Genomic DNA, 129,194 nt, shown 5'->3' with positions numbered 1-129,194 from the left:
CGTTCCGTTGGTGCTGCCTGGAGCGTCCTCTTGTTGTTGTTTATGCTCCGTATAATCAAGTACTTTCGAGCATTTCCACCATGACGTGTCTGGGATTTTCCCACATTTTTACCCTTGCCCGATTTCTACCCACCACTGAGGTTCCGCGGAAAGCGCTATCCACACCCTTCCGCATGGATGAGCTCATCGACTCGTGTGATTGGCTAACGAAAAAGATTATGCTCCTCCCACCCAGGAAGCACGGACAGTTTTTTTTTTGTTTCTTTAACACGGTTTTCTGTGGCATTAACGGGGATTCGTCCACCGTGCCAATGATGTAATCACCACTTTAATTGTGTTTCAACATTTTTCTAAGTTTGCTGAAAAATGATTTTTTTATATATCATTTTTATTAGGCCGCTTAGTGGTTAGCACTGTTGCCTAGCACCTCCAGGGTCCGGGTTCGATTTCCGCGACCCTGAATACAGGATAAAGCGGTATAGACGATGAGTGAGTGAGTGAGTGATAATTTTTATTATTACATTTAAGAACATCCTAGACAACCATTCCAGAGTTTCAGGACAAGCAGCAAATGCCTGTTCTCATAAAACACACCATTTAAACCAAACTCGAACCATTTCAGGAATTCTACCGATCCATGCACAGCGACAACCTGCCAAGGTTATAGAGCTGATGTTGAGAGACACGGCCTTGATCCTGTTCGAGAGAAATCCAGCGCAGAAGGATGGCTACTGTTTGTGAGGAATGTAGAGAACATGTCCACCCAAGAGACAGGCGAGTTCTAAGATCCCAGCTGGGGTTGAGCTTGTCCTGACTTGTCCGAGGGAAGCGAATGCTTTTGCAGGATGAGGCAGAGAGAGAGAGAGGGAAGGAGGTGGAGGGAAGAAGAAATGATCTGCCCTTTAGCCAAACATCTGAGGAAGATCTCAAACTTGCCAATTGTACACAGCGAGATCTGATTAGCGGAGTGAATGTCGGCTTGTCTGGACACCGGGTTACGCCATTCTTTTTCTTTTTTTCCGCTCAGACTGTGGTATACGGGCTGTGAGACGCGACCTCTAAAGCATCCCGCTGAGAGTCGTTTACCCGCCCGTGTAGGGTGTCGTTTAGCTGATCACCAGCCCCTGGCTCTGCGGCTGAACCTGGGGCAGTTAACAGGGACAGAACAAGCCCTGGAGGTGTAGAGGTGTAGAGGTGTGGTATCTGCAGTCTCAGGAAAAAAAAACAAAAGCGGTGATTATGGTGTAAATCACGAAGGCACAACCCCAAACACGTGCCGTCGTGTTGAGCTTTTAACAAGATTTTTAGCAAGATTTGTTCAAACATGACTTACCTTCAGGGAAATTCAAGAAAACTCTACAGAGGAATTTACAAAGACCGAGTCGTTCTGATGTCTCTGCTGAATTGCAAGTTTAATGAATTCGAATAGTTTAAGAAAGCAATGAAAAACAGGAAACTATCCATCTGTGCGCAGTTTCTTAAAAAACTTTGCTTTTGTCATGTTTTTATCCTGTCTTTGCTGGTTCATGAGAGATGACATACACACTTTTTGTCAATCCTGAGCATAAACTTTACATCTGTTTTTCTATTTATTTGTAGTGTTTTGACTAAAAGTAAAGTTACACCAGTAGGGTCGTATCTTACTAACTGATAAAATCTCGAATCTGGAACAAACCACATTTAAGATCACGCCTATTCTGGATGTTTCCTCTTCTACTGGAAGATCGTTTTGCTCTTCAATTATTAAAATATCCTGGCAACAGTCTGAATTTTCTATAAACAGACTTATTATTATAGTCGTATATTTGGTTCGTAATAATCTTATTAAGAGATTGTAGGTAAATATCTGCAAATTCTCAGCAAAGAGAAATTGAATTCATTCTGGAGGCGAGCTCTTAAGATGGAAATTCGTATAGCGGTAAGATTTGTCCCATTAAAAATAATGTAAATGCAGATAATCTGTTCCAGCCAACAAAAAAATGATCAATATTACACACACACACACACACACACACACACACGCTCACAGCTTTTTTTTAAGGCATGCCGAAAGCAACATTGCCATCATGGGCTGAGGCTTTTGAAAAGCTTCACTTAATTAAAAAAATTAAAAAAAAGTGGAAAATTCGTAAATTTGCTTCACTTGGCTTTCCACTGATGCGAACAAGTTTTGGACAGGTCTTGGACGAACACGCAAGGCGTTCGGTTCGGTGATTCTGTCTTTGCCTTTATCAGACATTATAGTTTTTATATAGGTGACTGATTTATTCTATTTCTATTATAATTATTTTATAAATTTATTATAAATTTTAACATTAAATATGAGGGGTGGGAATCACCATTAATCATCTGATACAATATTATCACGATATATACGTGCTGATTAGATTTGTCTTGTTTTTATATATTTGTTTTTAATCCTCCAGATTTTGTTACAATTAATAAAAAACAAAAACCCAGCAAATAATTTGTGGTAATCCTACCGCACAGGATCCTGTGTTACCTGCCAGTGTGTGAACAATTTAAAGCACACCACCTGTAGGATCATAGAGGAACTGCAAATTTTTGAAAAACTCTATTACAAGCAATGGCTTTAAAAAACAATTTATTTTGGAATGAATTTCACTACATAACTGAATCGATTTTTAAAAATGTTTCTTCATTACGCCTAATCGTGTTTCTTATCTCATTCTGTCTGTGCAGCACTTCACCGAGCTCCTGGATGACCTGTCTCAGGAGGCGCTGCTGGGACAGCTCCTGAGCGACCCCTTCCTGTCGGGGAGGGGCCACATGATGGACCTGGAGAAGGAGGAGGAGGAGGAGGAGCTGAGCCCGGCGTCTCCGCCGCCTCCTCACATCCAGGCTGAGCACAGTTACTCGCTGAGCGGAGACTCCAGACCCCAGTCGCCCTTGTCCCATCTGATCCTGGAGAAAACCAGCAGCGAGTCAGGTGAGTGCGGGGAAATGTCTCGCCCGAGGGACATCACAGAATCTGATCACAGATATCTCCAAAGACATCCACAAAGACTAGGAATCCAGAATCTCTGTGTTTTTCTGCTGAGTCAAAAATCTGAAGTTACGACATCACTGTTACTTCCTGTAGGATGAGTTAAACCGGTCTGTTTCCTTGTCACAGTGTCACAGTGTGCAACACGACCCCGGGGGAGACATAGCCAGAATTCTGTAAGACACTGATCTGATGACCATTCTTCTGTGTCAGATTATACGACGAAGAGCCTAGACTTGATGATTAGATAAACAGAACGTGTACACTCGTGCACCATGCTGAGCGCGCTGCGATGTCCGCGAGTTTAACAAGCTTAATGCGAAATAGCTACACTCGCTTTATGGCGATATATTTGGGCATCATCACTAATCATATAAAAAACTACTTATGTAATTATTTATGTAAATGCAGACAAGTTATGTTTTTACTCGCTCAAACACATTTGTACGTTCACTTACTTTTACTTTTTGAGTTGCCAGATTACACTGTGAAAATCCCCCACGGACTCGTATTGAATATTTGATTTCATGACTTTATTCAGAGGAAGCTCAGTGGTTAAGACATTATAGGACTATGGTTCAGAAGGTCGCAGGTTTACACACCACGGCAACCAAGTTGTCCCTGTTGGACCCTTGAGCAAGGCCCTTAAACCATCAGCTGCTCAGATGTATAATGAGATGAAAATAAAAGTCGCTCTGGATAAGGGTGACGTGGACAAGGGACACCTTGGCACAGGTTTTAGGCCAAATGCCCATGCAGACACAACACTCCCATTTTATCCGTGCTTACAGTGGCTGGGGTTTGGGCATCAGATGGGATTTGAACCCGGGCCTTTCGCATGGCGGGCGAGAAACTCACCACTGAGTAATAAATGAAAATGAAAATCATATTTATTTCACTTTTTTAACTATGACAGGTATCCAAGCATGTTTCAATGTAATTCTTTATGCTCGATGATGATGGTGATGATGATGATGATGATGATGATGATGATGGTGAACGTTGTAGTGTGTGCAGGAGAGTCAGACAGTGACGACTGGCCCATGGAGCAGCAGCAGCAGCAGCAGGAAGAGGATGAGGAGATGGAGGAGGAGGATGATGAGGAGGACAAGTTAAACCTGAAGATGGAGCCTCTGCTCTGTGACTCTCCAACGCTGCTGCCTACAGTGACTCTCACGCTCACGGTTAAACCGGCGACGGCCGCGTCCCTCTCACAGACCACGCAGCTCGTCACACAGGTCTGTGTGGTGTTTAAGTGCACTCATGACGCTTATTCGACTCGGCTTTACAGTGGGTTCTATCAGTGTAATTGATTCTAAAGGGAGATGTGATTGATGTTTCTGTATGATGACTGCAGGCGAAGGAGGACGAGAGCTTCAGCCCGCAGATTAAACTGGAGCCGCATGAAGTGGATCAGTTCCTGAACCTCTCTCCTAAAGGTAAAACCTGCATCAGAGTGTGTGAGAGAGTGTGTGTGTGAGAGAGTGTGTGTGTGAGAGAGTGTGTGTGTGAGAGAGTGTGTGTGTGAGAGAGTGTGTGTGTGAGAGAGTGTGTGTGTGAGAGAGTGTGTGTGTGAGAGAGTGTGTGTGTGAGAGAGTGTGTGTGAGAGAGAGTGTGTGTGAGAGAGAGTGTGTGTGAGAGAGAGTGTGTGTGAGAGAGAGTGTGTGTGTGAGAGTGTGAGAGTATGTGTGTGTGAGTGTGTGAGACCTCCATGATCCCGTTCTAACTCCAGTATAAACTCCACCCAGGCCACGCCTCCTTAGAGGAGGAGAAGAGTGTAATAAATAGAGAACTGTGTTAGTGTAGACTGCTGTATAGTTATAGCTGTTCTTGTGTGTGTGTGTGTGTGTGTGTGTGTGTGTGTGTGTGTGTGTAGAGCATGAGACTTTGCAGATGCCCCCGACTCCCCCCAGCTCTCACGGCAGTGACACAGAGGGCAGTCAGAGTCCTGTGCGCTCCTGCGTCCCCGCCAGTCCCACGTCCAACCCAGCGGTCCTCAAGGTGGCGCAGCGCACGCCCGCCTCGCTGCCCAACTCGCTGTCCAACTCGCCCCTGCTCACCGCCCCTCACGTGAGTGTGATGGAATGCACACACACACACACACACACACACACACATGGTGAAGCTCAAGCCTGTATAATTGTAACCTCAGCTCAGGGTCAATACCAGTAAACTGTCATTTTATATAATGTGTATACAGAGATTTATTTTTTTTGGTTTGGGTTGTTTTCTATAAAATGTTAATGATAAAATAAAATAATTAAATATTAATCATTAAAGATGATTAATGTAAAGAATTAATGTTAATTGATAATTGTTTTTTAACCTTTTTTTCTTTCCCGTCGTGTCCCAGCGAGCTTCGGTCTCTACGCAGCGGACTCGGATTGTACAATCACACATTAAGAAGTGTCTCCGTCTCTCTCTCTCTCCCTCTCTCTCTCTCTCTCTCTTTATTCTGACAGAAGTTGCAGGGCTCCGGCCCCCTGCTGCTGACTGAAGAGGAGAGACGCACCCTGATCGCAGAGGGATACCCCGTCCCCACTAAACTGCCCCTGTCCAAATCAGAGGAGAAGGCCCTGAAAAAGATCCGCAGGAAAATCAAGAACAAGGTGTGCGCAGTGTGTGTGTCGTCTGTGTGTGTGTGTGTGTGTGTGTGTGTGTGTGTGTGTGTGTGTGTGTGTGTGTGTGATGAGATATGAGGCCGATTCTAATGACGTGTCATGATATCTGTTTTTTTTTTTCAGATTTCTGCTCAGGAAAGTCGCAGAAAGAAAAAAGAATATGTGGACGCCCTGGAGAAAAAGTACGTGTTTAGAGGATGAGCGGACTGATGGTCCACTACATAGAGAATTTACTAACCCACTGTGTAGACAGAACACACTGTATAGACAGGACTTGCGGTGTATAGACAGAACCCGCTGTGTATAGACAGTTCACTACATGACATGATGACATCATGACATGACCCCGCCCCTCTCCTTACACATGCAACACTTGTGTGCCTATAAGTTAAGGTAAATCTGAACCACCTTAGTGTCCATGAGCCGTTGTCTCATTAAGAGACGCGTTATGTCTAACGGTAGTATTCGTGTCATGCAGTGATCTCTCCATCTAGTCCTGCAGCCTCCAATCAGATCCACTTTTGTTATTTTTTTTTTTTACATTCTAGAATACCATATCGCGTTACACACAATACCTTTTGTTTTGTTTTGTTATTTGTAACATCGCAGTGCTGTTTCTGTCCACAGGGTGGAGACATGTTCCAATGAGAACAGTGAGCTGCGCAGGAAAGTGGAGAACCTTGAAAGCACCAACAAGTACGTTTGAACACAGGATTATAAAAATGAGTGCGGAGGGAGCTTTTAATCCCGAATGTGTTAAATATTCTTCTTCTTCTCGTCTCAGGTCTTTGCTGCAGCAGCTGCACTCGCTGCAGGCCATGGTGACAGGAAAGGTCCCTCGCTCGTGCAAGATGGCCAGCACTCAGACCTCCACGTGCCTCATGGTGAGGACCAGGTGTTCTCTCTCTCACTCTCACTCTCGATCGGTTGTGCATGTGTGTGTTTGTTTTAGAAAAAAGAGAAAGAGAAAGTGGAAGACACCTATGCAAACAAAAGCGTGGAATAACGAATATGAGAAGTTTTTTACTATCACGCTTCCACTGTTTTAACACTTTACTAAGTGAGTAACATATTCAGTGAGAATATATCACCCTGACGCTTGGAGAATGTTCATGAGCGCGTGTCTGTGCTGTGGTCCTGCAGGCTGTGGTCCTGTGTTTCGCCGTGTTCCTGGGTAGCTTCTACCAAGGCCTGAGCCCCTGCTCATCCATCACAAAGTCTGAACTGTCCAGAGAGCTCACCATGCAGGAGTCTTACACCACCACAGGTATTGCGTAACAGATTGCAGCAATATGTCTGCACAAGCCAAACCAGACCAAAATATTCCACTTGATTTTTTTTTTTAGAATTCTAGTACGTGCATGTCTATGTTGATCACCTTTACAAAGCAACGCACTCTCCAGGCCTCTATAAAAGGTCACGTGCACGTACGGGAGGGAGCACAAAGGGTAAAGCCTGAAAGGGCGAGGTGGATGTTGTTTACTTTATCAGCTGTCAGGCTTCTGTTCTCGGCTCCGCAGCCCATCCTCCGTTTTTATCACCGCTATTTATTTGGTTAGAATCGATGGGTTTGTGTTGGCTCTCTCTTTTATTTCTCATTAATTAAAAGCCCACTTATGTTTCCTCCTTTTTAATCGACTTTACACAAGGTCCTCAAAATATCAGTTATAAGTGTCCCAGATCCAGGCTACTCTGTGTTTCTGTTTTTTTTGTTTGTTTCACTCCTTTTCCGAACACGCCGTTTCAGTGTCTGTAGCTTCACGGATGTTTTTACTAGCCAATCGGAACGCAACGACTGTAAACGTTCTTCCTTGTTTTTAGCCTTTTCCCAGATGCATTTCTGATGAACACGATAAGGGTGAAAAATATACGTAAGATTGTTAAGTTCACGATGACATCATTAATATTTAGAGATGGAAAAGTTAAAACACAACTGAAATCAGCTGAGGAAGGCTGGAAGTGGTTAGCAAGAAGAGGTTAGCTGGTACTTGCTAGCATAGCGGGATTTCCTTTGACTCTTAATAAATGCACCCTGGGTAGAAGTGGGGGGTGGGGGGGTTAGGGAGGGCTGATTTGCTTATTTAAGCCTCAAACGATACGAACAATAAGGAAAACGTTATTTTTTAAAAAATATTTTCTTGTGCATTCATGCAGAAAGCAGATCAATGTGGATGTCCGAAAATGACTTTTTTTCTTTTTTGCATAATAGTTCCCCTTTAATTAATGCAAATGCAGTAAAACAACTTGTTTTCACAAACTGAAGTGACTCTTGGTTCTTGACCTACTGAACACTGAACAGAGGATGTGTTTTCTTTCTTTCTTTCTTTCTTTTAAATATGTGTAAAAGTTCAGATGTTTGAGTAGGATCCAATCATATATTTTAGAATTTACAGGATTTTCACTCAGTCATGGGTAAACATTCATATGGGAATAAAACCCTTTAGTCTCCCAAGTCTAAAACTGAGCGTTCTGTCCACCAGTGAAGTCCAGAAACCTGCTGTCTTTTGAGGAGCACGGCGTAGGTGACGAGCCCCGCCCCTCCGGTCTGGGCGGAGAATATCCAGAGTGGGACACACAGTCTACCGCCTTGATGATGTGGCGTCTGGAGCAGCAGCGCAGACTCCAACAGGCCACGCCTCAAACTCCAGAGCCCAGCCCACCCTACGTTCAGAACAACGGCACCAACACGCAGAAAGCCCTCCTCATCGACCTGCACATGCACCGGTAATCTCACTCCTCCGCGCATGCACAATGGGTTCTTCTGTGAGCCAGTTGTTACTGGATACATTGGCATTCAGAGTCGCTGTGTGTCCTCATCCAACGTCTTCCTAACTCGTTCTCCTTCTGCAGGTCAGCAGAGTCGCAATCCAACGAAATGCCGAGCGTCATCGAGCTGGAGCGAACGGTGAACGAGCCGTCGTGAGGATGGCCGGCCCACCTCCAGCTCTCCGGACGAGACGCACCCCCGTTCTGTATTTATAGACCCCCCCTTTTAATATTGTTCCTCTCGGTTCTTTTGTTTTTTGTATGGAAAAAAAAAATAAAAAACAAAAAAGAATTATTATTATATCATTCCGCCATTATATATTAGATTTTGATACTATATTTTAAAGCTTTTCGTTTCCCGTTTTTCCTCTTTTATCTAATGTACATATGTTTCCGATTCATGAATCTGAAAAACAGAGCGGTGTCCTTCTAGTCTTCGGACTGGCGTCACACACCCCAGGGCCTGCAATTATGTAAACAAATGTAAATGTAATCATGGTTTGACTCTCCCTCTGAGTCAGACTCATCGAAAAAATGTGAGAACGCCGAAACAGGTCAAGAATCCAAACATTTGATGATACATGGATTATTAACCCCTAAGGGTACAACATGAGTCATGCTGATCCAAAGCCTTCATATCACATCTTACTGTACTTACTTCGGATATCACTGTGGAAACACTTTTGCATAATCCTGTTTAGAGAGTGTGTTATAACGTGCTTTAGGACATTATTTTATATGTGTGTGTTTTTTTTTTTTTTTAACTGTTCTATGCAAGCACCCATAACGGTGATGCCCAGATCATATGAGAGAAGTGTGTTCCTCTTAACCTTGTAAACATAATCCAGACTGGTTAAAAGGTTACATTGGACCAGGTTTGAAAATGTCACCGGAGCAGGTATTAAAGTTAAACAGGTGAAGATCTAGTATTACGCAGATTGTACAGTAATTCCCCTTTGATCGATGCTAGACAGAGCCCTCGCAGTGTCAGAACTGATTTCCTTTCAGCTTCATGGCTCCTTATTACAATTACACAGGCAGTATTTATCATTTCTGATTTTTCCATTTATAACAGAATATTTTTCATTGCTGACGGGGTGGAAAAATACTGTATGTATGATAAAAGGGCATTGTATAAAAAAAAATTAACCCCCTTTAAATCATGAGAATGTTTAAACTGTACGTTGTAACTCAAACAGTTGATTGATGTCATGACAGTAAGTTTGAATCAGAATACCATGTGGATGAGCGGCTTGGTATACAGTACAGTATGTGGGTGGTTATACAGTGGGAAAGAAAAGTATTCAAATCGCCTCGGTTTAACCGTAAGAGACCTGTTTTTTTAACCAATCTTTCCTAATGGACATTTAAAATGGATCCAAAGGTTTTTGTTAAACGTAAAATACCAGAAGGCGGCACAGTGGCGTAGTCTCCTTGCTCCTCCAGGGTCCAGGTTCGATTCCCGTCTGCATGGAGTTTGCATGTTCTCCCCGTGCTTGCTGGGTTTCCTCCAGCTTCTCCGGTTTCCTCACACAGTTCAAAGACATGCAGATTAAGCGAATTGACATTCCGAAATTGCCTGTAGTGTTTGAAATTGCGTGTGAATATTGACCGGAGGTCCTACCACGGTCGTACGATGGAAATAAATACAATGATCACCGTGGGCTTCCACAATCCCTAATTGGACTACAAGATGGATGGATGGAAAATATTGTAGACCTTTAAAATAATAATAATAATAATAAATATCGAAACGAATTGACATCGGTATTCTCCTTAAATCATGGCAATGTCAATAAAATATCTGTGTGAACTACAGATTTTTTGGGGGTCCAGATTATATTGTATGTGTTTGAAGGCGATGTGGATTAACGTCCAACCAATCAGAACGCTGCTCCTGATCCAGGGGGAAAACAAACCCAAAATGCATGTATTTGGATTTCGCTTTCATCCACGTCTTTACACATGTTCCGTGTTAAATTACTTTGATTCTTTGACATTTTAATTTTTTGGGGGCGGGAGAAAGCTTTAATGTCATTTTATTTAAAGAGGTTGACAAATGGACCAGTGAAAACTGACCACAAATAAATGTTAGAAAGCTATATATGTATTTTACAACTTACTGCATTTTGGCTGTGTGTGTTTTATTTTTATTTTTATTTTTTTTATATCCTTCACCGTCACAGCCTGCACTGCTTTAAGCTGTTGTTTTTGGGGGTTAAACGATGTTGTGTTCTGGGAGAGACAGCTGTCCACACAGCGCCAATCATGATGTGATGCCCAGAATCTCGTCTGCACTGTATCTCCAAAGAATAAGTGTATTTATTACTTTTTATTTTTCTTATTTTAACGTTCTGCCACCTTTTTATTTTTTGATTTTTATGCGACTATTTTTATATCGACTAAAATAAAAGGTTTTGGAGTTTGGATGCCATGTTTGAGCTGACACTGCGTTATACTGTACTCGTGTAGCTTCGGAGTGTTCTGTAAAACTGTTTTCTTTTACGGTTCTGATTGACTTATTTTTGTTCTGCTCTTTTCTTTGTATGAAGTAAATATTTTCCTTAGAAAAGCATCAATCCTGAGTATGTTTTATTTATTTTTATTATTACTGATACGTACTTAAGTTCTGCATGATTGTTATTTATGTGCCAAAATTTAAAACAATATAGATATTCAGAGTTAATAGGGTTATGGGTTATTTCTATTTGAACATGCCCTGGATCCAAACTAATCAGCATCATCTACAAGAGTTATACAAGCATTAAACTTGGAATCACTACTTAAATCACTAAAACACACGCCCAAGAAAATATCATCTTACCCAGTAAAAGTATCTTGAATAAAGTCTTATTTATGATATTTTTGTTATAACAATCAACCAAATGCGAGATCATTAAATCCACTCCTAGACAGATTTTACTAGAGTTATTGTCGCAACCTCCGTACAGCCCTGACCTCGCTCCAAGCCATTTCCACGTGTTCGGGTCATTAAAGGAGTTCCTGGGAGGCCAGGACGTGCAGCAGGCAGTTCGATCATGGCCCTGGTGTACTGAGAAAACTTTCCATCTTGATGGTATCCAAGCACCAGTGAAACACTGGAATAAGTGCATTAGTGTAGCAGGGGGTTATATAGAGGAATAAAAAACTAAAATGCCAAAATGTCCTCACCCCTTCCAACATAACAATTATCAACAAATAATAGAAGTAAAGACATGACACTTTTTAAATGCTGTTTAATCCTCTCGTCCATAAACATTATTTCTAAAAGTTATCCATATCGAAATATTATATACTTAAACAGCCTTGCTCTTGACTATAATGGGGTTTTTACTGTGGACATACACTGATTTATCTTTCCCCTTTTCCTAATGCACACTCAACATTTTAGACCAACCTCCCAAAATGTATATCAGAGCAGACAGTCCGGCCTTGTTTAAACTTTAAATTGAGGGGATTGATTAAAGTGTTTGGGAGCTTTGAAGCAGTGTTTGAAATGTAACAAAAAACCTCAGGTTTCTATGATGAAACCTGATCATCATAGAAACCTGAAAGTCTTCCTACACAAAAAAAAGTTTGCATTGTACAAATTGACAACCTCCTATCTTAAAATATCTCGCTCATAGGCTTCACAAGGAGAAACACAGGAATGCTATTGGCTTTAAAGTGACAGCTGGTTACAGTCTCAGTGTCTGTAAGTTATATATAAAATAATGTCCCAAGCCATGTTCACTCGACTCACAGACTCACACTCACCCAGTGTACAGACTCACATCCTCGTAAACATATTATTGTATTTGCTGTTGTACATCCAGTTACCTGAACACATACCACTCGTTTTTTTAGGGAAAATAACATTCTATAGATATAATTAATATAATATAATATAATGTATGATAGAATAGAATAGAATAGAATATATGATATAATATAATATTGTAGCGTTTTCACGCCGGCAAGAATGCTGGAGAGACAAGTGAGCTTATTTGTTGCCCAATACAATGGCTGGGAGTACTTTATTAGGCACACAGCAGGTATGGCATGAGCAGCACCTTCACTCAGGAGCCTACATCCAATTCAGCTTCAGCCTGAACCAGAGCACATTTCACACGTCACACACCCCCACACACACAAACAGGGCCGAAGCCACTAACCAAAACACCTTTCCCCAACATGGTGAACACACTGACATCCCCGCAAGGCATGCTGGTCGTCAGCCGCCGCCCCGCCCACGCCACAATATAATATAATAGAATAGAATAGGATATATGATATTATATTATATTATAATAGGTATTATGATATAATACCCTATCCGATATATTATGATATAATATAATAGAATAGAATAGAATTTAATAGAATAGAATAGAATATATTATATATTATGATATAGTATAATATAATATAATATAATTTAATAGAATAGAATATATGATATAATATGATATAGTATAATATGATATGATATGATATGATATGATAGAATAGAATATATAATATAATATAATATAATATAATATAATATAATATAATATAATATAATATTTTTGGTTATAACAAATACTAAGATGAAACTAGATACAAAAGTTTGTTTAGACAAACTTTAAGTTGGCTTGAGAAAGCCGGAGATAAAAGTTTAAAAGTGTGAAAAGTTTAAAATAGTTTAAGAAGTTAAAAAAGTTTAAACAGTTTAAGTTTAAAAGGTTTAAAAGACAGATAGATAGATAGTGTCAGACAGATAGACAGTTACAGATATATAGATTGATAGATAGATAGATAGATTCATGATTAAGTCTATAGATAGATAGAAATAGTCAGATTACAGATAGATAGAAAGATAGATAGATAGATAGATAGATAGATAGATAGATAGAAATAGTCAGATGATAGATAGATAGATAGATAGATAGATAGATAGATAGATAGATAGATGAGTTAGAAATAGTCAGATGATAGATACATAGATAGATAGATAGATAGATAGATAGATAGATAGATAGATTAGTTATAAATAGTCAGATGATAGATAGATAGATAGATAGATAGATAGATAGATAGATAGTCAGATGATAGATAGATTAGAAAAGTTAGATAAGTTTGAATGAGTTAAAATGTGTTAGAAAGAGTACATGGAAGGGAAGCCTATAGATAGATAGAAATAATCAGATTACAGATAGATAGATAGATAGATAGATAGATAGATAGATGAGTTAGAAATAGTCAGATGATAGATAGATACATAGATAGATAGATAGATTAGTTAGAAATAGTCAGATGATAGATAGATACATAGATAGATAGATAGATTAGTTATAAATAGTCAGATGATAGATAGATAGATAGATAGATAGATAGATAGATGATAGATAGATAGATAGATAGATAAGTTAAAATAGTCAGATAAGAGATAGATTAGAAAAGTTAGATAAGTTTGAATGAGTTAAAATGTGTTAGAAAGAGTACATGGAAGGGAAGTCTATAGATAGATAGAAATAATCAGATTATAGATAGATAGATAGATAGATAGATAGATAGATAGATAGATAGATAGATAGAAATAGTCAGATGATAGATAGATAGATAGATAGATAGATAGATTAGTAATAAATAGTCAGATGATAGATAGATAGATAGATAGATAGATAGATAGATTAATTAAAATAGTCAGATGATAGATAGATTAGAAAAGTTAGATAAGTTTGAATGAGTTAAAATGTGTTAGAAATAGTACATAGAAGGGAAGTCTATAGATAGATAGAAATAATCAGATTACAGATAGATAGATAGATAGATAGATAGATAGATAGATGAGTTTGAATGAGTTTGAATGGGTTAGAAATAGTACATAGAAGAGAAGTTTGATTGAGTCTAATTGGCATTAACAAGTCGGTGGTGTGGGGGATGGGTCGTGCATGCGCACACACACTCTTCTGTGACAGACACAGAGAACCGCAAACTGTAATAATTAAGCTCTCAAACAAACGCTTCCCAACCGAGAACCGTAGGTCCGATCGCAAAAATTCTTTCACCGTAAGTGGCAGGAACTTCCTGACTACGACATATTGAATCCTCATGCCCGTAGAGTGTATTATATTGACGTGGTGACAGTGTAAAGACACCCTCCGATTCACACTCTGTGAATATGGCAGTTGACAGTGGCACGCATGGTGAAAAATCAAAATTTTCATCAAACTTAAACTGCTCTCGTGAAGCAACCGTGAAAGTTATCAAAACATGGACCCAATCCGTAAAAGTCCAAAGTCTTGTGACCCGTTTAAACTTTGAATGATGTTTCTAAGACAAATTATGGCCGAACGGTAAGCTTTCAAAGTGACCCATGTTTTCACCCTTTTTCGGGCCATTTCCCATTGAAATGAATAGGGGAAAATGGGGTGGTTATTTGGGAATTTCGGGAAAACCGTGCGACGGATCCCTACCAAAAGTCATAGCACACCATTCCCGAAAAAGGCGCACGGTTTGACACCTCACTCATGGCACTCGGGCAAAGTTAGTCTCAATGTTAAGTCTGTGGGGGGTTAATTGCCCCCTGCGAGGGCAATTGATCACCCACCCCTTAGAAAAGTCACAGCACCCCATTCCCGAATAAGGCGCATGGTTTGACACCTCACTCATGGGTTTCGGTCAAAGTTGGTTTTAATGTTAATTCTGTGGGTGGTTAATTGCCCCCTGCGGGGGCAATTAACCACCCACCCCTTAGAAGAGTCACAGCATCCGATCCCCGAATAAGGCGCACGATTTAACACCTCACTCATGGGACTCGGGCAATGTTGGTCTCAATGTTAAGTCTGTGGGTGGTTAATTGCCCCCTGCGGGGGCAATTAACCACCCATCCCTTAGAAGAGTCGATCCCCGAATAAGAGTCGATCCCCGAATAAGGCGCACGGTTTGACACCTCACTCATGGGACTCGGGCAATGTTGGTCTCAATGTTAAGTCTGTGGGTGGTTAATTGCCCCCTGCGGGGGCAATTAACCACCCACCCCTTAGAAGAGTCACAGCACTCGATCCCCGAATAAGGCGCACGGTTTGACACCTCACTCATGGGATTCGGTCAAAGTTGGTTTTAATGTTAAGTCTGTGGGTGGTTAATTGCCCCCTGCGGGGGCAATTAACCACCCACCCCTTAGAAAGGTCACGGCACCCCATTCCCGAATAAGGCGCACGGTTTGACACCTCATTTGTTGGTTTACGATGAACGGTGCGGGACCAGTTATAATTCGCTAAAATCCCCATTATAAGTCAATGGGACGGTTAATTGCCCCCTGCGGGGGCAATTAACCGCCCACCCCTTAGGAACGTCATAGAAAAATTCTTCCCGAATATTCTGCACGCTTTGACACCTCACTCATGGGTCTACGATAAATGGTGCGGGACTAGTTCATCGCCAAAATCCCCATTATATGTCAATGGGGCAAATTGGGGACCTCTCTTGCCCCGGGGGTAAAACTTATACCCTTGTGCATGGTATCTTTTGACAAAGGCTGCAAACATCTTCAAATAGGGTTAATTTAACGTTTGTACCACATTCCCTCTCTGCGCAACAAACCGTCAAAATTCTCTCAATGTTAAGTAAATGGGATTTTTAGGGCGGTTAATTGCCCCTGCGGGGCAATTAGTAAGTCCGATCAGTTAGAAAAGATATAGCACACCCCGCGAGATCAGTCTGAAGGTCTGGGCCGAGTTTGGAGTTAGTGGAGTTAAAGCTCTAGGAGGAGATAGAGTTTACAAATTTAGTCTCAGAATAATAATAATAATAATAATAATAATAATAACTAGAGAGGTACATTTCCTGAAGAAAATGTGAGTGGTGCTTGCCGTGGCGAAACTCTGGCCCTCCATATCTCCACGACAATGGGATCTTGATAGCAACATGCTAATATAGCTAGCATCAAGCTAGCACCATGCTAATCAGCTAAACATCGTGCTAATTACACTAGCATGATGCTAGGAACATTCTATACATGTTATTAGCGAAAAGTTAGCATAATGCTAGCGACATGCTAATAGCGTTAGCATCATGCTAGCGATGTGCTGATGAAATTAGCATAACGCTAGCAAGATGCTAATTTTGTTAGCATCATGCTAGCAAAATGCTAATCGCGTTAGCATCATGCTAACAGCATGCTAATGAGGGTGCTAGTGGGCGTGGCTTATGAGCATGATGATACATGCAAAAGAGTGTCTCTACGACAGTCGTTTCCACAGTTAAATCAATGTTAAGTCTGTGGGTGGTTAATTGCCCCCTGCGGGGGCAATTAACCACCCACCCCTTAGAAAAGTCACAGCACCCTGTTCCCGAAGATGGGCCGCACGGTTTGACACCTCACTCATGGGACTCAGTCAAAGTTGGTCTCAATGTTAAGTCTGTGGGTGGTTAATTGCCCCCTGCGGGGGCAAATAACCACCCACCCCTTCAAACAGTCACAGCACCCTACTCCCGAATAAGCCGCACGGTTTGACACCTCATTCATGGGTCCACGACGAACGGTGCAAGACTCAGTCAAAGTTGTTCTCAGTGTTAAGTCTGTGGGCGGTTAATTGCCCCCTGCGGGGGCAATTAACCACCCACCCCTCAGAAAAGTCACAGCACCCTGTTCCCGAAAATGGGCCGCACAGTTCGACACCTCACTCATGGTACTCGGTCAAAGTTGGTCTCAATGTTAAGTCTGTGGGTGGTTAATTGCCCCCTGCGGGGGCAATTAACCACCCACCCCTTCAAACAGTCAGAGCACTCTACTCCCGAATAAGCCGCACGGTTTGACACCTCATTCGTGGGTCTACGACGAACGGTGCGGGACTCAGTCAAAGTTGTTGTCAGTGTTAAGTCTGTGTGTGGTTAATTGCCCCCTGCGGGGGCAATTAACCACCCACCCCTTCAAACAGTCAAAGCACCCTACTCCCGAATAAGCCGCACGTGTTGACACCTCATTCATGGGTCCACGACGAACGGTGCGGGACTAGTAATTTTCTTAAATTCCCATTATAAGTCAATGGGCAAAGTCGCCAAAATCCCCATTCAAATTCTATGGGGCAACTTTGGGGACCTCTCTTGCCCCGGGGGTCGAACGTATCCCCTTGTGCGGGGTATGTTCTCACACAGGCTGCAAACCTCTTCAAATGTGGTAAATCTGACGTCTCTACAAAATTTACTCTCTGCGCTACAATCTGTCAAAGTTGGTCTCCATGTTAAGTCAATGGGATTTTTGGGGCGGTTAATTGCCCCCTGCGGGGGCAATTAACCGCCCACCCCTTATAAAAGTCATAGCACCCCATTCCCGTATAAGCCGCACGATTTGACACCTCACTCAGGGGTCTACGACAAACGGTGCGGGACTAGTTACGCGCCAAACTTTTGTACGGAAGAAGAAGAATAAAAACTAGAGAGGTACATTTCCTGAAGAAAATGTGAGTGGTGCTTGCCGTGGCGAAACTCTGGCCCTCCATATCTCCACGACAATGGGATCTTGATAGCAACATGCTAATATAGCTAGCATCAAGCTAGCACCATGCTAATCAGCTAAACATCGTGCTAATTACACTAGCATGATGCTAGGAACATTCTATACATGTTATTAGCGAAAAGTTAGCATAATGCTAGCGACATGCTAATAGCATTAGCATCATGCTAGCGATGTGCTGATGAAATTAGCATAACGCTAGCAAGATGCTAATTTTGTTAGCATCATGCTAGCAAAATGCTAATCGCGTTAGCATCATGCTAACAGCATGCTAATGAGGGTGCTAGGGGGCGTGGCTTATGAGCATGATGATATATGCAAAAGTGTGTCTCTACGACAGTCGGTTCCACAGTTAAATCAATGTTAAGTGTGTGTGTGGTTAATTGCCCCCTGCGGGGGCAATTAACCAACCACCCCTTAGAAAAGTCACAGCACCCCGTTCCCGAAGATGGGCCGCACGGTTTGACACCTCACTCATGGGACTCAGTCAAAGTTGGTCTCAATGTTAAGTCTGTGGGTGGTTAATTGCCCCCTGCGGGGGCAATTAACCACCCACCCCTTCGAAGAGTCAAAGCAGCCTACTCCCGAATAAGCCGCACGGTTTGACACCTCATTCATGGGTCTACGACAAACGGTGCAAGACTCAGTCAAAGTTGTTCTCAGTGTTAAGTCTGTGGGCGGTTAATTGCCCCCTGCGGGGGCAATTAACCACCCACCCCTCAGAAAAGTCACAGCACCCTGTTCCCGAAAATGGGCCGCACAGTTTGACACCTCACTCATGGTACTCGGTCAAAGTTGGTCTCAATGTTAAGTCTGTGGGTGGTTAATTGCCCCCTGCGGGGGCAATTAACCACCCACCCCTTCAAACAGTCAGAGCACCCCTTCTCCCGAATAAGCCGCACGGTTTGACACCTCATTCATGGGTCTACGACGAACGGTGCGGGACTCAGTCAAATTTGTTGTCAGGGTTAAGTCTGTGGGTGGTTAATTGCCCCCTGCGGGGGCAATTAACCACCCACCCCTTCAAACAATCAAAGCACCCTACTCCCGAATAAGCCGCACGGGTTGACACCTCATTCATGGGTCTACGACGAACGGTGCGGCACTAGTAATTTTTTAAAATTCCCATTATAAGTCAATGGGCAAAGTTGGCAAAATCCCCATTCAAATTCTATGGGGCAACTTTGGGGACCCCTCTTGCCCCGGGGGTCGAACTTATCCCCCTGTGCCGGGTATCTTCTGACACAGGCTGCAAACCTCTTCAAATGTGGTAAATTTGACGTCTCTACAAAATTCACTCTCTGCGCTACAATCCGTCAAAGTTGGCCTCAATGTTAAGTCTATGGGACTTTTCGGGGCGGTTAATTGCCCCCTGCGGGGGCAATTAACCACCCACCCCTTAGAAAAGTCATAGCACCCCATTCCCGTATAGGCCGCACGATTTGACACCTCATTCATGGGTCTACGACAAACGGTGCGGGACTAGTTACGCGCCGAACTTTCATACGGAAGAAGAAGAATAAGATAAAGAATAATAAGTTTGCAAGAGAATAGTAGTGATGCTTTGCAAGCACCACTAACTAGAGAGCGAAAATTCCTGAAGAAATTTTAAAGTGTGTCTATGCGCATGCCGGGTCACTTCTAATCAGTGTCGCTATTATTCAGTGCCTGTATAACTCCTGTCAGTGGGGGAGGTGGGGGTTGTGGGGGGTGAAGGGATGTGGTGGGTGGTGGTGGTGTGGGGGATGGGTCGTGCATGTGCTCCTCTGTGAGAGACACAGAGAACTGCAAACTGTAATTAAGCTCTCAAACAAACGCTTCCCAACAGAGAACCGTAGGTCCGATCGCAAAAATTGTTTCACCGTGCGTAGCAGGAACTTCCTGACTACGACATATTGAATCCTCATGCCCGTAGAGTGTATTATATTGACGTGGTGACAGTGTAAAGACACCCTCCGATTCACACCCTGTGAATATGGCAGTTAACAGTGGCACGCATGGTGAAAAATCAAAATTTTCATCAAACTTAAACTGCTCTCGTGAAGCAACCGTGAAAGTTATCGAAACATGGACCCAATCCGTAAAAGTCCAAAGTCTTGTGACCCGTTTAAACTTTGAATGATGTTTCTACGACGAATTTTGGCCGAACGGTAAGCTTTCAAAGTGACCCATGTTTTCACCCTTTTTCGGGCCATTTCCCATTGAAATGAATGGGGGAAAAATGGGGTGGTTTTTGGGGAATTTCGGGAAAACCGTGCGACGGATCCGTACCAAAAGTCATAGCACACCATTCCCGACCGAGCCGCTCGCAACGATATAACATATGTGAGGCTTTTCTCAAAACTGCGGGGCGTGAAACGGTTTAAAGTTTTAGGCGGAAGAAAAAAGTGGATGGTATATGTAATACTAGAGAGCGAAAATTCCTGAAGAAATTTTAAAGTGTGTCTATGCGCATGCATGGTCACTTCTAATCAGTGCTAGCGACATGCTAATCGGCTAAAGGTCATGCTAGCAACATGCTAATCACACTAGCATCATGCTAGGAACATTCTACACATGTTTTTAGCGAAATGTTACTACAGTTAGCATAATGCTAGCGACATGCTAATAGCGTTAGCATCATGCTATCGACGTGCCGATATAATTATCAGGAGGCTAGCAACATGCTAATTTTGCTAGCATAATGCTAGCAACATGCTAATCGTGTTAGCATCATGCTAACAGCATGCTAGGGGGCGTGGCTTAAGAGCATCATGATCAATCCGAAAGACTGATTGGTTGCCTGCCTTAAATGAGCCCTCCCTCCTTTCTATAGTCCAGTGGGATCCATAGTTGGTCTCAATGTTAAGTCCGTGGGTGGTTAATTGCCCCCTGCGGGGGCAATTAACCACTCACCCCTTAAGAAAAGTCACAGCACCCCATCCCAGCATAAGGTGCACGGTTTGACACCTCACTCATGGGTCTCGGGCAAAGTTGGTGTTAGTGTTAAGTCTGTGAGTGGTTAATTGCCCCCTGCGGGGGCAATTAACCACCCACCCCTTAGTAGACTCATAGCACCCCATCCCCGCATAAGGCGACTGGTTTGACACCTCACTCGTGGGACTCGGTCATAGTTGGTCTCAATGGTAAGTCTGTGGGTGGTTAATTGCCCCCTGCGGGGGCAATTAACCACCCACCCCTTGGAACAGTCATTGTACCCCATTCCTGTATAAGTCGCACGGTTTGACACCTCATTCATGGGTTTACGATGAACGGTGCACGACTAGTTATCATTCGCCAAAATCCCCATTATAAGTCAATGGCACGGTCAATTGCCCCCTGCGGGGGCAATTAACCGCCCACCCCTTAGTAAAGTCATAGAAAACTATTGCTGAATATTCTGCACACTTTGACACCTCACTCATGGGTCTACGATTAACGGTGCGGGACTAGTTCATCGGCAAAATCCCCATTATAAGTCAATGGGGCAAATTTGGGGACCTCTCTTGCCCCGGGGGTAAAACTTATACCCTTGTGCATTGTATCTTCTGAGACAGGCTGCAAACATCTTCACATATGGTAAATTTCACGTTTCTACAAAATTCCCTCTCTGCGCTACAAGCCGTCAAATTTGGCCCAATGTTAAGTCAATGGGACTTTTTGGGCGGTTAATTGCCCCCTGCGGGGGCAATTAACCGCCCACCCCTTAGAAAAGTCATAGCACACCATTCCCGATCGGGACGCACGAAATGATGTAACATACGTGTGGGTTTTCTCAAAACTGCGGGACGAGAAACGAACCGAAATTTTAGGCGGAAGAAGAAGAATAATAATAATAAGAATAATAAATAGAGGCGAAATTTTCAAACCCAAATAACGGGAAAACGGTGCGTCGGATCGCTTCGGGAGCCGAGGTCCCAAATGTTCTCCCGGCCGAGCCGCACGCAACGGTGCATCATACGTGGCGGTCGGGTCAAAGCTCTCCGGCGTGGAGACGTCCAAACTTTTCGGTAGAATAGTAATAAGTATGTCTATTACCATAGACACACTTAATAATAAGTTTGCAAGAGAATAGTAGTGATGCTTTGCAAGCACCACTAATAAAAATAATAATAATAAGTTTGCAAGATAACAATAGTGATGCTTTGCAAGCACCACTAATAAAAATAATAATAATAAGTTTGCAAGATAACAATAGTGATGCTTTGCAAGCACCACTAATAATAATAAGTTTAAGTCGGATATCAGTAAGTTGGCTTTCTCAAGCCAACTTAATTATCACAGAATATTTCACTGAAATGTTTACTAAAGTCACTTTTTTGAAACAAGTAAAAAAAAATTAAAGTGTGGCACGAAATAACAAATTTTGTTTTCCGGGTCCAAGCGGACCGGTAGGAGTTATTTATTGAAAACCAAAGCTCAAATATACAAAGGGAAAACTAAACTATATTACAAAAATAGTGCTTAAAATATACACTGTTTAAACACATTTACAGTTTTTTTAATGTAGCTCTGAGAAGACTAGTGTCAGCATGTTGGGTAATATACTGTACTGAGGTCGTTGCTCGTTCTTTGCAAATACATACACCACATCTGTGGCACAAAAAGCTTGTTGTTTATCTCTTGGTGCTCACAGTTGGCAGCTCTTTCTTTTGCATCTTCCTTCTTCAGTGGTCGTAGTTGTTACTGCTGTAGCTTGCGTGTCTTCCACCAACGTGGTAAAGGATGCCGTTCATGTAAGGTGTCAGCGCCCTTGAATGAGAAGCTCCATCATGCTTTTGCCAAGATCTTCAATTAACTGTCTCCTCATGTAGTTTTTTCCCTCTTTTCAGCATGGATTGATCTCCCTCTAAAGCACAAAGCCATTAGAGGCCGACACATTAAGGATATTTAAAAGTCTGTGAGGAAAAGTTAAAAACAGGCCTTGATGTCATTCATTTAGGATATGGGATAACGCGTTGGACCCTGGGGGCCTGTTAGTCGCTCTAGATAAGATTTATATTTCAAAGCTGCGTGAAAGTTGGATGATTGAAACAATGTTGCAGTTTTGTTTTTCAACAGGTTCCCCTGGGGTTCAAATGATATTGTTGATAGGTTCCTGTGTGGGGTTGACATGGAAGCCAAAAGGGGCAAATAGTTTATGTGTGTGTGTGTGGGTGCATGTGTGTGTGTGTGTCTATTATAGTCTTACCTATTTATTTCCAATGACAGTGTATTTTTGACCAGGAACACAGTGAATGTATAAAAGTTCCATAAAACCCAAATTTTTACAAATATGTGAAATGTATTTTATGTGTTCGAATGCGTGAATGTGTGAAGTCATGGAACCTCATGACAAGAGGATTTAATTAGCTGCACTTTTTTAGAGAGGAAACATATAAAGCCGTCAGATTTGAGCAGAACACAGTATGAGGGTTAAATTACGTCACTTATTTTTACTTATTTTTTTACTTTGTTTTCATTATTTTGGCTTAACAAGCCAATTCTTTCTACTTAGTGGCTCATTTTAAATTTATAAATTGGTATGAAATGGTGTATTTATATTTTGTCTCGGTATTCTGAATTAAATTATTTTGTCTTAGTAACTATTTAATTATTTTTGTCTTATTTCGAATTTTAGAATTATTCATGTAACTCATCTCATTTCTAAAAATGTATCTCATTTTGAAAATTTGGCAAAATACTCAGAAAAAAAATACTAAGTAAAAACTAAATTGTTATATATTGACTTACTAATTAACTTAGAAACTAAAATGAATGTCCTAGAAAGTACGATATTAATATAAACATAGGAAAATACAAATCTTCGCACGTTGTGGTTCATCACGATGACTTCTGTATGGACGCGGCGGACACAGTGCACACCTAGAAGCCGTTATGATCAGTCACCTGAGTTTGGAGTAAATATTCCAGCTTCTCAAAGAGCCGCTTTCAGACGTCTTGGTTTGGTCTCTGTTCTTTATCCTGGCTGGTCGAGTCCACAGTTTCAGATGTTCGCCGTAGCTGTGTGGGATCACTCCTCGTACTGCTTATCGAGCTCTGTCTCGACGACTGAAATGACAGTCGGATCATTTTCTTCTTACTTCCTAGAGAAAAGCAGCTAAGCCTCCTGGGTTCTGTGTTTGTGACTCCTCCTGCTGTGTTCGGCTCCTCTCCAAGATTCCTATCACAATGCTCCTGGACTGGTGCTGACTCTAATGAAGATCGCTGTCCCGTCTGCTCCCGTACAACGCCGTCACCGTCGTCTCCCAGTTGGAGTTCGCTGTCCACTACTGAAGGCGTATTGTTGGGAGAAATAGTGTGTATTGAGGTTACAGGAGAAGAGGAGATGCTGTTCACCTCGTTGACGGTGGCAAGAGGGTAGAAGGTTGCGTTGAAATGGAGCTTAGAGTCAGTCTGCATGTTTTCTTCCACCCTGGAGAGGAAATGCCGTTCTCGACGATGTGGTAAGAAGCTGGAGATGTCACTGCTGTGACGTTTTAAAGACGGCCGCATTTTGAGATCCATGGGCTCCTGGACGCTCAGCAAGCGACGCATGCGGCACAGAACGGTGGCCTCCCTTTGTGGGTTGCTGATTTCGACGTTGTCATTCTGTAATATTTCAGAAAGACTGCAAAAGAAAAAAGACACGCATCCCATTTACTATGATATAATAAGACTTCATTCTGTGTCAGACACTTGATAGGTCATGCAGGTACACACTGAATGGCCAAACATTTGTGGACTTCTAACTACCACAACCATACTGTATGTAACCATATGTACAGCATCAGCTCCCTTTTCTATTATAATAAACTCCACTTCTTTAGGAAGGCTTTAGATCTTGGAGCTTGGCTATGGGGATTTGTAATCTACAAAACATTATGAAGTCTGGAGTTCTTCCACTTCAACCCTAACACACCATGTCTGCATGGAGCTTCGGACAACAGTTCCACAATGTCCACATACTTTTGGCCATATCCCCTTGTCACCCAGATGTCCTCATATAAGGAAATGGCATTTTTCTCCCAACTTCAATGTATATATTTACTGTACCATGATGGGACCTCTGGTCAACACTCACACACATTCACACACTACGGGCAATTTGGGAACACCAATTATCCTGATCTGCATGTTTTTGGACTGGGGGGGGGGGGGGGGGGGTAAACTTTAGTACCTGGAGGAAACCCACCCAGCACGGGGAAACCATTTAAACTCCATGCACACGGACCCCGAGGCGGGCATCGAACCCAGACCTGGAGGTGCAAGGCCACGGTGCCGCAACATAGAGTAGAAACAGTAGAGTCCGGCTCTCGGGGGGATATACAGTCTTCATAACCCTTAAATTTTCCCACATTTTGTTGTGTTTATTATTTTCCTTCCACTTCAAAAGTATGTGCCCCTTTGTGCTAGTGTATCACATAAAATCCCAATAAAATACATGTATGTTTGTGGTTTTAACGTGACAAAATGTGAAAAGGTTCGAATACTTTTGCAGGTTAAAAGTGTGGGTGCGGGTTTGTTGGAGATTCTCGCTCACCCCATGTCAGTAGTGGAGCCCAAGAATGACGGGATGCAGTAGTCTGCGGAAGCACGGGTGTACGGTGGCCGTACATCAGGGTCGTTCCAGTAAATATCCTTCGTCATTTCGGGGATGTTCATATGCATCTCATCCACTGCCATCAGAGACACCTACCGGCGATACGGCTATTGTAAGTTACTGTACCATTATAAAACAAGAACATTATTTTTTCATTTGTATGGTAAAAAGGAAGGCACTGTAATAACGTCCTTGACGATACACCAATGAACTATCGTGCGTCCATGTGACAAACCTGCAGGTTTCTATCAATGCACCAGTTGATTTCAAAGTCATCATCATCCTCTCCAAATGGGTTTATGAGCTGCTCTGCCACCTGAGATGCGAAAAGGTAAAACGTATACTGTAGATACACATTTTAATCATTGCACCGTAATGTGTTTATGAATATAATTGGTTAGACACTGATGTTCGTACTTTTGTTCTTCACGACCAAACAAAATATACACACTCCTATTACCCCAGGTAATGATTGTTAAAGTGCAAAAGGCCAAATCTGGAGAACTGGAGCACTTGGATTGGTCTATAGGTTTTAGGTTCATATAAAAGTTGTGGAGTTTCCTGGAGAAACAGATGAAACATCATAAACTCCAGCAAAATTGGAAGCACAATCAAGGGGCACGTGAACAAACTCAACAAGACAAGACATTGCTGGGATTCCTACATTACAGTATTGGTGGTTTTATTAAGGCAAAGGAAGGTTTTATTAAGTATTAAGAAATATTTTAAGAAAGCCACTTCTAGGCATGCATACATTTCTGGAGCGCATTATTATATTATTTCATTTACTAGTCTGTTTAGTGTGTCTGGTTGGGATGATGCTCGGGGTCTGTTTCTTGTTTCCTTGTTTGCGGTAATTGAAGTAACACGAGGAGGATATGAGGAGGATGTTTACACACGTAATGCTCCTTCGTGGAATACAAAATCCAATTCTGGTTACAGTGTAATATGAACGTGAACGTTTTGAATCATTCAGGTAATGCTGAATGTCTTGACCTGGAGCGCGACTAAATTTGTCACATACACTGCCAAGAAATCGAGCAAGTTCAAAGCAACTTTATTGAACGTTTTTAATTTCGAAAAAATCTATAACACAGCATAAGCAGTATAGATCATGGACGGATTAATAGATAGAATTGGCAGCGTTTGCACTGTGCTGTGATCTTTGCCCAAATTAATTCCTCAAGAGAGATTCCGATCTGATTAGCCAGAAAGTTCTAGGTGTGCCTGCCAGACCTTAAGCCACCCGGAATAGAAGAAGAACTGCAGCAATGTGAAGACGGGCACGTAAAGGTCAAGATCGTGTCCCTGGTAACCCTGTGCTGGGTCAAGAAATTGTCGGCCGATGATGCAGGCTGAGAAGAACGTGTAGACGGCCAGCGTTACGACCTAACCAGAGGGAAAGATACAGAAGAAATGAAGCAAGGTTTCATCCATAAAAAAAATCTGTTTATTTCTTTGATTTTATTATTATTCTGTCTGTACAAATTCAGCAAATTAAGTAAACGAATTGATTTTTACTAAGTAATTAGGAGTGCTTCTTGCTCCCTCCATTCATCCATCTAGGAACCTCTGTAGTCCAACTAGGGACCATGAAGGCCAATGGTGATTATCGATGCATTTATTCCCATTGTACAACCTTGGTAGGACCTCAAGCCAACATTCACACACTCATTCACACAATGCGGGCAATTTGGGAGCGCCAAATAGGTAAATCTGCATGTCCTTGGACTGTGGGAGGAGACTGGAGTACCCGGAGGAATCCCACCAAGCACGGGAAGAACATGCAAACTCCATGCACACAGGTGGGAATCGCCCTCGGACCCTGGCAACAAGTGCTAACCACTAAGAACTGTGACAACTTTCTTTCTTTCTTTCTGTAAGTTTGCTGCTTTAACATGCTCATGTGTGCTCTCTCTGCCTGGCTGGCTGAGATATACAGAGGATTTACAACAGATGGAAATGTCAGGGCTTGTTTATATGGAAAAACGCTTACCTGTGTGTAAACCAATGGGATCCCGACCCAGTCGTATCCAAACAAAGTAGAGCACCAGGCCCTGAATTTGTTCATCTCCTGACAGAACACACAAACAGAGAAGTCCTCATGGCTGCTCGCATCGCGGGTTAACTTTCAAGTCTGACGCTGATTTTAACTCCGCAGGCAGTTAGTCATCTTCTATCTTTATGGAAGGCAAAGCTCAGGGGAATGTATCTAACATTGTGACCTACGTACACAACCTGTTATGTGGACAAGTCTACTAGTTGTATTCGGCCAAAACACAGTATTGGTGCTGATTGTATTTATTTATTATGTTATACATATAATGCAGAAAATGAGTGTGCCAAAGAAGCTACTTCTGATGTTTATGTAACATGGAAGTGACCATTGCTTTATGCATGGAGAGATGATTTTATACAGTATGTGGCCCAAAAATGGCCCTTTTTTAGCGTTATTCTGTCTTGCTTCAAACAATAATCATTTAAATAGCAAATGATCCATATTTCTTCATTGGGATTTTTCCTAAAATTAGTTTAAGTTTCTAGAAGATAATTTGTAAAAATAGTTTCCTAAATTGGTTTTGGTAAAAGCTTAAAAAGCAAAACATCTGTAGTGTCTGTAACCATGTCAAATTCATGATGCAATTTTGTATTTTAGACTAATACACTTTTTCAGGTTTATGTCTTTACATGTGAAATCTAAATGAAACAAGTTTCATCCAAATGAAAAAATTAAATTTAACAGTTACGGACACTACATAAAAGGGCATACAATTGTCTTTAACAAATCTGTTTTTTTTTTAATCTGACAAACATATAAATCTGCATGCATGTTTACAAAAAAACAAAATTATGAAATTATGAAAAAAATGGTGTTATGATCCTATCTGAAAATGTACTTTTTCACTTATACTGTAGGTGAGACACTTTTTTAGCACCGATACCATGTTTTGGACGACTGTTGCAGTATTATTGCTAGAATGTGGAGTCACAAATTACATAAACATAAAACAATTTTTGCTTTAAACTATTGTTTAGCGATATTCTGATTAGTCCAGTTCATCACTAGGACCAGAATAGAATTAGCGTTTAAGGTACTAAAAAAGGTTGCAGAGGTTTACATTAAGAATGGCCTGAAGATCCACGCTGTCTTGTATTCGGCCCTCTCTCCTCGCCCTGGAGGCCAGGTTAGTGAACCATACCACAGGGATCCAGTATTTAAGGTGCGGTGATTTCAAATTCTCAAAGATCTTTCTCTCCTCTAATGTCATGAAGCCTGAGAAAAACATCAGAAGAAATCACTTTACATTTTCGTCCAGTAAAAATGATGTATTTACAATAAGATGAAGTTGAAGGAACAAGCTGAGGGTCACATGGGCAAAGCAGGAAAAGTAGGTTATTAGAATTAGGAGAGGAGTCTGAGCTCTGGTTGCTTTCAGAAATAATAGGAGGACTACACAATTAGACATACACTACAGTTTATGGGCAAACGTTTGTGGACACTTTATGTATGGTTCTCCCCTAAAATGCACACAATTGGAAAAAATTTTAAAGAATGTAAAGAAAAAATGCCTTTTTATGCTATAATTCAACAATTCCCCTTTACTGGAACTAGAAACCCAAAGCTGTTCCAGCAGGACAATACCCCTGTGCACAAGATGAACTTATAGTGGAAGACTTAAATAAAACCACTGACATTTGAGGTGGATGCCTTGCACCTCCAGGGTCCGGGTTCGATTCCCGGCCAGGCTCGATTCCCGTCTCTATGTGCATGAAGTTTGCATGTTCTCCCTGTGCTTGGTGGGTTTCCTCCGGGTACTCTGGTTTCCTCCCATAGTCCAAAGATATGGAGATTAGGCCAATTAGTGTTCTCAAATTGCCTGTAGTGTGTGTAAGTGAGTGTATGTGTGTGTGTGCCCTGCGATGGATTGGCACCCTGTCCAGGGTGTACCCTGCCTCGTGCCCTAAGCCTCCTGAGATAGGCTTCAGGTCCCTGAGATCCAGCAAAAAGCGGTATAGATGATAAGTGATTATGTAGCGCTTTTAACAATTGTCATTGTCACAAAGCAGATTTACAGGATCTAAAAAAAATTTGTAAAATGAGTATCAAATGTGTGAGAAGATGTTTATGAATCAAAATGGTCAGATAGTCCCTGATGAGCAAGGATGAAACTTTAAGAGGAACTCAGGGAGGCGATTCTCAGGTGGGGATCTATTCTGCAAAGTCTAATACAAAGTAATACAATAAAAACACACCACAAAAGTGTGCATTATTCTCACCTGCATCCACCACGTGGTCAATGGTAGGGAAACGCTTGTACACCGCAGTGCTCACTGAGCGGAAGATGAGCAGTGAGGTCAGGTTGACGTAGCGCATCAGTGTCCGCCGCAACATCCGTCCCTTTTCATCCTTGCCCTGAACGCAGCTCGAGATGAGGATCATGAGCCGGTCAGGCCATGGCAGGTTCTGAAACTGGTTCCACCAGCGATTCACCACCAGCGTAACGTAGAAACCTGCGGAAAAGCAGTGCTTATTACAACAACTCATAGCTTGTAGTGCAGAATAATCCTCTTTATTGGGATCAAGCCTACAACTTAAAGTTAAACTTAAAGGACATTAAATTAAGCTTTCAAATTCTTAAATCTGATTGGTCACAAAGTGTTTATATACATGTAGCATTTTTGAAAGTGTCAGTGGCTACTTTGTATTTTTTTATTTTAAAAGTAACTTTTTTTGCAAATGTTCCACAACAATAAACATAATGACAGTTTGAACAGTATAAGAGAAATAAAACACTTCTGCTGCTGTGTTTTTGGAAAATGATAAACTTTGCATTACACCACGCCTGGGTGATTCTATTATGTCTTATATAAGGTGTGTTCAAGTCAAACCATCACTTGTACTGAAATTTCTTGTGAAGACATAAAGCCGATTTAAAAAAAAAAACTCAAGCGAAGTACACTGATGTACAGAGCCATTAAAGGTACAAGAGTGGAGAAAAAAAAATGTTGAAGAAAAAAAATTCAGGCATGGAAAAAAAAGAATCGGAATATAAGAGGGAAAAGAAGTTTAGACTACTTGATTCATACTTCCAGGTCATTCTTTAAGCACCAAAATACAGAAAGGGCCAGTCTGTCAGTGCATTTTAGCCAAGCACCGTGGAAGTTCTGTAAGGAGCGTCTTATACAGTAGACTAACATTTGTGCTTATAACTTAAATTATAATTTAGTTTAGTTTAAGTAATATTGCTTATTAACGTAATAAAATTTATCATAGCGTACCCTGTTTTATGAGCAGTACGGTGTCCTGTGGTAATCCACTCGACCTCAGGAATGTCTCTAGGTCTCACTTCTTTAAGTAGACGGCATTAACATTACTTCAACAGAACAATGGCTAAAATACACAGACGTACTTTACCCTTTCCGTATTTTGCCGCTGAAAGACCCCACATCCCATGACTCATTTTATATTCTTCAACAGATTTTTTTTCCTTCAATAGAATTTTTCCCGGCGGCCCGGTGGTGTAGTGGTTAGCACTGTCGCCTTGCACCTCCAGGGTCCGGGTTCGATTCCCGTCTCTGTGTGCATGGAGTTTGCATGTTCTCCCTGTACTTGGTGGGTTTCCTCCGGGTACTCCGGTTTTTTCCCACAGTCCAAAGACATGTAGGTAAGGTTAATTGACGTTCCCAAATTACCCGTAGTGTGTATGTGTGTGTGCCCTGCGATGGATTGGCACCCTGTCCAGGGTGTACCCTGCCTCGTGCCCTAAGCCTCCTGGGATAGGCTCCAGGTCCCCACGACCCTGAATACAGGATAAGGTGGTATGGATGATTGAGTGAGTGAGATTTTTTCCCTACCCATGTCCCTTTGGGGGCTCCATACTGATAAGACTTGCAAAAAAACATTTGATTGTTGCAAATATTTTAAAGAAGTCTGTACTTCCTGAAATGACAATCCTGGCTGAGGTGGCTGAGAGCCCGCTGCAGTCATTCCCATTAACATTCTGGGAGTGGAACGCCTGATCCTTGAAAATCAGCAGATACCTTATTGGCAACGTGCAGAACAGACGCATCTGTCTGTGGGAACTGAACACAATCATCCACCAACACCACTTGCACGTTAGAGGAAATTAACTGGGAGTTATTGCCACATCCGCTGTTCACTCCTGACCTCAATCTAAACCATTTCCACATCTGTTGCCAGCGTTTCAGACATGAAGCAGGCAGTGTGATTACTGTTCCAGTGTACTGAGAAAACTTTGATGGTGTCCAAGCACTAGTGAAAACTCTAGGATAAGTGGATTAGTGTAGGAGGGGATTATATAGAGAAAATAAAGGGAGATTTTACGATTGTGTGTGTGTTCTCTTATTCCGTGCTATCAAAAGTCCTGGTTTGACTTGAACACCCTTGTATGCTATATTGCTTAATAAATCTTAAATCCTGCCTGAATGTGCTGAGAATAATTTTCCCAAACAGAAACGTTTTTTTAAATAAAATTTTTGGCTTCTCTTTTATTATTATTTAATTATTTTAACAAATTACTATAAAAATATATTCAGCATGCACCAAAAAGCAGTCCATTATAATATGTGAAATATAATATAAAAATAGACTTCAAGTGTAACTTCATATTTCAAGTGTAAATAGAAAAATTCACAATCTTTTAATATTCCAATCAAATCAAGTCAAAACTGTAATTATATAGCACTTTAAAATAACTTACAGTTGCCCAAAGTGCTTTAAACGGTAATAAATAATAAAGTAAAATAACAACAATGTTTAATAAACTACTTACAGCCATCTGGTTTACCACAGCCTCAGCATCACTTTTAATAAGAATAATCAGATTATTTTTGTCTAATTGTCTTCAAACCTATATGAAATACATTCAGCGTGTCTTTATTATAAGTTGACATTCAGACGTTTAAAAACTTACCAAGCACAAAGGTGACGGGGATCTGTTCAGCATATCGGTCACAATAGATAGAAAGATTTTCAAAGAAACGCTTCTGAGGGTCTGTGAGCACGCATCTACAGGCCATGGAGAGAAGAGTTAAAGCTGTTACACCTAATGACTTAATAGAGATTATTTAAGGATTTATACACGTCTTTATTCATTTATTGGCTGGGAGATCTAGGGAAGTGCAAAACTAATTCATTGTTAGACATTTAGCTACTGTAAAGTGTTAACAAAATAAAAAGAATTTAAATATAGCTAATTACAAATACAACAATTAAAACATATTCCGGTATTTAAGCTTTTAAAAACAATGTACAAAAAAAAAAAAGAGTCCAATGTTTACAAACAGTGACAATAAAAAGGAAGGAAAAGTAATAAACATAATTAAAGATAATTTGTCATACAGTAGTATCGCTGTAATGGGTGGATTACCTGTAGATGATGCTAAGGATGGAATAAAGAAGAACAAAAACAAGAAATTCCCGGTAGAGCAGTTTGTAAATGCTACCTCTCCACCTCAGTAACAGTCGGTGAAAACCGAAGAAGGTGGCGTTGGCCACTTGACTCGAGTACGTGACCGTCATCCTAAAATAAACCCTTAGCCGTCCTGCGGTCACTTCGTTTAACTACCTGTGAAAACTATATTCAACCACTGACTAATACTGTATCTTCCTGGGTGTTTTTTTTTAATCCCCAATGTATGATTCTTGGTTGTGGAAGACCGTCCATCTGTCCCTGTGTATCTGTGAGGAACAGACAGGCAGATAATCAGACAGAACCAACAGGCAGGCAGAGAGAGGGAGAGACGGAGAGAGTGTTGGAAAGAGAGAGAGAGGGGGGTTGACAGACAGATAGATGGACATGTAGTGTGAGAAAGCTAAATTTATCCTCTTTGGTATTCATGTGTATTGAGTAATCCAAGTTCCTGATTTGCTCCAGGAACAACACAGGGGAGACTTGGGTCAGTTGTAACTGTTCATTTTAAACATATAAAAGTGTATTACATTGAACATAAAAAAAAACTATTTGGAAACTCTCATTTCCAACTTACTATTTCTAAATTACACCTTCCATATTTGGCTTGCGATGGAATGGCACCCCTTCCAGTGTGTGCCCTGCCTCGTCCCCTGGGATAGGCCGTGTACAGAATAAGCGCTATAGAGAATGAGTGAGAGAAAGAATGTCTGATAATTATAATGCAGATCATATAATTACGTCTTACTATCTTATAATTATGAGATGCTGATTTAACTACTAGATGACACAAAGCTGGTTGGGCCAAGCACCAAGCTTTACTAAGGCTCTCCTTTTCCATGAGAGATGAGCTCATGCCCACAAAGTCTGTACCTTGCCAATTTGTCTCTATCCATAAATCTGGCGGGCTGGATGTGTCCTGCATGGGAGGTCGCCAACCCCTGCTCCCTCCTAGATGGCACACTTCTATCAGCCGTACTAAACTCAGGGAGTATTATGACACATACCCAACCCTCTGACCTGCCTGGAGGCATGAAGACATGTGGGGTCATTCATGATCTTCCTGTTCCCCTTACCAAAACTGTTCATTTTAAATGTCTGAATGTTAACTTATAATAAAGACATGCTGAATGAAAAGGTTTGAAGACAATAATAATCTGATTATTCTTATTAAAAGTGATGCTGAGGCTGTGGTAAACCAGATGGCTGTAAGTAGGTTATTAAACATTGTTATTATTTTTCTTCCTATTTATTTATTTATTTTAATCTGCCAGTTTTATTATAGACATTATTCCAAATTTTACTTTATTATTTCTTACCTTAAAAAGCACTTTGGGCAACTGTCAGTTATTTTAAAGTGATTACCCTTTGTTGATAACTGGAATGTTTTCTGGGAGCGTCCTAGGCTCTACCGCACAGATGGCCTGCACCCTAGCAGAGCTGGAGCAGCGGTCCTCTCTGACAACATCTCCAGGACATTACGAATCATCTGACTTGCGGTAAGTCATACCTCAGATTCTTTAGATATCAGCCACAATACAACTCACCATACTAATAGACGCACACACATAGCTTGTACTATAGAAACTGTGTCTATTCCCCGATTAGTGAGAAAAAAGAATAAATTCGTTAAATCCAGCCGAAACAATCTGGTAACCATTAAACCAGAAAAAGGCCAAATAAGTAATCGAAGTCTACCTCTAAAGTTTGGACTTCTCAACATTAGATCCCTTACGCCTAAAGCACTTATTGTTAATGAAATTATATCAGATCATTGCCTTGATGCACTCTGCCTCACTGAAACCTGGCTTAAACCGAATGAATATATTGGTCTGAATGAGTCTACTCCGTCAGGATATTTTTATAAGCACGAGCCCCGTCTAATTGTCGCGGTGGTGGTGTCGCCACTATCTACAAAGATGTACTCACTGTTACTCAGAAAATAAGGCCCAGGTTTAACTCATTTGAAGTGCTCGTCATTAATGTTGCACTTAATGAAATACATAATAAACCCGCGCTATATTTTACTCTGGCCACCGTGTACAGACCCCCAGGGCCATATGCCGATTTTCTAAAAGAATTTGGACATCTGCTATCAGACCTAATTGTTAACTCTGACAAAGTGTTGATAGTAGGTGACTTTAACATTCATGTAGATGATGCTAATGACACTTTAGCCCTCGCATTAATGGACTTACTAAATTCCTTTGGGGTTAAACAAAATATAAATAGATCAACTCACCGCTGTAATCATACACTAGATTTAATTATATCTCATGGTATAGATGTCACTAATATAGAGATTTTAACTCAAAGTGATGATATCACAGATCATCACCTCCTGATATATACTCTACACGTAGAACAGATTAGCTGTGTCTCTCCACGTTATCGATTTGTTAGAAATATGAATCCGACTACTAAAGACAGATTCACAAGTAATCTACCGGATCTGTCCCAAATTCTTATTAGACCCCTAAATGCAGACGATCTAGACGATGTGACCAGCAGCATGGGTACTATTTTTACCAGTACATTAGACACTGTTGCTCCCATCAGATTAAAAAAAGTCAGAGATAAAACACTTCCTCCTTGGTACAATAGTCATACTCGCGCCCTAAAGAGAGCAACCCGTAACCTTGAGCGAAAATGGAGAAAAACTAAATTAGAAGTTTTTCGAATTGCGTTTAAAGACAGTATGTGCAGCTATAGACGGGCTCTAAAAACTGCTAGGACTGAGCATCTTAGCCAACTGATAGCAAGAAACCAAAACAATCCCAAGTTCTTATTTAGTACAGTAGCCTGCCTAACAAAACCTAAGATGCCTGCAGAGAGTACTCCACAACATTTTAGTAGTGAAGATTTTATGGACTTCTTTAATCGATAGCATAAGGAAGAAAATAACAGAGGTTCAACCTCTAATAGCATCTCATGATCTAGTTCAGCCAAGAGCTTCACATTTAGATTTTCAGTGCTTTACAGGTATAGGACAGGAAGAGCTGTATAAACTTATCACCTCTGCTAAATCAACAACGTGCCTGTTAGACCCAATACCAACCAGATTTTTAAAAGAAGTGATGCTTACAGTTGGAGAGCCAATTCTAAACATTATTAATTCTTCATTATATCTAGGTCACGTCCCTAAACCTTTGAAGCTGGCAGTTATTAAGCCGCTTCTTAAAAAATCTAATTTGGACGCGAATGAAATAACAAATTATAGACCGATTTCAAACCTTCCGTTCATATCAAAAATATTAGAAAAAGTAGTATCAGCTCAAATATGCACATTCTTGCAGGAAAACAACATCCTAGAAGAATTTCAGTCAGGTTTCAGGCCACATCATAGTACAGAAACTGCACTAGTTAAGATTGCAAACGACTTGTTTTTAGCTTCAGACCAAGGCTGCATCTCAATATTAGTCTTACTTGATCTAAGTGCTGCATTCGACACCATAGATCATAATATTCTCATAGACCGCCTACAAAATCATATAGGTATTCAGGGGCAGGCATTAAAATGGTTTAGATCATACCTGTCTGATCGATACCATTTTGTAGATCTAAATGGAGTACCGTCTGATGTAATGCCAGTGAAATATGGTGTCCCACAAGGGTCAGTTTTAGGACCTCTACTGTTCTCAATTTACATGCTTCCCCTGGGAAACATCATTAGAAGGCATGGGATTAGTTTCCATTGTTATGCTGATGATACCCAATTATACATCTCAACAAAACCAGATGAAATACCCAAGTTGTCTAGATTAACAGAGTGTGTCCAGGACATAAAAGATTGGATGACCAATAACTTTCTTTTACTAAATTCAGATAAGACAGAGATACTGCTCATCGGCCCAAAAACCAGCACACAACAGCTTTCACAATTCAGCCTGCGTTTAGAAGGATGTACTGTTACTACTAGCTCAACAGTAAAAGACCTGGGCGTGATATTAGACAGCAACTTGTCTTTTGAAAATCATATTTCCAATATCACAAAAACAGCCTTTTTCCATCTTAGAAATATTGCCAAACTTAGGAGTATCCTATCCGTATCTGATGCAGAAAAGCTAGTTCATGCATTCATGACCTCCAGACTGGACTATTGTAATGCACTACTAGGTGGTTGTCCTGCATCCTCAATAAACAAGCTACAGTTAGTCCAAAATGCAGCCGCCAGGGTTCTCACTAGATCCAGAAAATATGATCATATAACACCTATATTATCATCCCTGCACTGGCTACCTGTTCAATTTAGAATTAATTACAAAATAGTACTACTTACATACAAGGCTTTAAATGGTTTAGCTCCCTCATACCTAACCAGTCTTTTGATACGCTATAATCCACCACGTCCCTTAAGATCACAAAACTCCGGACTTCTGGTAATTCCCAGAATTTTAAAATCTACAAAAGGGGGCAGGGCATTTTCATATTTGGCTCCAAAGCTTTGGAATAGCCTTCCAGACACTGTTCGGGGAGCAGACACGGTTTCCCAATTCAAAAGTAGGCTCAAGACGTATCTCTTTAATCTGGCATACGCGTAACTCAACCCATAACCTCATACTCCATTACACTTATCCTGAATGGCAACTACGCTAATTCTCTCCATCTTTTCTGTATTTTTCTACCCATCCTGAGACATCTGGAGATTGTGCCAGCTTCAGTAGACAAAGGCCAACCCTGCGAGGTTTCTAAAGCATCTTGAGAAGGACCTGCTCCAGCTAGATTCTGCTTTATGATGGCTGGAGCTACACATCCTGCTCCTGTGCTTCCAGTGATCTGACCCCATCTGCCCTCTGCACCTACTGCTGAACTGAATCTACACAACTTCTGATATATTGAACTTTCACCTGCACAACACACTTGATGTTATTTCTATCTGTTATCACCCAGATGAGGATGGGTTCCCTGTTGAGTCTGGTTCCTCTCAAGGTTTCTTCCTATTGCCATCTCAGGGAGTTTTTCCTTGCCACTGTCGCCGTCACCCTTGGCTTGCTCATCAGAGACATTTCATTCGTCATTCATTCATTTAATTATTATCTAGACACATTTTTCTCACACATACACACTTCCAAATATTTTCTTTTCTTTTCTTTCTTAAAAAAAAAAAAAAAAAAAAAAATCTTTCATTTTTTTTCTTGTGAAGCTGCTTTGGGACAATGACCATTGTTAAAAGCGCTATATAAATAAAATTAAATTGAATTGAATTGAATTAAAGTGCTACTTAATTACAGTTTTGACTTGATTTGACTGGAATATTGAAAGATTGTGATCTTTTATTTATACATGAAATATTTGCTCTACATGAAGTAGACAAGTCTATTTTTATATTATATTTCACATAGGTCGCCAACCCCAGCTCCCTTCATTGGCCATGGTTTCCCGGCATCAGCACAGCACAGACGGTGACCCTAAGGCCAGGCAGCGAAGGTGAGAAGGGGTGTCCCGCAAAGCACCATCACTGCTATGAATGCCTGGACCAAAAAAAGGGAAAGAGTGCCAATGACAGTGCAGAAGCTGAATCAAATCATCCACCAGGTCAGTAGCAACGCTGGGGCCAAGTGAGAATGGTTGACAGGAAGGCTTAACCCCCCAGACAGTAACTACTGTACTGGTCTTCCCTGGTTGAGGAGGACTGCTGCATTATTACACCCAGCAGGACACACACGAGTGTGACCTCTACAGTACATACTGTAGTGCCTCCTCAAACTGTGATCCAACATCAGAAGATCTTTTTACAAATGCAACTGAATGACCAGGGTATCGCATCAAGATAGCTTTTCTTCCTTGATGGAAGAAACAAGAGACATATTCCAGGGCTAAAATCGTGAAATCAAATCTAAAATGTACCTAGGCATTAAACTCAGAACTCTCTGTGATAGGGTCTAGTATTAAAATCATTCCTACATGAGTCAGGAACAAAAATGACTTGTAAGATAGGCTTTCGAAATACTTTTCTTTATCTTCTTTTCTTTATATACTGCAAAATTTCCAGTCAAAGAAAATTACAAGTTCAGTGCAATAAAACAAGCATTTGAACACCAGGTTTAAAAGAGTTCCCAAATGATGTGTCTAAATATCTCTGTCTATTATCAGCAAAGAGAGCATATTTAAGCTTTTCAAAAGAACCAGGCGCATGTAAGTCATAGAGAAACCTGGAGACAGACAGACGAAAACTAAACGCACGAGCATTTTCATGTTAGATGAAAGGGTTTTAGCGCACACAAGCTATTTGTAGGTTTATTCATATGGAGATTTACCCTATAATTAATCAAAAAACCCAATGAGGGTGTTGTTTTATGGGCACAGAGGCATGGGAAAGTTTACATCATAGTATAAAACCTTACACTTCTCTAACTAATTGTGTACAATTGTGTCGTTCAGTTCAATAACCCACCAACCTAGAGCCATGTTGCTGATTGTTTAAAGCATGCCTAAAAAGCACTGTATGTTTTCACTGCAATGATATTAGATCTTATAATGCCCACCTGATGGTGCTGTTGTCCACACAATAACTGGAGTCTCATCTTTGAACTCAACACTGGACAAACTATTTTATTGAATTTTTTTTTTTTATCTGAAAGATGCATGAAACTCTTATTATTTGATTGGTGGACTTCTGTCTAGTTAGCATGTGTACTACATGTGGTGTGTGTTCGTTATACACCGTATTCTTGTCCATTGTTTTTGCACGCTTTGTAATTGGACATCATTATATGTTTCAGCAGTGCTCCAAAGATGGCACGGTGGCTTTTTGGTTAGCACTGTCGCCTTACACCACCGGGGTCGAGGGTTTGAGTCCCACCTCAGGTGTGTGTGTGTGCATGGAGTTTCCACGTTCTCCCTGTGCTTGATGGGTTTCCTCAAGGTACAGTACTACTCTGGGTTTTCTGCCACAATCCAAAAACAACTGGTGTTCCCAAACTGTCCATGGTGTGAATGTTGACCGGAGGTCCTACCATGGTTGTAAGATGGGAATTATATGATGATAACCACCATGGTCCCTAGTTGGACTACAGAGGTACCTAGAAGGTACAATGGAGGTTGCAATTCACAGACAAGTCTTTAGTATTGTTTTGCTTTGATACACTATTGGTGTAGCGAGAAATTTTATGTCTTAATGGGGACCAAATATCTTAACAAGGGAGTAAAAAATAAATAAATAAATAAATAAATAAAACAAATAACAACAAGCAAGTTACTGAGGTTCAGAGTCCTCACAAGTAAAGACGTGTGTGTGTGTGTGTGAGTGAGATAGATTGTAGGTCTTAGTGGGGACCGAATGTCCTTTTAACAAGGGAGTTAAAACAACAACAACAATAAAACAAACAAACAAAGAAAAAATAAATAAAACTGAGAATTAAGGTCCTTACAACGATAATAAGATGTGTGTGTGTGTATGTGTGTATGCGTGTGTGAGAGAGAGAGAGACATAAAGAGATTTATTTTTAATCTTAGTGGGGACCAAATATTCTGACAAAAAAACAACAACAATAAAAACAAACAAAGAAAAAAAAAACAGGTTACTCAAAGCCCTCACAGCGATATTAAGACGTATGTGTGAGGATTATTATTATTATTAGTTTTTTTTTATCCTAGTGGGGACCAAATAGTCAACAAAATAAAACAAGCAGGTTACTGGGGTCCAAGGTCCTCGCAAGGATAGTAAGACGCACGTGTGTGTGTGCGCGCGCGCGAGAGAGAGAGCGCGTGCGTGCGTGCGCGCGTGTATGTGTGTGCGTGACGCAAGTAGCCGGTTGGATGGATTGTGTATCACTCCTCGCTGCTTGCTGCCATAGTTACTGTTAGCAGCCACACACCGTGTGTGTAAAAGATCTGCACAATTCAATCAGATAAATTATTATTTTTTCATTATTATCGTTATTTTCATTTGTAATCATAGATATATTTTATATCAGGTTTGGGGATTTTGTAAGGAGCAGTAAGGCTGCAGCGTGCCAACGCCTTGGAGGTAATGTGTTTTAATGTATTAAGTTGCATTATATATTTAAAAAAAAGCTAAAGAGACCGTTGCTAGCTAACTAACTCACTAACTAGCTGCTTGCTTTATCTTCAACTAGCAGCACTATTCGGTGTTCGATTCGGGCGCGTGCACGTATGTGTGTGTGTGCGCGTGTGTGTATTTATGCGGCTAGCGAGACAGCTAGGTTCATACGCACGATATTTATGGCTTTTTTTAAGCTTTTATATGAATTACTACATATGAATTTTCTAAGAAATATAATAATTTGATGTTTAAATGTAATAGAAATCATTTATTGAGAGAGAAATGCTTGTTCCAGGCGTTATCCAGTCATCTTGTTATGTAAATACGCCTCTAGCTTGGAGGCTAAATAACAATTGAACCAGCAAGTATGCTAAGGTGAGGGGTAGTGAGCATGCAAGGGGTTTAAAACACATCCTGATGGCCAAATGTTGTCTTGCTTATGAGTAGGGAATGAGTCTTAGCCCAGATGCACCTGTCAGACCTCTGTCTGATGTCACACACACACACAGGTGCATGCTTATGGCTTTCCCTCTGTATACTAGTGTGCTGTGTTTCTGCTTTTAACCCCTTAATAAATAAATGATCAGAGGGAACTTAATCCCAGACTGCACCGGTGTACTGAGTATCCTGACAGGTCTACAGCAAAGAGCAAAACACTCTCTGATTATTTTCTGCAATGCATATGTAATGTTATTTAGTAATCATTTTATATTTTATAACAGTGAACAGGAGACTGGTGATTTTATGTATTTTTTTGTCATTCCCTTCCCCCATCTTCAACAGGATTGACCTCGATGTAATTGATGGGCAGCGCAAGGGTTTCTCCATCAGCAGTATTTCTCAGGGAAACTAAAGCATTCTCATAATTACGAGGACCGAAAATGCAGACAAGACCTGATTTGATGAACTGAAATGTGCACAAAAAAAAGAAACGCTTTTTACTTTTTTCTTCCAGTTCCACAACTCTCAATAGTGCACAGGTGCTGAGAACCCTTATGGGTTCGTTTGTATCTCGGTTTGGTCTTGTCTGAGTTCTAAGCTGGTCATTCATTCATTAGTCATAAAAGAGAGACATTTATTGCATCAGCCATGTCATAAATAAGAAATACAGATGTTCGTTTATATATGAAACCATTTCCAAAGTGCTCCGTATGCAATACAATAATAAAAATAACCACAGACAATTCTATGGCTTTAACAGATTAAGGGAAGCATGGAATAAGGAGTGCTGTGTCACCTTCCGAGAGTACTTCCAGTCATCTTTAGTTAGATTTTGTTTTCAGGTTGAACTGCCTTCACACTTTTTTTCTTTTCTCACCCGACGCTAAGAGTTAATCAGAGACCAGACTGATAACAGAGAGAAAAAAAAAAAAACAGACTTTGGCCACTGAAGGTGATCTTGATCTTGGAGTTATTAATGCCAACATTCCTGTTACGGTGTTCGAGCAGAGTGTACTACACAGATGTGCAGTGAGTTCCCGCAGCCTGGGAGTGGTTCCTATAAACAAATCATTCATTTTTTATTGTGGTGCTTTAACAGACCTTCCTTTGTTTGGGGTTAGTAACTTTCCACTACACATTAAGGTTGAAAACCTGATTAGGTTGACCAGAAGTTGTCTCATGGCCCACTGCAGTCTGGACCCTGGAAAGTATTTCTGCAAACTGAAAGATTGCTGTATTGGTGCTTATGAAGGGAACATCTGTCCAGTGGTTGGTTTTGCACCGTTGCAACTTCTCAATTAGATCCTCTGTTATGACAAGTCCATGGCTAGAGACATTTACTCAAAATAGGAGAAGGTTTTATTTATTTTCTTCATAAAGTGATACTTTAAAGCTCCACTAGGAAAACTAATCTGGAAAACCATTTTCAATCTATTGCAATGAAAAAGCGACTCGACACAGAACAGACAAAGGAAGAGGAAACAAACCTAATGTATATTTGGGTTTGCAAGTGACTTTTTTTGCACATGCAAGCTCCGCTAAACCAATCCACAGCATGCAAACTGAGCCAAAGAACAGTGCTGTAGAGCTGCAGAAACACTATGTTTTTCGATAATAAACACTGAATGCAGGTACACATACTGTATTGTTTTATGCTGGTTATTTGTATAGTTGTCTAATGAAACTAAAATTTACAAAAAGGTTTAACGAAGGCTCCATGCCATCTGTGTTTGGGTAATTTTAGTGATTTCCATATACAGTATAATCGACAAAGATTTGGTTACCTTTTCTGCTACTTTTGTCCAGTGTTTTTTCAGACTCCTCTGCAAGAGTTTAGCTTTTTGGTTTGTTTAATTCTCTGAAGTGTGAATCTAAACCAAACTGCAAAGCAACGATGGACTCCAGTACACTTGTGCGATGAAACAATTTTAATAAAAAATTCCCAGTATAACACGCTCTTTGAACACATGGTACATGCTTTTGACTTATTTGACTTTTAAATGGAACGTTATCAGTTCTTCCTGCCATGAGTGCATATGTCAACAAGGTAGCACAAATTGCATGAACACCTGATTTATGGGCAAAGGAAAGTGGGGGCGGGGCCGTGTGCAACAGATAGGGAGAGTGGAGGTGAGGGATAGGGGGGGCGATGACATGTAAAGAGGGAGATTGGGTTGGGGTGTGTGAGGAACCGTGGTGGGTCTGTGTGAATGAGAGTGGGGGGCAGGGCTGTGTGATGGAGAATGGGCGGAGCTATGTTGAGGTATAGTGGGGCAGGGCCCTATGAGGAGGGAGAGTCGGGGTGGGGCTGTGTGATGGAGAATGGGCGGGGCTATGTAAGGTATAGTGGAGTGGGGTCGTGTAAGGGATAGTAGGGAGGGGCCATGTGAGGAGGGAGAGTGGGGGCGGAGCAGTGTGAGGAGGGATAGTGGGTGTTGGGCTGTGTGAATGGGCTGTGTGAACGAGAGAGGGGAGGCGCTGTGTTAGGAATAGTGGGAGCGGGCTGTGCAGAGTGTGGGACTGGAAAGATGATTTGAACACTTTTGATCATGGCAGAAAAATCAACAGTCAAACTGTCGCCCTGCGGAGAATAGAGAGCTAATTTAGGAAAATGTGAGAAAAACGGTTTATATGTGAAGTTCAAAAGTAAGCCAATAAAAAAAATTACTGCATGTAGTGCGAATGTGAATGAGTCCTTTGATGTTGTCGTGACCGACTTTTGGGTGTGGCAGCGAGAATATGTCAGCTTGATTAGTATAATATTGGAGAGGGGGTACGGGGCGTAGTTTGGACCCGATCTCGGTCTGGTCTGATATGCTGCATGCTGGCAGGAGTTTAGTATTCCACAGACTGCCTACTTTTGTTTTATGCTGTGCTGCTTTGGCAGAGCGCTGACATTTTCTCCTGGCCTCCTTACATCCTGCAGAATCCTGACAAGTCTGATCTGTACCTCTTCTATAAATATAACCTGTATGGAGAAGTAGAGAGAATTGCAGCACTGTTGTTGATATAGAAACAGGACAGGAGCGAACCTGACCTCGCTGTAGCCTCCTAGAGTCCTGTCTTTGTCTGAGAAATGTGGAACCTGATGTGACGATCTGTCGTTGTAGCCCATTGACCTCAGCATTCAACATGTCGGGCATTTCAAGATGCTTTTCTGCTTATCGTGGTTGCAAAGAGTAGTTATCTGAGTTACATAATCCTGTCAGCTCTAAACCAGTCTGGCCATTCTAATCGCCGATCTGTTTCCACCCACAGGACTGACGCTCACTGGATGGTTATCTGGATGAAGGCTAGAGATTGTAGTTCATGTTTCTAATACTTACACCAGCTCATGCCTCAAGAAAGTTTGGTATTAGGTGCAATATACACATGGACTTGACTGGAGACTAAACATGCATTTGTGAATGTTTTTAAGGTTTCTGAGATTATAAATTCGTGTGTGTGTGTGTGTGTGTGTGTGTGTGTGTGTGTGCAAGTAGTAGAGAACAACTGTGAGCACTGTGCAATTTATTCAAGCTTTTTTTTTTTGGCTCAGTTTTCAATTCTGAATTGATTCACACTTTTTAAAATTGTTCAGGTTGTTTTAAAACAGATTCATTCTTTACGAGTATTCAACAGATTTTGCCGAAAATACAAACCACTTCTATCTTAACTACTTCTTCTTCTGAGTTTATCACTGATTGATGCATTACCGCCACCTACTGGACTGGAGTATGAAGTATAAGATTGTCAAGAAAAGATTAGCGCTTCATACGAGATGTGACATTTAAACAATCAACACAATTTGCACCGCATTTCAATAGTTGTTAGATACTTTAAGTATTTTTTTAACTGTAAAACCAGTAAGAAATTTAGCTGCTTGAGACAAATCTGATAATAAACATTAGTGCTACTGAATAAAATTGAAGCAAAAATCGTAATTTCAAAAACATATCGAATCAGCAGTCTACCCATGATATGTAACTTTATTGCTTACTTACCAGAGTTTCATTTACAGTGTAAATTAAACCCAGTTCCTGTGGAATTGACCAATCTAGCAACGCTTCTCCCTGAACTTTGTATTTTATGACAAGTTAAACTTTTGACTGACTATATATTTTCCTTTTAATAATATAAAGTTTTTATTTAATTTATTTTGTGATCTAACACATTTCTAAGCTTAAAAAAACATTCCTCTTTGTCTGTCTGTCCTCATTCATAGTCAAGTCCACTAAATACCATAATGAACTGGCCATGAATAAATACCAATGTCCGTATTGCAAGTCTTCTGAACTGCTATTGCGCCCTCTTGTGGTGGACAAGTTATTATATCAAGGTGAGGTACAGAGAATTGTTATGCAAAACAAACATTATGGGTGAGTACATTTTAAATTGGTTAAATACTTAACAACAGTTAATCAATTAATGATTTGTTGTTAGCAACCCTAATTTTGGAGCAGGTCCAGAATACAGAAGCTTTTCTTTACAGTGAGCGGAGACAGAATTCAGACAGGATATCTTTTGTGCTATTTAATATTATTTCAATGCACATATCTGGTTTAAATGTACACACATAATTGCAGTAACACTGTTTTGCCAGGCTGTTGTTGGCAATTATAGCTTTGACTTGTCAAATTATCGTCAATCAAATCTTTAATCCCATAAATGCAGGTGTTTCAAAATCGTCCATAAATTGTCAGTAGAGAGTCAGAAGTCAGAAAATGCTACGTAAGGACTCTTATTACTTATTTTGTCTGTAGGTTTGCAGTCATTGCTTTTCAGATTCAGTATCTTGGCCAGGAAGATGAAATTCTCCTTAAACATGCAACAGTATTTTTTTTTCAGCCTTTTTCCTTTTCATACATGATGCTCCCATCACCATGCTTCACTGTTGGCTTGGGTTTCTTGTGCCTATTCATACAATCATTCTTTTCCCAAAGATTTTCCAAAACATTTATTTATTTGTTTGTTTATCTGATAAGAGATCTGATTAGAAGAGAAGTTTTGAATGGGTTATTGAAATTAGAGCTCTGTGATTTAACTGATTATTCAATTTAATTAATCTTTTGTTGATTTAAACTTGACTTACCATTTTTGAACTATTTAGGTTCAAATGTTAAAATCTTAAAAATGGACAGATTCCTTAAAACGCAAATCGTTTCCATCTTCGGTGTTTGAGTATTGCTTCTAATTCTCCTTTTTTAAGTTTATGTGCAGTTAGTGCAATACCACCACCTACTGGACTGGAGTGTGGAGCAGACGATTGGCAGGAAAAAAAAATTGCTTTGTATGACATTTAAACATTAGTAACAAAACTTACACAGCATTTAAATAACAGAGGCTATTAATCCTTGATACTTTGCAACCATTTGAGAAATATATTTAAGAAATATAGCTGCTTGAAACAAATCAGACAATAAACATTAGTGCTAACGGATCTAGTTGAACCGAAAATTTATTGAAATTGAAATGTTCAAAAAGCAAATTGAATTGTCTAACTATAATTCACATCTTTAGTGGAGATATAAAGAATTTTATTCATTGTGTTTTGTTCTCAATACAAAAGTTACTATTTGATGCATAAAATCTTTCCGAACTGTTCCTGATATCTTTGCAGAATTTATATCTATATAACTTTAAACTATACCTTTGTTCATGCTTGCATGGCCAATAAAAAAAAAATTTTGTAAATCAAAATTGTGTCTCAAGTTGAATTGTGTGCGTGTGCTTGAAGTGTGTGTGTACTGTATGTGTATATGTATATGTGTGTGTATATATATATATATATATATATATATATATATATACACACACACACACACAATAAAATCAAGAAATAAATGATTTGATTCTTACTCCTATGGTAATATAAACAGATGGCAATATTTGCTATGTTGTTACAGTGACTTGTCTGTTAACACACATAGCTGTGGTATGAGGGGTGGGACCAGTACTTGGCCAATGGCAAGCTTGTCGCCACAGCAACAGTTTTTGACAGACAGTAAGCCATGCTAATCTCTAAAGCAGGCATACGAGTTGGGTTTATTTGTATTAAATACAACAATAAAAACCTCCTAGTCACCGAGGAGTGAGGTTGACCTTTGGAATTTGCGTTTGGGTGTGACATCATGTTAGGAATGTGTACATGTCTATATCACTCCCACATGCAAGATATTGAATTTTGACTTTGTGTGTGTGTGTGTGTGTTATTGTCAAGGCTTAATAACTGATAATACTTTAAGTCTGATTCGCTGTCTGTTCGTTTGTCTTTAGGTAGAGAGAAAGCCCAGGGAGAGGAAGTCTCTACGACAGGATCTACATCAGACATGTTTAAAGGATCACACACAAGTTCTTCAGAATGGTAAGCCAGAAGGAGTTACATCATGTATTGGAAATTACAGTACGAGTCAATAGTTAAAACAATGCTGAAGAGATCCGAAATATGCAGTAATCTTCTTTGATCAGCTTTTTAATAATAATATGTATCTGCTAATTTTGCTCTGTAAAGTCTTTATAACGGAGGTAAGTTTTGGTCTTGCTTTCCTGGGAAGGTCTTCATGAGAGACAGTTTCATCATGGTGCTTGATGGGTTTTGCAAATGCACTTGACTGTTCTTGCAAGAACCATTTTAAAACAGCTGATCATCTTGGCTTTAAAATAACACATGACTGATGTTGTTCTTGCTGCTGTTACTTAATTACTGTACATATTTTCATATGTTTCATTTAATAGTCTTGAAATTTACAGTTTTGTTCCAGAATGTAGAAATTACGTTATGTGCCAAAATGTATAGTACAGAAACTCGTGCATGTGCGTTTGTCGGCGGCGCATAGCTCCGGCCACACGTGTTCTCCGTAGTGAAAAGGAAGTTGTGTTGTGCAGTTGATGATGGAAACGAGTCTCCTGACGAAGGAAAAAGTCTCCATAGTGGAGTATTATTTACGCTCATACGAAAAGTGGTCGTGAATGGGGACTGAGTTTGAAAAGGTATAAAAACAATCCCTTCCTATACCCGTCCCATTTCCCCCGATCTCACACCACCTGATGCCTACTTGTAGGGAACATTAAAGGAGAGTGTTTTCAACTGTGACAATCCACCAAGAACTGTGTCTGCATTACACTAGCAAATCGTCTCCTTTTGCAGGAGTCTGCAGCGTGAATGATATGATCCCTGTCTACAGCGAGGCGGTGCACACACACTTCCAACACTTACATTACATTACACATACCAGGATAAATCAACACGTGAGTAGTGTGTATGTTGGTGTCTTTCAGGAGAAATAAACTCACAGACGGAAATTCACCACAGCGTACATCGTGTTAAAACCAGAGGTGGAAATTAAGGAGTTACATTTACTCGCGTTACTGTAATTGAGTAGTTTTTTGTGTTCCAGTCTTTAAAATCTGTAATTTTACTTTTACTTAAGTATGTTTTGTTTGAAGTATTGTACTTTGCTACATTTGAAATCAAATTCGCTACTGAGTAAAAAATAAATGAATAAAAAAAATATATAAAAACTTTGATTTCAAGCACAAGAAAGGTAACAGCTTTATTATGTCCCTTTAATTAAAATCAACCAGTTTGAGATTTATGTCCGCTTGTCTTATTTGAACTACACTAGAATCCCCCATCCCACCCCCGCTGTAAAAAAAAAAAAAAAACTCTAACTTTAACTCTGAGTACATTTTTTGTAATTTTTTTCTTAGACTGGTAACTTTACTTGTACTTTAATAAAAAAAATTACTAAAGTAACAGTACTTTTACTTGAGTACAAATTTTTATTACTCTTTCCACCTCTGTGTAAAACCCTTCTGTCCATCAAACACATTTTATTTGACTGTAATTACTTTTGCTCCTACTACTGTGAGGAACTTGTTTTATTTTGTTTACACTTTTTAAAAAGTAAATTTAAATTTAGTTTTAAAGTTCTTAGAACAAATAATCTTTAACATCTTATCTAGTTTTCATTTTGAATAATAGAAACTGACTCTCACCGTGAATATAGCAGTGGAAGCTGGCATAATGTTAAAAAAGGAACAAAGAAAGAAAGCAAAAGAAACGTACAGACGACGACAAGGTGATATCGTTTGTCGTTTAATTTCAGTACTGTATGTTTTGGCACAGGCTGTAAATTACTTAACAAAATAAAACACTAAATTAATAGACGGTGTGTACAAACTTTCGACTGGTACTGTACACGTTGTCTCGGCTATACATACAACTATACAGTACACCAGTCGTTGCTTTATACGATGTTCCAGCATGCCTGTACTTTGTCCATCAGGAAAATACACCTGCTACTCTCAATACACCCCAATATAACGCACCTTAGAATCCATCAACCTAACAATATCTGCTCAGTGGTGGTCCTCAGTCGCTCCTTTTTCTCTGCTGGAGTTTACAGATAGGATCTGCTAAGCTACACGATAACAGATGGGATGCAGTCAGTAACTGTACACCTATACTGCAATTCAATCTGATAAACTGGATTAAAGAGTGTAGCGACACGGCGAGGGGAAATAAACCGCGTTCATCTTCATTAAGGCTGCAATTTACAGATTAAGGATTATTATCCTTTCTTTAATCGAATTTCTCCCTTGTGCCTAGATGAGTGTACTATGACTCTGAGACGATGGCCAGCGAACCCCTCGAAGGTTTCCACGAGGTGAACCTGGCATCACCCACCACCCCGGACTTGCACGGCAGCCACGAGTCGCATGCGCCGAAGCCCGCCGCGCCGCCCAGCACCCTGTACCGCACGCACTCCGTGAGCGCCAACACCTGCCCTCCCAACACTCTCTATGTCGATCAGTTACCCACCCAGCCGGTGTACCCCGCTCCCAGAAACCTGGACAACGATGAAGCGCATAACGGCAGGTAATAACCACGAGCTGAGGAGCAGAACGTTACTTTTTTATTCATTGAAGAATGACACACACTTTCTATTCTTTTATAGTTCTGATTAATTTTGCATAATATTTATCACCCATATTATAAAAAGCCAGTTTCACTCCCCAGCCTCTTGTTTTCTTTTTTTTAAAGCTTTGTAGATTATATAGATCGTGTACTGTGAGCTATAGAAATACCGTCTTGGAATGAGCGCATCCATAATTAACACCTAAAATGATCCTGTGCTCTGAAGTACACAATGTCATGATTGGTGACTTTAACAGCGCAGTGCTGTAATGCATCTTGTGTGCACGCATGCTGATTAACTCTCGATTTCTCCCACGCAATATGCAAACGAGTGGGAAGTCAGCCAGCTGTGACCGTGGCAGGAGCAGGAGCACGCGAGCTCGTTTCATCGTACAGCATGTATTTACGCGTCCTCTGCCAACCGAGGGGTCGTTTCCGCCCGCTGACGAGATCCTCGACGACATGCCTTGTTCGCAGCAGGATTAAAAAATAATAATTATAACGTGATGCTATTTCCTGTTGGTGGATCATTTCTTCGTAATTGCAGGCTGCTCTGTGTCTGTGCAGGGAGGCCGGCCTGACGCAAACCCGCTCCTGTGCTGTGTTGTGTCTTCATTTATGCTTCTGTTTTTTTTTCAATGCCATCTTGACTTTTCAGATTTGAAAGTGAGTTTGAGAGTTTTAGAATCTATACGTGGTTAAAATGTATAGAGGCTTCTGCAACTGGTTGATTAATCAATATCCTTTATAAACATTAAAGTCTTTTTTTTTTTTTTTTTTGTATTCCCCAAGGGCTTAAACTAGCCAATTAAAAGTTTCCCCCTATGGTGACTTTATTCATCAAGTATCATGATCAGCTCTCCACAACTATATTCTGTAGATTGATTTATATTAAGGCTGTCAATATTAACAAATTAACCTTGTGATTAATCTAGAAATTTTAACACATTACCTTTTTTTTTAATGCAAATTAATCAGATGATCAAGTTTGACCGTAATGGCTTTTTATAATTGCAGCACCCGGCTGTGTGTGATAATGGCACTTTTAACATGGATAATAAGATGACTGAGGAAACATCACCAGGTGTGCTGAGTGGCAAGTTTGATTATAAAAAGCTTCTAGATTGAAGTTCGGATAAAAACAAAGCCGTGTACTCGAGCTACCCTCAAGGGGAACTATTTTTACAAGAATACATTAAATGTAAGACATGGGAGTGGTGGCTAAAGCTCTAGGTTGTTGATGTTCGAGTCACAAATGCTGGGGGGCGGGGGGCCTGGAAATGGGTAGGAAATGCTCTTTAAATGCTTTTCTGTGCCCCATGGTTGTAAAGAGTGCTTTCTTTACACTTTAGTTTAAACTCTGTTGTTTTGTTGTGTGTGAAAATCCATGTAGATCATCTGGTCCTGAAATGGACTAATCAGCTCGTATGTTTCCAACATCCATGCTGTGGTTAAAGTCACTGAAAATTACAGGTAGTCCTCTACTTACGAACAAGTTCTGTTCCACGAGCATGTTCGTACGTCAGATTTGTTCTTAAGCCCGACAGAGCCATATATGCCGTTCGTATCTGCGAAAATTTGTAACTCGAATGTTCGTAGGTCGGGTACTACCTGTACATTTTGCTGTGTGTGATGTGAGCATGAACTGAGGCTGTATCCGAATGATTTTATTCATTGTGTTGCTGTCACATGACTGGCCGATGAGATAACACCGTGAACATGTAGCTATTCATGTTTTTCTAATAGAGTTATCCGTAAGCATTTGTCTGTTTTTATGCAGTTGCCGAAATCCACTAACATTTCTTCATGGACAAATAACGTTTAAGCAATTTAATACCTACATTCTGTGTCTGGTGTGTCAGGTATAAATATATTTTAATCTTTAAACATCAGTCATGCTGATTATTTACTTGTGTGTCTGTAGCTTGCCTGGACCAGAGGGCTCGGCCTCACAGGAGGCGGGGACAGGCGATGGGAGTGGCTCGTTGGCTGATGACGGAGAGGACCCCATGGGCCTGAGCACAGACAGCCTGTCTCGACTCCGAAGCCCTTCTGTGATGGAAGTCAGAGAGAAAGGATACGAGAGGCTGAAGGAAGAGCTCGCCAAAGCTCAGCGGGTGAGGGATTAGTTAAATCCCTAAATCATTATCCCTATTACAGTAATCATACTGACTCTAGTTTATATCCATAACCTTACACTACACTCTGAAATGCCTGGACGGTACGGTTATCTGGCACTGCCTTCATCTCAGTAATTATTTAAAACAATAGGCTTGTAAAATAATATTGACATGGTTGTGACATGTAATGATAGTCAGTAGCTGTCAGGAAGTTCACTCTAATTCAGTTTTACTTCCAAAATAAAAAAAACTTCTAATGAGTAAGCCAAGGGTGACGGTGGCAAGGAACAACCTCCCTGAGGTGAAAAAAGGAAGAAACCGTGAGAGGAACCAGACTGAACAGGGAACCCGTCCTCATTTGGGTGATTTCAGATAATATGACCATAAATCAGACCCTGCTGTGTCTATTCAATATAACAGGAAAACACATTTAAGTAAACAGACAAAAGTAGACAAAACTGTTCAAAGTGTTGCAGCCGGCCGCAGTGTCCATGTGGGTTTCCTCAGGGTTCTCTGGTTTCCTCTCAGCTTCTAAAAAAAACTTGGCAGGAGCTGTTATATCTTGTTATGTATTGAATTGAATTTTTTTTTACAATATGCGAATGGTTTGGCACCATGTCTTGTCCTGCATCACTCCTGGTGTTCCTGGTAGAGTACTTTTTAAACTAAGTATGTACAGCATACACCAGGTTTTTACAGTATACAGTGGTACATCAGCATACATATTTACTCAGTTCTGAAGTTGAGTTCATAAGGTGAAACTCTGTATTTTGAAACGTGTTTTTCAACAGGAAATAATGTGAATGCAGATAATTCGTTCCAGCCACCCAAAAATATTACCAATATGACTAATTTCCAACACTATAATCATATTTTGCATATAAAAACAATCAAAACATTTATAAAATATATGAAAATTAAGTAAAATATAATAAAAATAGAAATTAAACCTTACTTAACCTTAATTTGTGATTCCTCTTGGCACCGGCTGCTTTAAAAATTAAACTGAGGCGGCTCCCATTTCTTCTTGTTATCATCCTTGTAAACATTCCTGGGACATACATTTATTTATTTATTTATTATTTGTAAGTGGGACCCCCCTGTTAAGTCAGCCTTTACTTGTGAAATCACACTTTTATCTACGCACTATTCTGTTAAAGCTACAGTACACTATTTAGCTCTTATCCGATTCACATCAGGAGCCCTGCCTTAGATCCCACAGGACAGATATTGTGATACGCTTTAGTATACTGTTGTAAGCTGAAACATTTACTATAGTAATTACTGCACTCTGTAGTAAACTGTGGAGTTTATTATTCTAATTGCTACACGCTGTAGTATCATAATTTTTACCGCATGGAATTGCTGGGAAAATGATCACGCACACATGCATACGCGATGAAGCCGAAATAACTTCCCCCTCCTTTGTTCTAGGTGATTTATCATTTATACACATTATAAATTATATCATCAATATGACTCGGCTCAGCTGTGGCCGTTCTCACACTATATGAGAAAAGACACATAAATACAGCATGGTATTTACTGCGAATTTAACAATGACATCACAAAACATTTAGCTGTAATTCTGTGCATTAATGTTCAAAATGTTTGTGTGAGTGTTTGCGTATAGTGACGGGCAATGAGAATCGTGTGTGTGGTAAAGACTCAGGCTCGACCAGCTGTTCAGTAAAGACAGACAGTTGGCACACAGTCGCTGTATTTTCCAGCCCAGCTCCGGTAATCCAGGAAAGACATCTTGGTGAAGAATATAGACAGATTGATTGACAATTTAAAGAAAAACAGCAGATTATTAAACTTAATTTACTTATTTAATGACTCATTTAATGACTTAATTACTCATTCAATACTCATTTAATTGATATTAATATTGTTTTTGTAGCGTATGATTTTTGGTCTTCAGTTTGTTTAAGCATAAATTTATAGTTAGAAGCCACATCAGTAGTTTAAAAAAAAAAGAAACCTTAAAATGTCTAGAAATATGTTTAATAATGTTGAAAATGATTCATGTTTAATTAAAGGTCTTGTAATTACAATGAAACAGATATCAGAATATAAAAAATTCATCTGCAGAAATCGATAGAATACAAAAATATTAGTGATCGTGCCAAAAAAAAAAAAAAAGGGAAAGTCTAAGGCTAGGACCAAGAGGACAGGTTTTATTTAGACTCACAGTTCAGGTTTACTCTATAAACATGAAATACATGGTTGTCCAGTTTTTTTTTTAAACATCCTTATTTTCATATAATCAGTGTTATTTTGGTCCACCATATTTCTGTCCTCTAAACTCCCCATGTTGCGTCAGCATGTCGAGACAAGTTCTTTGTTTTTTTGGGGTTTTTTTTCAACTGCTGACTATAACACGTAGCAGCACAGCATTGTTTACTCACAGTAAGCCCTTAATCCCCAAAGATTATGGGAGGAGGCACTGTGGAGGTAGTGCAGGTGTTAAATAGAACAAGGAAATAGGAAAAGGAGATTTAAACCATATCTGCCTTCAGCTCGATGGAGAGCGTGATATCTCTGGTGAAGCTGGAAGCCGTATCGAGGAGAGACAGACGGTGTAGAGAAAGTAGGCTTATGCCGTTCCCGGTGCAAAACCCTACCGCTGATACACAGAATATCTTTGTGTTATTGTGGGAGGAGGGAAACTATTAACTGTGCTAGGAGGAGATCTGTGTCACGCTAAAGCTTCTTAGTATAGAAACTACCATAGAAAGGATATAATACAAGAAAGTGTTGTATAAGCTTTCAGCCAAAACATGGTATTGGTGCTAGAATATAACACCATTCTTTATAATACATAATGCTTCATATCTCCCCATCCATGCTTCGTTTTTGTAAATATGCAAACACACTCTTTTAATTCAAATCTTTCAATGATCTTTATTGTCATTCAGATGAAACTTGGCCAATTTAGATTTTGCATAAAAACACATAAACCTGAAAAAGTATATTACTCTAAAATGCAAAATTGTTAAGCTATTGCAACATGAATTAGACATGGTTACGGACACTACAGATTTTTTGCTTTCACCAAAAAACAACTTAAGCAACAGGTCATATGCTTCTAGAAGCTTATAACTATTTAGTATTAATTCAGGTTGCTAGCTTGAAGTCTGATTGTCATTCACATACTACGGAAAAAATTGGGATCACCAATTAGCCTAATCTGCAAGTCTTTGGAATGTGAGAGGAAACCCATCAAGCATGGGGAGAACATGTAAACTCCATGCACACAAACCCAGAGGTGGGAATCAAACCCGGACCCTGAAGGTGCGAGGTGACATTGTGACCCACTGATCCATTGTGCTGCCAAGGAATCACAAGGAATTATCATATTATGATGTCAGATATGAAGCAGAGGGTGGCGGTGGCAAGAAAAAACTGCTTCGGAAGAAATCTTGAGAGGAACCAGACTCAACAGGGAACCCATCCTCATTTGGGAGATATCAGATAGCAGGGATTGATTTACAGTCATGCTGTGTGTTAGGAGGCTGAAAGTTCAGTATATTGTAATGGGAAAGGGTTTAATAGGAAATTTTTATGTCAAATTTTTACTTCCATTTAATTTACTTCAAAAGAATTCACACTGGTTTACAAAAGTTCATGTGTACAAAGTTGGCTATCTGTTTAAACGCTCTGTGAGATGCTAGATTTGATGTAATAACTATTAGAAGCTTCTGATTGGACAATCCTCATGAGTTTATTAAGAGTGCTTTGGTTGTGTTTATCCAGAGCTAGTATCATTTAGCAGTTAATGCTGTTGGGGAAATATAAGCAGATCCAAACCAAGACCTCAGAAAAAAATAGACCCCTAGAAGTTCGGTTAATTTTTTTTTTCTTATTTACAAACAACTAAAGGTGCCAAGAGCATCTGGAAAAGCAGCTGCATACAAATCTAAAAAAGAAAAACCTAGCTCCACACAAGCTTGCATCACAGGCAAGAAGCATAGGGATGAAGCTTTAGATGAAAAGGTTCAAATGGGCTCCCATCCAACAAAGGTGTTAAAGACGCCAGGTATCAAAGCATGCACATCCACCAGTAAGAGTCCTATATGGCCTGAAAGCACAAAATAAAGCACAGGACACGAGCGCTCTACACCAGCGTGAGCTGTCAGAACGGATTACAGCCTTGTCGCGCTAACACCACCATACAATACGCCAGTGTGGTTTAGTTCACCGGCACCCTGTGATTATCAGGACAATGAGAAAGTTGTTACAGGAAGCGGTGGAGAAAACTCTCGGTGATGCTCTGGATTAAGAGCATGTGCTTGGGAAGGAATGAAAGGAGAGAAAAGACTCATGTTGAAAAGAGTGGTAGAGGGTGGAGTGCAGATTAGTTTTCATATCCCTCAACCGGTTAATACACAACATCTCGCTACCACTCTCGATCTCCTTGTATAGTTGTCATCAGAATTGCTGGTTCTTACAGTAATCTTCACTAGCACTAGCAATTACAGGCTGCTATGAATAGCAACGTTATTGCACAGGAAGCTGAAAGTGTGCATCAGACGTGGACCCATGGGACACAACAAAAAAATTAGTCTCTCTCGTGTTTTTCCCTCTCATGTGGGTAGTAGCGGGCAAGATGTTCAAGACGCCTTCACAAGCATACAGCATTGGAATTAAATAAACAGTCTCGCTGTCTCACTTATATACACAGTATCTAATGCACACAGTTTGGTCAAAACCATGTGTGCAAAGGAAAGACATTCAGCTCAGGTGTTTCAGCCACACCCACTGCTAACAAGTGCTTAGAATTTAAACATAATCACGCAACCTGTGTAAACACACACACTGGAAGTACAGTAGAACGGGTCACACTGACTTTAAACATGGTGCCGCCATAGAAGTCAGTCTTTAAATTATTTATTCTACATAATACATTTTAAGTACAATAGTATTTCAGTACTCTAGGCGACTCGGTGGCTTAGTGTTAAGCACTGTCGCCTCGCACCTCCAGGGTCTGGGTTCGAATCCCGTCTCGGAGTCTGTGTGTATGGAGTTTGCATGTTCTCCTCGCGCTTGGTGGGTTTCCACCGGGTCAATCCGAGGTTTCCTCCGTTTTTCCTCCCACAGTCCAAAGACATGCAGATATAAGATTAGATTAATTGGTGTTCCCAAACTTGGGTGTGCCCTGCAATGGATTGCCACCCCGGCCAGGGTGTACCCCACTTCAAGCCCCAAGTCTCCAAGAATAGGATCCAGGGTCCCACCCTGCGGTATAGATGATGAGTGAGAGTGTGAGTACCAAAGAAGTATGAGACATCATGGACTCGTACCCCAGCAAGATTCCCATGGGCTTTCTATTTTAAAATATTCTCTACAGCTTCAGAGATTATCTCTAGATATCTTAATATTATTATCCAGCTTCCTAATAATTTATAGACACAGGAAAGGTTTCTAAATGCAGATTTGAAGACCTGAAAATTTCCCTGTCTCCTGCAACTCTCCAAGTGTGAGTCATTGTGCACTACAGTTCTGACTGCCACATCATTATCTCTTAAGTATTGTCCTGACATAGAAATAAAGGTTTTTTGATGTCCGTGTCATATGAGACCAACACTTTGTATTGGGTGTAATTTTACTTACTCACTAGTCTCCTTATATTGATGTGAAACAATCTGTGAACTTGAAGTACAATATTTAGTAATATAAATTGCAAAACGCTTGAGTGAGCTTTTGAACTATTTAACCGCAAAAACATTTTTCATAACATTCTTTTTCCCTCTGAGTTGGTGAGGCGTTATGTCTTTGGGTTCGCGCAGTTGGAGCCATCACTGTAACCAACAGAAAGATCAGATTACTACTGCGATTTGATAGCAAGGTCAAATATTTGAATTAATATCTTTAATATCTCCCTCATTGTTATCTTTCCTTCCACAGATGTTGCTTTAATCTCTAATAGAAATGTTTTCAATTATATCGAAAAAATATCGTCCATATAAACGTAGCTATTGATTTAAACGGGGACAATGTCACAACTACTGTAGGTCGTTATCTGAAACATTTTTCCTTCAATACATCCTTTCAGTTTAAAGTACAAGGTGCGTTCAAGTCAAACCGAGTCTCTTGATTGTGAAAACTCTCTTTATTTATCTATATACAGTAATATCCTGCTACACTAATACACTTATCCCAGTGTTTCACTAGTGCTTGTATACCATCAAGGTAGAAAGTTTTCTCGAAACTATGATCAGACTGCCTGCTTCATGTCTGAAACGCTTCAATGCCCCAAACATGTGGAAATGGCTTGGAGCGAGGTCAGGACTGTAGGGGAATGTGGCAATAACTCCTAGTCGAGTTCCTGTAATGTTCAGGCGGTCCTGGTGAATGATTGTGTGTACAATTCTCACAGATAGATGTCTCTTTCACAAGTTGGCGGCGAGTGAGCCTTCGATTTTTAAGGATCAGGTGTTCCATTTGTTGAATATTCACGTGAACTCTCAGCCACCTCGGCCAGGATTGTTATTCATAGATGTGTTGGCTTCTTTAAAACATGTTTTACTGTGGCTAAGCGTCTCATCGCCATCTGTGAAGTCAATTAATTTGAAGTATTTATTCATGAGTTCTGGTTTGACTTGAACGCCCTTAGTAGCCAAATTAGTAAGTAAAACCTCTAGACTTTCAACTTATTTGACATCAAAGTTGAAAAAAACCTTACTGACAGATTAACATTCACATCTCTCTAATAAATCTGATCTTACTTCATTTCCATTAATTTGCTCCGCCTTGAGAAAGTGAAACTGGAGAACATCAAGCTTTTTATCGAGCAGGCAATGCTACTGTGACTGAGAAACTAAACACACTGCCATCCATGAGGGTCTTCAGGGGACACTCCTTTGTGATTCAGCCATGATGGCCATTTTTCCGCCTTGGCCATTAAAAAACGAAAAGTAAAATCCACCCTTCCCCACCCACTTTATGTTCATTTATTCATTCATTCATTCATTTTCATTCATTTTTTTACCCATTTTCTTTCTGTCTTCATTTCATTGTTTGTTGCTTGAAGGAGCTTAAGTTAAAAGACGAGGAGTGTGAGAGACTTTCTAAAGTCAGGGACCAGCTGGGGCAGGAGCTGGAGGAACTCACTGCTAGCCTGTTCGAGGTTTGTTTTCTTATTTATTTGTTTGGTTTATCATCTTCTTCTTCTCCTTCCTTCCACGCAGAGGTCTTAGTGGGCATCTAGTTGGCCCAGATACAGAGCTTCACAGCAGCTGCATAGCACATCGACAGCTTATAATACAGGGTTTGCATGATGAGCGAAATCCTAATATGGAAGAAATAATGAACCAGAGATGGGGAAAGAAATTACAACTTCAAAGAAATCTTTCATTGCTGATGAAAATAGACAAAAACACTCTTAGTATCATGATGTGCTGACGAGCTGCTCGAGTAGCTGTTTGTCTTTCTCTATTCATCTCTTCCTTGGTGATGGTTTTCAGCTTCATGTCCTCTTCCACCACCTTTTCTTTCTCTCTTTCACATCCCGTACTTCTTACCTACTGTCCTTTTTGTATCTCATTCGTAGGGATGTTGGCTTCCTCTGTAAGTGTGTGCATACGTGTGTGCGTAAAGGCTGACGTTAGCTCTCGGTGTGTGGGGGAATCTTGGAAAGTAATGTCGGTGTGAAAGTAGGGATGCTAATTCGACTCTGATGCAAACGTTGTCTCGACAGGAGGCTCACAAGATGGTGCGAGAAGCGAACATGAAGCAGGCGACGGCGGAGAAGCAGCTGAAGGAAGCGCTCGGGAAGGTGAGGAACAGTGGTTGCACTGTGTGTATGTCGGGGGGGATGGGGTTGGAATGTTAACTTGTGCACACTGCAGCTTTCTTTATTCATCCCCGAAGAGAACTTGTGTCTTGAGAGACATCTCTATGAATATATTTCTCAAGCTCTTTTCTCAAAAAAATAATAAAATTCCAAATTCTGTTCATCAGTTTATTTTTCTAATCGGTTCATTTCAACCAGATTGTTCAATCGATACCTTTATGGTCCTCATATTATTCTAAATCTAATTGAACGGGTTATCTGATTAAAGTGTTGAATCACATCACTTATTTTATGGCAAAGCCGTTCAAACATCTTGCTTCTTCTCTCCACAGATCGATGTCCTTCAGGCTGAGGTGGCTGCCCTGAAGACCCTCGTTCTGTCCACGTCCCCTACGTCACCGTGTAAGGAGCTGCCGTCGGGCTCCAAAGTGCCGTTCAAGAAAGGACACGTACGCAACAAGAGCACCAGTAGCGCTATGCTGGGCAGCCAGCAGGAGCTCAGCGTTCCACAGCCCATTGTGCGTGACTGCAAGGAGGCAAGGAACCCGTATCCTCTCTGTTTATATCATTAACTGTATGGCCAAAACATCTGGGGACAACCTGATCATCACTATCACATCACGTCCCTGTTGAACTTCCTGTTCCAGATTTAGTCCTCTTGTGTTTGCTCTTATTATGAGTGCCACTCTTCTGGGAAGGATTTCCACTAGATTTTGGATTGTGGCTTTCGGGATAAGAACATGAGACTGATAATAATGAGATTCCAGTTCCACTTAATCCCATGTCTTCATGGAACATTGAAGGGAAATTGTAACATTACAGCATACCCATGTGCACTTAAACTTTGTGTCTGTTTGATGCAGAAGCACATATGGGCATGATGACCAGGTGTCCACATACTTTTGGCCATATAGTGTCTGTGTGTTTTTTGTTAGTTATTTTATTTTTATTTTAATACAGGTATACTTGAAGGCAAACATTTTTTTTTGTGTGTGTTATAGGTGTTGTGTCTATCCATCATTAATAATTAAATGTTTGCTATCAGTCTTATTAATAATATATTGAAGAATTGCCATAAACCGTTAAATATATCCCAAATTACCAGTATTTTTGTTATCTGTCACTGTTTGCACGAATTACATGATGTTTTTAGTATAAGAAATTTGATGGATGTGTAAGTCAAACTGGGACTTGATGAAATTTCTTGTGAATGAAGGCGTAAGAACGATTGCCATTTACTAAAGACTTCAAGGACAGTGCGGTGATGAAACTCTTACCCACAGTAAAACATTTGAACCGTTGATGAAGGTCGTACATCCGTGAATGAAAGTCCCGGTTTAATGTCAACGCCCCTGGTAGAATAAAAACCTTTTTTAAGACAATTGGGAATACAGGAAGTCCCCTACATACAAATGAGTTCCATTCCAAGAGCTTGTTCATAAGTCTGATATGTTCGTAAGTCAAACAAACATGATCTATTTCTTAATTGGTTATCCCATGACATTAGTATTATATTGTTTAGCATGGGAAGGTAAACTTGAATCTCGGATGTTTTTCCTCGCCCAGAAGCCTAATCAATGATCAATAATATTAAATTTATTTATTTATTTAAAATGCTTAAACTTGCATCGGTTGAAGAGTTCTGAGGAAGAATTCTTTCTAAGAATATTTCTTGGTATTGATGCACTAATAAAAGGTTCCTTAAATACATGTCAATATATTAAATTAAAACTTAAAATTTTATTTAATACTAGTAGTAGATACATAATGATACTATTTTCATATAATATTTATTGTGTGTGTGTGTATGTGTGCACACGTAGGTGGATTCCATCCTGTTCAATGAGTTCAAGGCATGGAAGGAGGAACCCACTTTGGAGAGAAGTTGCTCATTCTTGGACCGAATCTACAAGGAGGACATTTATCCGTGTCTTACATTCTGCAAGAGCGAGGTGTGTGTATATGTGTATGTGTGTGTGTGTGTATGTACGGAGTCAGACAAAAAAATGTATACACAGATATTAAACATATATATATATATATATATATATATATATATATATATATAAACATTTTAATACTAAATTTATTGCTATACATTATACATTGATTTATATGATAATATTATAATGATGATGATGATGATGATGATTATATTAATATAATATACCTCATACCATTTTTCTTTTCCTTAAGTGTGTATACATTTTTTGGCTGTCTATCTAACGAGCTTCCTCTCTCCTTCTCTCACTCTTTCAAGTAAGATATAGAGATATAATTAGTATATATTAAAGACATGGTATTTATTCTTATGAACTGTGATACAACATTTAGGTTATTTTACTGGTATATAATTACACACCATGATGTATGTGAATATGTGAAATGTATATAGTATATATTTTTGCCTAGAATCACCTGGTACAGTGTTACCTGTGCAGCTTTGGCACAATAAGGAAAACATTATTTAGGCACCTGAACTTCCGTGAGTACATGAGAGAGAGAACCTGGCGAGTGTAGTGACCATAGTACAATCACCCGTGCCATAGCATTTGCATAAATCATACCCCAGGATGGAAGAGAGAAGTTGATTTACATAAGAGATTAGCTTATCCTGATAAAATATACGACTACAAATACTGTCTCAAAGATTTTATTGAATTGCCTTATATATATATATCAGGATCTTCAGCTAATGTTAATATCAAACATCAAAATTAAGAAAGACGTTTAATTTCAATTACTAGTTTTAATATTTCGTAAGGGATATTCATACGTAATGTTTACTAGTTTCTAGAGCTGTGAAAAAGAGCAGTGCAAGCTGACAGGAAGGCGATAGTAACTCAATTAAGCACTCTTTACAAATGTGGTGACCAGAAAAGCATCTAAGAACTTGTCAGACATTGAGGTGGATGAAGATCATATCAGGTTCCTCTCCTGTCAGCCATGAACAGGAATCTGTCTGTCCAGTTTAGGAATTTTGGAGATTTTTGTACAGGAAGATAATGAAGCCCTCATGTAGACAAACAATTTACAGTATAGAAAATCCTATGTACCAAGAAATTGATGAGTAAGAATTGTGACCTTTCACATGTTTGTTTTTGTAGCTCGGATCAGCCATTCTGGAGGCTGTGGAGAGAAACACACTGAGTGTGGAGCCAGTGGGGTTCCAGCCACTACCGGTAGTCAAAGCCTCAGCCGTGGAGTGTGGAGGGCCCAAGTGAGTACTGCCAATCACCTGCTTCCTAACCAACAACTGCAGACATGTTGTGGTGAGGACTGATAGTGGGCCTTTTTCATAAAGAAATAATTGTAAAATATGTATGAATTAATAAATACATACATTAATTATGTACATAAAGTCAGTAAGCCATGTAACTAAGTTAGAAAGTTGAGTAAGTTACACTGTATATGTGAAGGAAGTTGGAAAGTTAATTAAGTTACCAAGAAAGTAATTGAAGTAAGTTAGAAAGTTGAATAAGTAAAGAATTTAAAAGTTAGAAATTTCACCAAGTGAGTAAATAAAGTAAGGATGTTGGGTAAGGTAGAAAGCAAAGAACATAAATAATGTAAAGGAAGTTGATGAAGTTAATTTAAGTAAAACAAGTTAAGAAGTAATGTTAAGTAAATACCATATCTAAAGTAAGTTAAAATGTGTAGTAAGTAAAGTATGTTAAAAATAACAGGTAAATAACAAAGTTAAGTAAGTAAATAAGAATGTAAAGTAAGTTAGAAAGGAAAAGAAGTGAGTAAGTGAAGTAAAAAAAGAGACGTAATTGTGTAAATGAGATGAAAGTTGAAAAGTCATTAAAAAAGTTAGTAACGTTAATTAAAAGGTTATATAAGACAGAAAATTAAGTAAGTAAAGTATGTATTGTAAAAGAAGCTTGAAAGTTAACTAGATTAGAAAATTGAAAGTAAATGAAGTATGTTGGAAAGCCAAGTATGTAAGTTAGACATTTACATAAATAAGTGAAGCAAGAAAGTTAGGGTGGAAAGTTAATAGGTTGAATAAGTAAACAAAGTAAAGTTAGCAAGTTAAGTAAGTAAAGCAAATAAGTATGAAAATTGAATTAGAAAAGTAATTATGTAAGAAATGGTGTTAAGTAAGATAAAAAGTCAAGTGAGTAAGCAAGGTAAGTTCATTGTAAAATTAAGTAAGTAAAGCAGTTGTTTAAAGTGTGTAAACTAAGTTAGAAAGGTAAATATATACAGTAACTAAAGTATATGATGATGTGAGTGAAGTAAGGAAGCTAAATAAAGTTGAAGGGTGTAAGCATTTAAGTTAGAATGATGTTTAAGAAAATTAGTTCAGCTCAAGTTAAAGTTAAGCAATAAATAAAAAAAATAAGGCAAAAAGTTTAAGTAGGATAAGTAATTAGTAAGTTAATAAGTAATGGACAAGTGCTGTCCCTTTCTGAGTCCACATTCACAAAGAAAGACATTGTTTAAAAAAACAGCACATTTATGAGATTTTTTTTTAAATATTTTTTTTATACTATGGGGTGTGGCGTTACTGGCACAGATTTCTCACTCAGTCAGAAATGTATGCAGGTAACAAGTGAGCTGACATTGTTTTAGGTTTACTGTGTTACTGGTCTAGCTAGTAATATCTTATTTTACAGTGTATAGACTACATGACATGATGCTTAGCATGTACCTGTAGTTTTAAACGCAACAGAATTCTTGGTATTGAGAATCTGAGCTGTGTTAGTAATCTTTGAGGTGAACCTGATATGTCAAGATAAAAGACGACCAGAAGTGCTGTCCTTGCCTCAGTAAAGGCATTTTAGGACCTCCGGACAGCATTTCTGGTCTTAATTTCTCTGTGCAAGCTTGTATTCCTGAATTGGTGCCATCGAGATAAAGTTTAAAGATACTTAACATTAAATCACTCTCAGAAAAAGGTCAGCCTTTGGTGTGTAAGTGTTGGGATGGCGGGCTTTAATTAACACTCCGATGAATTATAGAATGAAATAAAATCCTCCCATACAGAAGACAACAAAAAGACATTTACAACCCCCAGAGTGATTTATGAATCTACCTTAAAGCACCAGGACGGTGTGATTTATAAAAGATGCATAAAGACTGGATATGGTGTTTAATATACAGCTCACACACTCCACCACATTCGAGCCACCTTCCCACAAGTTTTAGTTTGATCAAATGTCAGCTTTGCTGCTTCGGTTTGTCAGCGTTTTCCATCTGTTCTGTTTCTTTATTCCTTTCTTTCTTTTTTTGCCGCCCCCTAGTGGCAGGAAGTCTGAAATAGTCACGTAAGTGTACATTCTCTCTCTCTCTGTGTCTCCCTCTCTCCCCTCACTCATTCACTCTCTCCATTCTCCATGCAGCCTCTCTTGCTTGTTAGCTTTGTAAACGCACATTTTTTTCTCTTTATAGAGGCAGCTTTGTTTAGCTGGTGTTACTAGTGTAGGACAATGAATAAATAGTACACACAAGCTTGCCTAATTATTTATTTATTGCCGGTTGGCTGTTAACAGATGCTTGGACGGGCAAATATTTATTTAAAGGAACATGTTTTCCCATCTGCAGAAAGTGCGCTCTCAGTGGCCAGACGAAAACTTGCAAGCACAGAATCAAATTCGGGGACTCCAGCAACTACTATTACGTGTCCCCGTTCTGTCGGTATCGGGTGAGTGTTTCCCTGCTGCTTTTCATAACGTGCTGCCTTCAGCGCTCTGCCTGCCGTATCCATTACCTGAAATGGAAAGTTTACTTTCTTCTTTAAATTTTTGTTTTGGATCGGACTGAAAGCTGAACATGAATATTTTACATTGTGAGTAAAAGAATTGATCTTATAACAGAAGCAGAATTAAAAACAGGAAAAAAAAAAGATTAGCACTGGACCTTGGGTGGCATGGTGGTTTAGTGGGTTTTACCATGTACAGTTTCCTCCCACAGTCCAAAGACATGCAGATCAGGCTGATTGGCATTCCCAGATTGCCCGTAGTGTGTCAAGTCAAGTCAAGTAGCCTTTTATTGTCATTTCAACCATACACAGTGAAATGAGGAGGAGTAAAAATTGGTTAAAAACTAAATAAATCAGCATTTTTTTAAAATGTTTTTTTGTTGTTGCTTTAACTGATCAAACTTCGCATAGACAGTTCCTACACTAATTATAACTCAGGTGTTTCATAAAAGATCATCAGTTTCTGTGTACCATAAAGTAAAATGATATAAAACACCACGTCTTATAACTTCTTCATGACGGGAGCATATTTATTGAGGGACACACAGACAAAAAAAAAAAAGTGCAAATATAAATATTTCTGTTCTAAATGTTCCTTTAATGTTGTTTTTTCAGTCAAACATTTTTGGAAAAGTTAACTCTTGATGTGATGCTAGTGTTAAAGATTTCTTTTAGTCCTTTCTATCCAGACAAAAGCAGTAGCCAAAGGAGGCTGTTAATTTATAAACAAGGACGTGAGTCTCTGTGGAGACAGAACATGCTGGATTTTTACACATAAAATCAGAGACAGAATGCCAGCCTCAGCAACATTTTAGGAAATTGTGCGTCCCTGAACTGTATAGTATGAAGAAAGAGTTTAGATTAAAACACTAAGCAGTGCATGTTCGAAAATCATTAAATGCTTTCTTATAGAATGAGATCAGGCATGAATTGCAGTGTATTTAATCATTATTTGCCTTTTGTATCGTATCATACGTACACTACTATATTATTTATTTATACATTTGTTCATCTTTGATAACGCTTTTATACTGGACAGGGTGCCAATCTATCGCAGGACACACACATACACTCACATTGGAGGTAATTTGGGAACACCAATTAGCCTTATCCTCATGTCTTTGGACTGTGGGAGGAAACCGGAGTACTCGGAGGAAACTCGAGACGGGAATCGAACCCAGACCCTGGAGGTGCAAGGCAACAGTGCTGACCACTATACCACTGTGCTGCCTATAATATTGAAATTTTTAATTAATAAAGGAAAAAAGAAGAATGTGGTTATGACTATATACATGATAAGAGAGGAAAGTCTTTATATATACTGTATATAAAGACATGGGAAAAATCTATTTAGTCATGTTTCACAATTTTTCTGTGAGATGATACATGTATCATCACCTCCATAATAATTGTTTAAAATTAATTTCTAATTTAAATGCGGCGCGGTGGCATAGTGGTTAGCTCTGTGGTCCTGCACCTTAAGCGGTTCGATGAATGAATCATTTCTAATTCATATCTGTTTGCATTTGAGATGGTAAAATACGTTGCCATTCTTCAGGAATCCTCTCTAAACTTTTTACACAGCAGAGCATCCTGTGTAGTTGGACGTAAATTATTTGCTAAGTTTGTTTAGAGTTGTAACAAAATTTGGAAAAATGTACAATGAATTTGGATATTTATTAATTTATATTTACAGAATCACAATACAAATCGAATCGGCACCAAGATATCGTGATAATATCGTATCGAGTGATCCCTGGTGATTCCTATCCCTAATTTTGTATATGATTTATAAAAAGGTAAACAAATGTATTCAGATTGTTGATGTTTAAAATACATTCCTGTCAATAACTTGACACCAAATTACTGTATGCTGGGTATTGGCATGTAACATGAACATCCTAAGCACCACCTCATGTACATTACTGCATGATCCCCCCTTCCTGATGTAGTGTCCTCAGCTTAATCCTGTTCTATTAATACTATTGTGACCAGTACGCCTGTTTACTACAGCTTATCTCATTTGGCCTGTCAGTTTCAGAATGTCCCCAAGGCATGTCTGGAGAGCACACACACACACACATACACACACACAGAAATGCTGCAGACTGATAAAGAGACAGAGCCTATCGGAAATTAAATGTTCATCCAGCTTTCGGTTGCTGAAATCCAATTGAGCTCTGCTTTCTTATCCTAGATCACCTCCGTCTGTAACTTCTTTACCTACATTCGCTACATCCACCAAGGACTGGTCAAGCAGCAGGACGGTGAGCAGAACCGACATCACACCCACATACACTCACAATTCTGCAGTCTAAGCTGTAGAGCAGCACTTGGTCTGGCAAACAGTTTTTTTCTTTTCTTTTTTTCCCCCAGAATGTAAGAGAGAGAGAATATTCGACAACATTTAAACCAAACTTTAAAACCATTTAATGGTTGAAATTCCCTGGTTAACTAGTGGTAGTGGCCAGGGTTCAGTACCTAGTCAGGGAAACGACCACAGCCATCAAGTGCTAGTGAAAAACCCAGTTGATTTAAGTCTTTATGTTAAGTCTCTATTTCCTTCATATACAGTAGGACATCGGCATATGAACAAATGTCTCACAAATGTTTGCTTCAAGGACTAAAATTTTGCAAGACATTTACCTCAGCATACGAAGCATCTTTGGCATAAGAGCGATCGAACCGAGTCAAACGAATTCTGGCTAAGATGCGCGTACAGATTATCTGCATTCACATTATTCCCTATGGGAAAATACAAAATTTCGCCTTAAGAACAGATTAAATGAATGTGCCGTGCTAAAGTTGTATGTTACTGCGCAGTGAAAGTCTTCTCTTTAAATATCTCAGCTTGGCGTAGGGTCAGCCATGATACGTTGCCCCTGTTGCTCAAGGCCCAAATGGCAGCAACTTGTTGGAGCTGGGGCTTGAACCGGCAACCTTCTGATCAGGAACTGAAAACATTAATACGCTGAGCCACCTCTGCCTCAAATTATGGAGGGTTGCGACAGTAAGGACATCTGGCACGAAACCTGTGCCACGTCAGACACTTAAAAAAAAATTTCTTATTACTCTGAGTTTCATCACAGTTGAAACAACTGTCCGAGAGATAATATTATACATATAACTATACACACACTCCGATAATGTACTATACCGTAGTTCCTACATCTGACAAATGTAATATTTGTTTTTAAATATTATATTAGATCTCTTGTCCAGAGTTCCACACACATCATTATTCATATCTAAGGTGTTTTTTTTTGTTTGTTTGTTTGTTTTTTTAGCTGAGCAAATGTTCTGGGAGGTGATGCAGCTACGGAAGGAGATGTCGTACGCCAAGCTGGGTTACTACAAAGACGAACTGTGAGCGCTCAGCACCGGAAGAGAAACACTCGCCTCAGAGAAACATGCCGTACACGAGAGGAGGGTTCTGCAGTTACCGAAGAGACATCACCCGGGACCAGTGTCTTTCCTCACACCTCAACACTCCAGCACTGTGTGTGTGTGTGTATGCGTGTGTGTGTGTGTGCGTGTGTGATTAGCCATCCTATGTTTTCAGATCCTTTCCTATTTAAAGTACATATGCTGCTGAAGTACCGATGACCTGATTCCAGTTGGTGTGTTGATCGCTACATGAAGGAGAATAACAGGAATCAATGCCGGTTTGGATTCTAGAAAAGAAAAGAAAGGCTTTTACCCCAACCGATCAACTCGATTTCAGTTCATTCAAAAAACAAACAAATTAGCTTGCGGCGTGTTGCTGTGCTGTTCTGTGTGTGGAATGTGCTGTACATCTGTTTATCTTGGAACCGTCTTATCAGTTCGTGTATTTTCTTCCAAATCTCATTCATCACTCTTTCCCCATTTTGTTTTTTAGTGCCTTTCTGGAACACCGAATAAAATTGTATACCTCCATGATTTGTCTACGTGTCTGTCAAAGGAAAGCCAAATATACTGTAATTCAGCTTTATGTTCTTCCTGTACACTTTATTGCCAAAATTTTAAACCATTTTTGCAGAACCATTTCTCCATTTGTGAGGTCAAACACTGATGTTGGATGAAAAGTACCTCTTAATGCTTTTCCGTGCTCTCAACTTTGTGGGAACAATTTGGGGACGGCCTCTTCCTGTCATAACATAACAGCGCACCAGTTAAGATTTGGATATTACTCAAGTTTATATGCTTTTGGCAGTATATTAATATTGCTTATGTTGGAGGCAGCTTGGTGATGCTTGAAAGGATTTGATGTCATTAAGATTCGAACCATTGCCCCTACCACTACCACTTTCATACATTTTTAATTTGGGGGCCGTTTCCTTCAGTTACTAGTCACCAAGACCAAGGTGGACTTAGCTGGATAGATGCTATAGGCTGGGACACAGATCCCGGTAAATATGACCCTAAAGTTAAGTTATATATGAGTCTACTACATACAACAAACAACAAATGCATATACATTTTAAACCAATAGTTTGATTTATTTAATATTCCTATTAATTTTACATTTCAGAGGTCCAGCCTACAAATTCTCTCCTCCATCTACACATATGTGAAGAGTAAGGTGAATTAAAAACATCAAAAACTAAACCCCTTTTTGGTGTATAAAGATTGCACTTGTCAGACCACATAGCTCTTAAAAAACAGCATGTTAGGCATTTTTTACTTGACTGCGCTTTAATAAATATATCTAGGGGTCAGGTTTAAGCAGTATAGAGTGACCTTCTGTATCCTTTTTTAGCACAACCTAGACAATATAATGCACATGACTGGGCAAAAAGTATTAAAAAAGTAGCACAAATACATTAAATCACGTTTTTTTTTTTTTTTTGTGACGACATTCCCACATTCTGGTAGCAGTACAATTTATGTTTTAAATTTAATGATAACTTTGGTTCTGCATGATGTATCAGAAAACCCAAGTGAAGCTTCCCTGCTACACCAGCAGAACTTCCTCTGTACAAGCAGTTCTTTTTTTTTTTCTTTTTAAAGCGGTCATTGGCCAATGCTGCGTTTCCATACATATTGAATTGTAAGGGTTTTAATCTCCCTGAGTTTTATAAAGAAGAGCCCACTCACTGTGGGAAATTGTGTTTCTCTGAACAGCACGTGTTACTGTCAGTACGACCCTTCTTATGCTCTTTACAGCAGACGCAGGAGCTGTAGTGTGAGAATGAATCATCTGCTACTAATTAATAGTTTCAGGTAGCATCGTTTTCCTGGGCAAATATACTTGAACAGCCTTCCTGACAAAGTAGGAAAGGCAGTTGAGAGGGTTTGCTTTTGACATTTTTGCCAAAATATAAGTAACATTAAGCATAGCTCAAAGGTTGACGTCCTTGTTCTCTTTTTCCCTTTCTATCTAGTGGTACCTTGCAAACCGAATAGGTGCATAAAGCCACCTGCTGTATTGGTGAACATAAATATGAAAGTGTACTCAAGTACAGAACAATATTGATAATGTGAACGATGGAAAGTGAATACAAGTCAATTGTGCCTAGTGTGAAAGCAGCCTTACCACTGTTACACATGTAACAATCTGCTCTACTTCCTTACAATCTGTATCACCAGGACTGTTTCTGGTGTGTGAGTACTGTATGTGTGTGTTCTTTTCTTCCCTGCGATGGATGGACTGGAACCCGGTCCAGCGTGTACCCTTTTTCATGCACCTAGTCCCCTGGGATAGGCTTTAGTTTCCCGCTACCCTATACAGAATAATCCAATGAATAAAGAGAATGAATGAGTGAGTAACCCATGACTAAATCTGGAGCATTGTATGCATAGACTGGTGAACTCAAACGCTTTCACCAGCATTTAACTGCATTAATAAAACTGACTAAAATTTAAGATTCCCTAACCATCTTGAAAAATTTTAGTTGTTCATTCCCTAGTAGTTGTGAGATTCCAGGTTATGCAGGTTTCTCAGACTGGAATCATTGTCATGCCTTAAATCTTTATTAGTTTTCTGGGTTTGTTTGTTGGCAAAACTCTCTTGCAATTCTTATGACATAAGCAGCCAAGCATTCGGCCCATTCTGCCTTGCTGCACAACGAAGGGCCTAACCTTTTCTTCCTAAAGGGTTTTGCAGCTGCGTTCTTTATTATAATATGAAATCTAGCAAAGAACCAAGCATTTCCATACCAGTCCTACAGGCTCACATATTACTACTCACATTATATTGCAATTAGGAGGGACCATTCATACGCTGTGGGCCATGGAGGGCTGTAGGTACTCACCATGGTAATGAGAATACGTGTTAAGTTTTTTCTTATGGAAACTAAAAGAAACTAGCCCTGGCAGAACATAAAAAAGTAGACCTGAATTTTCCAGCACATAACTTGATGGACATAACTTTGATCTGATGTTAACCAGAAGAAAAGTGTTCGGTGACTGTAAATGTGGAGCAAAAAGTTGCATTTAACTATTGCATTTATTTAACTCACAAATATGCACAAATTCATATGGGTTCAATTATAGATTAGATAAACAGTACTGATTGAGAACAGTATGTGTAGGTAGGTGATATGTGTCAAAGTTACATCCACATGAAAGGGAGGATCCAAGGATCCCCCAAGGAAAACGACTAACATGCACTGCCATCCCCATTATGTAAAAGAAAACGTTATTCAGGAAAACAGGCCACCTATTGTACTTCCATTGCTGTGTGATCCAGTTACGATGCTGCCCAGCCCCCATATGCAACAAACAGCGATGTTCTGTGTGTTCTGACTCCTTTCTACTGGAACCAGCATTAACTTCTTCAGCACGTTGAGTTACAGTAGCTCTTCAATTGGATCAGACCACATGGACCAGCCTTCACTCCCCATGTGCATCAGTAAGCCTTGGCCACCCTGTCAATGGTTCACCAGTTTTCCGATCTTGGATCACTTTTGGTATGTCCTGACCACTGCAGCCTGGGAACATCCCACAACAGCTGCAGTTTTGGAGTGGCTCTGACCTAGTCCCTTAGTCCTCTACCTACTGTAATTCAGCCCAGCCACTTCCACTGTACTGTAACAAGATAATAAATGGTATTCACTTTGCCTCTTAGTAATCATAATGGCTTTGGATGGTGTGCGGTGCTAGGTGGGGTCTCCATGGATCGGATTTGGTGCTCCATCCGACTGGGATCTGTGGAGTTCGGGAGCCGGGTTGGTGGCCTTGGGCTCTTTGCCTGGCAGGCCCCATGAGTGGTCTGCTGTAGTGCTCTGGTGGATCTTTTGTGGCCATGATTGACATTTTTTCTAAGAGTTGTGCTGCATTGGCTTTTCTGTAGAATCGGACCAGACAGGCTAGCCATCGTTCCCTGCAGACATAAATGAGCCATGGGTGCTCATGATCTTGTCACCAGTTTACTTGTATTGAATTGATAATCAGTGTTAATGTATTAATGTTACTTGGTGTTAATGTTATGACTGATTGGTATATCATTTGTAAATATATTGAGATAAAATCTAAGAGGTCTGGGTCAATAAGACAACTATTGCTATTGAACATTATTCATAAAAGACTTGAATAGACGGACGTTTCTGCCACCATAACTATTGTCTACAGGAGCCGTGCTGCTTCATTAGACAGATCCGAGACAGGCTGTATCTCTGAGATGTCATGGCTCTGTTTGCTTTATAAGACCAGACTTAGATAAGCAACTCTTACCACCAGGATTTCCACTGCATGGCTCTTTCCAATCTAATCCAGGCCATAAAAACTCCACATTTATTACCCCGAGCAAGGCCATCAGCCCCTCCTGCGCATACACATAGGTGTACACCTGCGCAGGACGAACGGATGGAGTTTGCCTCAGAGATCACTGGACAAAGTACATGATAGAGACTACAACAGACGCCATTTCTGTTGAGCTATTCTAATTCACAATAGGAAAGAAATGAACGATTGAACATTACATGGGGCACCATATGGGTACGGCATAAGTGGAGTATGTACCAGAGTCTGCAATGATGTTGGACTACACTTGAATGAGAAGCTGACTGGTGAAACTTCAACAGAATCTGGAAACGTTGTTGTGAAGAGACGGTGAGACCTGTTTTTGACACGATCGAATCTACGCCATTCGGGCCAAACGGGATCAATTGATACATTTATTTATCTTAATGCAATGGTTTTTAGTTAAGTTTTTATATTGCGTAGACTAACCAATTAGTATCAGTTTAGTCATATGTTTGATGCTTTCCTATACTTGGTTGCCTTTGCTTGACGCACGTAAGTGTAGGTTATACTGGGTCTAATAGCTGAGTAATTGTTGGTGATTACCAATAAAGTGGTTTGCTTTTTAAAGGGGGTGGTGTCATCTTATGATTTTTAAATCTTTTGGAAACAGCTTGTAAATTCTGGTTAGATTATTTACTCCAACTTTACTGCTAAAGAAAGGGTTTGATGAATTGATGAAGGTATAAATAGTTACCAAACATAAAGAGAACAGGCTTCCACTCGCCATCCTTCAGAGACACATGCCAAGGACAGGAAATGCCACAGTGACAGATTGATGTGTGAATCATAAAAATAAAAGGGCTTGGTGAATGGAAAACCACTGCAAAGGGCTGAACAGGAAGTGTCCTTATAATTGATCCATAGCTGGCTTGACAAGCTACTGGCTAGATCCTGACCGAGACCTCCATCAGAGATGGAATTAAACAATCTAGAATATCCAGTCTAATGTAGTAATTTAAAACATAAAGACTCCATTTCCATATATGACACTTTTCATTGTTGTTCAGTCCTGTATTTTACTAATACTACCAAGTGAGCAGAAATGTGGAAACAGGAAGTAGTTGTCTCCTTGTAAGCTTATCCTTTAGAGATGGTTTAAATCCAAATAAGCGAAAGTATTTAAATGAGTTGCATCAACAATCAAGGAAACTCAACCAGAATAGACTGGAGAATGTTAAGTTTTCTGTGGAAGTGATACGAATTTTTACCTCTCGGGTCTGGGTTCGATTCCTGCCTCGAGTTCTGTGTGGATGAAGTTTGCATGTTCTCCATGTGCTTGGTGGGTTTCCTCCAGGTACTTCGGTTTCATCCCAAGACATGCAGATTAGGCTAATGAGAGTGTGGTAAAGTGTATGTACAGTACAGTACAGTGGGGCAAAAAAGTATTTAGTTAACCACTGATTGTGCAAGTTCTCCCACTTAAAAAGATGAGAGAGGCCTGTAATTTTCATCATAAATAAGAAAATAAATCCAGAGAATCACATTGTAAAATTTTTAAATAAATTACTTTGTAAATTCTTTGGTAAAATAAGTATTTGGTCACCTACAAACAAGCAAGATTTCTGGCTCTCACAGACCTGTAATTTCTTCTTTAAGAGGTTCCTCCGTCCTCCGCTCGTTACCTGTATTAATGGCATCCGTTTGAACTCGTTATCAGTATAAAAGACACCTGTCCACAACCTCAAACAGTCACACTCCAAACTCCACTATGGCCAAGACCAAAGAGCTGTCAAAGGACACCAGAAACAAAATTGTGGACCTGCACCAGGCTGGGAAGACTGAATCTGCAATAAGTAAACAGCTTGGTATAAAGAAATCCAACTGTGGGAGCAATTATTAAAAAATGAAAGACAATCCAGACCACTGATAATCTCCCTCAATCTGGGGCTTCATGCAGGATTTCACACCGTGGGGTCAAAATGATTCACAAGAACTGTGAGCAAAAATCCCAGAACCACACGAGGTGACCTAGTGAATGACCTGCAGAGAGCTGGGAGCAAAGTAACAAAGACTACCATCAGTAACACACTGCCCCGCCAGGGACTCAAATCCTGCAGTGTTAGACGTGTCCCCCTGCTTAAGCCAGTACATGTCCAGGCCTATCTGAAGTTTGCTAGAGAGCATTTGGATGATCCAGTAGAGGATTGGGAGAATGTCATATGGTCAGATGAAACCATTTACATTTTGGTAAAAACTCAACTTGTCGTGTTTGGAGGAGAAAGAATGCTGAGTTGCATCCAAAGAAAACCATACCTACTGTGAAGCATGGGGGTGGACACATCATGCTTTGGGGCTGTTTTTCTGCAAAGGGACCAGGACGACTGATCCGTGTAAAGGAAAGAATGAATGAGATGAAATGGGCCAAAATACCAGCAACAGTGTGTGAAAAACTTGTGAAGACTTACAGAAAACGTTTGACCTCTGTCATTGCCAATAGAGGGTATGTAACAAAGTATTGAGATGAAATTTTGCAAGTTACCAAATACTTATTTTCCACCATAATTTGCAAATAAATTCGTTAAAAATCCTACAATGTGATTTTCTGGATTTTTTTTTATCTTTTGTCTCTCATAGTTGGGTATACCTATGATGAAAATTACAGGCTTAGCTCATCTTTTTAAGTGGGAGAACTTGCAGAATTAGTGGCTGACTATGTGATGGATTGGCTCTGGTTCCAGGGTGTACCCTGCCTCGTGGGTCCTGGGATAGGCCCCCTGCAACCCTGTATACAGGACAATGGGATATAGATGGTGACTGAGTGAGTGAGTGGTGACTTGGCACAGTGGCTAGAATTAGGATTGAAGCTCCAGGGTCTCAGGATCGATCGTGAATTCAAGCTATAATGCTATCTGTATTCACTTTCTGTTCTCCTGATGTCCATGTGAGTTTCCTCAGGATTTTATGGATTTCTCCCACCTTCACAATACCTTCACAGTATTTCGCGTAGGGTCACATTCACCGCCGCCTTACTCACAATATTTATGGGATAGGCTCCAAATTCACCTTGACCATGAAAATAATTACTGTACTGTAAGTAAATCATCACATTACTCCTGCTCTTTGATTTCAAGCTCTGTGTATATCAAGGAAACAGTAAAGATACCGATAATCACTGTCTCACCAACATCTACTGTAGAATAATGATCTGTAAAGGACATAGCTGTTATTTCAAAAAGCAGTATCGCAACTGGAATCCACAAGATTTCTTGCATCATGAAATACACTGTAGTCCATGGGAGCTTAATTGAATCTCACCATGTTCCAACCAGGCAGGAGAGACAAATAACATATAATCAATTAATAATTTCGCTATATATGAGAAGTGTTCAGGTCAAACCAGGACTGTTGATAATGTAGAATGACGGAATACAGTTATGAGAAGAAATCCCTGCTTTACTGTATTTCTCTATATAATCCCCTTATACACTAATGCCCTTATCCCAGTGTTTCACTAGTGCTCACATACCATCATGGGTCAATTATGTGAAGGTGGTTCGGAGCGAGGTCAGGACTGTACGGGGGATGTGGCAGTAACTCCCAGCCGAGTTCCTGTAATATACAAATGGTGTTGGTGAATGATTGTGTGTACAGTTTACTCAGACAGATGCGTTTCTCCTGCAAGTTATCCATTGATGTTCAAGGAGCAGGCGTTCCACTTGCGGTATGTTTAAGAGAACAACTGAAGTGGGCTTCGAGCCACCTCGATAGGGGTCGTCATTCACAAACACACAGCCTTCTTGAAAACGTTTTCATCATTTAAATGTTCTACTTTGGTCTCATCGTTGTGCATTGATTGAAGTCTTCTGTAAATGTCAATCGAATTCGTGCCTTTATTCACATAGAATTTTATTCAAGTCCCAATCTGACTGGAAGACCCCTCTTATGATGACGTTACTAAATAACTAGTCATGCTTCAGTGAAATATTAATTCAAATGTCAGTTAAATCAAAGTTACCTGCAAGAACCCAAAATACAGTAAAAAATCGTAAAATATTTTTGTCTGATAAAAGTCAGTAATTTGACCCTTCTGAAATGGTGGCATTTTTTGTTTCGCACTGTACAGTACAGTATATGCCGTATACAGTATATATATATACTTACAAACTGTCTGTGCTGTACAGGGGGAGCAGAGCGGAGGGAGAACAGCAGGTCTGGGACAGATCCGATGGATGTGCTCGGTGAAAATGAGGCCTTGCAGCAGTTCTTTGATGGTGAGACCTACTTAATGCCACAGTGTGATTTTGAGTGCTGAGAGTTTGAGTTCAATTACACAAAATATATTAGAGTAATATCTTAGCTTTAAGGAATGTTGCTATAATGTGTACAGAACAGCCTGCATTGCTTTTCTTGTCTAATGCACAACACTTCTGCTTTTGCTTCAGGGACTCTTTACTCATTCTCTTACACATACAGTGTGTTGTAGGAAATTCAACAAACAAAAGTTGTAGGTAATCCCGTACAAATCAAGCTGCCCAACCCTAACCTCACCCTCGGAAGCTGATGTGAAATCGGTTAAAGTGAAAAACTCCCACGCAGGTTGTTATACAGCGTGGATTTTATAGGAGTAGCTGATCAGGGTACGTCAGGTTAAAGAATCTAGATCAGGTCCAGGGAGTGTCTTTTGCTTCCTGTACGTTGTTCATGTTCCCTTCTGTTTACTGTACGGTCGGCATGCTGAAATAATCACATTAACTGCATATTAACTAAGAAAACACGGTGTGAATAAGTGTTGTGTGTACATGGTACATAGACTGCCGTCCCATCCAGGATATCTTCCCACTTGGCGCTCGGTGTTCTCAGGATCAAGTCTGAATCCGCTGTCACCCTGACCCGGATAAAGCATCAAATCGAGATACCGGAAAAAGTGAACGAACGAACGAACGATGAACTGTAGCTGCAGCGTCCGATGCTGTGTTCTCAGTTTAATTGCAACATAAGTTCATACGTTCAAGGCCACTGGTCCATAAGTCAGAGAGCTATTAAGTCAAGGCCACAGTAATGCAGTAATAATGTACAATGCCTGTGGGAAAGCAGTATTTTATTACGAGTGCAGAGCCATAGAAATCATTGTCCCACTGGGAAGAGAAAGGACTACAGGACATCATCAGGACCCATGAAACTTTAGACAATCTTGACAACCCAGGCATATTTTAAACCTCATAAAAGCTAATGTGTCTTCATGGAGTAATTAGTAAAGTGAGGATTATTTTGGTGAGGATCACCCAAAGATCTCTTAAGGAGACTTTTGGTTTACGTTGCTCGTTGGTTTACGAGAGGCGATCAAGTCAACCAGGACATCTTGTGAATGAAGGCATGAAACTGATTGACATTTACAGAAGACTTCAAGCACATGTTTAAAGAAACATTTTAAAGAAGGCCGCATGTTCACAAATGATGATGAGTTTTTGAGGATTTTCTGGTCGAGCCCAGAATTCATGGGTCCATCAATTATGGAAAGTTGTCGAGGTCCTGAAGTTCCAAAGCAGCCCCAGACCATCACACCACCACCACCACCATGTTTGGCTGTTGGTATGATGTTCTCTATATGGAATGCTGTGTTAGTTTTAAACACGATGTACCGGGATGCACACCTTCCAAAAAGTTCACCAGTTGTCTCATTAGTCCATAGAATATTTTCCCCAAACTCTTGGGGATGATCAAGATGTTTCTAGGCAAATGTGAGATGAGCCTTTGTGTTCTTCAGTGGCTTTCGCCTCAGAACTTCCCCATGGATACCATTTTTGCCCCCAGTATCTTTCTTATTATTATTAAATCACAAACACTGACCTTAACTGAGGCGAGTGAGGCCTGCAGTCCTTTAGATATTGTTCTGAGCTCTGTTATGAGCTCCTGGATGAGTTGGCCTCTCCTGGGGAGGTTCAAAACTGTCCCATGTTTTCTCCATTTGTGGATAATGGCTCTCACAGTGGTTATCTGGAGGCCTAAATCTCCAGGGGTTACATGTTAAGTACTTTGAGGAATGAGCAGGAAGACTTATGGTATTGAATGTAAAGCTCTGTATGCATGTGTTTTCTGATTCGCAGGCCATGATGTCAGCGGTGTACTGGACAGTGCTGTAGTGGACACCAGCATCCTAGAGCAATACCTGAGCAATGATATTGACCCCCCTTTGTGAGTACTGAACATATTTGCGTTCATTTAGTCTGTCTTATACTGTAAATTACTAGTGTAAGTACCTGTCTTTGAGAGGAAAAGAGTTAGTAGAAACAGTTTAAAGGTTAAAGCTAAACATAACCTGATCAACTTTAATGTAATCAGTGATATTATTATTATTTCAGGTTGAAGCCCACATACATGTCTGTCTGTCTGTCTTTCTGTATGGTCGAACTTTCTGCCTAACTTATTAATACAAAGAAAAAAAATGTTGTACATTTGAGTATTCTACGCCTTGTTTACACTAAGTTGTGCTTCTTTCATCATTAGCCAAATGAACACACCCTGTTTGGTAATCAGAGAGTGAATTACAGGACAGATGAGAAATCGAAAAAGTAGATCAGATAAAGATGAAGTTTTGTTTTAAAACGACTGCGGCGTGTTGAAATACACTTATACTGTACCACTTCAGTGCTGTTATTGAAGTGGTGAAAATATGAACAAATCCCAGCTATAAAAATTCAGTTTAGCGTTTCTAACTAATATCTATTGGTGCAGGCGTTTGTTTACATTAAGCAGGTAGATTATTAGTAGCTTATTTTAAAGTCGATTATTAAATCTGACACATAACTGTTCACAACTTTTACTCAACATTCTGATTTCACTGGGTGCAGGTTAAACTTCAGGCAGATCTCTAAGTGCTGCAAAAGTCTCATTAAATTCTGTCCAGCGGCCGATTTAAGACGCGCCCACAGTTTGACACATGCAAAGTCAAAACTTGCATTATGACTTAACTGATCATAAATTCACTTCTACCCATTATGCTGCAGGTTTAACTTTAGGCAGATATCTAAGCATGTTGTACTGCCAATATTTCATTAAAACGTGGTTGGACAGACATACAGACATACAGACAGAAATTGTTCTGTTACTCGTTTCTGGTCCTTTAATGCATGAAACAAAGATATCATTGAAAGAGCTATGTATAGACAAAACCTTTCTTTTATTTATATAGATAAGTGGCTTAATGTACAGTTTAAGGACTATCGCTTGTCTGCTCTGTAATGTCAAGGTCACATTCCTGTTATGTCACCACCATTACGGATGAATGTCTGTAATTATCGAGAGTGTAATGTGTATTATTGTTATAACACAGTGCTGTTAAAACTGGCTCTTCTCGATCTTATAAAAGAGAGGTTGGTGAACGGACAACTGTTTATAGCTGTTATAAAACGGGAATTAACTTGTTTTGCAGACGTTCCACAACATCACATATAAAAAGTACAACATGTCCTTCTTCAATAAAAAAAAAAATGCTTGGTCAGATTGCTGTGATATTTTTGAAAGAAAGGAAAAAAAAAAGCTACTGGACTGATTGTGGTGTAGTTCAGGGGTCTTTTATCTTATCCACAAAGAGATGATGTGGTCTGGCCTTTATGGATGAGATTGAAGTTCCCTGGTTTCGAAGTGATAGGAAAATATGGAGTAGGGTTCAAATCGGAGGCGAAATGAGAAAACTAGAACATCGGTTGGTCTTTAGATTAGTGGCTCGATTTATTGATATTTTTTATTATATGCTTGAAATGTTTGTTTTTACAGTATGTTACCCGAATCTCCTCCAGATTCAGGTTCAGAACCTTGTTCTCCTCCACAGATTCCAGGTAACAACCAAAAGCAACATGTATGTTTGTGCATGAATCTAATCCATCTTTGAGACATGGCTTTGTCATACTGTCACTTTTTCTTCTCCAGATGTCCACTTTGGTCCTGACTTCTCCACCAATCAGCTGGGTCCAGGTCTGCACAATCTAACAGGACAGACTCCCGCTCCTTTCTGTCATCTTAAAGCTCCACTTTCCTCTCAGTTTGACTTGGGAAACTCCATGAAGCACATAAGGACCAAAGCACCTGCTACAGCACAGACTGTTTGTGATTCATCTTTAAACTATACGTACAGCAGCCCGGCTGAGAGCTGCATACAGACCTCCGCTCCACCAGTACAGCATGCGCCTATAGATCCACTCAGAGGCTATACAGAAGCTGCCACATCCAGCACATCTCCATGCCTCTTACCCCATGGAGTTTGTGTGGATCCGTACATGGCCTCCAAACCTGGCCTGAATGCAGGGTGAGCAGTGTCTTCAAGTAGCTTGTGAATGATTTACATTACAATACAGAAATGTCCAACTTCTGATTAGTATGTTGTTCATTTATGCATTCAATACTTAGTCAGGGCTCCTTCAGCTTAAAGTTGTTCAGTTATTTTCCATCCTTCTCTTTACAATAATCCATAGATTCTATATGGGGTTCAGGTCAGGTGAGGTGGCTTGTCAGTCAAGCACAGTAATATCCTGGTCATTAACACAGTTACTGTAGTGGTAGTTTTGGGGCCTTGGGCAGGTGCTAGGTCCTGCTGGAACAGGAAATCAGCATCTCCATAAAGCTTGTCAGAAGACAGACGCATGAAGTGCTGTAAAATCTCCTGGTAGTCAGCAGTCTTGACTTTGGGCTTGCTGAAACACAGTGGACCAGAACTAGTTGTACAGTAGCTTATTCACTAAAGACATCCTTTTCGTGGTGGATCTTAATGCACTGACTCCAGCCTCACTTTATTCCTTATATTCCTGAAGCTCTCCCAAGGTCTTGAATTGGCTTTGATTAATAATCTTCTTAAGACTTCAGTTATCCCTGTTGCTTGTGAGCTTTTACCTACCACACTTTTGCCTTCCAGTTGAATTTCCATATATACAGTACCTGTTAAAAGTTTGGACACTTTTGGACATTATTAAGAAGTGCATTTAAAAAACCTGTCAAGCATCATGAGGAAACTGGCTCTCATAAAGACCATCCCAGGAAAGCGAAAGCAAAACCAAAAAGTTAATTTAGAGTTACCAGCCCCAGAAATCACAAGTAGCAGACACATCTCAATATCAACTGTTCAACTCAGATCATTGCATATTTTGGATGTCCTTTGCATTGTTTCACAATGTAAAAAGAAATACAAATCAGGACAATGAAATAAGAAGGGGTGTCCAAACTTTTCACTTGTAGTGTATGCTTCAGCACAGCACCCTCCGTAGCTTGTGCTCCTTGTGAAGGGTTTCAGTTATCATCCTCTGGATTCATTCATTACTACCCATTTTTCTGCCTCCAACACATCAACTTGAGGGCCAAAAGTTTTGCTTGCTGCCTCATATATCCCTCCCACTTACATGCACCACTATAACGAGATATTGTATCTGTAGCTACCGTGACAAGGAACAAATTTTGATGGCTAGACAACTGTGTCGGAGCACCTCCAAAACTGCAGGATGTGAGATTTTACTGGAGCAAACGCCGCCCCCTTAATCTGGCCAATATCTTCCTTAGTGTTATCATATCATCTTTATGTTTATGCTCATGTTATGTTATTATGTGATTATATCCATAACATGGATATGGTTTTATCCATAGACCAGGAAGGGATGGAGCCACATGTTAATATTTATAAAGTCACAATTTACAACTCTTTATGTTTTACCTCCTGTTGGATTATTCTTTTTTGAAAAACCAAAACTAGCAATGTATGCAATTTGGACAGATAGAGTGTAAACAGGTTTTTCATTTATTTTTATCCTTCTTTCGAGATGTTGCACAATTGTGGGTTGGTGTGTTCATAAAGTTATTCACATACCTAAAGGTTAAAAAGTCCACCAATAGACACCCATTGGGGTAGGAACCTCGCTGCCCCATGTTTGGTGAAGGAGAACAAATGAGATGTTTGAACAGGGTTGCAAGGATTGTGCCAAATTCCAAAAGCCACCACAATCTTGTTTTATAGCAAATAATTGAAATTTATTACGAAAGGGCAAAGTGTTAGCGCAGGCAAAGTTTACGAGGATTGAGAAAGAGGACTTAGGTGGTGGATCAAATCTGTATATCAGCACCAGGGTGACATTCTTTCATAGAGAAAGGCTGATATAAAAAAATAATCATTTGTGTTGTGAATTTAAGATGATTTTTATTTAAAAAAATGGCGGTTAATAATCACACAAATGAATTTCATAAAAGATTCATTTACATGACATTTTTTATTACCACCATTTCTTTTTCCAGTCAAATGTTACCTGTAAAGAATAAGAGAAAACGCTCAAACTCCTTTGACGTAAACACAGACGACAGCCAATTGGAGACGGTCCAAGCGGTTTGGAACAAGCCTTCATTTTGTAGGTGTTCAACTATTAAATGTCAAACACCACAATTTCTATCAGCTGATTCATTATGGGAATATTTTCAGCTTGAGTTGAGGTCGAAGTATTTCTCTGTTCTGGACACGGTGTGTCCACAGGTCCTGAAAGGAGTACATGTGAAGTGCCCGGCTATGATGGTGATGTCCAGGCTGCAAGTCCGGCCACGACGTACCAGCTACTGAAATGGGAGCACTATCAACCGAGCCAGTGGAGCAGTCTATACAACAGCAGCTACCAAACTCTGTAAGCCTTCTCACTTGTATCACTCAGGCCTGAGTTTAACTAACATAAGGCATGAACGAGTAAGAAACAGGTGCAGATGATGACAGATGATCAGGCCGTAAATCTTTAGTGGAATTTTGAAACAATGAATAAACAAATAATTAGTCATTGACGTGCCAAAGATGTTGCTTAAAAAGGTGTTTAAAAAAAGTTATTCAACATCTTATCTTAATATCCTTGGTATAATTAAGCTTTTGGCCTAAATGTAGTATCTAAACACATCAGTTGACTGAATACCAGGGGACTGATGGCCAGGGGTAGCTCAGTGATTAAGGCATTGGACTACGGTTCAAAAGATCCCAGGTTCAAACCCCACAACCACCAAGTTGCCACTGTTGGGCCCTTGAGCAAGGCCCTTAACCCTCAACTGCTTGGATGTGTAATGAGATAAAAAATGTAAGTCGCTCTGGATAAGAGCGTCTGCCAAATGCCTAAATGTAAATGAATATGACATATTTTATATCGGTCATGCTCCCGACAGGCCTCCTCCAGGTTACCATGTGGACACAGACAAGGGTTTCAGCTACTCCACGGCTGACGAGGCATTTGTGTGCCAGAAAAAAAATCATTTTCAAGTTACAGTACACATCGGGATGGCTGGAGACCCCAAATATGTGACGACACCAGAAGGTCCCATGCCGGTAGACGGCTTCCAAGTGAAAGTCTTCGGAATTAAGGTTAACATCTAGTACTTGTTTCTCTATAAAAATGCATTTCTTTGATTACTCCAAAGATTAAAATATATATATATATATATATATATATATATAAATATATGCCTGTTTAATTCAATCAAATGCATTTATTTTCTTTGCAGCTTGAGGCTCAGAACCACCACATCACCATCGAGCAGTCACAGTCAGACCGCAGCAAAAAGCCTTTCCTTCCAGTCCAGTAAATGTTCATTTGCATGATTTAGGATGTCTAAGGTCTAAGATCACAGGCGGGCAAGTTTTCTATCATGAGTTTATATCTTTTTCAGAGTAAACCTGCCTGGAAACAAAATCACCAAGATTACGCTTGGAAGGTTACACTTCAGTGAGACCACTGCTAACAACATGAGGAAGAAGGGCAAACCCAATCCTGACCAGAGGTGACCATGCACACTCGGGAATGACAAAAATGGACAAGTACTTTAGCTCTAGGAAAGAAACTGATGTGTTCTATATTGGGTTTTGTGTTTGGGAGATAAGAGTATATGAAATTTGTGCTGATTGTGTGATTTTTTTGTTTGTTTGATCAGGTACTTCCTAATGGTTGTTGGACTTTTTGCTACCGTCAAAGAAAAGAGTTACCTGCTGGTTGCTAATGTTTCTGAGAGAATCATTGTCAGGGTAAATACATCTTAAAATATAAAAAAAAGGTCATCTTTTGTCTTTACACGCCATCAACTATTACTGTAGCTGATACCTGCTAATGGCTATCTTAACAGCTAAAGGAGGCTAGGCTAGGCAGATAGCCTGGAGTTATTTATCTCTATAACTCACTTATTTGTCTCAACAAGGCGTCAAACCCAGGGCAGTTTGAGAACGACAGCGAGGTGCTCTGGCTGAAAGGACAGACACCAGACTCGATGGTATGCCAGGGACTGGTGGGGATCAACACCGATACCCCAGATGAGGCCCTGGTGGTTTGCGGAAATGCCAAGATAATGGGCACAGTCATGCACCCTTCAGACAGCAGAGCAAAGGAGAACGTCAGAGAGGTGACCGCGCTCTTACTGTTGTTTAATATGCTCAGAGATCCTAGGGTGTACCAGTCGTCCAAAATTAAATGTACGTCGCATCATGTGGATGCTTCTGATGATTTCCCAGGTGGATTCAACAGACCAGCTGAAGAGAATAGCCCAGATGAGGATCGTCGAGTATGACTACAAACCTGAGTTTGCGTCGAAGATGGGCATCGATCAGGTCCATGAAACAGGTGTGTGTAGCCTTCCGTATAAAAGCACAGAGAGCACTGGCCATGGTGGTATGTTTCCAGGCATGTTGTACATGAAATTACACTTGTTTGTGATCGTGATGAGTCTATCACACACCTTATAATGTAATCAGACTGTATTATTCAAATGAAATGTCCTCATTTCACAAATCCAGGAGAATTTTATTGGAATGCACAAAAGGTAATAAGTAGTAATTATTTTACACTTAAATCTCCAGCTCAGGTGGTTTAGTGCTTTTACAGGCAGGGAGTAGACATGATCTAAGAGTATTACTCACAACAATCCATTTGCAGAGGGTTTCATGGCAAGTCCGCCAATAATGATTTCAATAAATAGTCTGCGGTCGCAGTGCACAACTCAAAATCTTCCAATCATCAAGGTTACACAAGACAGAAGGTTTTGGCAAGGACACATTTTGGCTATGAACAGTTTATATAGAAAAACATTACAGTGAATCATCTATTAAGGAGGGAGAGAACCGACCCGATTCCTTCTTACACACATGTATTTTTGTTAATTGACTTCCAAAGACTCAGTGATACAGTTATATAACTTTGATTCACTGCTTGTTTAAAATAGACTTTCTACACAATAAGAACATAGCATTAAAATAAATTTGAGAATTTAACCGATTTCACGTTACAGCTTCATAATAGCTTTCTGAATAGATTCGTCTCCATAAATAAAAAATGTTTTAGAACTTTATGCATAATTTATTTCATAAATGTATTCATTTTATGTTTAAATTCAAGTGGGCTGTGAGTCCTAACAAAGATATAAAATCAACTTAACCTTGAATAAAGTTGAAGAAAAATTTATCTGATTTATTCGCAAAGGGTTAACTTGACTTTGTGAACATAAAGATCATGAATAATGCCTCTGTTACCTTCCTTGTGTGTTACAGGTATTATAGCGCAGGAGGTGAGGGAGCTGCTTCCTACAGCGGTGAGAGAAGTCGGCGATGTCACATGCTCTGACGGACAGAAAATCCCCAACTTCCTTATGGTGGATAAAGTGAGTACACATGCCCTACATTTTTACCATAAGCAGACATCTGAATTTATATTGAAAAAACCTGAGCAAGAGGAAGAAAACTACGGGACAGAAATACAACCCAAGACTTTTAGCTCATTAGACTATTAGGTTATTTCTGGTATACAAAGTCCATGTAAATCTCAGGTCATTAATAATAATAATAATACATATTATATATTTTCACACTTATTACTAATTTTAAACGTTTTAGAGTGAGAGGAATTGAGTCGAGCAGTTAAAATCTAGGCTTAATATGTGTTTTGGAATTTAAAGTCAACCATTTTGACCCAAACCAATAAGCTGCACTCCTTTGTGGACGGACCTAACAGGAACAGATCTTTATGGAGAACGTGGGGGCTGTGAAGGAGCTCTGCAAGCTTACTGATAACCTGGAGACGCGTATCGAGGAGCTCGAGGTGTGGAACACTCGCCTGGCCAAGCTGAAGAACCTCGGGAGCATGCGCTCCAAAAGCACCGCCACAAATAAACGGTGAAAAAAAAAAAAATCACAAACACATTTAAAGATTTCCTTATCACTTTCTACCCTTTCTCTTTTCTGTACATATATTTATTCCTTGTCTACATTTTTCTTACAGAGGAGTCACGAAAAGCAACAAAACCCAAGCGCCAGTTCCTCCACAAAAGCCCTCGCCACCAAAACTTAGTAAAGTAAGTCAGGGTAAAAAACAAGAAAAAAACAAAAACTAACATCTTTGCTCTACCTAATTATTTTTGTTTATGAGGTTTACTCAGAAAGTGTGATGTTTTTGTGTCAGGAGTATGTACGTGAGAAATACCAGCACTGTCTCCAGCACAGGATATTCCAGGCGACCATCATCCTGCTGGTGGTAACCATGGCTTTTTGGTGAGTTCTTTTTCATTCGTATAAACAGTGTATGAGAAGTTTGACAACAAAATGAGATAAAAATCATTTTTTTCAGTTTTTTTAGTCATTTTGGCAAATTATTGTCCACATTCACACACAGTTGCATGAAACTGCCTATACACTCCTATTATAGAAGCTTTAAACGAGCACGGCTTTGCTGAATTTGAGAGTCATGATGCACTTCAATATTAACAAAAGTAATATTTAAGCTTCATATACAAGATTCATGTTATTTTGCAATTTTTTTTTACTTGAGTTTATCTGCTTGTCCCATTCTCCAATCAGAATTTCTGAACTTTATTATAACATTATGGGACAAAAGATACATATGGACCGTATACAGTGGATCCCTGTACTTTGATACACTGTCTCCAAAATCAAACTGGAAGTATAATTTTTCATCAAAGTAAAATGTTTTTTTTTTTTTATCATTTTTTAAAATGATTTTCAACACATTAAAATGGTTTTGTGTGCAACACTTTTTAAATCATTATAAGTCACTGCCCTCACTGACTCACTTGAATATTGAATAAACACAATCAAAGCATGATTAAAAATATTATATATATATATATATATATATATATATATATATATATATATGACAGGTTTTTGCTTAATATTTTCTAACAGCTTGTGACATTTCTTGCTTCTTTTGCAAGAAAAAAGCCAAAATCAAGATATCTCATTTTGACGTCAAACTGTTCATATGATTAAGGAAAAAATATTAGCAGCTGTACATTATAACACACTATTATATACTGTACATAATACAGAGTAGAAGTTTAAAGAGAAAATTAAAATAAAAATCCCAAGCTTTTTACTACCTTTCACAATTATGTCAATTTTAGTTGTGGTTTGACATTGCGATTTGTTCCTTCGATTTTTGGTTCCAGTGCCATCTGTATCACCACACTCTACATGCTTACAGTAAAAGAAGACAATGATTTTGGGTTCAGGTAGAGTAGAGTCACTGTAATCACCCTCTAGCTCTTCATACATATCAGACTGTTTACTGATACATTGCAAACCTGAATGTGTATTTATTTACCTGTTCTGGTTCCTTAATCCTTGTAGTAACGCCAGTGTGCATCCGATCTCTACTACTACACATATAATGACTACAGGTAAGTAAAAGTTGGACCTGATCACCATGATTAGAGTCAGGCGGTAGGGGAGATACTGGAAAAGAACCAGTTACAGATTTGGAAATGGACTGCAGGTCCAAGTTCCGCCCAATGTCCATCTCTAGTGTACAGCAGCACTACACAAGGCTATATATACACACAATATACAGTAGTGTCGGCTAACATATACAGCAGGCTTAATAAACGGATATGTCATTGAAATCAGTGTTCACTGTACAAACACATGAAGAGTATATAAAAGCAATTGTCAAACTGACCATCTCTAAATAATGCGTTGTTCATAATAGTCAATAATCGCCAGGTTAAAAGTGATTGATTTTATTTTTATTATAAAAAAGAAGAATATCCCAGACAATAAAACTCTACACATTTTATTATCAAAGATTCCTTTAACATTCTGTCTATTAAGAAAATGTTCTCTGTTCAGAAGAACCCAAATTTGGCCATAATGATCACCTCTATATATGAAGGAAAAAGAGTGAGGCTTTAGAGCTGAAGAACATCATGCCAGCTGTGAAGCACGGGGGTGTTGGCATTATGTCATGGAGCTGTTCCCGTAAAAAAAAAAAATGACTGGTGCACATAATAAAAACAGATTGCATCATGAGGAAGCATTATCTTCCTCGTTAAGTGTCCTTGGATAGACTCCTGGCTTTTCAGGATACAACTGTATAGAAAAATAATGTCTTTAGCCTAGGTGTCTGAAAACATTTAACCTTAATTGTATTTGGTTTCAAAATTGTGACAAAATTTCGAATAAATTTGAAAATGAAACTTTCCATGTTTCCTTTAAACAGGAATATTTAGTCAAATGTATGACTTGATTTTCTTTTTAAATAATTTTTCTTTTTTTACTTAAAAAAAATGTTTAATACTGTATGTGTGATTACCAAGAACAAGAGTGACATTGTATTGTACTGAGAAAAGAACTGAAAACATGTTTACTCCAAATGTCACTTGTAATGCAAGCCAAAGGTCAGCAATAAAAGTCATACGATTACACAGACATGAAGCGAAATGTCTAACTGAACGTGTTGAGATTGTTTAGTTATCTTGCTTTTCGATATAATAGTAGTGCAGTAAAATCGAATTGCGTTGCTTACATCATTGCTTAAACGAGATTTACAGTACACACTCAAATGCAAATAAAGTCCACTGCTCAGTTTGGGGAGATAATTAAGGAACAACTGACAGTCTGTGGCGTTAGTGTACAAAAATAATGCATGGAGTGAAGGGGTGTAATATTACCCCCCTCCCCTGCCTAATGATTACAATAAAAAAATATATAAATTAATTTATTAGTTATACATGTGATACAATTTAAGGGTCTATAGTTACTGTAGATTTCCTGTTATGGAACGACATCATTCTCATTGTCATGATGAACTACAAGGTCCAGCTCAGAAAACACGGCCCAAACGACATGAACTGGCCATTTAAACCTTCTATTGAGTTTAGGAGGCAATTACTTTTTCACATTGGACAACTTTATTTTTTTCATTTAATAAATAAAATCATTTTAAAAAGTGCATTTGCGCTATCGTATTACTATTTCACAGTTTTATGCTTTATGGTTTCCCTTTACAGCGTCCCCTACTTCCTCCCCCGGCCCCTGGCCACCAGACCTTGATTTCTCTAGCGTTTTTTACTCGGACGAAGTTTATTGTTGTCTAGATCCAGAAACTACATCCAGAAACCATCCGTCTGTCCCGACGAGCTCTACTGTTGACCCCAGGCTTCACAAAACACTATCTAGACCAACAGGTCAGACCTCCTACATCAACAACCACAACACTGAAAGTTAATAAGTGTTACGCTACAGTATATTGATGTCTTTTCTGTCTCTTCAGTTAATATCCCATTGGAATGGTTACGATACTACACTGACTGTGAGTTTACCCAACAATAGCAAAATTCTGCCACAATATGAACTTTAACTGTAACTACAGTGTGATTGTAACTGCACCACGATTTCAGGTTTTATTCTGGATTAAGTTGTTTTTACTTTCTTTTACAGGGACGAACACGACCATCGAGTCGATCCTAATCATGCAAAACCAGCAGGTTATAGATCACGATTACATAGACCAGGAGAACTCTGGGTACGCGGTGTTGATTTATTATCATTTTAAAAGTCGTCTTTTTAAAAAAATAAATAAAAAAAAGAATGATAACCTGTCTGTGTTTCACAGGAAAGGGATCTACGTCTATCGGATCCCCATTAGTAAACACATCCCCACCAACATGCCGGTCACCCTACAGATAAAGTGTGTGGCCTTTTCATACCAAATGTTACTGTTTAATTTAATTATAGCTTTTCTATAGCAGAATTGCAGTGTGTGGTTCACAGTACTATGGGTGACTCTGTGTGTGTGTGTGTATGTTCGAACAGCACCCCTGAGCTGTTAGTGGCTCACCTGTGTGCCTATGACCTGAGGGAGGAGTGTGCGTCCGTAATCGACTATAAGGACACTGAATTACACAGAATCCACAACACACAGGTAGTGTTTACTCAACATCCACCATCCAAGGTCACATCGACTTTATGCTGTGTGTGTGTGTGTGTGGATGTGGATGTTTTACGACTTGGAGGGAGGAAGAAAAAAAAACTTTTTTTTAACGTACAGTACATACAGTAAGGTAGAAAAGAATCCCCGCTGTGTAGAGTTTGTATTTCATTCAAATATATACTAGAAACTAATTGCAAGTTTCTCAAATAAGATATCATTTATAAGCAACAAATAAATGCATTTTTGGATGACATTAAAAAAAAGGCATATTACAAATGAATATTAAAAGATAATTGAACTTTTTATTAAAATTTGGTTAATTCATTATTGATTGTTATAAGTGTGTTAAGGCTCTGAGTTACTGTTTAGAACAATATGCCCTTAACCCTGTCTGCTTCCTGTCTGTGCCATATAATGGAAAAACCTGGGATATTGAATTTCAATGTGCAGAAATATATATTTGACCAATTTCCATATAAAGTTCCAATCCTGGCTCGTAAAAGTTTGCAGAAAACTGTAAGAATCCATTTTCCAGCCTATGGTTGACTTTTGAATTTTTTCTTGGTTTCTTGAAGCACGGGAACAATATTCTGTTGTTCCATATTCTGCTGAAACAAATTTTAATATTACACAAAGATAACCCAAGTAAATACAAAATGCTGTTTTTAATGATGATTTCATTTATTAAGGAAAAAAACCTGTCCTTACCTACCTGGCCCTATGTGAAAATGTGAACCCCCGCTAACTAACCACTCCACCCCTGCCTTGCTAAATCAGGAACTGTGATTTTTTTTTTTTTTTTTTTTAACTAAGACGAATTCAACTTTTTAGATTCACGCATTTGGCAGACTCTCTTATCCAGAGCGATTTACATTTTTTAAAATCTCATTACACATCTGAGCAGTTGAGGGTTAAGGGCCTCGCTCAAGGGCCCAAAAGTGGCAACTTGGTGGTTGTGGGGTTTGAACCTGGGATCTTCCGAACTGTAGTACAATGCCTTAACCACTGAGCTACCCCTGGCCACACCCAGTCCTAATTACTTCCAGACTTGTTGAATCAAGAAATCACTTAAATACAACCTGTCCAGCAAAGTGAAGCACGCTAAAAGTGCTAAAAAAGCAAGATAATCTAAAAGAAACTAGAATCATGATCTAGGTTTTTCCTTAATAAAACAGAATTTTGTATTTACTCTGGTTATCCTTGTGCAATGTTAATATTTGTTTAATGATCTCAATCATTTAAGTGTCATAAATATGCAAAAAATAAATAAATAAATAAACAAAGAAGGGCAAATACCTGTTCATGACACTGTATATATTTCCTTACACGTTTTAAATTGATTTACATCATTTTTTGGTTTTTGTAAAGATGCTTTGTGACAATGACCACTGTTAAAGGTGCTATATAAATAAAATTTAATTGAATTGAATTGAACAAGATGTTTTAGTGTTTGGTGTTAGGAGAACAAATCAATTCAATTCAAACCTTCAATTAAACAAACTAAAAAATAAATAAATAAAAAAAGAGTTCTCCTAAGAGACATTAATGTGCAGTTCGCTGTGTTTTGCAGGGGTATGTACACGAGTGGCCCCTGTCTGTCGCTGGACACTTCCGATCATCTTTCCACTTCCGTCTCTCAGTAGCGGTATGTGTTTTTACTTTTCCTTCTTTCTATTGCCTCATCACCCCCCCTTCCCCCCCGCAATGCCAACAACTTAACCCTTTAGAAGTAACGTCTGTATATACAGTACACTGTCACCTAACTGTCACAAATCTGATTTCTCCTCAGGGTCAGGCTGACTGTGATACAGACCCCAACTATGCGGAAATCCTGTTCACTGACTACCACTTCCATTTCTACCGCCGCTGCCCGTGACGCTGGATGAACACTGATCGCACCCTTAACTAACTCTAATCACAGGTTCTCCTAAGACTGTTAAAGCATGATTTGAAAGAAGAAGAAAGGATACTGACCCGAGGCAAAAATATGCGTCTTGCTTGTACCATGGCCTGTTTGTGTGTGTGTGTGTTTTCAAAGGTAGATGTGTATTGATTCTTTGTAACATATGCAGTGGGTAGAGCCGTGGCTGATTATATCAGCAGTGACTGGGGAGACAGTAGCCTTGAATGGGAAGAGCAAAAAACAATTAAAATAGTAGCTGTGCGGATAATTTTCGACTCACCCTTGTAGATTAACTACAGTACGTAGATCTAATATACAGTGTGTGTGGGAGGTTCTTTTATTTCTGTATTAGTGTCAAAGGTTACTGACACCAGTCCCTTCCACTGTCTCTAAGGATTGAATGTCATCAATGATATACAGGAAGCTTTAGCCCATATGTTCTGTACATTTCTTATGAGTTTGTGTTCCATGTCCCAGGTCACATCTACTTCTATTATATTAATATGTATATTTGTTTAAAAAAAAAAAGGAAAAAGTGAAACAAATGATCATAGGGTTGTGAGTTTGAATACTGATGATGTTCCAGCCATTTGAGAACCAAAGAGGCTAAACTGGCCGTGTTCTCACGACGTCAATATAAACACTTGGGTGCCGAATATGCAAAAGAGAGTTAATAGGTACAGAATTGAGCAGAAGTTAAAACCAACTGATGCAAACGGATACACACAACCCTACCATGTACCTTTTGATATTGTCTGTGTATGTGTTTATATATGTATTAATATTAGTTTGCATTAAATTGCATCTAACCTAAACCCAGCTTGGAATTGAAGAACGGAACATTAGACCTCAAATGTTTTGATCTGCGAACGCTTTGTCCTCCAGTGATCCCCAACTCACTGCACGAGCTTCATTAATAACATCTCATTCACACTATGCGTTAATGGATACACCCGTTTTTGTTTTTTTTTCTCCATATTTGATATGGTGACTCTTCTTTGCACTGCTTGACGTATTCATAGTTTTTTTTTTCTCTCAAACAAGATTAGAGGAGAAGAGAATCGGCTATAATATATAAGATATTTGCCAGAGAATTTCACATGTAAACCATTTGAATCAGGACTTTTGTGATATTGTACTATATTAAATTATTCACTTTGTTTCACTACTTACTGTCATAGTTTTTCTTCACTGAAAGAAAGGGAGACTTTTCTTTATCTGCAAGTGCAAAGAATAGATTTGTATTTGGAGACCAGCACAGCCCCAGCTGAAAAGAAACAGTGACGCTGCCACCACCATGCTTCATCATGAGTATGGTGTTCTCTGTGTTGATAAGCTGCCTTGTTTCAGCACCAAGCATTTATGTAAAAATAAATTGTAACACGTTTCCACATAGTTAGGAGTCTATTAAATGTTTGAATAGTTTGTCTTGTGAGATATTGCAGACAGGGACATGTTTTCAATCAAGACAGTGTTTTGTTTTTTTTTCTAGAAAAAAGGGCTTCTGTAAGTATATATAATATAAGCCCTGTACTTTTGATACTTTTACACAAGTATGCATGTAAATGGAGTACTTTTACCTGAGTACTATTTGCCCTATGGAATTTCTACTTTAACTCGAGTACAGGGTTTTGTGTACTTCGCCCACCTCAGACATTTCTGCTGCTCCTTTCATGATGCTGTAGCCTGGCTGATACATTTTCTTCTTGTCCCTTTGATAACTTTGGAGGGCTATCTTTTTGTACACTGTGGTGTCAACTATGAAATCAAAAAGAAAATCCATAATACAATCACAGTTGATCTTAATTTGGGGTTAATCAGAGTCACTGATGGCACATGTGTGATAAGTACATTATTATTATGATACATGTATGAATGTGATTGGGTTATTTTGAGGACAGTCACTTGACTTCTTTATAAAAGAACTACCATGTGCACTCTTGTGCAACCAGGTTATTCCTAAAATGCTTACCGGGGAAACACTTCAGCTGTTACAGATACACATGATAATTTATTTATAACTAAATACACAACAGCACTGTTTTGGGACTTTCACAAGGAATTCACAATTTATTTACAGTTTCAAATTGGGTGGAATTCCCCCAAAAGCCAGTTTACATATGGGAAATATCTTAAATTTAGTTAAATGTATATCCAAGGGATGTTCGAGTCAAACAAGGACTTCGTATATAATTTCCTGAAACACTAATGCACTCATCCTGGTGTTTCACTAGTACTTGGATACCATCAAACTTTCAAGGTAGAACGTTTTCTCAGAAAGTTACGCCGGAGCCATGATCGGACTGCCTGCTTCATGTCTGAAACGGTGGCCTCCCAGGAACTCCTGGGCTTTAATGGCCCAGACATGTGGAAATGACTTGAAACAAGGTCAGGACTGTATGGGGGATGTGACGACAATAACTCCCAGCCAGGTGGTGTTACTGAATGATTATGTGTACGATTCACCAACATCTCTTTTAAAAGCTGGCAACAAGTTATCAGTTGATTTTCAAGGATTAGGTGTTCCACTGACCTGTAGTATAAGATCAAAAAAGATTTCCAGATTTCTATTTCTAATATCCTTTAATTATATAAAAGAATTGATTACACTAAATACTAGATACTAAATGCTATGATGTAAATTTTTATTATTGTTGCTGGTGAAAATCTCAGCAAAGCAATATTATAAAAAAATATAGATAAATATTCATACAATGAATACAATAAATGCAAATTTTAAATTCGAACAGCAACATTTCAAGACATTTCAAGGCTTAATTAAGAGGTGTTTGTAACCCATCTTTCCTACTCTTGAACTTTCCACAATCAGAAAAGGTAGAGTCTTTCATAACTAAATCAAATGGGAGTGCATAGGTAATAAAAAGAGGCTTAAAGGCACCCGGAGTCACAGGTGAGCTCGAACAGGAAGACCAATCAGCTGTCTGAAAGCTCCTGGAAAATAACGCTTGCAGGAACGTGAGCTGCTAATCAGTGAGCTCTTATGACTTATTCAAGCTCGAAGACTGCAGAACTCACTGATGCTAATTAGATGTAAGGAGTGACGGCGAGGAATGCATGGTCACGCAGCAGGAAACTTGAAGTCATGGAAGGCGAAACCATAGAAGTGCTGCATTATTGAAGAAACGAATGCCTGAAAAGAGTGATTGCTCCCCAGAGAGGAGGAAACCTCGTAAATGGATGGAGAGGCTCTACAGTATATACACAACACCATCACCGGGACGATCGGGATCTAGGGACACACATACTGTAGTAAGGTAAGTGCATTTGTTTTAGAGTGGGCAAGAATTTAAGCAGCAAAGATGTGAAGATGTGTGAGACTGATAACCACTTTGTACATCAAATCTCATCTTGAGAAATGATAATTAATAATTATTTTAATAAAACACTAATAATTAACCCTATTCCTGGAAAAATCTATTATTTCATGAGATCACAAATTTTCTTTGCAGAACTAAAAGCTTAAAATGTGCCAATTTATCTTGCTTGTAGATTATTTCATTAGTAAATGAATGAGACAGAAATTAGTAAATACATCTATTTAAATATATGAAACTCTTTCCATAGTGCAATAGTTCAGAAAAATATATAGTTAGAAGGAACAATGATGAATAATTGAATCCAAGCACATGTGCCATCGCCACCTGACATTGGGCACAGTGGGCACATGCATTTACATTAAAAGGAACATACCAATACCATTATGACAATTTTAGAATAGGGGGAATTTTATATTAAGGCCTCCAAAAATTCCCAGATGCTGGAAAAAAGCATCACACTATGATTTCACTTAATGTGATGTAACTCAAGAAGTTATTAGCCACTTTTCGGCATAAGTATAAGGCATCATCACCGCTGAACCGTTTGAGATGGCAAAAATCCCTTGGCAATTTTGCATCTTCAGTGTTTTGAGATTGCATGGGACCGGTTTGGTGGCGATCGTATAAATCCCATAGGAGGAGTATATCAGATTAAATTGGGTGCAAACAACCAAAAATAACTGACTTCCTATTGAGTAGAGCCCATGAAGTTGTTCAGCTCAATGAGATCTAAATGTGTTCCAGGTTTCGCATGTATACTGTACATTCTAGTGTATAAAGTATGAAGTATGCAGCAAAATTTTGCCACACCCGGGGCCAGCCACTCAGGTGTTCTAATGGGAGCAGATTCCAACTTGTGTGCTAATTTTTTATGAATTTTGAGCATGATAAGACCTCAAACAAATCCAGATACAAAAAAGAACAAGAGGGCCCTGCACATAGCATGATGTAATGGGGCTTCGGAACAAAAAAAAATTGGTTCATTTAGGACTAAATGGAAAAAAGAAGTGGCAAAAACATAAGACCGTAAACTTTATTTAGGCATCTATAGGCGTCAATTACTTTGGTCACCGCTAATTAGATGGTTGATCCAAACCCAATCCACCTGGCCATCCGCCAATCAAAGTGCATGCAGGGGTTGCTCAAGGGTTAAGGCGTTGGACAACGGAACGTCCCAGGTTCCAACCCAAGGACCACAGAGTTGCTTTGAGTAAGGCCCTTAACCCCCAGCAGATCAGATATCATAATGAAATAAATGTAAGTTGCTCTGGATAAAAGTGTCCGCTAATAGATAATGGTTGGTGTTGCTAATAAAATGGCCAGGGAGTGTACAGGTATAGCTCAGGTAAAGAATCCTAGGTAGGTTAGGTTACATTAGATGTGTGTTTCTTTGTTTCTTCTTAAACAATAAAGTCATATTATTAATTAAATGCATCTATTGAGGTGAAGAGAAAAGAGCGAGAGATAGAAAGAGAGCGAGAGAGAGAGAGAGCGAGAGAGAGAGAGAGAAAGAGAGAGAGAGAGAGGTAAGTAAGTTGCAGTCAGCTGCACTAGAGCGCCTATCTCATTTCTTCATGGCAGTACTCCGTAGTTAGACTGCCAGCTTGATTACAGCTTACAATGCTCACAGGAAAAGGCAGATGCGTGCGCGCACACACACACACACACACACACACACATTACAGTAAGAATTATTTGAACAAACACTCTGGCTCGTTTCCACTCCAGCAACCTTTGATTCGCTACCCGGAGTGGAACAGATGGAGGAAACCGGAGAGCAGGATGTGAGGTAAGATCTTCCATGCTTTCATTTCTCTGAGATTGATTGACCTTCTTTCCACACATGTGGAAAAGTGATTATGCTTTTGAGATTTATTTACCTGCATGTCCAGATCTCCAGGCCCTGCTCTAACTGAGTCTAAACACTAACTCTAGATTTCTGTAATCGCATTAAGGAAAGGACGAGCAGCTCAGAATGATGCTCGCAATACTTAAATGGATCTACTTGTCAAGATCTTTGTTCATTTCCACACAGCCCGGGTTTATTCCCACGGACTGACCCTGTTGTCCCGCAGAAGATGGCTGCAGAGAATGCCTTCCTGGATGCTCTCCAAAAGCAGCAGATGAAATTAGAGGACAGCGGTGGTTTACTGGCAGAGGTACGGCTCTCGATTCGGGTTTATGCTCCAACGTCACTCTATCCCCTGCAGGCAACAAAGCTCCTACATCACAGGCCTGTATTGTGTTTGTGTAGGCCAACTTACACAGCTATCACGACCTTGTTATCTCTAACAGACCAGACACTACAGCACTCTCTAAACCAAATTCATAGGAAAGAAATCTGGATAGGAAAAGGTATTTAACTGGAAATAATTTTGCACTTCTACTGTATGTGTGTGTTGTGAGCAGCTGATTCAGATCGAGAAGGACCTGAGGGAGAGGCTGCGTATACAGGAGGAGAGACGGCAGCAAGTGGAGCAAGTAAGGAGGGAAGAAGACCACCAGCGCTGGAGAAGTCTGCGCTTCCTCATCCTCAACCAGCGCACAGCAAAGTAAAACCGCGATTATATTATAGTGTCCTGTGCAAAATCACACTTTGATCGCACTTTCGTAGGTTCGTAAGTTTCAAAACCAGTTGCCTCCAAATCTGGATAAAGCACCGATGACGTAGTGCTGAAGGGCAGATGTAATGTTGCCTACTACTACTACTGTCCTGAACAGTGGTCTATGTGCTCTCGAACAAGTGACGCGAATAGTGGAGTGCTTTAAGTGCCGGGAATCAAACTCTTGACACTGGAGGCTTAAGACCACAGTGACAACAACTACACCATTGTGGACGTACAGCACTTTGGTCAGTCTCGCGGCTGTTTTAAATGTTCTATAGAAATAAACTAAACCTAAACCTAAACCTAACCTATTGTACCACCGGAAAGCAAAACATCTTTGTTTAAATTTGATATGTATATTTTTTTTCTTCAAGTTTTGAACTTTCCCGAGAACTGGTTTTGCTGTATTTGAGAGCCATAATGCATTTCAATATTTACGAAAGAAAAGTAATTCAAGAGATAACGCATGGTACATGTATGGACAAACAGTCCAGGGAGTTCATGGTGTACCTCGTCTTGTACCCTAAGACTCCTGGGCTTGGCTCCAGGTCCCCTCATGACCCTATACACAAAATAAAGTGGATATACAGTTCTGTGCAAAAGTCTTAGGCACTATAATATATACTGTACCAATTATGTTATATATGTTTATCATGTCTGCATAATTATGTACAAAATCATCCATTATTTCCATATATAACGTAAAAATTAATAAATAACATTTCAGGAGAATATATGCATGGCTGTAAAGGAAAAAATATATAGTACAAGACAGGAGCGTACATGAGGTTTTTTGTTTCCATCTGAAAACCGGTCTGTGTACCATGTACGTAAATCAATTTAAAACATTAACAGTGTATGCCTCTGTGTATTTCTGCAGGCCATGGGTGACAAGCTACTATAAGAACATCCCTATGCACATCTACTGCTTGCCTATAGAGAGAGTAAACCAACAGCTAATAAGGAGGAAGAAGAAGAAAAAAGACTGCAAATAGGCTGAAGGGAAATTATAGCTGTTACAGTTTATATATATATATATATTATTATATTTTATATATACGTTATTATATCTTATAACGTCTACACTGACAGGTGACGAAATAAGGTAAAAAACAATATAATGATTCAGTAAGGTTATAAGCCACTGCAGTTTTATAGAACACTTCAGTGTTGCAGGACATCAATTCCTGGAAACCAGACATATGAACATTGATCTTTGAAAAGATGACGAAGATGCCAGACGCTTCTGCGTAGCACGTCGCCTCAGCATCTCTCATCTGTGTTCACTTGTGTCAGGATCTTGCTACAATGTTGAAAATCGGATTTTTTTTAATTAACAAGCAAAAATTTTTTTATGTGTTAAAATATATTTTATGAATGCATGTGTGTGTGTGTATTTACATTAAGTAGATTTTTTAGGCTATGTTTAATAAATGGAGGCACAATGGTTTAGTTGTCGTCTCACACCTCCATGGTTTCGGGGTTTGAATCTCGCCTTCACTCTGTGTGCGTAGAACTTGCAGGTCCCAACCATGCTTAGTGCGTTTCTTCAGGGTTTTCTGGTTTCCTTCATAAAGACATTGCTGATTTGAGTTTCTAAATTGTCCATAGTGTGTGATTGGACAAGTGAGTGTGTGTATGTGCGTGTGCATGTGTGCTGCAGTGGTTTGACACCCCATCCAAGGTGTCCACTGCTTTATACCATAAGTTCCCCACACTGGTTAAGAGGTATAGATAATGGATGCATAAATGTTTCATAAATTAATGACAGAACAATTACATGAGTATAAGTAGATGAGTGCCATATCAGACTAATATTTGATATTTATATCAGGATCAGGACATTTCACTCTGAGTTTGGTGATTTTCCCTGCGTAACAATACATGATTATTTTTTTACTTATTATTTCTTACTTTTATTACTCATTATACTTACCAATTATCAGGATTGTGAAACGTATTATTGCCAGTTTAGGATTGAATTATTTATAGGAATAATTTATATCCTTATGTGTAATACCATCATTGTTCACAACATATATGTCTGCAATAAAAGAGCCTACTGTAAATTCAATAATTTTATAAATTAGATCCTAACCTCAAATCAAATGAAATTCAAATTTGACCAGTGACCTTTAGAATTAAGCTACTCCAATGAAAAGGAGTGCTGTGATGCAGACTTTGGCACAAGAACGCTGCTCGAGTAGATTTCGAAGAAATATATTCACTACAACAGCAGAACCTCGAGTGTGATATTGCTTTACTACACTAGTTCTACAAACACCATTCATTATTAACAGATGATGATTTTTTGTTTATTTAACCAGTTATTTTGTTCCACCAACACACATCGGTCCGTGACTGGCAGAACTAACTAACCGTGACTAGCAAAGCTGGCGACTGACAGTTGGTGCAATTAACAGGGGTGAATAACTGTATGTACCCCAAAGGGTGAGGAGACCAAACCATGCATGTGGTGGACAGTACAGGGCCTGAGAAGTGCAAAACAAAAGAACAAAACCAAAAATAAAATACCAAATTCAAAAACAAAATAACAAATTAAAAAACAAAATAACAAATTTGAAAAAAGGAAAACAAAATTACAAAACCAAAAAAAACAAAATAACAAAACCAAAAAACAAAATAACAAATAAAAAACTGAATAACAAATTTAAAAACGAAACAAGAAAACTGGAAACAAAATAACAAATTTAAAAACAAAATACCAAAACCGAAAACAAAATAACAAATTCAAAAACAAAATAACGAAAATGAAAACAAAATAACAAAACAGAATACAATTCAAAACAGAATACAAAAGACAATTCATTCAACCCGGGAAAGGTAGGTATAGTTGTGCCAGGTTTTTACAGAATGACTTGTGGCTCGCCTTAGCATAAATAAAACAATACAGAGGGAATTCTGAATGACTTTACTAAGGAGTCAAATATTTTTTATTGACAATAATATCAAATAAGTTTTTGCTACAAGTGTTTCCGTGACTGTTACCGTACCAACTTATTTTGCCTCATGCTGTGACTGACAGTGTAAATAATGATTGCTGTAACACCTGAAATGTGTAGTGATACATATCGTTAAACATCTAGTGCTGTTTATGTACAATATAAACACTTGTGGAATGTATGTTTGTGGTGTTGGGTTTCTGAATACAAGTCCTGCCACATTCCCCCCCGCATAAGCCTGGAGTTTTTAAGTGGACATGCAAGAAAAACAGCCATTGTACTGCGGCCATCTCACATGACCCAGACCACGCAAGCCTTAAGAGTGATAATGCTGTATATCTCTAGTGTGGTAGCATTCCTATAGCTATTTCTCACTTTCTCACTGTTTTGTCGTCACTGAACCATAGAAATTGTTGACAGTTGGTTTATGCCCTTATTTCACACTTCTTCTAAGTATTCTACACTCAGCATGTTCTTTTAACTGACCAAAGTGCTGCTGATTATGTCACACCAGTCTCTTTTCTGTTGATTTGCCTACACCAAATGGATAGCTATGTCTATTTAAATGGACATTAATTTAAAGAATAAACACCCAAAATACACTATATGTACATACAGTACAGTATAGACACTCACACCCCACTTAAATGTACGTTTCTGCAATTACGTGCCAGCAGTGCAATGCATACATCAAATAATTACATCAAATAATTCAGATACAGTTTAAGAGCTTCCGTTAATATTTACACCAAAAAAACAGTCTCATTACTTGGCACTGTGGCATGATTGTTGGTGCCAGACAGTATCCTTCAAACATCTAAAGAAATAGAGCATGTAATTATTTCAAAAAACATATAATAACCATGATTATAATAGCTTGTGTGTCACATATTATACAGTATATGGAGCTGTTACAACTGTTACAGTACACTGAATACCAGCCATTATATAAATGTTAACCTTCATAAAATCCTCAATCACAACTCCATTTATCAGAAATACTAAAATACTCATTAATAACCTTTTTTTCAAAGGAACAACTCTTTAAAAACATGTTGTTGTCACTTGACAGATACAGTAAATGATTGTTCTGTGGATCGGCCCTGTTTAACTTCATGGAGTTATTATTACACCTAGTGGCCAAAATAGGAACTGCAACAGCACTGGTACTGTAGATGCCCAGTGGGACAGGGCTCATGCAGCCCCAAACTCACTTTATTAACATTACCACATGTTTTTAATGTCCAAAATTGGTTTTAAAAGTTTTAAAAAAAGATATTTTTAGAGCAAAAAAAAAAAGGATATAAATCTAGCAGTTTAAGCGCAGACAAAAGCGCAGAGTGTGTTTACACTATTCCAAACCACACAAAATATACTGCAAAGACTGTAAGAGGACTAAAGAGTGGATAATGTCTGTATACTGTATCAGAAATGTTTGACCTAGTTTTTTGCACAAATGGTTTTTTTTTTTGTTTGTTTTTTTTTTTTTTTTTACAAATTTCCATGGTTGTGCAACTTTTTGACATCACATGCTATAATCACCTACGAACTGGCTACACATAAGCTAAGAGAGGGTACGATGTATGTACTGTTTTATTAGAATGTAATTCTCCATAGCAAAATCATGCTGAGCCATCACAAACTTACAGTCATGTTCAAAAGTTAGTCCCCTTTCTTTCAATTCTATGTGTTTTTATGTGGGCGGTACAGTGATGTAATGGTTAGCACTGTCGCCCTACACGTCCAGGGTCCGGGTTTGATTCCTGGCCTCTGTGTGCTTCGTTTTTGCATGTTCTCCTCGTGCTTGGTCCTCCAGGTACTCTGCTTTCCTCCCACAGTCCAAAGACATGCAGATTAGGCTGATTGGCATTCCCAAAATTGTCCGTAATGTGTGCCCTGTGATGGATTGGTCTCCTGGGATAGGCTCTAGGCACTTTGTGACCCTGTATACAGGATAAAGCGGTATAAACAATGTTTTTTTGGTTAAAAAACATAATTTAAAAAATCATCTGAGCATAAGGGGTCTCAGTATTAGGCATACTGCTTTAGACAAATAACAACATAAAATCTTTTTCACTGTGGCTTTATTCGTTTGTGAAAAATTAAGCCAAAAGAAAACAACAACAGAAGAAATTAGGCAATACTTAGTACCTCCTTAGTGCTTTCACAGGATTTAAAGGGTAAGCTGCAGCCAGGTGCTGCTAGTCATCAGCCCTTGATGAATTGATCATGAGCAGGTGTGCAGACTCAAGAAAAGTTTGCTGGTCTGGAGCATTCAGGTGTGTGTTAACACAATGCCATGAGGAAAAGACATAATCAATGGTCTTAGAAAAGCAATTGTTATAGCAAAGGCTTATAAAAACCATTTTCAACCAATGTGGAGTTTAACATTATGCAGTGAGAAAGATTATTCACAAAGGGAAAGCATTCAAGCCAGTTACCCCTGTCTAATCCCCCCAAGAGTAACCATCCCAGCACATTCACCCCATTAACCCCAATGTGAAACCATCAAAGAAATACAGAATAAAACACAAAACATTTCATGTCAGATCAAACAGGCCTCACTGATCATGCTGAATGTTAAAGTCCAGGGGCCTCATGTATCAACACTGCGTACGCACAAAAACTTTGCTTATGCCAGTTTTTACGCTTACGGTCGGATTTACTAACAGTGAAATTAACATGAGAATGTGCGTTCTTTCACGCCAACTTCATGTCTGGCGTACGTGTATTTTTTGTGTGTATTTGTTCTTTTATTTCCAACTACAAAGTATCGCACCAACACATAAAAAACATTGCTATTAATTTATAATTGATAAAATGGGTTAATTGACCAATTTTTCTACCAATTATTTGATTTAGAACATATAAAAGCATTTGCAAATGTATACAACCCTTAGTCTATGGCAATGGCAGTGTTGGCCTTATTAGAGGACATTGTCAATGGCCGAATCCGAAGGGAACGCGTTTTTAGGGATCACAGTGATTTTCTGGCCCACGATGATGACTGGCTTATTAGCCGTTTCAGATTTCCAAGAGCTATCCTCTCGGAGCTCTGTGCTGAGTTGGGTCCAAATTTGGAAAGAGAGACAGTGAGGAGCCACGCATTACCCGTTTCCTTACAGGTGCTGACAACGCTTGGTTTCCTGGCAACTGGTTCTTTCCAAAGGGAACTGGCAGACCGCTCTGGGTTAAGCCACTCATCTTTGAGCCGTGCAATGCCAGCTGTATGGGACGGGATCATCCGCATGTCTAGCAGGTAGCCTATATAAGGTTTCCATACCATGCAGTTGACCAGCCAAACATTAAAGCGCAATTTGCAGCGATTGACGGTTTTCCTAATGAAATCGGAGCGATCGACTGCATGCACACTGCTATAAAGGCGCCATTTAAAGACGAATTTGCATACGTGAATCGGAAACATTTGCAATTAATAAATGTGCAAATAATATGTGATGCTCAAATGCACCTAACAAATATTGTGGCAAGGTGGCCTGGGTCAACCCATGATTCATTCATCCTCACAAACAGCATGGTTGGGATGAGGCTCCAGGGTGGCAGGGTGCGCGATGGGTGGCTTCTTGGTGAGTGATGTATTTAAAGATATTATTCCAGCTTAGGTTTTTTTTTTTTTTTGTTATTAATTCCAAAGGACAAACTTGCAAATAACACAGTTTTTCTCCGGTCTACCTCTGATAGGAGCACCTCCAATTCACATTCTGTGAAGTTTCTCTTCTTGCTTGTTTTTGCCATTGCTTTTTCATTTGGTTTTGCCAAAGTGGAGTCATTAACATATTTATACGGAGGAGGAGGCAGGGAGGGGTTTTGCGCTCGTGCACGTGCGCTCAATTTTACGTTAATTCGGATGTACAAAGAGAATATGCGTGGGATTCCGCGTACGCAGTGTTTCATACATCAGATTTTTTTACTGCGTACGCACATTTACAGCTTTGTCCGTACGCAATGTTTTAGTATGAATTCAACGCATGTCTTTGTACATGAGGCCCCAGGGCAGTACAATTAGAAAAAGACTGAACAACAACGGTTTGTTTGGAAGCATTTCTCTAAATAGTAGCGATGGGGGAAAATCAATTCTGTTATGAATCTCCAAACTCTCAATTAGTCTCAGACCCACTCATTACACATGCTTAGACCAGTCGCAAAACAGTGTGAGCGCTAAATTAGCCAAAAATCGTGTGCAATAGAAGCCCCGCGTGCCCGCATTAGAAGCCGACACGCCAGCACGCTCACAGCCACTCAACACATACTTACTATTGGGTTTTGAGACTTTGGAGGCATTTGAAGTGGTAAACTTTGCCGTTTCTTTATAATCCTACAGGTAACGTATTTACACATTTTTATCCCATGCGGTATGAGTGAATTATTTATTCATTTAGATTGCTTAGAAATAATAATAATGATACTTGGAATGGTGATAATATAATATGAGGAGGTGACTGGTGATTCGCATCCCCAATAAACAGAGTGCTATTAAGAGTGCTTTGTCCAATTTTTAGTCTGCTAATTAATAGTTCCTCGTTTCTAATTTTTACCACTCATGCTTTGTCCTGTGTTGAATGCAAATGTCTCCTTTTTGGTTCATTATCCCACTCATGTTGTTTTGTCTTTCTCCACACTACCTTCTACCTTCTACCTTCCCACACTTCCTTGATCATTTGATATTGACCTTGACATCCACTTCTTTGGTTGCGTCTTTCGCCAATTCGCCCGCTCTGTCTGGTTTCCCCAATGGACTGGGACCCACTGAAAAAAAAGGAGACATTTTTCCCCTTTGTCTAGTCATTAATGTCTCACTGTCTCTCAGTGTCAATGCTGGAGTTCACCTGAGCAACGTTTCAGGATCCTGTTGCATCATCATCATCATCATCATACAGCCTTTCTAACTTATTTTAAAAGTCTTCCAATCAGTGTGAACTTTATAATAATAATAATAATAATAATAATAATGTGTGGCCTTTTATAATAATAATAAAAAAGAGTTTTTGATGATGTATTGCTGTGACTCAAGACTTTAGAAGGTGTGTTTAGGGGTCGGAGGTAAGGCCAGTCTTACAGCAATGTACACACTCCGACACACACTCTCCCTCTAACACACACACACTCTCACACATACACACAGAGCCATCTTGGATCTAAGTGTGGAAAGAGAAATTAATGCGGTAAGTGTAGATTTGTCCAGGACACAGTGCGCATGGAGCTGGAGTCCTGTTTTTGCTGATGTTAGCAGTTAAAGGCCTGACTAGGTTTAATGGCTTTAAGCTCGCTTTGGTATTCGGTGTGTGTCTATGTGCATGTCTGTGTGTGTGTTTGTGTGTTAGTGCTCATGTGTATGTGCGTGTACTGTATATATGTATATGTGTGAGAGCGGAAAATAAGACTAAGTTGCAAGCAGAGAAATATATAGATAGACAAATAACCAGTTTACTTTCCAAGTCTCATTTTACCCCACAAACCAGTTTACTCGCTTTTGGCACAAAAAAACAAACAAACACCCGCACCAGTGCCCGTGTCCGGCGGCGCTGTGAACAGAGTCTAGGCCGGAGTGGAGTGCAGTGAAGTCGGACTCCTCGGCGCACTGCTCTCGCTTAGCATTCTTGCTAGCTAGGCTTAAAGCTCATCATAACTAGCCTCGTCAAAACGTATTTTTAATTAAAGTTTATCAAGTTTAAGCACTCAACTACACCTGATTACTCATTACTAGTTAATTTAACAAATGTAAATTAAAATAAAAAAATATATATAAGTAATAATTACAGTGTTCGCACTGGTAGCTAATTGCTAGTTAACCCGGCTAGTTTCTATGCTAGTTTGTTTACATTCGCTGTAAACTTGCTAACACATTCATTTTAGCACTTAAATTACTCAAAAGTGCCATTCTAACAATATATAAAATAAAATACAATATATAAAATGTTATTTTAATTTCTAAACTGAGTATGTGAAATAGTAAGTTAGTTATCTAGTTTTACTTTTGTTTTGTCTGAGGCTGTGAGGGCTTTTTTTTCTCCTGTATTTAGGATAATAATTTTACTACAGTGAAAAATAAAATGATAAAATTTCGATTATTAAAATCCTGAAAAATAGTTAAAGTCGTCTGGAAACTTGCATTGAAAGGTTTAGTGTAAAAACAAGCACTTGTCAAAATTGTCTTCTGTTAAATTTTTTTTTTTTTTTTTGCAAAGATAAACCACTTTAACAATTCCAAGAACATTTTTATTACATGTTTATTTTTAGTGAACTATTCAAATACTGTAATATTCTTGCAGTTGATCGAAACTGAAGTACATGTTATTACTGAATAACAAGTCTAAATTGATAGTCATAAGCGGCAAGATTTGTTATTGAGGTTTTGATTAAACCTGTTTGGTTGACGTGAGGATTGAAGTGGCATCAATAAGTTTTGAGACTAGTTTTGTAACATGTCAACAAATGCCAGCTAGGGTTGAGTTTCGTTTGGGTTTTTATGATACTGGTGCCAGTGCCAAATCGACTCTTTTCTTAAACAGTGCCAGTGCCAAATCAATACTTTCGAAACTGATATCATTTAGGTTTTCACGATACTGGTGCCAAAACGCCCTCTTTGCCCTCTTGGTCTTCGAAAAAACAGGAAAACGCTTCGAAAAAGAAGACTTCCATATTCCAGTAGGTGCAGAAATGCTGGGAGCGCTGTATTGCTGTGCAAGGGCACTGTTTTGAAATTGATAGTGTGTAAACATAGATAAATAAAGTACTTTCTTGTAAACAGAGGTAATCTTAAAAATTTATGATACCACCTCAATATCAATTCCAATAATGAATATAGTTTAGGGACCTTGTTTTAAGAGCCATTGATGTCGAATGTCATGAGGTGGCTTAATGTTGAGCATAAAACTACCGTACATGTTCATGTGAATTACAGCAATATCCATTGAAAGACAAAATAAACTTGGTATCGTCTCTACTTTATAAATAGTGCATTGTTCTGGAAGAGAAAGAATACAATTCTTGATATCCTTTATACACACCACATCACCTTTCCACCTGCAGTCTCATTGTTGATGCTTTCAGGGATGTTGCATGGGCAAAAATTGTTTTATTAGTAAGTTATTTATTCAAAACCTGTGGTAGAGATGTAACAGTAAACACATGAATTTCATCCTGCTTGGTACAGGACATTCGGAACGAACCATCTATAAACAGAAGATAAGTAGTGGAGCCGTTCAAAACTTGTCTGCATTAGGGGAAAGCCAAAGCGAAGCTTTTGGTCCTAAAGAGATAGAGCGAAATCTCCTTCAAAAGAGTCAACCCACGGTACCAACATTGCCTTTGGCATGCGTTCAGAAGCTTTGTCATTTTTCGCTAACTTTTTGTAATATTGGTAATTGTTTTGGGTGGCTGGAACTGATCATCTGCGTTTACGTTATTTTTTATAGAGAAATGCGTATCGCAATTCCAAAATGAATTTAATTTGTATGCAGAGATTCCGCTGTATTTGCTAAATTTGTTTTTATAAAATTGTGATATTTAAAGAATTGCAATACAAATCAAATTGGCACTTAGTTATTATGATAGTGTTGTATTTGGTAATTCTAGTGAACATGCTCAGTAAAAACATTTTAGGATATTCCACCATATTTAATTGACATTTAAAAGTATTTGAGCAAGAATGTTAAAGTGTTAAAATAACCATTCTAGTTCTTCAACAATAATTATGGTTCAGTTGCATTACAGGAGTAAACTAGGAGTGCAAAAAAATCCTGATTATTAAATATGATCAAATCTGAGTCAGTTTTGTACCTTCTGAACATAATTGACCTAAATAGAAATGAATATAGAGAGAAAAGTGGCACAGATTTTTGACCACAGTGCATATCTTGATAAGTTTCTTCTTTAAATAACAAAAATTGCAGGCTTGTCCTTCTTGCTGCTGTTTTAGAAAAGTTACAAGTCTGGACTAATCTACCAGGCAGAATGCTAATGAAGAATCTTATATTTTAATTCGGTTCACATCGTCTCCTATAGTACAGTGCCATTTATTGTACTGTGCAGTAATTGTAAAGTTGCCAATAATTTAGAGTGTAAGGTTTGATATTAAGGGTCTGAAGTGGGCCTCTCATCCTGCAGCATGGTTATTGCAGATAAAGTTCCTTTGTAAGGTTTCACTTTCTCACTTTGACACTTTCCCCGGTCTTCGTGTCAGAGTATGGTGTCTCTTAGTTGCGTATTAAAAGTGAGTGATTTGTTTGTATTGAATGGACTAAATGGAATCTTTTTTAATTTCCTCCTCTTTGCAGGTGACAAAGAGCATGTTTAGTGCCACGAGAAAGAAGTTTATGGAGGGGCTCGATAATGACTACGCGGACGACAGCATGTACTACAGCCAGCCGTCGATTTTCACACATCAACCCGAGAAAAACGTAAGACGTTAAGAAGAAAACCTATGAGAATATAAATAACGCCAAAAATGTTAAAATGATCAAATTGTTTATAGCTGGGAAAAAAAAATAAACAAAACAAAAAAACAAGTGCCTTGTGTAACAAATCTTCCCTGTGTTTTTTAGATGCTGTTGTCATCGTCTTCGTCATCGGGGCAGCTGTCACAGCTGGGTGCAAGCTTATACGGCTCGCAAAGTACGCCCTCATACACCATGGTCTACAAGTTTTAACTCGACCCTAAAAGATACTGGAATTAGTTTAAAATCTTACATTCAATTGGTTGAAATTGCAATTTTATTTTGTTTCATTATTTAGAACTTTTAATGACTTTTCTTATTGTGTCTGATTGTGTGATTCAGGTGTTTTTAGTGCACAGATTTTTTTTTATAAAAAAAGGAAAAAATCTGGAATTTCATGATTGAAATCAATTACTCCACTCTAGCGCCTGCGCTTTCATTTCTTTTAACTGTCAGTTTTTGGAATTTTTGACACAGTCAAAGAATTCAGATGGAAACATTCAACCGATGTTTGCACCAGAATCTTACTGCTTGCAATTTCACACCTGCTGTATGCCATAGATAGCATCGCTTTTTGATGGAGGCTTTTGAAGGATTTTGTTCTTGGATGAATGTGTGTGCGTCCTGACACACCCTCTTTGATGCTTTGCAGATACTCTAGGCTTCTCATTGCGGGGGATGAGCAACAACAACCCACAACTCAATCGCAATTTAGCACAAAGCACGCAGCTACCACCTAGTCACGGCACGTCCTCCACCGGGGGCCCGACACTGTCCCTCCATACTCCAACCTCGCCGAGTAGGTGAGACAGCGTTGGACGTTCGGCTACAGCTAAAGTTTAATCCCAAAAAAAGAAGCAGAGTTCACTTTCAGTTCACGTTTTAAACAGTTTCTGCTCCTTCACAGGGGGATTTTGCCGATGAACTCGAGAAACCTGATGAACCATTCGCAGATAGGGCAGGGCATATCGCTGAGCGGACGGAGTAACAGCATGAGCAACAGCTCGGGCCTAGGTAGCCCAAACCGCGGCTCGCCCAGCAGCATCATCTGCATGCCCAAACAGCAGCCGGCACGGCAGCCGCTCACCATCAACAGGTGAGTCCATATACACATACCCAGGTATAATGCCCACGCAGCCTTCATCACCAGGGCTAACAAGCTAAGAGACAGGTTTATGCAATGTAAGGATTTTGCATTATTACTTTTAAACTTGCTTAAACATAGCCTTCCAGAAGCTTCTCACAATACTTGCGTTTATTTTTCTTTTGACAGAACTGGTGTAACTCATGCAGGTTTGTGGGCCTCCACAGTTATTCAGTTCAGTCTAAAAACTTTATATAGGATTCAGGTCAGTTATTTGTGATGGCCGTGTCAAAATAGTTTTTATTTTGTTAACTTGAAGAGATGTTCAAGTCAAACCAGGACTTTTGATTGAAGACAAAAAACTCACTTCATTAAAAAAAACTAATTTTATTTCTCTGTACAATCCCCCGCTACACTAATGCACTTATCCCAGTGTTTCACTAGTGCTTCGATACCATTAAGGTAAAAAGTTTTCTTAGTATGCAGACTGCATGTGTCATGTCTGAAACACTGGCCTCCCAGGAACTCCTTTCATGAACCCAACATGTGAAAATGACTTGGAGCGAGGTCAGGACCGTGTGGGGGATGTGGTGATAACTCAGACAGATGCATCTATTCCGCAAGACTTTCAAGGATTAGGGGTTCCACTCGCTGAATGTTGATGGGATTGATTGCGACTGGGATTGGCATTCATGGGCGTGAATAAAATATTCATGAAATATTTTACTGCGGCTAAGAGTCTCATCACTGTACTGTGTTAGAAGTCTTTTAAACCTACATTCACAAGACATTTCATCACAAGTCCCGGTTAGACTTGAACACCCCGCCCCTGAAAGGTTTGCTAATTCGCTTACCCTGGACAAACCAATTGGCGATCAGTTTCAACATTCTTTCTGTTGTATTGAGGTGTTGCTTCATTAAATAATGCAGCTCCACAACATGATGCTTCCACCCTCATGTTTCTCAGCTATTCCTCCATACACGCCACTTTCTTTTTTTCATCACATGGTGTAACATGTCAGACAGTGTATAATGGTGGATGTACTTCTAACTCCTTCACCAGTTCCTTTGAACTTGTCTTGTATATCTTCACCCTTCAGCCTACAGTAGGTGTGTGTAGAACTCTTTGCCTTGATTGTACATCCTTAGTGTATTGTAAACGTCATAAACAGATTAGCTATCTTTGTTCTGTGTCCTTTATTGCAATAAAATGTTCTTGCCGAATCACACAAGATAAATAAAGAGTAGTTACATACACTCAGATATACAGTATCTGTGTGACCAGTAAGAAATATTTCTCTCTAGACCTTTCGGAATTCCTGTGGAATCCCGGTGAACAAAATGATCATTTGAAGAGAAATGTTCACACAAGTTCCAGGCCTTGGTTTAACTTTGTCTTTCTTTCTGTGCAGTATGTCAGGGTTTGGAATGGGCCGAAATCCTGCGTTTGGTTTAAGCAATTCGTTCTCGAGTAGCATCTTTAACGGAACCGGTAAACATCCATTACATTACACCGAACATGCTTTAAAAGAACGCTTTGATTGTTTATTGGGAGCTAACGGAACGTTACGTTTGTAGACGGGAGTGAAAACATGACTGGGCTGGACCTGTCCGATTTCCCCGCCTTAGCCGATAGAAGTCGAAGGGAAGGAAATGCCAATCCGACGCCACTGCTCAACCCGCTGGCTGGGAGAGCTCCGTACGGTAAGGCGGATAAACAGCAAGCCTCCTGTTGTGGAGTCACAGTCAAGGTTCCTCGTATGCTCCTCTCTAGAACTAGATTTTTACTGAACCTTTACTTCTTTTCAGTTGGAATGGTCACAAAGCCGACACATGAGCAGTCCCAAGATTTCTCCATCCACAACGAGGACTTTCCTGCACTTCCTGGAGCCAACTTTAAGGATCCAACATGTACTGATGATAGCAAAACGGTATATATACACACACATGCACAAACACACTCTCACTTAGGGACCTGATTGTGCCATTCCTCCTCTGTTATAGCGAACTAGTAGCTATAGATCAGATCAGAAAATTCAAAGGTCACTAGTGTCATTTATATTAAACTGCTAATTTATATAATACAGGCTTTTATGAGCACCAAATTAACAGTACCGAAGTACTCTCTAGACCTAGATCTCATCAGAGATAACAGCCATGGTGAGATGATCACTTTTGAGATGACTCGGTGCCCTAGTTAAACATAGCGATCGTCTGCAGATTAAGTTCTTTACATGTATGGATTTTTAAAAGCATCATTAAAGGTCCTGTATTTTACTATTTCAAAAGTCTGACAGCTCCACCTGTTAATGCTCCAGCTGAAACACCTCTCAGACAATGCTTAAATTTATACCTCGGACTCCATTCACTCCTCTTTCGAAAAGGTTGCAGTGTCTGTGTAAATGAGCTGCTGCTGAGCAGAAAGCCGGGCGAGGGGGATTTTCTTATACAAAGGATATAAAAAAGAATCAGCCCCCCTGTAAAATGAACAGATTTAGTGCTTTGCAGCTTGAAACGGAGACAGACAGTTTTTTGATCAATCAGGTTTTAGGAGAGTTGTGAGTTTTTTTAAAGAGATCTGCTTGATTAGTCTATGATAGAATATTTGTCTCTTGAATGGAGGAAGAACTCTCAATCCAAGTTTAAAACCTAGTGGAGATTTTGGATTGAAATGGTAGCTAGCACCCTCCACCATCATCATCATCATCATCATCATCATCAAAAGTCCAACTGAGAGAATATTTTTTGTAAAGCGATGTTCTTCCATCCATCCAGTCCAGTTCCAGAGTAAAACCTTACTTTAAGATTTTGCGTTGATTTAACTTTCACCTCACTGTATTATCAAATCATTCCATTCTATGGACCTCAACATTGTAATTGGCCATTTTTTTTTGTAGTCGTACATTTCATGAACATTGCTTTTCTGTTCAGTGTATTAGATGAAATGAAACTCGACAGCATCACTTTGCCCCGGGGGCGTTCGCTCTTTTGTGGTGCCTTATCTTTGCTGCGTTCTTTCCCCCGCAGAACTTGAACCTGTCTGGTAAGAACATGTCCGCAGACGGTCCTAAGTTCCCTGGAGAAAAGAGCTTAACGCAACAGAACAACAATCATCAGAAGAAAGGAGTTCAGGTCCTTCCTGATGGTGAGAGTCTCGGCTATCCAACTGAATAGGACAAAAATACATAAACAGCTGTGTGTTTATTCTAGGGTGTCTTTCTTTTTCTTTTATTTCCAGGCCGAGTTACGAACATTCCACCTGGCATGGTGACTGACCAGTTCGGGATGATTGGCTTGTTGACGTTTATTCGGGCAGCAGAGACAGACCCGGGCATGGTGCACTTAGCGCTGGGGAGCGACCTGACGACGCTCGGCCTCAACCTGAACTCACCAGAGTAAGCAGCAACTCCATGCTAGTCTTCACCATTCAGCACATTGTCACATGCATTAAGTAACCAGGATCAATGAATATAATATTGGGTATAAAATACAGTACAGATGGTGCTGCTTCAGATCCAGAATTGACCGGCTGCTTGGATTGATACTGTTCAACTGGGTTGAGATCAGACGGATGGTAACATAATTATCCTGAAAAAACGAAAACGATTATATTTTTTAGGACGGAAAATCAAGCTGGGTTACATAACTTCTTAGGTATAATTATTACTAAAGGTCCCAAATTTTATTATTCCTTTAACCAATTAACACAGGTCTCAGAGCTCCCCCAAAGTGTGTGTGTGCGTGTGTTTTTATTCACACCTCAAACTCCTCAGAATCCCCTACAGCTGAGCATCAAGCCGGGGGAGGAGATCATCTTTTATGAGGTCACATTAGAATTGGCTTGTTAAAGCCCTCGCCAATACAAAACCTGGGAGAAGATTTCTTTGTTCCTGTATGTATTTATTTGTACACGCACCCTGGAGACCCAACTACAGTATATTGCTAAAAACGAATAAAAGGTGAATTTGGCATCATAGGCGTCCTTTAAAAATTGGCCCCTATTTTCATCCTTCCTTTCTCTTTTACATAAAACTCATATTTCTGTATGAAGCTTTTCATTTGCCTCTCTATAGTTGACATCTGTTTCTACATTCATTAAAGTGTACTTGTGTAATAGTCAGAACTATATATATATATATATATATATATATTAATATTTCATGTTTAGTTACTTAAAAAAACCTCACAGTAATAGAGTATGTATCATGACAGAATGTGATGACAGAGAAATCGGAGCACCTGCGCTTCGTCACAGGTGTTCGGCTGATCTGCCAGTTTTGATTGTAAGAAGAAAATGAAGTCTGTGGTTTGGCACATGTTTTTGCCGTTTGCTGCTAAAATGCAAAGCTACTTTGCAAAATATGTAAAGGGTGCAAAGTATGTAAAGTATGTATTGTTTTGGCATTTTCTCTCTCACCCGTGCACCACAGCTGACCCAAACCAAGCCAAGCCAAGGACACACTACAGAGCCACCAGTTTTTCTTTTAATTTGTCACTGTATCTGTACCATAGTAAAGTTAGAGTACTGTTACTTACAGTAGAGGTACTGTTTTTAGTCATGTTAATTGTTTTAAACATAAGAGCGACTCCATCAGTTTGTATTAATAGTCAGTAACTGAGTAAACCAGTTATAAGGGTATATTTAACAATGGAGGTTCAAAAGCACTTATGCAAGTCGCTCGTGTCTGTCACATGCTGTAAATGTACAGATCTAAAATGTCTAATGTTTGCAGCAGGCTGACTAACTATGCTTTGTCCCAGTTTAAGCAGTTAAATGAAAAATTTTGCAGTAAACATTTTATTTGTTTCTTTTTTTTGTGCCCTGGAATATCTTCTATGCTGTAGTTAGTAAAAAAAAAAGTAAGATGTATGTTATTATAATTTTTATAAAAATGTAAAATATAATTTTTATTATTTACAGAAACCTTTATCCCAAGTTTGCCTCTCCGTGGGCTTCCACACCATGTCGGCCTCAAGATATCGGTGAGTATTATAAATGCTTAAACCTTATTTAGTATGTTTGCATAAGTTAATTTACAAATAAAAAAATTGGCAAAGTTCTCCATTAAATCTACATAATACATGGGCGTTGTTCAGTTCAAACTGGGACTACACTAATGCACCTATTCCAGTGTTTCACTAGTCCTTGGATACCAACAAAGTAGAATGTTTTCTCATGTCTTAAATGCTGAACTCCTTTATCGGCCCTTTCCTTTAATAAAAAAGAGGCATTCTGTTTTTATACCTCGTACTGTGAAGCAGGCAGTACGATCATGGCTTCGGCTGTACTGAGCAAACTTTCTACCTTGATGGTGCACCAGTAAAACTCTGGGATAAGTGCATTAGATCATATAGAGAACTGAAAGCAGTTTTAAGTCTCATCAATCAAAAGTCCCGGTTTAACTTGAACACCTCTCGTAATAATAAAAATAATAATAATAATAATAATAATTTGGTGTGATCCCCCCGCCTCATTCCTGTTGTTGTTTTTATAAACCTTTAAATCTTTAAAGTTGACCCTAAACCAGACACACTCAGGATCTCCTGGCAGCTCAATAACTCCGCCTCTCTCTTTCAGACTTCCACGTTCCCTCAGAGTACTTAACCAACGTTCACATAAGAGACAAGGTAGGTTGGCCACAGCTCTTCACATTTTTCTTCCATTATCCGTCCTGCTTTTTCTTCCTTTCTAATTACCGATCTGATGCCCGAGCCAGCGCGTGTACCGTCTCCGTTAGAACTGCCTGAGGTTGTCTTTGTATAAGGTAAACTGTATGAAATGATCTGCTGACCAGCTAATGCTGTTGTTTTTATCCCTTCCTCCACCATGTACCCTGTTTGTGTGCACTAGCAACACCAAACAAGCATTATTCAAACCGGGCGCTAGCTGTAGAGCCATTACTGGGCCCCATAGACGGAAGTTGAGTTCTGCCTTTCTATTAGCGTGATTGTGTTGGGGAACACGCTTGTTGTGGATGTGTGTGACTGAAGCACAGGAAATTTTGTGGTGTTGTGTTTTTTTTTTTTTTTGTTTTTGTTTTTTTTTCTTAAGGGGAAAGAAAAGCTAAGTTAATAGACGTGTTTGTTCTCTCTCCTTCTCCACAGCTTGCTGCAATAAAACTTTCACGGTACGGAGACGACCTGCTCTTCTACCTTTACTACATGTATGGCGGAGACCTGCTGCAACTCTTAGCGGCGGTAGAGCTGTACGTATTTGTCATTTTCCTGTTTCAGTATTATATAAACTGTAATTAATTGTAATCTGAGGTAATTATATTTCCTCGTCCACTTCAGCGGCTCCCTCCGGCACTAAAAGAAGATTATCAAGTGCTCGCTTGGCGATTATGAGTAATAAGGTTATCACTATGCAAACCTACGCTAGTCCTCATTGGCCGTTTTCAATTTGTTGACAAAATGAAGATGTGTAAGGCTGAGCAAATACTGTTCACGATTCTTTCGCAAAACATCTTCCCCCTAGGAGGAAAAATGTAAAACCATACTGCATTGTTCTCGCGGGAACCTAAATGCGGCCCAACGCTTCACTGGTCAATAGCTTTAATTGAATAGGTTTTGACAAAAGTGCGGAATTAAACATTCAGGAAAGACCGCCATTTTCACATCCTTTACAGTCAGTGACTGCCTGAAGTTTGGAAAGTCCTGTTTGTGGTCAGGTCCATGGTACTGAGGTTCGAACCTGTGACCTTCTGGAGTCCAACAGCTTAACTATTGAGCAACTCTGCCATGGTTCTGTGACCAAATGGTTCGTCGGCTAGGCTGCTGGATCATTTCGATTGACAAAAGGTCACAGTCATGAGCTTATGGCTTATTGCTATTGGTACCCACTAAAGAAACATATTGCATATTGGAATATACAGGGTTTGAAATAACAGTAGTGGGGTAGACTTCCACTCATAAAACCATGTGTCAAGAAAAAAACAACATTGAAACAATAGCATGTGGAACAAATGGTGTGTATTAAAGCAACAAATAACTGTGGAATATATAATGTTTTCTCATATGAGATTAAAATTCGACAGAACAAGAACATCATAATTGTTTTGCCATCACATATTATTCCTAATTTCTGCTTGGTGTTTACTGGCGGTTAGCATCCACCATGCTGCATTACCGCCCCCTTCTGGGCTTGATCTCTCTCTCTTTTATTTTTCTCTTAGTTGAAATCCTTTTTTGTAGTCCGGTTCCTCCTTAAAAAAACATTAAATACTTTTTGTCTTGTCCCTTTTCCTGTCAAACAGTTGGGTTGTAATTTTAATCCCAAATTAGAGAAATACACAAATGAGATAGATTTATGTAAATTACATTAGCACTGTGGTTAGTCAAGAGGCAATATACATACACATACATTTTTTCCTCCTCCTCGCCTTTTTAGCAGGAAAGTTTGAGTTTCCAGGTGTCTTATTAACTCACTCGTTTGAGTCAGCTACGGAAATGAGGACTGGCTGAAGAAAGCCGTCCGTCTCATTTTGCAGGGTTGGGGGGGGGAGCCTTTTAAGTGAGCACAGAAGTGTGTTAGAGCTTAGGTCAGCCTTTTGTGACGACCGTATCATTTACAGCTGGTCCAGGTATGTAAAGTGAAACCTCAAAGGCTTCTTTTGATCTGCAAGCTTTCTCATTGTGTCAGATGAACACAGAACGGGCTTTGAAGAGACCGACGCTATAAGTGTTAAGTCTAGAGCCTGAATAATAAGAGGAAGGAGTCGTGTGTATCAGTATTCTATATGAAGGCTGTTGGCAAAGTCGGGCCTGTACTGTCTTGTGTCAAATTAACTGAATTTGTGATATGAGCGTCATCATGCAAGCATTTTTGGAGCAGGATCAGCATCGTCAGGATGGCAGGGTTAGTTTGCTTTTCTGTAACTTTACTGCTGAGTAAAACTTCCTTGATGTTTAGAAATATTCTAGCTTCTAATATTGAAGTTAATATGGAATTTTAACCAAATTAAAATGTATTAACTGATATTGTTATTTGTTTTGCATAATATTTTGCTGTGGCTCACGTCTATTAACTTGTACACCACAAGAGGGCGTACTTGTACATCTGGCTGTGTGCAATATTAGACTTTGTATTTTTTTAGAAGCCTTATTTCTTTTGGTCTGTTTTAGTGATGTTAATGATTAATCGATTAAAAATATATTTATGTACAGTTTGTGTTTGTTTGGCAGCATTGCTTCTCAGTAGTTAGCACTGTCACGTTTCGTTTCCGGGGTCCGGGTTCAGTTCCCACCTCGGGTCTGTGTGCATGGAGTATATTTATTCTCCCCCGTGCTTATTTAAGTTGACTGGAGTTCCCAAATGGGATAGGCTCCAATGTGTCTTGGGCTAGTCATAGATATCAGGCTAAAAGGTTTATGAATAATAATTTATTGATTTTTGGAGAACGTGCAAAATCTGCAACCTTAATCAGTAGTTACCTACATTAAGTATACTTAGGATATAATTCTTTAAATTGTAGGCGAAAGTTTGTTCTTTATTTCCCACATCGCAGGTCAGGGCATTTAATGTTAATTTTGATTAACGTTTTGGATGACGCTTTTAAAATCTGAACTCACTGTGTCCACAGTTTCAATCGGGACTGGAGGTACCATAAAGAGGAGAGGGTGTGGATCACACGGGCTCCAGGGATGGAGCCTACGATGAAGACCAACACCTACGAAAGGGGGACGTATTACTTCTTTGACTGTCACAACTGGAGAAAAGTAGCCAAGGTAACAATGCAAATAATAAATGTTATTAGTTTTTGTTTTTACTTTTGCATGCCCCAGTCCGCTCATCACACCTTACTTAATAAATATGCCACACTAATTGGATTTCTTTTAACCGTAGGAATTTCACCTAGAGTATGACAAACTGGAAGAGCGGCCACACGTCCCGTCAACGTTCAACTACAACCCGGCCCAGCAGGCTTTCTGAAGGAGACCTGAGAGAGGGGTGGGAGGGGTGGATGGGAGGGGGGTGTCGGGTACAGGTTGGGGTGAAATGTAATTGTGGGGGGTTGGAGTAAGGCTTGACTTGGCACAACACTCACTGAAAATACAGGTGCTAGCTGTGGCTCTGGCATCCTTATCTTTTTATTTTTATTTTTCATTTTTTATTTAAAATTTTATTCTGCTGCAATCTCAAAAAAAAAAAAAAAAAAAAAACCTCAGGAGCTCTGTTGTTCAGATTTGGGTTCCTACCTCCCCAACAATGTGCTGCACAACATATTTGTCCTCGTCCCTTATATTGTTTTCAATTCCTGTCCTTTGACAAAATACACATAGACCTGCACAAAAACAATCAAACTGAATGGAAAAAAAAAAAACGCTGTAAAGCCTAGAAGAGATTGCTAAGTTTATGGTTTAAAATGAAAAAAAAAAAATTCAGTTTACGTGCATATTTTATTATTCAGACCTTTTCCTTTGGAAAAATTAAGGAAATTTTAATGTCTATAGTTTGTATTGAATGACTCAGTAGGACTACTGCCTTTCATGTTCCTCGCCCCGTTATTACATGTGAAAATACTTCCAACGCTGCAACACTGTCTCAGATTCAGGCTTTTCAGATTGGTCAAGAATCGTCCTTATGTATGAACAATGGAAAACACTGTTCAGGCTTTGTTACGATTTTGTAATAAGAGTGTATTTTTTTCTTTTTTGGAAATCATGTGAAGAAGCATAAGTATGTGCATATCAGAAGTAAAACAACAACAACAAGCTGTCCTGTTGTACCTCATTTTTAAGAGGTCAGCATGGATATAATATATGATGGGGGGGAAAAAAAACAAAAACAAAAAAACCTGGATGTTGCTGGAGCTGCTAGGCTGGGGGACCATACGCTGGCATCTTGTACACCACTGATGATGAGGCGAAAAGGAAGCGATGGACTTTGAGTGAACCAAGGACATTCATAGCCTTGTGACTGAAGGGAGGAGAACCGATTACAGGACACCTGTGGCACTTCACCAGCTGTTTTCAACAAAAGGAAACTCAATAATATTAATAAAAGTTATGGTTACAGACAGGGCTCATGTGTGGTTCTTTTAAACAACAGGGCTGATGGGGTGTTTTAGCTTTAGTGTGTAAGACTGGTATATTTCATTTCTTATACAAAGCACTTACAGCAACTACCATCCTACCGACTAACATCCCAAACCATCATTTTGTCAACAGTTCTCAGGTTCCGGACATTTAGTAATCATTGATGGGTTAAAGGTTAATACGGTGTTGTGGGAAAAAAAAATCTCCTTTCTGATTTTTATTTGAAAATCTTAAAAGAGAAATTTCTGGCCATCGATTTATCAAGCAAAAATAGGATATGCAGCAGGAAAGGAATCTAAAACACATCAGCAAATCTCCAGTCGAAGTCCATACTTACTGTTAATCTGTTTGAGATGCTGTGGCCATTCATGCTTGAAAACCTTCCAAGGTGCCTGAATCAAAACCATTCTGCAAAGAAGAAAACGAGAGTGCCAAAATTCCTCCACGGTGATGTGAAATACTACCAGTTAATATTTACTAATAACTGGTTGATAAAACACTTTAATTGCAGTTGTTGCCACTAAGGGAAGCACAACCAGTTATTAGGGTTAGGGGGTGATTACTTTTTCCACATAAGGCCAGGCCAATTTGGACAGATTCTTTTTTTTTCTTTTTTCTATAATTTAAAAACTTAATTTTGTATTTACTGGTTATGTTGTCTTATATCTAGAGCAGGAGTAGCTCAGTGGTTGGGCTACTGGTTGGAATGTCCTGGGTTGGCTAGAATGCTGCTGGGCCCCTGAGTGAGGCCCATAACCCTCACCTGCTCAGATATTATAAGGAGATAAGTGTAGAAGTTGCTCTGAATTGGAGTGTCTACTGAACATGTAACATATTTCGTAATATTAAAATTAGTTTGATGATCTGAATAATTTAGGTGTGACAGATATGCCCAAAAAGAATAAGGAAGGGGCAAATACTTTTTCACATAGCTTTTTGTTTCCTCATCGGCCATGATTTCATTTTATTGTGTTACTTAATGTAGCCTGGCAAAGGACCTGCTTCATATTCAAACTGCATTCCTGCTCCGTTCCCAGAGTTCCTGTGATTGGTTCCGGATCCACCTGCACCTTTATCATGGTTGAGCTGTAACTGATGGAGAACCAAAGAATAAATTATGCATGGATTCATTAATTACTCATTAAATGCAATTTTCTTCTAGTCCATCTGTTTGATGCACTTTTCTCCCTTTGTCCACTAGATGGAGTCTTAGCACTAGGGAATACACCAGCAACATGTTGTGTTATGACTTCAGGTACAGTACCATAGGCTTGGAGACATTTCCATTCACAAAAGATACTAAAATATATAGAACTGCTGCACAGGAACAGATCTGTTGGTTGCTCTGGATAGGAGCATCTGCTTAATGTCATAAATGTGAATGACTTTGAGCAGAAATACAAGAGGCAACCGCAACGTCATTATGGGAGTCAACTGGAATCCAACACACTGATCTGGAGTAATTAGTAGTGTGAGACGGTCTTTAGAAATAAACATTTTACATCAATAACCAGCAGGGGTGGCCTTAATGGACTACCATAGAAACATGAGATTGTGAGTAATCATGCACTTGGAGGAACATGGTGGGTAAACTGGTAAAAAAAAAAAATTTAATGGGTAGATATGCTACCTTCTGGCCTTTTTGAGTAAAACAACAACATGTCGCTGGTATTTGGCGTTTAGTAATGGACTGATAAGTCAATCAGGCTGAAGAGGCAAAGTGGTTAGGGGTCATTGCCAGAATTGAAGTCTGAACCCTTGCTCTATAAACTGGTCTAATGTATTTGCAGCTCAATCAGCAGTGCCCATGGCACCTGAGGTGCGGTCCTGCATGAATCCTGATTAGGTTATAAAGTGTGAACTATGCCAGCTAGACTTGGCACTGATTGGGTTGGATCTTTGCCTAGGTGTCCCACTGTGTCTCCGAGAATGATGATCAGCTCTTTACCACAAAGATTGATAGCTGCAGGTGGCGGCTAGGTACGCAAAAAAAAAAAAAAAAAAAAAAACGGACCTTACAGCAAGAAAGATGAGCGATGTCCGTCTAGACGTAGTGCTTCAGTGAAACCACAAATGATTTAATGCAAGCGTGAACAGCACTGATGTGTCTTACGTCATATATGTTATAAGGAAGACATTTCTATCATGTTAGTTACTAGGTTAAAGGTCTTGGGACACAATGCTTACACACAGGCCCAAGAAGCTATCCACCTTTTATGGCAAAAGACATACTGTACAGAGCCACTTTACCAGCGCAGAGCAAGTGATGTATACAGTATGTAAAGGTCCTTTTGAAACTGAATCATAAGTAGTAAAGATTATAGGAACTCGGTCAAGCACACAATTTTCTACTAGAAAGAAGTTTGTCATTTTTAGTTAGAATATAAACGCAGTCTATAAACCGCAGCATGAAAATAAGAAAACAATTTCCGCTACCTTGAGCATCAAGTAATGATTTACAGACGATCGCTTTCATAGAACATCAAGGTAACCCATAAAAAAAGATAATGTGGTGATAAAGTGAGTCCAGAAGAAATATTTATGGAATAAAAACCACCTGCCTGGGGGCTGTCTGGGTTATGAGGAGAGTAATCCTGTCCTGTGCCACTGCTTTAAGGCATAAATCATAGAAGCCCGATCCTTGTTTAACTACACTTCTGTGATATGATGAGAGACTGAAGTTTTTATTGTTTTGTGAGGGTCATGAGTACCAAAGTTTCTGCCTTGGTGAATTCTCTTTCTTCGCTACAAAAGGATTATGGAAGGTAGAAACCGACGTGCTGTGGTGCTGAAGTTGATTTGATGTTTCTTTAACATGGGATATGTTTTTATGTTTTTGCCTTCATAACTCAATTAATTTGTCTATGTGTCGTGCAAATGAGTTGCAAATCTCAATCTGAGCTGCAATCTCTCATCTCGTCCATACATCTCTTACTCACCTGGACACTCGGAGGGGGAATTATGTGAAAATGCTCTTCATCGACTACAGTTCTGCATTTAATACCATAATTCCCTCCACATTTACCACCAAGCTGGAGCACCTGGGACTCAGCTCATCCATGTGTCAGTGGATCTCCAATTTTCTAACTGGCAGACCACAGGCAGTAAGGATGGGCGGCCATGTCTCAGCCTCCATCACTCTCAGTACTGGAGCCCCCCAGGGTTGTGTTCTGAGCCCCCTGCTGTACTCTCTGTACACCCACGACTGCGTGGCCACTACCAACTCCACCACCATCATCAAGTTTGCTGACGACACTGTTGTGGTGGGCCTGATCACGAACAACGATGAGACGGCCTACCTGGAGGAGGTTGGAAATCTGGAGAACTGGTGCCAGAGGAACAATCTCCTCCTGAATGTCAGTAAGACAAAGGAGCTGATAGGGGACTTCAGTACAAAGCAGGTGAGGAACTACCAGACCCCCGTCATCAACAGGAGCCCAGTGGAGAGAGTGGACAGCTTCAGATACCTCAGTGTTCACATCACGCAGGACCTGACATGGTCCTGCCACATCAACACCGTGGTAAAAAAGGCCCGGCAGCGTCTTTACCACCTCAGACGCTTGAGAGACTTCAGACTGCCCTCCAAGGTGCTCAGGAATTTCTACTCCTGCACCATAGAGAGCATCCTGACGGGAAATATCACGACCTGGTTTGGGAACAGCACCATGCAGGACAGACGAGCTCTACAGAGGGTGGTGCGATCAGCTGAACGCATCATCCGCATCGAGCTCCCTGACCTGCACTCGATCTACACCAAGCGGTGCTGGACCAAGGCCAGGAAGATCGTGAAGGACCTCAGCCACCCCAACAACGGACTGTTTACTCTGTTGCGGTCTGGGAAGTGATTCCGCTCCCTGAAGGCCAACACAGAGAGAGTGAGGAGGAGCTTCTTCCCGCAGGCGATGCTTCCCTATGCAGGACTAACACAATCTTTTCATAATTGATCAATCAATCAATCCTTTTACATCCATGGACACTATGGACAATTACACGCACACCTTCCTTCATATCTACACTACATGTTGTACGTGTACATCCTGGACCATTGCACAAAGACACTTTAATAACTTTGGACACCTACCTTCACAACTACACTACATGTTTACGTTTACATCTTGGACCAGTGCACAAAGTCACTTTAATAACCTCTGCACAAAGACACTTTGTTCTATGCATATTTGCACACCCAGTACAGTATATTTCAATTTGTACAGTATATTTCTATTTTTATGTACATCATATTTCTATTTTTATTTTTAGTTCTATTTTTCCTAGTTTAATTTAATTTTTCTATTTATTTTTCTATCGTATTTCTATATTTATATTTATTCTTATTTGTGAACTTTAATTCTCTTTTAGGGTCAATGGCAGTCGTATAAGCATTTCACTACATTTCGTACTGTGTATGACTGTGTATGTGACAAATAAAATTTGAATTTGAATTTCGAATGAAACTTGGACTTCCCGAGTGTTGTCTCAATGTACCAACCACAACCACCCAGAGGGCAGCAGTTTAAGCTGGTCAGAAGCATAACACTGTCCATGACTAATGTTACACACTGTCCATGACTGAAGTTACTGTACACACTGTCCATGTGTCCATGACTGAAGTTATACACTGTCCATAACTGAAGTTAAACACTGTCCTGTCTGTATAGAGACACGATTTGATAAGTAAAGGAAGAAAAGTGCTTTTGAAGACAAAAGTAGAGTTTAAGGATGAGAATGAGAGTCAGCCTTAACTTTTAGCATCAATCTGAAGTTATCGATTAAGTAGACAGTGTGTTAAGCCGTAGGCGACATGGTGGTGCAGTGGTTAGCACTGTCGCCTTGCACCTCCAGGGTCCGGGTTCAATTTCGGCCAGGCTCGATTCCCCGTCTTTGTGTGCATGGAATTTACATGTCCTTCCCGTGCTTAGTAGGGTTACTCCGGTTTCCTCACACAGTCCAAAGACATGCAGATTAGACTAATTGGAATTCCCAAATTGCCCATAGTGTGTGTGTGTATGTCCTGTGATGGATTGGCACCCCACTTCATTGGCACCCCCAAGTCTCCTGAGACAGGCTCCAGGCCCCCCGCGACCCTGTATACAGGAGGAAGCGGTATAGACGATGAGTGAGTGAGAGTGAGTGTTAAGCCATAAAGCAGTTATTATCAGCCGCAAATAACTGCTCCTTCAAGTTAAGTCTGGTGAGTTTAATACAGGAAACAGGATGATTTGTAACACTCACCGTCTTGCACTGACTCCAAGCCATTAGTGAAATTAAAGTTTTGATATTGCTTTACCCAACCAAATGCATTTGCCTAATCTTCTAAGTTGATGAATGTGATTTTTTACAGTGCTTGCACTGTGCTGATATTACACTGTGACTGCATTTACATCCAAATGTTGTTGAATCAGAAATCACTGCTCTAGAAATCATTTTTCATGCTGTCCGTTCTTAACTTGACCCTTCAGTCATGCCGTGTGTCATTTTTTAAAAACAATGTTTAAGGATAATTTTATTTTAATGAGACATCTCAAGCTTTAAGAGGGTGTATAGAAAGGTTAACTCAGTCCTTCCTGTGTGATTTATGGTTCTGGTAAAAAAAAAAAACATTGGCTCCAACCACAAAGCAATGTTTGTTAAAAAATATATATATAAATGAAATCCTTGACAATTCTAGATGGCTTGACTCTGTGACAGACTAGTTCTATGAATTGTCTATAGATTAGCCATAAAATACATTCTATTCTACTTCCCTACATAGTGCACTTTTGGTCATTTGAAACGTACCCATCCAGACTAGGAAGTGCATTATTGCTCTGCGATCACGACAGCACACGTCTGCAATTTCTAATGGACCAGGCTACCCAGGTTTCCTAGGATTTCCTACAAACTCAGGATCATACTAGTTTAGGATCAAATTCAGAAATGTTGGAAACGCAGGGATAATGTTTTTACATCCAGACTGAAAAAAATAGCCATGCAATTAGGGATAAGATAGAAAAGAAGAAAAATGTAATGCAATGAATTGTTGGAAGACAGAATAAACAATCATTGACAAATCTGTGAATGTGCAGGTGGTTTATTATAGAACAAGCTGAGACGTGTGGTGAGAAGGGAGTCCGCAGTGTGGTTGGTGTGGGTGGTTTTGCCTTGTGAGGAGCCAGTGTGTCAAGATTATGTGTCAAGTGCCAGGAGCAAGTGTTAGCAACAACAAGTGTGAGCAAACACCAGACGATATTCCCTAAGGAGGACCACATTGACCGCTTACATATCTCTGTATATATCTAGTTGAAAGAGGATCTATTATGCAAAATTCACCTTTTACTCATTTGTAAACATCCACATGAGTCTCCTGTGGATCCACAGCAGGTGGAAAACAATACGTTACATTACCGGCCAACTGTAGGTCTCATTCTCCCCCATCTTCAGATTTTCCAGTCCAGCCTTGCTTAAAAATGTCCCATTCTTCCACCCCTTATCTTGTCTGGTCTTGGTCTGTGCCACAAACTCCTGGTCTCCTTTTCACCGGCACTTCCACACTCTCTATTTCCTCTACATGTTTCCTCTCAGTACCGCTATGTGCATTTGTTTGGAGTCCTGTAAGTTGCATCACTGCACCTTTAGATCTCACTCTCCCTTAACTTCCCTGTCCATTAAACTTTCCAGTCCAGTCCTCCTCAAAATATACACTATATTGCCAAAAGTATTGGTTCATCTGCCTTCACATGCACATACACTTAAGTAACATCTCATTCTTAATCCATAAGCTTTAATATGATGTTGGCCCAGCCCCTTTTGCAGCTATAACAGCTTCAACTCTTCTGGGAAGGCTTTCCACAAGGTTTAGGTGTGTGTTTATGGCAATTTTGGACCATTCTTCGAGAAGCGCATTTGTGAGGTCAGACACAGATGTTGGATGAGAAGGCCTGTCTCACAGTCTCCACTCTAATTCATCCCAAAGGTGTTTTATCGGGTTGAGGTCAGGATTCAAGTTCGCACACCAAACTCTCTCATCCATGTCTTTATGGATCTTACTTTGTCCACTGCTATGCAGTAGTCATGTTGGAGCAGGAAGGGGTCGGTCCCTAAACTGTTCCCACAA

General features: G+C 39.5%; 5 protein-coding genes across 14 annotated transcripts in view; 4 read left to right on the top strand and 1 right to left on the bottom strand.

Annotated features, from left to right (window-relative positions):
* creb3l2 (cAMP responsive element binding protein 3-like 2) overlaps nt 1-10,973 on the top strand; it is a 25,651-nt gene extending 14,678 nt beyond the window's left edge. Inside the window, exons 2-12 of one of the 3 annotated variants that reach the window (XM_053508937.1) lie at nt 2,704-2,950; nt 4,025-4,245; nt 4,365-4,446; nt 4,884-5,077; nt 5,470-5,616; nt 5,752-5,810; nt 6,256-6,324; nt 6,413-6,512; nt 6,772-6,895; nt 8,109-8,352; nt 8,479-10,973. In XM_053508937.1, the coding sequence (XP_053364912.1) occupies nt 2,704-2,950; nt 4,025-4,245; nt 4,365-4,446; nt 4,884-5,077; nt 5,470-5,616; nt 5,752-5,810; nt 6,256-6,324; nt 6,413-6,512; nt 6,772-6,895; nt 8,109-8,352; nt 8,479-8,551 (1,560 nt within the window). In that variant the 3' untranslated portion in view covers nt 8,552-10,973. Of the gene's footprint in view, nt 1-2,703; nt 2,951-4,015; nt 4,246-4,364; nt 4,447-4,883; nt 5,078-5,469; nt 5,617-5,751; nt 5,811-6,255; nt 6,325-6,412; nt 6,513-6,771; nt 6,896-8,108; nt 8,353-8,478 lie in introns of all 3 variants that reach the window. The other 2 variants (XM_053508936.1, XM_053508935.1) reach the window with 2 other exon arrangements.
* Nucleotides 10,974-23,634: 12,661 nt separating this feature from the next.
* LOC128534374 (bestrophin-3-like) lies at nt 23,635-33,102 on the bottom strand. Of its 2 annotated transcripts, XM_053508783.1 has the most exons (9): nt 32,828-33,102; nt 32,372-32,466; nt 29,715-29,948; nt 28,556-28,710; nt 27,433-27,510; nt 26,673-26,825; nt 25,672-25,752; nt 25,377-25,528; nt 23,635-24,464 (listed from the first exon to the last, which is right to left on the bottom strand). In XM_053508783.1, the coding sequence occupies exons 1-9, from the start codon at nt 32,977-32,979 to the stop codon at nt 23,786-23,788; spliced, it is 1,779 nt and encodes a 592-aa protein (XP_053364758.1). In that variant the 5' UTR covers nt 32,980-33,102; the 3' UTR covers nt 23,635-23,785. The 2 variants fall into 2 exon arrangements, with proteins under 2 accessions (XP_053364758.1, XP_053364759.1); XM_053508784.1 differs by lacking the exons at nt 26,673-26,825; nt 27,433-27,510.
* A 7,507-nt stretch (nt 33,103-40,609) lies between these two features.
* rab3ip (RAB3A interacting protein (rabin3)) lies at nt 40,610-69,763 on the top strand. Of its 5 annotated transcripts, XM_053508252.1 has the most exons (14): nt 40,610-40,689; nt 40,786-40,838; nt 47,571-47,658; nt 49,906-50,175; nt 52,139-52,331; nt 59,371-59,466; nt 60,037-60,114; nt 60,465-60,668; nt 61,956-62,084; nt 63,240-63,352; nt 65,385-65,408; nt 65,686-65,785; nt 68,040-68,109; nt 69,130-69,763. In XM_053508252.1, the coding sequence occupies exons 4-14, from the start codon at nt 49,931-49,933 to the stop codon at nt 69,210-69,212; spliced, it is 1,335 nt and encodes a 444-aa protein (XP_053364227.1). In that variant the 5' UTR covers nt 40,610-40,689; nt 40,786-40,838; nt 47,571-47,658; nt 49,906-49,930; the 3' UTR covers nt 69,213-69,763. The 5 variants fall into 5 exon arrangements, with proteins under 5 accessions (XP_053364227.1, XP_053364228.1, XP_053364230.1 ...); XM_053508253.1 differs by having other exon boundaries at nt 40,625-40,838; nt 60,465-60,650; XM_053508251.1 differs by having other exon boundaries at nt 40,628-40,838.
* Nucleotides 69,764-73,635: 3,872 nt separating this feature from the next.
* On the top strand, nt 73,636-94,787 carry LOC128534337 (myelin regulatory factor-like protein). Its single transcript, XM_053508728.1, has 26 exons — nt 73,636-73,876; nt 77,692-77,781; nt 79,615-79,702; nt 81,284-81,345; nt 81,437-81,812; nt 83,780-83,889; nt 84,012-84,156; nt 84,677-84,872; nt 85,013-85,089; nt 85,178-85,288; nt 85,439-85,529; nt 85,700-85,900; nt 86,010-86,118; nt 87,042-87,151; nt 87,502-87,662; nt 87,769-87,841; nt 87,949-88,037; nt 88,955-89,017; nt 89,136-89,185; nt 90,794-90,970; nt 91,057-91,095; nt 91,224-91,308; nt 91,399-91,473; nt 91,599-91,707; nt 93,287-93,361; nt 93,506-94,787. Exons 2-26 carry the CDS (start codon nt 77,736-77,738, stop codon nt 93,590-93,592), a joined length of 2,805 nt encoding a protein of 934 aa, XP_053364703.1. The 5' UTR covers nt 73,636-73,876; nt 77,692-77,735; the 3' UTR covers nt 93,593-94,787.
* Nucleotides 94,788-107,604: 12,817 nt separating this feature from the next.
* LOC128534394 (CCR4-NOT transcription complex subunit 2-like) lies at nt 107,605-122,080 on the top strand. 3 transcript variants are annotated; one of them, XM_053508815.1, is made up of 15 exons: nt 107,605-107,706; nt 110,821-110,943; nt 111,088-111,157; nt 111,632-111,782; nt 111,887-112,075; nt 113,476-113,555; nt 113,642-113,767; nt 113,873-113,994; nt 115,091-115,208; nt 115,302-115,458; nt 116,985-117,046; nt 117,642-117,691; nt 118,169-118,269; nt 120,646-120,790; nt 120,909-122,080. In XM_053508815.1, the coding sequence occupies exons 2-15, from the start codon at nt 110,833-110,835 to the stop codon at nt 120,993-120,995; spliced, it is 1,569 nt and encodes a 522-aa protein (XP_053364790.1). In that variant the 5' UTR covers nt 107,605-107,706; nt 110,821-110,832; the 3' UTR covers nt 120,996-122,080. The 3 variants fall into 3 exon arrangements, with proteins under 3 accessions (XP_053364790.1, XP_053364791.1, XP_053364789.1); XM_053508814.1 differs by lacking the exon at nt 107,605-107,706 and adding an exon at nt 107,743-107,822; XM_053508816.1 differs by lacking the exons at nt 107,605-107,706; nt 118,169-118,269; nt 120,646-120,790; nt 120,909-122,080 and adding exons at nt 107,736-107,822; nt 117,915-118,113.
* The last annotated feature ends 7,114 nt before the right edge of the window (nt 122,081-129,194 follow it).

Source organism: Clarias gariepinus, chromosome 12 (genome assembly GCF_024256425.1).
Source record: "Clarias gariepinus isolate MV-2021 ecotype Netherlands chromosome 12, CGAR_prim_01v2, whole genome shotgun sequence".
Taxonomy (NCBI): domain Eukaryota; kingdom Metazoa; phylum Chordata; class Actinopteri; order Siluriformes; family Clariidae; genus Clarias; species Clarias gariepinus.
Note: the sequence above shows the minus strand (reverse complement) of the source record. Positions and strands in the feature narration are given on the sequence as shown.

Bases quoted from the DNA above. Each gene is read 5' to 3' on its own strand.
- LOC128534337 (XM_053508728.1), top strand. From the start codon at position 77,736: ATGGATGTGCTCGGTGAAAATGAGGCCTTGCAGCAGTTCTTTGATG. The intron at 89,018-89,135 runs GTAGAGTAGAGT...TAATCCTTGTAG, and splicing joins GACAATGATTTTGGGTTCAG to TAACGCCAGTGTGCATCCGA. The intron at 91,309-91,398 runs GTACGCGGTGTT...TGTGTTTCACAG, and splicing joins ATAGACCAGGAGAACTCTGG to GAAAGGGATCTACGTCTATC.
- LOC128534374 (XM_053508783.1), bottom strand. From the start codon at position 32,979: ATGACGGTCACGTACTCGAGTCAAGTGGCCAACGCCACCTTCTTCGGT. The intron at 28,711-29,714 runs GTGAGAATAATG...TGTTTTTCTCAG, and splicing joins TGACCACGTGGTGGATGCAG to GCTTCATGACATTAGAGGAG. The intron at 25,529-25,671 runs GTTTGTCACATG...TATCGCCGGTAG, and splicing joins GCATTGATAGAAACCTGCAG to GTGTCTCTGATGGCAGTGGA.
- rab3ip (XM_053508252.1), top strand. From the start codon at position 49,931: ATGGCCAGCGAACCCCTCGAAGGTTTCCACGAGGTGAACCTGGCATCA. The intron at 59,467-60,036 runs GTTTGTTTTCTT...TTGTCTCGACAG, and splicing joins TCACTGCTAGCCTGTTCGAG to GAGGCTCACAAGATGGTGCG. The intron at 63,353-65,384 runs GTGAGTACTGCC...GCCGCCCCCTAG, and splicing joins GTGGAGTGTGGAGGGCCCAA to TGGCAGGAAGTCTGAAATAG.
- LOC128534394 (XM_053508814.1), top strand. From the start codon at position 107,796: ATGGCTTTAAGCTCGCTTTGGTATTCG. The intron at 112,076-113,475 runs GTGAGTCCATAT...CTTTCTGTGCAG, and splicing joins CAGCCGCTCACCATCAACAG to TATGTCAGGGTTTGGAATGG. The intron at 117,047-117,641 runs GTGAGTATTATA...TCTCTCTTTCAG, and splicing joins ATGTCGGCCTCAAGATATCG to ACTTCCACGTTCCCTCAGAG.